Below are 119,182 nucleotides of genomic sequence, written 5' to 3'. Positions count from 1 at the left end.
GAGATGCGACCCGCTGGTGGGTGATGCGCGGGTCGGGCGAGGGGGTCCGCAGCCCAGTCCTCAGGGTCTTCAGGGTCGTCCTGCGCTCCACTCCCAGCCGCTGGCCGCGCCGTCGGGCAGGCTCCGGGCCTCGGCCTAGGGACCCCAGGGCAGCGGCGCCGTCCGGGGAAATCAGGAACCTGCGCTCCCGCGGGGCGTGTCCGAGCGCCCTCGCCCTGGCGGGGATCCTGAGTCTCGGTCCGGCCAGCGGAGTGACCCGGCAGCCCCGCCTTGGTGCGCGGAGTGTCGCCCCACAACCCGAAATGCCTCAGTCGGGTCTAGAGGTAGAGGGGCCCCGCGAGTGCCGACCATGCCCGGAGAGTGGGGCGCATTCCTCTGCCAGCAGCAGCCAGGCCCGGGGTCCCCGCCACCGCAGCTCCTCGCTGGCTTCTCGACGCCTTCCCCGCTGTCCCCTTGCGCCGCTGTTGGGGGCTTCTCCTTTCCGGACGCCGCTCAGTCGCTGCTCCCGGCGCGCCCACCCACCTGGCCCCCGCGTGCTCCCGGGCAGCGCCCAGGTGGAGCCACCCCAGCTGCTCCAGCGGCTGCGCGGTCACCGCCAGCTCTCGCTGTGCGCCCCGCGGACCCGGTGCCGATTCAGCCGTGCGCGGGAAACGCGCATCTGCCTCCAGCCAGGCCAAGGAGCTCTGGGGCCCTTCCGGAGGGTCTGGGAACCGCCTTTGCGCATCTAAATTGTCACGGCCCTCAGCGGCTTGCAAGGGAAGGCTCCTCAGGAGACTCCTCGACCGACTAGTTCCCTTTCGCACAGCCTGCTCTTCCCTAGGCGCTCTCTCACTGCATTTATTCATTTATGCTTAAGGCGCTGCGCTGGAAGCCTAGGAAGTGACACCTAGACCGAGCTGGGAAGACTAGAAGGAATTGGCCTGGGATGACTGGAAAGGTCAGTGGGAGGAGAGTGTTCCAGGCAGAGGAAATAGCTTGTGTCAAGGCCCTGAGATCTGAGGGAGTGTAACAATGGCAGGTAACAAATAGCACTTACCATGTGTCAGGCATGTTCTCTATCAGGTTTTTCAGGCACACGCGTTGTTATAGGGTAGACACCATTTAAATCCCCTGTTAACAGATGCGGAGACTGAGGCACAGAGAGGTTAAGGGACTTCCCTCAGGTCACACAACAGTGGAGCTGGGCTGGACACGTGCAGGTGAGCTGTTCAGTGGAGCCTGGAGAGCCTGGGGGAGGGGGGCAAATGGGGAGGGTGAGGATGAGGCTGGAGGGTCTGGCAAAGGATGGACCACAAAGGGCCTTACAGGGAGGGTAGATGACAGCTCTGGACACCAGACGGTTATGGTGCCCCTATGTAGGTTCAAACCTCAAAATAAATGTATGCTGTCCAATAAAATTCACACTTTCCCATGATCACTTCAAAAAAATTTTAAATATCAGGGGCCACCCTGGTGGCGCAGTGGTTAAGTTCACGCGCTCCGCTTTGGCGGCCTGGGGTTCTCCCCTTCGGATCCTGGGCGTGGACTCACCACTCATCAAGCCATGCTGAGGCGGGGTGCCATGTGGAACAGCTACAACTCTACAACTATGATACACAGCTATGTACTGGGGCTTTGGGGAGAAAAAAGAAAAGAGGAAGATTGGCAACAGATGTTAGCACAGGGCCAATCTTCATCAAAAAAAATTTTTTTTTAAATATCAAATAAATTCTTAAATAATCATTTGCTGGTGCTTTAACCACATGCCTAGTCTGTCTTACCCAACAGGTAAATTTCCACACCACTTGTAAGGCACAGTAAGGATGCTGAACTTTATCATGAGGATAATGCAGCTTGGCCTTGGAAGTGCCCAGGGCGAGACCAGATCCTGGATGCAGAAGGGACTATGGATTGGAGGGAGGGGAGACTGGAGTCAGGGCCACAATTGGACACAGTTGCAGTAATGCGAGGGCAGAGGGGGAGACAGTGGCCATGGGTGGAAGGCAAAGGAGAAAGCTGTTATGAGGCTGAATCCACAGGGCTTGGGGACTGCACAAAAAGGCAAGGGCCAGAGTCAAGGAAGTGTCCTTGACTATCAAGCTTGGTCAGGGTCTCTGAATCTCCTGCCCCCTTCACTGGCCTTCTCTGTGCCCCTGGGCATTCCTCTGCACTTCCTCTTTTTGCTGAGGAAGAGTCACCCTGAGCTAACATCTGTTGCCAATCTTCCTCTTTTTTGCTGAGGAAGAGTCACCCTGAGCTAACTATCTGTTGCCAATCTTTCTCTATTTCGTATGTGAGCCACCACCACAGTGTGGCCACTGACAGACGAGTGGTGTAGGTTCGTGCCCGGGAACTGAACCCGGGCTGCCCAAGTGGAGCACGCCAAACTTAACCACTAGGCCACCGGGGCTGACCCACATCTGTATATTTTTAATACAAAAAAGCAGGGTCACACTTGCTTTCTTGACTTCATAATATAATTGCAATATTTCACCATGCCATTAATTATTTCACATATTTTTTTTTACTGACTTCACGGTATTTTTTCATCATATGGCTATCATAATTTGTTTAACCAAGCCTATGCTATTGAAAAATATGTTTATTTTTTAACATTATGTGCAATGCTATTACGAACAATCTTGTCAAATAATCTGTGCCCATCTGTGGTGATTTCTTTAGCATAAATTTCTAGAGATGGAATATTTGGATCAAAGGGCATACATAGTTTTTAAGGTTTTTGCTTCATATTATCTGTTGCCCAAATAGTATAAGGGTGCCCATTTTCTCTCACCCTTGCCAACGCTCGGTATTATTGTTAAATACGTGAATAAATCTCTGACAATCTGACAGGTACAAACACCTCTCTGCTGTTGTAATTTGCCTGTGGGGGGATTACTAACTACTCTTCTTGAAACACTCCCCCACCCTGAGCTCTAAAGACTCCCACTCTCCTACTTCTCCTTCCTCCCCGACTCCTTCCTGCCCACTTCTTAAACACTGATGGTCTCCTGGGTTCTGTCCATAGTCCTGTTCTCCCTCTTAGACTTTTGACCTGGTGATGAGCTCGTCCACCTGAGACTTCAGTGCCACCATACAGTCGTGCCTGACTCTCAAATATATCCCCAGAGCAGACTCTCCTCCTGGATGTCAGAACCTTATATCCAATGACTGATTAGACATGACCAAAGCCAGAAACCTGGTTGGCGATGTAAGTCCCTCCCTCCCCATGGCAGTTCAGTCTATTGATTCTACCTCCTAGTGCTTCTTGAGTCCCCCGAGCCTTTCCACGCCTTCCTCCACCCTGGACAATTGGAACAGTATTCCAATGGGTCTCCTTGTTTCTCATCTCATTTCCCATCCTTCCCTCACTCATCTTTCCCCAGAATGAATTTCTAAATAAAAATCTGATATCTCCAAAGGGCTCAAAATCCTTCCATGGCCTTTCATTACTTACAGCATAATTTCCCAAACAGAGGTTTGTGAGGGGTTTACTACAAAAAGGAACTTGATAAACACTATATGCTGCATTCCCCTCCCCATCCCAGGAGAGCCCTAATGCAATTGGCATTAAGCTCTGGGAAGTCCTGCAGTAAAGAAACCTGCTTAGCTTTACTCAATGTCTTCCAAATGCATTTGACCATGGTTCTTTGGGGTTTTTGAGGACCACATCTTGGGGACCAGGATGTGACTGAGTGCCCAGTACTCAGTGGTCTGGCATCCGTCACCTGGTCTCTGCTGCTGACCCCTCTTCATAGTCTTGTCTAGCCACTAACAGTGTACACATTGCTCCAGTGACATGGGACTACCTGTGGTCCCCTCACCTGTTCTGCTGTTGACATTTCTGTTCATCTGCACGTGTGGGTTCCTTTACTAAGATTGTCCAGATCCCCTTTGCCTGTCTGGTCAGTATTACCTCTCTGTAAGATGCAGTTGAAGAAACCTCCCCTTTCCTGATGCCCTCTCCACGTTTGTGGGTAGGGAGATCTCTCTCCCTCCCAACTCACTCATTTTATCAAACTGAAGGGCATTTATTTGTTTACATGTTTGCTCCCTCCACACCCTCTCTCCACCAGAAACTTCTCGAGGCAGAGATTGTCATCCCAATTTACCTTCGGATCCCAGTGTCAGGCTCATGTTTAGGGTTTCAATAAATCTTTGCTGAATTTACTAGTCTCTGAGAAAGGAGCAGCCTCTGACCTTCGTGAAGCCTCCCGTTAAGAATCGTTCATTATTGCGTGGGAGGCAAGGAACAGAAGATGAAGCTGTGTGGGAGTGTGGGGATCAGTGGCCAGCAAGGCTCACTCTCCAGCTATGTGACTGGTTCTCTTGTGCACCAGACACCTCTGCAAAGCCACGAATTTTCATTACTGAAAGCAGAAGGTTAAATTCATGATCACCAAGACCTACTCTACACAGAAAATGAAAAAGCAACAGCAATTTAAAACAGCAGAGAGAAGAGTTTTCCATAAGAAAGATACTACAGGAATGGAGATTATCCCCTGTTATCACCGACACATTTAACCTTTCCATTCTGTGATCTGAGGACCTGTTTAATCCTATCACAGGATCCCGTCTAGAGGTCCTATGTCATGACCATATCAGTCCCAGAGGACGCCATGGGGCAGGTGCACTATGATGCCTCATTAAATGACTGCTGAGGGGCCTGAAGGGCGCTTTGCTCACTTTCCTGGCTGACTGCATCTAGGATGCTGGGAAAATCCAGCTCATCATGTTCCCAAGGTATGCTTACCTGGCGAGAAGAAACAAATAAACATAATGAGACAGTCCTGTCTTCATGGGGAATCTCCAGCCAATGACTCAGGTCACCTCCTATTAATGGACTAAATACCCCAATTAAAAGTCAGAGACTGTCAGACGAGTTAAGGGAGGAAAAAAAAAAAGCAAGAACAAATGACAAGCTGTCTGTAAGAGATACACTGTAAATATAAAAACACAGGTTGAAAGTAAATGGATGGAAAAAAGACAAATCATGCAAATAAAAGAGTAAGAAGGCTAGAGTGGCTATGTTAATATCAGGTAAATTAGTCTTCAAGATAAAGAATATTAGCAGAGAGAGTGATAAAAGTGTCATTCATCAGAATCCATCTGAAGCAGGAGGACTTTATGCAGCTCAACATGACAGGTTGAGGCTACACTAAATATTGATTCAAAAGTGGCTAAAAAGTGCTCACATTTATTTTTGGAGTCAGCAGAAATGGGCATCTTTGAAGGTTTCCACACGAAATTAAATCCATTTTGTGACCCAAATAAGAGATACCAATGGATGAATGGACTTGGGATAGGAGTGGGGGTGGGGGAAACCTCTCAAAGGGAAGTTTACACACTGCCAAATCTGAATCAAACCAATTTTGGTAAATTCTTTGTGACTGATGCAGAATTCTGGCAACAGTTTGTTTAAACACAGAGCAAGGAGCCACCTTTCTGACAAGCAGAGAAACAGACTCTTTCTTTCAGACTTCCTTCCTGCCCTAGAAGGTCAGCATGAGTACAAGGCACACACAGGTGGAGGATCCAAGGCTTTGCCCTCCATGCAGCCCAGATCTCGCCCCTCACCTTACGGGCATCCATTAGGTTCATGATGAGGTCGAGGTCCCCGTGCACCGGCTGGTCCTCGGCCAGCTGTGGCTCCACCTTGTACAGCCAGTCAAGCAAGGCCTGCAAAGCGTCCATGAACTGGCCTGAAAACAGCAGGGCCTCCTCCAACTTGTGCTGCCTGAGAAAAGCACACAAATCTCACCATTTTTAGGGATCCCTTTTTTATGAATGGCCCAACTGAAGGGGAATATTGCTTGAACTCTATATAGAGAGGGACCTCCATGTTGGAATGGTTAGAAATACAGTTTAAAGTTATCAAGATAACACCAAAAACACAAGCAACAAAAGAAAATATAGATCAATTGGAAATTTGTACTTCATCAAAATTTAAAACTTTGTGCATCAAAGGATACTATCAACAGATAAAAAGACAATCCACAGAATGGGAGAAAATATTTGCAAATCATATATTTGATAATATCCAGAATATGTAAAGATCTCCTATTACTCAACAGCAATAAAACAAACAACCAATTTAGAAATGCGCAAAGGATTTAATAGACATTTCTCCAAAGAAAATGCACAGAGGCCAATAAGCACGTGAAAAGATGCTCAACATTACTATCATTAGAGAAATGCAAATCAAAACCGTAATGAGACACAACTCTACGTCTATTAGGATGGCTATTCTCATAAAAACCAGTGTTGGTGAGAATGTGGAGAAATTAGAACCCTTGTGCATGGCCAGTGAGAATGGAAAATGGTGCAGCCTATGTGGAAAACAGTATGGTGGTTCCTCAAAAAGTTAAACATAAAATTACCATATGATCTAGCATATACATCCAAAAGAATTAAAGCGGGGAGTTGAATAGATATTTGTGCACCAGTGTTCATAGCAGCATTATTGACAATAGCCAAAAGGTGGAAACAATCCAAATGTCCATCAACAGATGAACGCATAAACAAAATGTGGGATATACATACAATGGAAAAAAGGAAGGGAATTCTGACACATACAACAATATGGATAAACCTCGAAGACATTATGCTAAGAAGCCAGACATAAAAGGACAAATATTGTATGATTCCACTTATATGAGATACCAGGAGTAGTAAAGTTCAGAGACAGAAGGGAGAAGGGTGGCTGCCAGGGGCTGAGGGGAGGGAGGAAGGGGGAGTTATGTTTTAATGGGGACAGAGTTTCAGTTGGGATGATGAAAAAGTTCTGGAGATGGATGGTGGTGATAGCTGCACAACAATGTGAATGTACTTAATGTCACTGAACTGTACACCTAAAAATGGTTAAAATGATAATTTTTGTGTTATATATATTTTACCGAAATAAAAAAATAAGTGACCAAGAGTAATATCTAGACATTCTTACTCAAACCACCCTCTAGAATGGATTAAGCAGAGTGCAGGGGACAGGTAGAGACTATCTCTGACATCTTAAAGTCCAATGACTATGCACACGGACACACCCTAATGACCGGAAGTCTGCACTGATTACTTTATACATTCCTGCTGGAGAGGGTGATGGTTGAGGGCAAGATAATCGTTAAGAGCAGAGGCTCTGGGGTCAGACAGACAGGAGTTCCTATCAAAGCTCCACACCAGCCATGTGACACTTAACCTCTTTCAACCTCTGACTTCTCATGTGTAAGATGGGATCATAATTGTACTCACAATTAGAGAGCTGTGCTAATGGCGTGACAGCTGCCCCTCATTCACTTCAGGGCCCAGGGCCTGGAGTCCCAGGATCCCCAGCTCCACCACTCACTGGCTGTGGGACTCTGAGCCTCACTTCCTTTTACGTAGAACAGGCAAAAATGACACCTGCCTTCCTTGGTTGCCAGGCAACTTGCTATTAATAATAAAATAGCAACAACAATAATATAGCCACCACTTATGGAGAACTTCCTCTGTGTTAAGTGCTTTGCGCAAATCCTCACAACAGTCCTATGAGGTAGGCGCCGCTCTCCCCATTTTACAAAGAACTTAGTGATGACTTAGTGGTGATGAACTTTGCTCAGGAAATGGCAGATGTATCCTTTCTGTGTGCAGAGCAGTGTGGGTTGCGTAGAGCCAGGGTGTCTGTGGAGTTCACAGCTGGGGTCAGAGCCCTGGCCACCCAGATTCCATGCCCGCCACGTCTCCCCCAGGTGCAGAGGGTCACCTGAGTCTAGGGCAGGGGTCAAAACTGCTCAGAGATTGGAGTCTTGGGCTCTGGTCTCACCTCTGCTCCTGAGCGGCTCTACCACCTCGGTCGGTCACTATCCCTTCTTAGCCTCAGTTTATCCTATTGTAAAGTGAAAAACAGGGGTCAGATCGCTTGATCACCAAGATCTCTCACCACAAAGAAAGGCTAAGGAGTTCAGGAAAACATAGAGCCAGTGTTTGAATTCCCAGCTTCTCTCTGCCCCCTGGTGGACACCAGCAGCCTGGCACCCAGGGGAAAAGCCTAAATACAGTGACTCCCACGGACTTGTTTTGTGACCTCTGCCAAGGGTTCCACTCCTCTGAGCCCCAGTCTTCATCTGTTAAATGTGGATAATAATATTACTTACCTCTTTGGGCTGTTGTGAGGATGCAAAAAGATAATACATGAGAAGTGCTTGGACAGAAGCAAATACAGCCTAGCCAGTCAACAGAAGCCAAATCCTACAATTGAGACGGCAAGTCCTGTCATCAGTGAAGAATGTACTGACTGCAAACTTATGAGACATGTTTGGTATTGGAAACCAAAGTTGTTCACTTAAGCTGTACATGGATTCATGGTCCCTGTGATAATTAACCCACCTTTGGATAAATAAACTCACCAGCCTTATATATTTTATTAATTTTTTTCAAAGTACCAAGTTTAAAATGTTTTTCCTTCTTTCTTTTGTTCTCTTTCCTTGGCTTCTGATTTTATCTTTATTGTTTCCTTCTTTCCTGTTTTTAGGGGTTTGTTTTATTGCTCTTTTTCACCATCTTAAATTGAATGCTTGCCTTGTTTATTTTTAACACTTTATTGAGGTATAATTTACACATCATAAAATTCACCTCTTTTAAGTGTACAATTAAATGATTTTTAGTATGGCTACAGAGTTGTGCAACCATCACTACAATATAAGTTTAGAATATTTTCATCATCCCCAATAGAAACAAATGACATGTTCATTTGCAGTTTATTCCCAATCCCATCCCCAGCCCTAGGCAACCACTAATCTACTTTCTTTCTTTACAGATTTGCCTTTTCTGGACATTTCACAAAAATGGAATCATACAATATATGGTGTTGTGTGTCTGGCTTCTTCCACTTAACACAATGTTTTTGAGGTTCATCTATGCTGTAGCACGTAGCAGTACTTCATTCCTTTTTATTGCCGAATAATATTCCATTGTATGGACATACCACGTTTTGTTTATCCATTCACCCAGTCGATAGACATTTGTATTCTTTCCATTTGGGGGCTATTTCAAACAGTTGTTATTATGAAAAATTGCTTACAAGTGTTTGTGTGGATGTATGTTTTCATTTCTCTTGGGGGCTTGTTTCTCTTAATACATGTATTGTTGCTTAATAAATGTATTTGAAGATATAAATTTGCCTGTAAGTGCTGCTTTAGCTGTGTCCCACAGACTTTGACAAGAAGTTTTGTCATTATTATTCAGAGCTAAGTATTTCTCAAATTTCTTTATGATTTCCTTTTCCACCAAAATTTATTTATCAATATGATAGTCTCCAAACATATAAGCCTATTATAATCTGTAATTTTACTGAATCTTGGTTGGGGAACATAGACTACAAGATATTAATTCTTTAGAATTTGTTGAGGTTTCCTTTATGAACTTAAAACGTATGCTGTATTTTTGTAAATGCTCCATTTGTGTTCCTTGGGAACTGCTTGAAATAAATGGTTTCTCTAAAAGATTCTAACCTAAACACAATGTGAAATCTTGTTCTTCTAGACACTCCCCACACGAGCCCTGCCAAGATCCTCTGAAAAGTTTCCACCTGCAAAGAAAGGTGCAGGACCATGGTCTATGACTCTGCCTTCCCTGGCTTCTTGTTCCTTATCTCCTTATCGCCGGTGACCTCCTTCTGGGCTTCACGGCACCCCTGATGTCCGTGACAACCCTCTGCAGCTTTTCAATGCCCCAGATCACTTTAGGCCCACAGACTCATGTCTTTCCAGCTTGCTTACGCCACCAATCTAGCTCCTCCTCTTCTTGGACCTCCTCAAGACCTCCAATCCATGGAACCCTCCAATTTCTCCCTATCCATCTACCCTTTTCTGCCTTCACTTTGCTCTTTAGCCAGCTTAAATTTCATGTTCCATCATTTCAATTACTTCCTTGCGAACATCCTGAATTCCATTGCCCTCCCTTACCCCACAGCACTTACCTATCAAAACTCCAAACTCTAGATAAACCCAACTATCCATCTCCTTTGTGCCTGCATCTAGGCCGGTAAGCATTGCTGAAGAACATTAACTACCGGGCATATAAGTGACACTGTAAATTCAGAGTCACTACCCTCAATGCTGCTAACACGTCTACTGTGTTTTGCTGTTTAGGTACACTGTTCTCAGACTTCTATCTTCCCTTCTACCCCTCTCACTCTCAGCAGATGACGCAATGTTCACTTGACAGAGAAAATAGAAGCTATCACACAGCTGCCTTGTCTTCCCTTCCTTCCCTCCTGTCCAAGGACACTCCTTCTGTTCTCAGAATTCATTCCCTCCTGGCTTCTCAGGAACTTTGCACTATTCATTGTAGGGAAGTGATACAGTGTGAAGGGAGAAGGATTAGGAGATAGCTGCAGAGGTGTTTGTTTTAAAATGCAAATCTGGGTATATTTGTTCCCAACAAGTAACCCTTCAATACCTTCCCATTGCTCTGAAGATTTAAAAAAAAAATGCCTGACATGCTCCTCGGCAATGTATAGTTCACAGAAAAAGAGATGCAAGCAACTTTTAAATATATTGAAGTATGCCAACTTCCCTCATAAGAAAAGTACACATTTAATACACTGAGCTAGGGCCAGCCCGGTGGCGTAGCGGTTAATTGTGCACGCTCCGCTGTGGGGTGGCCCGGGGTTCGGATCCCAGGCGCACACTGAAGCACCATTTGTCAAGCCATGCTGTGGCAGCGTCCCACATAAAGTGGAGGAAGATGGGCACAGATGTTAGCCCAGGGCCAGTCTTCCTCAGCAAAAAGAGGAGGATTGGCAGATGTTAGCTCAGGGCTGATCTTCCTCATAAAAAAAAAAAAATTAATTAATTTTAGCTTAATTGCCCCACAATGAGAGAAACATATTTTACATTATTTTAATTCTTTGAAATTTATTGAAACTAGCTTTACAATCCACATACAGTCATTTTTTGTAAATATTCCACGTGCACTTGAAAAGAAGGTGTATTATGCAGTTGTTGGGTATGATGGTCTTTAAGTTTCAATTAGGTCAAGTTTATTAGTTTATTATTATATTAACATCTTCTATATTCTTATATTTTGTCTACTTTATTCAATCCATCACATCATTTAACAAATATGTTAAAACTTCCCACTATAATTTTAAATAATTTATCTATTTCTTGTTCAAGTTTTGTCAATTTTTGCTATAAATATTTCGAGGTTATGTTGTCAGAAAATATAAATTTAGAATTATTTTATCTTTCTGGTGAATTAAACTTTTTATTGTAAAGTATCCCTCTTTACCACTACTAAATTAATTACCGCTACTGTTAATTAGCTATAACAGCTTTCTTTGGTTGGTGTTTGCATGATATATCTTTTCTCATCCTTTCTTTGTTGTTGTTGTTATTGTTGTTGTTGAGGAAGATTCACCCTGAGCTAACATCTGTGCCAGTCTTCTCTATTTTGTATGTAGGTCGCCACCACAGCCTGGCTGATGAGTGGTGTAGGTCCACGCCCAGGATCCGAACCCACGAACCTGGGCTGCCGAAGCGGAGCGTGCCAAACTCAACCACTACACCACAGGGCTGGCCCCCATTTTCTTTTTTATAAATCTTTCAGTCTGAAATAATTTCAAACTTGTAAGAAAGTTGTGAAAACAGTACAAAGATCACCCATATACACTTCACCCCAACTACCCATTTGCCTTATTCTCAATCTCTCTCTCTCTCTCTCTCCCCGGAAGATCAAGGATGTAGGAAGGACTGTATAATATATTTAAGATTTTGTCTTTGGTTTTCAGCTGTTTTACTCTGATGTGCACAGTGTGCTTTTCTTTTTATAGTGTTTGGAGTTTGTTATGGACTGAATTGTGTCACGTCCCCTCTCCCCCAATTCATATATTGAAGCTCTAAACCCCAGTGTATTTGAAGACGGGGCCTTTAAGGATAAGGGCCTAATTAAGGTTAAATGAAGTCACAAGGGTGGGACTCTAAACCAATATGATTGATATCCTTATAAGAAGAGAGAGAGACACCAGGGAGGCACACACAGTAAAAAGGCCATGTGAGGACACAGCAAGAAAGCAGATGTCTGCAAGCCAAGGAGAGAGGCCTCAGGAGAAATGAAGCCTACCTACACCTTGTTCTGGGACTTCCAGTCTCCAGAACTGTGAGAAAATAAATTTCTGTTGTTTTAGCAACCCGGTCTGTGGTGCTTTGTTATGGCAGCCCTAGCAAGCTAATCCAGAGTTCACAGGGCTTCTTGAATGTGGCTTGATGTTTGTGTCTTGATGATTTTTATCAGTTTTGGAAAATTCTTGGCCAGTCTCTCCAAAATATTGCTTCTGCACCATTCCTGCTCTTCTTTCTGGGAATACGAGCACGTGAGGGTTAAATCTCACAGAGTCTATATCTCTGTTGGGAAAGGCAGTCTGCCATGGGCCCTCAGCATCTCTGCATGTCCTTGCTGAGTGTGCCAAACTTCAAGGGTTATTGTCCCCTGTCACTGAGCAGTTACTGTAATTAGTCATATAGATCAGGGTACCCAGATTGTGACTGTCGTGTAACTCTCTGAGGGAGGGGGACTGGCTTATTTACTGCTTGCTACAAAAGGTGCTGGACTCTTGGCCCCGACTTCCTCAGCTATGGTACAACCCGTTGCGTGTATAGCCTCCAAATGGGCCCACTACATCACCTCAAGGGACTTGGAGGCATATGTTTGTAAATGGGGGCGAGTGGGCCATGGAATGTCTTTCCGTTAGGGATGGGGGTTGCTGTCTGGATTATCTATCATCTTCTGTAATTATTGACAATTACACTACCCCTCAGGTCACATTTCCCTTGTTGGGTCCCCAGGTAAAGACGGTAGTCCTACCTGGAGCATAGACTGACTCCTGGTTCCGTATAGCAGGATGAGTCATGTACTTTGCCAACAGAGACCATGCTCCAGAGACAATGATCAGAAACCTATCCTTCACTTTAGCTACTGCAGCCAAAGAGACAGCACAAGTCCCAGATCAACAGGTCAGTGTAAACTCTCTTCCATGGTTGTAATGGATAGGAGTCTGGCTTTATACTACAGCCTGGATAAACAGAAAGGAGCACGTATGGTTGTCAACACCTCCTGTTATATTTGGAATAATACCATAGTTCAAGTATAACAGTGCATCTACACCTAAGAAAGGAAGCTAAAAGGTTATCTGAAACAATACCTACTAGCGCCTCTGGAACTTACTCACTTGGCTGAGTCAGGGATCCTAGGGTGCACGAATGAGGTCAATATTGCAGCTTGGCCTCAACAGCTGATTGGGATTCTGTTCATAATAGCCCTAATCAAGTGATGTATGAGACAAATTGAACGGATACGTTCCCAGCTCCAGTTAGTGTGTCTAATCTGAGTCTCTCGTAGGATGGCATATTCATGTTAATATCTGAATTCATTTAAAAACGTGTAGGGTTGAGGGGTGGATTCTTGGGAAAGGCAGGCCACCACGGGCCCTGAGAACCCCTGTGTATCCTTGCTGAGCTAAACCAAACTACCTGACACTGAGCAGTCTCTGTAGCTTATCACAAAGGTGACTAGGCAGGTCAAGGAGACCACAGCCGACTGCGTGCGCCTGTTCACTCTCCAGAGGAGGGGACTGGTTTGCTGCTTGCTACAAAAGGTGCTGGGCCCTTGGCTCTGGGTTCCCCAGCTGTAGCTGTGGCACAACCCATTTCATGCATAGCCTCCATGTCCCTCCCTTAGGACTTGGAGGCAAAGGAGTGGGCACCACTGTGCTGATGCTCCCGCCATTGGCTGTGCTGTGAGTAATGACCTGCCTTGCTCTGAGCCATCAAGGCTTGTTGTCTGCTTTCAGCATCTGTGGAGTTATTACCTGCCATCCTATATGAGGTTAGAGTTCTTCCTGACAGTCTTTACTCTCTGTTTTGTATTTTCCATCTCTTTGTCTCTCTGCTTCATTCTGGGTATTTTTTCTTACCAATCTTCTAGTTCGCCAACTCTCCTCCACTGAGTTTTTACTTTTAGTTATTGTATCTTTCAACTCTATACTGTCTGTATTCATTTCTCAGAGTTGCAGGACAGAGTACCACAAACTGGGTGGCTTAAAACAATAGAAATTTATTCATTCACAGTTCTGGAGGCTAAAAGTCGAGATCAAGGTGTCAGCAGTGTTGGTTCCTTCTGGAGGCTCTGAGGGAGAATCTTTTCCTTGCCTCTCTCCTAGCTTCTGGCTGTTGCCAGCAATCTTTGGTGTTCCTTAGCTTATAGATGCATCACTCCAATCTTGGCCTCCATCATCACATGGCATTCTTTCCCTGGGTGTTTTCACGTCATCTTTTTATAAGGACACCAGTCATATTGGATGAGGCGCCCACTCTACGCCAATATGACCTCATCTAATCTTAACTAATTACATCTATAATGACTCTATTTCCAAATAAGTTCACATTCTGAGGTATTGGGGGTTAGGACCTCAATACCTCATAACATTTGGAGGACACAATTCATAACACTTTCCTTTTGGTTCTTTTTATAGTTTCCATTTCTCTGCTGAAATTCAAGCTTGCCTTTTCTATCTCGTAATATAGGAAGTTATGTAAAGGTCTGTGTATGCAACTCCAATATCTGAAGCATCTGAGGTCTGTTTCTCTAGTCTATTGGTTTTGTTTTCTACTGGCTTTGTTCATGTTAACTCTTCATGTGCTTAGTGTGTGTGTGTGTGTGTGTGTGTGCGCTCGTGCACACATACGTGTGCCAGACATTGTATTGGTAAAATTCCTCGTAGAAACAACTTCAGGCCGAGAGTACTGTTATCCTCCTCCAGAAAGTAAGTCTAGAGAGGACATACTTTTGCTTCTGTCCGGCACCTGGAGAGACTTGCAATCTGGGGTCACCATAATGCAATTTCAGGGATTGTGATGGTGTGGAGCTGAGGGGCATTCTTTGTGAGGATCTATCTATTTCCCATTCATCCTTACATACTCCTAGAGTTTAGCCTTTTAGGGTTCTAACTCAAAGTGAGGGGGGTTCACCAAGGGACCCTCCTTGATGGTCCTTTGCTCCAAATCCTCTCCCACCTGCCCTGCAAAGTTGTGGAAATACTACTCAGCCTATCGGGGGAAAAGCAGCCTCAAACATAAGGCTCACCACCCTGAGCCTCTATACCACCAAGAATCTTGGTCCAGGTGGTAATTCTTCATTAACTTGTTGCCACTCCACTGCCTTTATGTTAGTTATCTATTGCTGAATAACAAATTACTACTAAATTTAACAGCTTAAAATAATAAACATTGGGCCGGCCCCGTGGCTTAGTGGTTAAGTGCGCGCACTCTGCTGTTGGCGGCCCGGGTTCGGATCCCGGGCGAGCACCGACACACCGCTTCTCCGGCCATGCTGAGGCCGCGTCCCACATACAGCAACTAGAAGGATGTGCAACTACGACATACAACTATCTACTGGGGCTTTGGGGGAAAAATAAATAAATAAAATCTTTAAAAAATAATAATAATAATAAACATTTATCATCTTACACAGTTTCTGAGAGTCAGGACCCAGGAGTGGCTTAGCTGAAGGGTTCTGGCTCAGGGTTTCTCATGAGGTTGCAGTAAAGCTGTCAGCTGGGGCTGCAGTCATCTGAAAGCTTGACTGGGGCTGGAGGACCCAATTCCAAGATGGCACACTCACGCCTGGCAAGATAGTGCTGGTTGTTGACAAGAGGTCTCAGTTTCATCAACTTGTAGACCTCTCCATAGGGATGCTTGAGTGTCCCCATAACATAGCAGTTGGCTTCTCCCAGAGTGAGTAGTCCAGGAGAGAGAGCAAGGGGAAAACCACAATCTCTTTGATGATCCAACCGCTCACTGTCACTTCCATGTTATTTATTCATTAGAAACAAGTCATGAAGTCTAATCCACACTCAAGGGAGGGGGAATTGGGCTCTGCCTCTTGAAAGGAGGGGTATCAGTGAACAAATGGACACGTTTTAAACTCATCATAGCTGTTAAGTAGAATGATTTTTAAATGATTTTGTCCAGTGTTTCTAGTTGTTCTCAGGAATAAGGTTGATCAGAATTACCCAGTCCATCACAACCTTAAGTCTATAAATTTGTTTTTATTTCAGAAATATAAATTCTCTTATTTTGTACTGATTCTTGCATGCTAATAAATATTCTAGGCTCTTCAGATTTTGGCACAGTAATAAAAGATATTCCAGGCTGTGATTGATTATTATTATTATTTCTTCTTTCTTATTCCTCTCAGGAAAAGAAGATTCACAGTTAAGATATTTTGAAAAAAAAAACCAACATTAAGAAACATCCAAAACTTCAAGTCTCTTCATTTTGTGTTTGTTTTGAATGTTTTACTCTAAATCTTGAATTTACTCTAAATCAAAGTGCTGCATTCATCCTATTTGATTAGAATTGAAGTGAACCAATAAAAGCTCAGTGAAAACTAACATATTTACAAGCAGTAGCAACTAGGTAATTAGAGGATAATGATAAACTGGTGATTCTTCTAAAATACAGAATGCTCTGTGAAGAATGCTCAGTGTGGTCACACAGTCACACTGCTCATCCGGCAAAGGCTGAAGTCCCAGCTAATCCTAATGTTTCTAATAGTCCAGATGCCTGTATGGCAGGAGGCCCATTGAACAAGTCCTGACATCTTACAGCCATAGCTTGAAGTAAAGAGTTTACAACAAAATTCATATTATTAAGTTTATTGATTGTTACAGTTGCAATTGTACTGTTTACCAAGCACTATGAAAGTATTTCAATATTTTAACAATTGGTACAGCCATGTCTTTGATACTCTTGCCTAATCATCAGCCCTGTGTAGGTAAGATTATTCACTGCAGTATAGTTTGTGATAGCAAAAGTCTGGAAACAACCCAAGTGTCCACTAATAAGGAAGGAATTGGCCAAACAAACTATAGTACATCCCCACGATGGAATACTAGACAGCTGAGAAAAAAGAATAAGAAAGCTTTCTATGGACTGATTATGCTATAAAATACATTGTTAAGTGAAAAAGGTAAGATGCAGAGCATAATATGCCCTCCTTTGAGTAAAAAAGGGGTGTGAATGAATAAGAATACATATTCATATTTGGTTTTATTTATTCACATGAAAAGGATACATAAGAAACTAATAAAATTAATTACTTATAGGGAATGGATGAGGTAGATGCAGGAATGCAGATGGAGGTAGCAGGGAGACTTCTTAAAGTATCTCATTCTATATATGGTTTTTTGGATGTTGTAAATATATTACTTAGCCAAAACATTAAATAGAATAAAAGTGTATTGAAGTAATGAATGCTCCATATAACCCTAAGGAACTTATTTTCCTTAATCCCAACCTCAGTGTCCCCAAGTGGGCTGAAGGACTGCTGAGGGCCTTCCCTCATTGGCTCCCCTACTTCCTGTACAGGCCCTAGGACTCTGGTCCACTGCTCCCGCCCCAGCCCTTACACAGGGTTAGAAGGGGTCTGCCTCATTTCAGGTGCTTCTCTCCTCTTAAATCAGGATCAGGACTGTGTCAGCACTTCAGTCCCAGTGCTGCTCCCTGGGGCCACTGAGCCAGAGGGCCTGTTCTCCACCTGGTCTTGCAGTAGGATGGGGAGTGCAAGATCATATTGAGAGGCCAACCAAGCTCTGTACTCTACCCAGAGGCCACATCTGTGCTCAGTGCTCAGAGTGTGACCCTCCAGGGTTTGCGGCTGTCGTGGAGTCTCGGAGCTCTCATCACATCCCATTCCCACCCCTCCAAATGGCAGATGTGAATCCCTACTGCACTGATGACACAACCCTCCTTCCCAATTGTAGGCACCCAGCTTCTGTCCAGTGGCTACTGTGGGCCAAGTACCTCAGTATATTATCTCTTTACATCCTCACAACAGTCCAATCTGCAGATAAGGAAACTGAGACCTAGAGAAGGTTTTGGGCTGCAGCAGAGGTGGGGAAGGGGGAAGCAAAGATGATTGAAGTAAGCTTTCAATGAATTCACTGGGAGGCAGGGCCACTGAGCCTGAGTGAGGGATGCTGGGAGCTGGGAGTGGTCAGAATACAGGGAGCAGAAAGGTGCGGGGTGACCGAGACTGCAGAGGTGGGCAGGGCGCCTAAGGGCCGGGCTAAGGGGCTTGGACAGCTGTCCAAGATGGGGCATTTGCAGATCTGGCCTTGTAGCATGAGCAGACTGGGTCACTGAGAGGAGGTGCATGGGGGCTGGAGGGACGGGGAGGAGGTGGTGAATCTGTTGGAGGAATCCAAGAGAGAGATGGTGAGGCCTGCTCTAGGGGTGGAGGGGGTGCGAGAGAAGTGAGAATTAGCAAGGCTTAGTGACTGACTGGACGTGGAGACGGAGGAGAAGGAGGAGTGATGACAATGTTGATTGACATGTATTGGGCACATTCCATATGTACGGCTCAGGAGCAAGTGTTTCATACTCGCTATTACACTTAATCTTCACAACATCCTGATGATGTTGGTACTATTATTATCCCCATTTAACAGATGGGGACTGGGGCTCTGAGGGGTAGGATCCTTGGCAAAGATCACTTAGCTAGTCCTTGGTCCCTGGAAGTCACTGTATTCAGGCTACTTCCCCCTGGGTGCTAGGCTACTGGTGTCCACCAGGGGGCAGAAAGAAGCCGGGAATTCAGACACTGGCTCCATGTTTTTCCGCAACTTCCTCTTAGCCTTTCTTTGTGGTGAGAGATCTTGGTGATCAAAGGATCTGACCCTTATTTTGCACTTTACAATAGGATAAACTGAGGCTAGGAAGGGATAGTGACCGACTCAGGTGGTAGAGCCGCTCAGGAGCAGAAGTGAGACCAGAGCCCAGGACTCCAACTTCCCAGCAGTTTTGACCTCTGCCCTAGACTCAGGTGACCCTCTGCACCTGGGGGAGACATGGCGGGCATGGAATCTGGGTGGCCAGGGCTCTGACCCCAGCTGTGAACTCCATAGACACCCTGGCTCCACACAACCCACACTGCCCTGCACACAGAAAGGATACAGCTGCCATTTCCTGAGCAAGGTTCATCACCGCTAAGTCATCACTAAGTTCTTTGTAAAATAGGGAGAGCACCTGGCTCATAGGACTGTTGTGAGGATTTGCACAAAGCACTTAACACAGAGGAAGTTCTCAAGAAGTAGTGGCTATATTATTGTTATTATTGTTGTTGTTGCTATTTTTTATTATTAATAGCAAGCTGCCCGGCAACCAAGGGAGGCAGGTGTCTTTTTGCCTGTTCTACAGAAGAGGAAGTGAGGCTCAGAGTCCCACAGCCAGCGAGTGGTGGAGCTGGGGATCCTGGGACTCCAGGCCCTGGCACCCACATCCGCCTCAGGAGGGCCTCTTCCTTTGGACAATTAATTGTTTTATTGATTCATCTGACCAAGTATTTGTGCAGGACACACTCTGAGCCTGGCCCCGTGGTGGGCATGAGGTGCCGTGCCCTGGGCCCTGAGACCAATGATGGGGAGTGGAACAAGCAGAAACTGAGGTTGGCCAGGCCCAGAGCCTACAGGCTTCCTGGGTCTGAGCACTGAGTAGTAAGCCCAAGGGTCAGAAAGCCAGGCCTAAGGGAGCAGGCTCAGTGTCATCTCTGCCTAACCAGGGCTTGCTTATCTTCCACATAGAATCATACACTGGAAGTCAGAGCATCCCCTAGACAGCATTCTGCCCTCGGAGTAGCCTGGGGGCTATCCACAGGACTGGGAGCTCCCTCATCCAGGGGCTACTCCAGGGCCAGAGGGTTCTGCCTGGGAAGAAGGCTCCTGCTAATGGTGTTGGGAGCTGCTTCTTGGGCACCCCTCCTGAGTCCTTGACCTGCTGTCTAAAGCTGGTTCAGGCCAGTGGAGAGGGGCCACCCCTGGAATGACCTCCTTTTGTCCAGCCTGGGGAATATCCAGGTCAAGGGGCCAGGGTTCGCATGGGAATCAGAAGCCCAGGGTCATGGTTTGGGGATTGTCCGAACAGGTGTTGCCCCAGCATAAGACAGTGCAGGTTGGGTCTGCACAAGCTCACAGGGATGAGAAGCAAGTGGGGGTTGAAGTCCAGCTCCACACCCTGCTCCACTTAGCACTGCTGGGGGCCCTGGAGGAGGGCTGTGTCCACCTGGAGGAAATAGCTTCTTTTTCTGAATCATCAAAGGCACCACGTGGGATGGCGGTGGCCCTGATGGCAGCGGTCACTAAAGCACATGGTTGGGGAAGGCTTGATGCAGGCCTGGGCCTGGGAGTCGGGCCTGGGGATCCCAGGCCAGTCCCTATTTGAATGAAAGAGCTGCAGTGAGCTGGTCTCTTGTCCAGGTCCACGCCCCTGAGGTCTTGCTCACCAGACGGAGGAAAGGAAGGAGAAGGAGCTGGTCGTAGGCTGGCCACCCCATCAGGAGGCTGGACCTGCCCTCGGAGGAGTTTCTAGTGCTTTACTCAAGATAATGTCCAACAAGAACCACACTACCACCCTTGGGGTCCCAGAGTCTTCTCCACTTTTTACTCTCCCAGGCCTCTAGTCCAGATTTACTCTCCCAAATGCCTGCTGTTGATTAGGCCCAAATTCCTTTGCAGGGCCATTTGTTATTCACCACAGAAACACACCAGTCCAGTCTGCACCTTTGACAAGCCATGGCTATCAGACAGACCTCCTGGCTGGGGGGATTCCAGGCCCTAGAACTGTGAAGCCACCTGCCCTGGACACCATGGGGGAGAGTGGCAGGAACAGGATATCCAGGCAGCCCAGCAGAGCCTCTAGGTGGAAGTCAGCCTGGAACCCATGCAGCATGGGGTGAGATGAGGGCCTCCCTTGGGGACGCCCACCCAGGGCAGCCAGGAAGGTGTTCCAGGCTGGGCATCGAGGCCTCTCCACAGCCTCCTGAGGCCGTGTAAGGATCCGACCTGGCCCGGCCCGGAGGTCCGATTCCTCAGCTGAGCAGCTGCAGGCACTAGGAGAGGCGGCCAGTCATGGCGGGAGGACTCCTTTGTTCCAGGTATTTTCTCAACGGTGGGGCTGGGCTGCCGGCCAGGTGCCAGGGCGCGGCTCTGGCCTCCTGCCACACAAGCAGCTTTGCCGCCAAGCCCTGTACCTGGCTCAGCAGCTCCTTCCCGCGCTTCCTCTGCCAGGCCCGGCAAAGTGAGAGGCAGCCCCTGTGCGGCAGACAAAGGGGCCGGATCCCAGCCCACCCCGCCTCATTTCAGAACTAGGGACTCACTCAGGGCTCCTCAAGGGGTTTAGCGTTTAGAACTACATTGTTCCAGGAGAACGGGTTAAAAAATATAAAAATATAAACTTTTGCTCAACAAAATATGATGAAACTGCAATGTTGGGCATGGGCTCTGTCTAGATTTGAATCCCAGCTCTATCACTTACCAGCTGTCTGACTACGGCAAGTTACTTAACCTCTCTGTGCCTCAGTTTCTTCATCTGAAAACTAGGTACGATAGTTGTACCTACCTCATAGGAATGTTATGAGGACTGAATGAATATTACACATAAAGCTCTCATAACAAAGTCTGGGACACTGTAAGAACTGTGGAAGTGTTTGCTGCGATCATGACGGCAACATTAATGAGGATAATGTTAGTCAGCACTCGTGGTTGCACAGAACAGAAACCACTCAGGCAAGTTTAAGCAAAAGAGAGGAATTTAATACAAGTCTTCCGAGTGTCACATGGAACCCAAGGGTAGGGGGCAACCAGGCCTCAGCAGGAACGAGAACCAGGATCTCAAATGCCATTGAGCAGCCAGGAAGCTTCTCTTCCTCTCTGGGTCTCACCATCCTCCACTCTCCCAAACACATGGCCAAACACGGCTGTCAGTCCTCAGGTCAGGTGACCAGCAGAAATCGACTGGCATCTCTGAATCCCAACAGCAAAACCATGAGAGGGAGAACCCATTGCTCAATTTGGGTCATGCACCAAGAGCCCATCAACTATGGCCAGGGACCCAGTCCTGTGGGCAGTCTGGTGCCCAGAGGCAACAGCACGGGCTGGACAGACATTCCCAAGAGCATCCATCTACTCCAATGGTGCTCTGGAGTGGGGGTCAAGAAACTTGTGCACTAGTCCTGGTGTTGCCTCAGGAAATCCCTTACGTCTCTGGACCCTCTTCCTCTTCTGTTCACTCAGTGCTTTCTACAGTCCTTTATCACAACACTTAGATGGTATTATAATTATTTGTGTATCTGTCTTCCTCACTAGACTGTGATTTTCATTCATGCTTTCAATATAATAAATATCTACCAAGCACCAGCCATGTGTTGGGAATGCAGAGACGATTCCAACTCAATGCTTCCTGCCCTCCCAGAGGCTCAATCTGTCTTTGCATGAAGTCATGTGAAACAGGTCAGCCTCAATGTCCAGTTCTGCCCAAGTTCAGGTGTTAGGGACTTTCTTTCCCACACCATTGATACTCAGCATCAAGACCCCACCCCTTGTTTTATGAGGTTTGTAAGGTTCCTGAACTGTTATGAAAAGAGGGTGTCCTGTCCACAAGAACTGGCTCAGATGGGGCATGGCCTCGGTGGGCATCACTTCTGTTGGTTATTCAAGGGCAGCAGCAGGCAGCTGACAAGAGAAGGACATCACCAGGAAGTGAGGAGCAGAACAGTGACTGTGGCTCCTCAGCACACGTGATGGCCACGGACCCAGGGAGCCACAGTTACCAATGTTGGCTTGGCTGTCATGACGCAACCCAGTCCTGCTGCTGGGCAGTGTCTTGACGCTGACTCTGCTCCTTTCCACCTCTCTGCTTCCATCTCAGACCACTCTGATCTCCTTCAAGATCAACTCCTGTTCCCATTCTCCACCTGAGTGACCCCTACCAGCCTTCCCATGAGCAGGATGGGCCAGGCACTCTTCTACGTTTTTTTGTGTGTGTGTGGAAGATCAGCCCTGAGCTAACATCCGTGCTAATCCTCCTCTTTTTGCTGAGGAAGACCGGCTCGAGCTAACATCAATTGCCAATCCTCCTACTTTTTTTTCCCCAAAGCCCCAGTAGATAGTTGTATGTCATAGTTGCACATCCTTCTAGTCGCTGTATGTGGGACGCGGCCTCAGCATGGCCAGAGAAGTGGTGCGTCAGTGCGCGCCCGGGATCCGAACCCGGGCCGCCAGTAGCAGAGCGCGCACACTTAACCACTAAGCCACGGGGCCGGCCCCCTTCTATGCTCTTACCAGTCCACTACTAAGGCATAAACTTTACACCGTGCTTCATTTAGGACCACCCCTTTGGGTTCTCAAAATCCCTTCTCTCCATAAAGCCCACCACTTGGCTTTCAATACTATTCATGTGGGTGTCCACAATAAAGCCTAGTTTGGAAGTTGAAAAACTAAACATAGCTGGGTTTTTTTGCCCTTTCTCTTTGCATTGGTGCTATAAAAATACTAATTCTTGAAGGCAATGTGAGTGAGTGACTAGGGGGGAGGGTCACATACAAGGAAGTGTGGAAAAGAAAAGCACAAATACTAGTATTTCAAGATGTTTTCCTCCTACACACATCATCAAATTGTAAAGACAACAGGATAGGGTCTCTAGTTGGGGTTTGCAGCATTCTCCGAGGTCTGGCACGTGGTGGGAGGAGAAAGCAGAAAGGCCTGTGCAGAGGAGGTGACACTGAGCTGACCCTTGAGAGGATCAGTAAGAATTTCCAGGGAAACAGGGGTGTGGGACAGCATCAATGGGACCGAACAAACATGGGATAACAGAAGAAAAGCTAACTATGTGCCAAGCACTGTTTTAGGAAGCACTTTTTAAATATTAATCATCAAAACCACCTTAGAGGGCCAGATTTTTAAAAAGATGAAACTGAGGCACAGAGTGGTTAAGCTATTGGCTCTAGAATTCAGATATGGCAAGTGGTAGAACTGGGATTCCAGCCTGAGAAGATTGGCCTCAGAAGCCCTATACCCCACACTGTTCTGTCTCGAGGAATTGAAAGCAGCTTTGTAATGGGTGGTGGGAGATTCGGCTGAAGGAATGAGCAGAAAGACCACAGAAGACCTTGCACACCATCAGGAGCTCAGACTTTACCCTATCCCTAAAGGGGAGCCAACAAAAACTTTTAACCAAGAGAGAGGCATACAAGGTGCAATTAGAAGGATAATGGATTGGAAGGGGCAGGACCAGAGGCAGAGACCAATTAGGAGGTTGTCTTAACAGCCTAAATAAAAGAGAATGTGACCTGAAGAGCAGTGAGTTGGAACAGATGGGTTCCAGGACTGTTAAGTGGAAAGGCTGATGTGAAAGATATCCACATCCTAATGACTGAAACCTGAGGATGTCACTTTATATGGCAAAAGAGACTTTGCAGATGTGATTAAGTTAAGGATCTGGAGATTAGAGATTATTTTGGGTTATCTGGGTGGGCCCTATGTAAATCACAAGGGTCCTTATAAGATGAAGCCAGGAGACCAGAGTAGTAGGAGGAAGGCAATGTGAGAGGAAGACAGAGTTTGAAGTGATGCGGCTATAAGCCAAGGAATGTAGGCAGCTTCTAGAAGCTGAGACAAGGAGTGGCTTCTCCCCTACAGCCTCCAGAAGGAATTAGCCCTCCTGACACCTTGGTTTTAGCCCCATAAAACTCATGTCAGACTTCTGACCTCCACAACTGTCAGATAATAAACTTGACTTGTTTTGAGCCACTAAATTTGTAGTTATTTATTATATCAGCCATAGGAAACAAATACAGATGGGTAAGACCTGCTGACCAGGCAGTTATGAGAGAAAGAAAGGGAGGAGTCACAGAAAGCATCAAGGATGACAGCCAGGATTTTGGCTTGGGTGTTGGGGCTGGCGGTGAGATCATTGTAATCAGGATCGAGAGGAGTAAGGGGCAGTTTGGGGAACAGTGGGAGGGTGGTGTGTTCAGTCGTGCACATGTTAAGTTTGAAGTGCCAAGGAGAAATGTCCAGGAGGAAGGTCTGGAGCCTAGGACAGAGCGTGGGAGCCATCTGTGCACACAGGCTCTGGTCTGCAACTGCTGGGAGACCTTTGTGGCTAGAGACATGGGTTTCCTTTTCTAGGTCATACTCTGTGATGTGGGGTCAAAAGCCTCTCCTAAACACAGCTGTAGAGCACTTAAGCCCCAGTCCTAGCATCCTCCTCATATCCCTTTTTGGATTGAGTGGCAGACTTATTCCAGATGGCAGAAGCCAAATTCACTCTTCCAAGGAGGTGGCCAATGTATCACCTCTGATGGCACAGGCAGCCTCACACTGATGGCAGGGCAGCCCGCAGGGCAAATGCCCAAGATCAGCTCTGCTGAGGTGCTTCCCGGCGAGCTCTACTGGCTCCTGAAGGGCCACTCTGTCCCACGGGCCCATTTGAAGATGCAGTGTAGCGTATAAGCCAGTTTAACTCAAGGTATACCTGTGGACAACAAAGGTGTTTCTGACAGTGACAGAAATATCTCAGTGCAGTTTCCCATGGGTCACACTGAACAAACACTGAACACAAAGTGCATGGGGTAAAAGTCACATATCATTAAAACAAAACAAAGCCTGCTCAGCCTGCAGAACAGGTGGGAGCTAAGGCCTGACAGCAGATGAGATCATTCGGGGAGGGCTTGTGGCCTAAGAGAGGAGGGCCAGACAAACCAACTTCTCTAGGGCGGGCAAAAGAAGGGAAAGGGAACCCTGACATACCCATCTTAGACACCCAGTGCTGACATGCAGTGGGAATTCAAAGGATGCTTGGTGAGTGGATTAACTGGCATTTTATCTTCTGTAGAATACAAAAAAGGAAAGAAAGAGAATGTGGAAAAATATGTATACCAAAAAAAGAAAAAAAACACACGCACACAGACCAGATACATGTTTATTATTCAAATAACTGAATTAACTATGTAGGTGTGAAACTGGATTCTATTCAGAAAGGGCTTAAACTGTAAACAATATAAAGTTATCTCAGGAAAATGAAGGTCTCAACAGCGAATAAAATAAATGCAAATTCAACTACCTTAACATAACATGATAGGCCCATAAAAATAGAAAAACAAAAATAGGTGACAAAGCGCTAAGTTGGTGAGGCTGTGGGAAACAAGGGCACCACCAGCCACAGAGGAGAGCACTGGGGTCACAAAGGAGAGGAGCCAATAATGTGCACACCTGGGAACGGGGATCCTTGGGTTGCACATACCAGAAATCCACTTATGCAAAAAAGGAAACAGAGGTGTCCGGGAACCCAAGGAAGCACCTTAGACCTCAGGAGGGTCAGAAACCAGGAACCTCTTTCCCTCCCTCCTTGTCTGGGTTTCCCTGGCACATCTGCTTATTTTCTCCTTCTCTGCAGACTTTTTTGCCATGTACCCATTCATACAACAAAGATTTGTGTATATGCCCAAACATTACAGTTGAGTGTTCAAGTGTACCCAGGAAAGATTGTGTTGCAATTTGAAATTCGTGGGAGAAGGAGTCAGAGCGGCCCAGCCTCAGGTCTGGTCTAACCAGCTAGGACCCAGGGGGACACGATATTACTTACCTCTAAGGGGGCTGGAATCTCTGATCCTTTTTCCCACAAAAGGATCCTTCATCTCTAGGTAAATCAGTGAACGTGACTAGATAAGCTGGGGATAGCTAGCATTAACCATTAACCCACCCAAAACTTCTGAGCTCTAAGCCCTGCTTCCAGCCAGAACATCTGCTAACTTTTTCCTGCTTCCAAACTCCACATCCTTATTACGCCTTCCAGTCCATTCTCCACCTCACAGCCAGACTTATCTTTTAACGTGCAAATAAGATATTCTTCCCCTGCTACAAACAAACAGACAAAAAACAAAAAACCTTCTTCAACTCCTTCCAGTGGCAATTAGAATAAAATCCTAAATCCTTATCATAGCCTATCAGGCCCTACCTACCTGATCTAGCCCCCTTCAAATCTCCCCCTCATTCACTCTGCTGTAGCCACACTGGTCTTCTTGCTAGTCCTCAAATATGCCAAGATCATTCCTACCTCAGGGCCTTTGCACTTGCTGTTCCCTCTGCCTCATATTTTTGCACAGCTGATTCCACGTCATTCAGGACCCAGGTGATATCACCTCCTCAGGGGGTCTTCCCTGCTGTCCCATCTAAAGTAGTGACACCCATCTCAACACACACATAACTCTAGTTACTCTCTACCTTGTTTTTCAGTTTTTTCTTCATAGGACTTAATACTTGTTGAAACTCTCTTGTTTGTTTACTAGTATATTTTCTTTCTCCCTATATTAGAATGTAAGCTCCATATGAGCAGGCACCTAGTCTGTCCCACTCTTTGATATTTTCCCAGTAGCAGCACTGAGCCTGGCACTTAGGAAACACCAAAAAACACTTGAATGAAAGCCTCAATACTTTGGTTTCCATGTTATACCAGGAGGCAGGGCAGCACAGCACTTCCGGCCATGGCTTCGGAGCTGGATCACCTGGGTTCACCAGCTCCCTCACTTCCTACCTGTGTAAACTTGCACAAGTTAACTTACCTGTGTTTCAGTCTCCCCATATGTAAAATGGGGAGGATACTAGTACAAATCCCATGGCATGGTTTGAGGATTAAATGAGTTCACACATGTAAAGGGTTTACAAGGTGCCTGCCACAGATTAAGCACTCAAAGTGTTTTGATTTATTACTCATTATTAATCACTAGTCCATTTCTGAATTCTTAAAGTTCATCTTTCATTGTTCTCTCCATATTTCCTCTTTTATCTTATTTTCATATCTTTATCAGTTTCCTCTGTGTTCTGGGACAATCTGAAGTGTGTTTTCTTTACTAAATCAACCTACTGTGTTCAATCTGGCATTCATTGCTTCCATGCAGTTTTTAATTTAACAGCCACTTTTTTTTTTTTTTTTTTGCTGAAGAAGATTAGCCCTGAGTGACCATCTGTGCCAATCTTCCTCTATTTTGTATATAGGATGCCGCCACAGCCTGGCTTGATGGGCGGTGTGTAGGTCCACGTGGGATCCGAACCTGCGAACCCCGGGCCGCCAAAGTGGAGCACACGAGCTTAACCACTACACCACCAGGCCGGCCCCTAAAAGCCACATTTTTAAGCTCCTCCTCCACACTTCCTTTTCTCAGATTATTCCATTTGCAGAATTGCTGGTTCTAAATTAATTATGTCTCATCTTTTTGAAGCCCATTGAAACATCAAGCAAGAATTGCCTACATTTTCTTCTGTTCTTTGCAATAGGTATTTTTTCTGAGGTAGGCAGCTCCTCCAAATCTTCAGAAAAATGATAAAGCACCCTCTCTGCAACTGTAAAATATTTCTTACTTATTCTTATGAAGGGACATCTACACCAAGGGTAACCAATCATCGTGGTTTGCCTGGACTCAGGAGCTTCCCAGGACGTGAGAATTTCAGTGCTAACACCAAGAAAGTCCAGACAAAACAGGACTAGCTGGTCACTCTACCTCCAGCTGTAGACAGGGTCAAGGAGGAGCTCTGTCATACTGGCACAGACATTCCTCCATATCTTTCAAAAAGGAGGAAAGCATTTTCTAGTACTTAGAACTACCAGCCCCTTCCAAGTAGCATTTAAACATGTGAAAGTCTCTCAGAAATAAAGGAAAACAACTTGCTTCAACTCCAAGCCTCCCTCTGGCAACCATCCTCTCTCCTTCCTTTCACAATTTACAAAGCAGACCACACTCGCTATGGCCACTCTCTCTCCTCCCACTCACTCCTCAAACCACTGAGATATGGCTGCCATTTTCTAACCATCGACTCAAACTTCTCTTACCAAGGCTACCACTGATGTCCTCATCACTAAAATCCACTGAATGCGTCTCATTCCTTATCGGACACGGCCTCTCTACATTCTTCCCTGCTGACTACTCCCTTCTCAAAGCTCTCTCCTTTCAGCTTCTGTGATCGTGATCACAGCCTCCTGGTTTCTCCCCTCTCTCACTCCTCAGTTTCTGATGCAAGTTCCTCTTTCATAATTGTTGGTGTTCCTCAAGTTCTGTTTTAGACCTTTTCTCTTCTCACTACACCCCCTGCTTGAGTGACCTTATCTTCCACAGCTCCAAATATCATCCATGCTGATAACTTAGAAATCCCTATCTCCAGCCCAGAATTCTCTCTGGGCTCAACCTGAATATCCAGTTCCTTCCTGTACTTTCCATTAGGGTTCTCCACAGACACTTTAATCTCAACAAGTCCCAAAGTGAACTTATCCTCCGCTCTCAGCCCAATCCTGCTCTTCTTCCAGTGTTCTCCATCTTGTCTGAAGGAATCACCATCAACCAATTGCTCGAGTGAGAAGCCTGAGGCTTATTCTTGACCCCTTCTTCTCCCTGATCATCAATAAGTCCTGTAAGTCCATCAAGACCTGCTACATACTTGAACCATCCCCCTGCCTGGAGGCTGTCTCCAGCCAATTCATTCTCCACTTTGCACCAATGGGATCTCTCCAGTAAACACATCAGATGCTGTTTTCTCAGGGTTAATGGCTTACAGGGCCCTCTATGACCTGGTTCCTGCAGACCTCTCCAGCCTTTCTCCTAACACTCCGCTACCTGGCTCACTCCCGTTACTCTTTCTGGTGTTTTCTTAGATGCCATTTCCTCAGAAAGCCTTCCTAGACTCCTCTGAACTAGGTCAAGTACAATCCTGCATGTTACCCAAATATCTTTATTATAGCATTTATCACATCCATTGAAACAGCGTGAACGACTTGAACTCATTGAAGACAGGAAGTGTCTTGTTCACTGATATTATCTCTAGCGCCTAGAATGGTGAATAGTAAGCACTTAGTAAGTACGTTGAATAAATTAACAAACAGACGTTCCTGATTATAAAGCTATCTGTTCATTAGATTAGGCTCCCAAAGTCCTCTACTTGCCTTCATGTTAGTCCAGTTCAAGTTATCACGCACCTCAAGAAAAATACAACTACTTTGTTGGAGCGCCCATTCCAAACAGCTAGAAGCAGCACGACACGGCAGAAGGCACACGGTTCCTAAGCCAGCAGACCAGAGCTCCAGTCACGGGTCTGCTGCTTTTCATGCTATTGTGGGTGACGCACTGAACCTCTCTGGGCCTCAATTTCTCCATCTGCAAAATAAAATGGCTAATCTAGATCAGTGATTTTCAAAGTGGGTTCCATAGGAGAGGAGACTGAATCAGAGGGTTCAGAGGCCCCTGTGGCCCGCCCAGACCCCAAACCACTCTGCTTCGATCCATATTCTATATTGGAGTTCAGGTAAGGTTTTATGGGAGGAAGAAAACAAAAAGGATCCACAGCTAAAGCAAGTTTGAAAACAACTGAAGAAGATGATCACTGAATTCTCTGCACCCTTTACATGCTGACATTTAAAACAACTGGAAGCCATGAGTGTCACTATCAAGAAGGTAGGTTCTAAAAAGCATGGAAAGATTCCGACTGTGAAAGTCTGAAGAGGGTGGGCTGGCACTTCTGCCTCCCATCAAGAACCCACTGGTTTTCATGTAACTCTACCTCACTATGCAGATCTAGTAGGACACAGAGACGTTTTTGAATCCACAAATAACATTTCTAGAAAGATCTTTATCCCTCAATCCTCTTGAAGGAAGCTCAGGCCAAAAACATAGGCCTAAATGACTTTAAGTCTTGCTTTTGTGTGGCTCATCACCCCATATCAGGTGACTCAAAGGCTGACCTCAGCCTCACACCTGAGAATGCACTGTCCCAAGGGCCTTGCATAGACAGGGCCTTCCTTTTGCATGAGAAGTACTCAGTAGTTAGCGTGTACCGCTATGGGCTGTAGTCAGAAGCCCCAGGCTTCTCTCCTAACCTGCCACTTACTTGCTCTGTGTCACTGCTGTGGACACCTTTTGTTTCGTTTTTAGCATCAATACCATCCCCAGCCTCTTTCTGAAAACCGTTTCTTCCCCCAGCCCCATTCTAGTCACATGGTTCTATAGAGAGCTGCCATGTTCTTAGGTGACCAGCTCTCCTGCTTAAATCCACGGGAAACAACAGAATTCAGCTCTACTGGAAGTCCCTCATTGGGATTTTCAAACTTGGGACTCAGGTCCATTTCTTTGCAGTGGCGAAAAGCTATAAGATGAGAGGTGTGGAAGCTTCCAATGATCGTTTGAAGAAAACTGGTTTGCATGGAGGAAAAAAGTGAAGTCAGCATGCAGAGAAGACAAAGGGGAGGCAGAGACAGTGCTGGCAGTGCCTGAGTCCCTGGTGGCAGTCATTCCTGAGGCCCAGCTGCACCTGAACTGCCCTTCAGGAGGGGCTTGGTTGTTCAACTTGTCCTTGGATTCCATGAGCCAATAAATCTTTCTCTACCTACATTAATTCAAATTGGCTTTTAGTCCCTTACAACTGAACTGACACCAACCCTACATTAAGTCACTTAAATAGTATGAGTCTGTTCCCTCATTTGTAGAAACTACTTCAAAGATTTTTGACAAAGACTAATGAGATATATAACTTTGTTAAAATTGTACTGAGCTATAAATATGTAAGGAGTGACTATGACAGATGTCTGATGATGATGATAATGGCAAGTGCTACCCAGGTGGAGTTTAGACTTAGCATAAGATCACCCCTGCTGCTGGAAAAACAAGCGTCTTGCTGGCTAGAAGGCACTAATTCCACAGTGGATATCCACTGCTTGTCTGATCAGTTGCCCTCCCCTCCCACCAACCCACACACCCTACCTCTGGGAATGACTCCACCTCCATCTATTTGGTTTCCAGGGGAACTGTCCTATTCTTTCAAGACTCCATCCCTAGCCTGGTTGATGGGCCTCATGGTAAGCACCAGACCCAAGCTGGGGTAATGAATCCCTTTCCTGGGACTCTTTTTTTTTTAATTGTGGCAAAATATACACAAAATTTACAATCTTAACCATTTTTAAGTGTACAGTTCAGTAGTGTTAAGCATTTCACAATGTTGTGCAACCAATCTCCAGAACTTTTTCGTCTTGCAAAATTGAAACTCTATACCCATTAAACAACTCCCCATTTCCTCCTCTCTCCAGGCCCTGGCAACCTCCATTCTACTTTCTGTCTCTATGAATTTAACTACTCTAGATACCTCATGTAAGTTTCATCATACATACAGTATTTATTCTTTTTTGACTGGCTTACTTCATTTAGTATAATGTCCTCAAGGTCCATCCATGTTGCAGCATGTGTCAGAATTTCCTTCCTTCTTAAGGCTGAATAACATTCCATTGTATGTATACACGAAATTTTGTTTATCCATTCATCTATCAATGGACACACAGGGGTTATTTCCACCTTTCGGCTACTGTGAATAATGCTGCTATGAACGTGGGTGTACAAAAATCTCTTCAAGACCCTGCTTTCAGTTCTTTTGGACATAGAAGTTGAATTACTGGATCATATGGCAATTCTATTTTTAATTTTTTGAGGAACCGCCACACTGTTTTCCATAGCAGCTGTACCATTTTACATTCCCACCAATAGTGCATAAGCGGTCCAATTTCTCCACATCCTCATCAACATTTATTTCCTGGTTTTTTGATAGGAGCCACCCTACTGGGTGTGCGATGTCCTGGCGCTTTTTGTGTGTGCGTGTGTGTGTGTGTGTGTGTGTGTGTGTGTGAGAGGAAGATCAGCCCTGAGCTAACATCCGATGCCAATCCTCCTCTTTTTTTTTTGCTGAGGAAGATTGGCCCTTAGCTAACATCCGTGCCCATCTTCCTCTTCTCTATATGGGACACCGCCACAGCATGGCTTGACAAGCAGTGTGTCGGTGCGCGTCTGGGATCCCAACCTGCGATCCCGGGCCGCCGCAGCGGAGCGCGCGCACTTAACCGCTTGCACCACCAGGCCGGCCCCTGTCCTGGCACTTTTGAACTCAGAACCAGAGAGAGCATCAGCACAACCTCTTGCACATGTAAAAGCTGTAAGAGGTAAAGCTTAGGTGCTGCTGGCAGCCCTGTCTCCCACCAGGTAGAGAAAGCCTGTTGGCAGTGAGAGAAGGGAGCGGGGGTCTGCACAGCATCAGATTAGGTAGTACTAGTTGTGCCTGGGGCTTTGATGCTTTTCCATCCTTGAATGTGATGAGACACCTCAGTAACCCCACCATAAACTCACCTTTCTGCTTAAGTTAGTTTGCGTTTGGCTTGTTTCATCTGTAACCATGATTTTTAACTAACGTAAACATCTTAGAAGAGTTAGTTCTTCAGGAAATTTTTTTTTTTTTTTTTTTTTTGCTTTTTCTTGTCTTGATTCCTTCTTATAAGTAGAAGGATATAAATAATTTGTACATTTAAAAAGCCCTTTAGGAATGCCCTTGGAGAAACGTAGTGCAATGGTTATAGCATGGGTTTGGAGTCAGCCGAGATTGGCTTCAAATCCTAGCTCAACAAAGGTTTACTGACTGCCTTTCAAGCACTGGCCCTTTCTGGGTGCCAGGGACAAAGCAGTTAACAACAGACAAAAATCCCCACCCTCAGAGGGCTTTCTTTTTAGTACTTCGCAAATATTTGTGTGTGTACTCAGTGCCAGCCATCATTAAGATCTCTGAATATGTATGCCTGTTTACAAAATGGGGATAATAAATTACCTTGCCCATTTGTTTGAAGGAATCATTATAAGGTATGCACGTGCCTGACACATAGCACGCACTCAAGGAAGAGTAGCCATGTTTACAGAGCTGTGCCTGGCAGGAATTAGCCTCAGTATCTCCTGGGTGCCCACTGTGTGTCCCACATTGTCTTAAAATAGGACTCACATCTTGGCAGAATTTACTCTCCAATGGAAGCAAGAGATAGTCACAGGTGATATGTTCTTTAGCACAGTAATGAGGAAGTAAAAGAATACGGTGAAAAAGAACACAGATTTTGGAGCCACCTACCTAGTTTCAAATCCCAGCTTGCCCTTGGGAAAAGCACTTAACTCTTCTACTCGGCTTCCTCAATTGAAAAATAGAGCTAATAACAACAATGATGATACTACCTCATAGGGCTGTTGTGAGGACAAAAAGAGCTATTACACGTCAAGTACTTAGAACACGCCTGGCACGTAGTACTATATAAGTACTCGCTAACATTATTATAAACTGCTATGAGAACACACAGGAAAGAGAAACTAAGCCTCCCTAGAGGAGCCAAGGGAGCTTTATCTAAGGAGAGGACATCCGATCTAGACCTCAAAGGATGTGCAGGAGTTCGCCAGGTAGGGGAAAGGGCATTTCAGGCAAAGAAAACAGTTCAAGCAAATGAGCTAATCCATGAAGAAATCATACGCATTAAAAAATAACAATAACAACTAATAGCTGAAGCCTAGCTGGGTGGCAGAAAAAGCGTGAGGCACCGTTTCTGGCCATTAGCACTGTGGACCACTAAACTAGTCAGTTTTAGGTCAGAGTTTGCCCTGATAACTTTTGGGAACTCACACCATACCATAAACCAACACTTTAGTAGCATTAACAATTTTTATCCAATGAAGCAAATAAATCCAATTTATATCTACCATTTATGAGGCACTGCTGTGCCAAACACTATGCTGTTTCAAAAGGACCTCATTTAATCCTTATGATGTTCCCTGAAATGGAAGCAATGACCCCATTTTATATATGAGGAACCTCAGGCTGCTTGAGCAGTTTTCCCAAGGTCATATAGATAGCCTATATGATAGGAAAGTGTTTAGCTGCAAGTACAAATAGCAGGTTTGTTTTGTTTTTTCCACATAAAGTCTGGAGGCAGGTAGTTATAGCCCTTAGTTCAGTTATTTCACAATGCCACCAAAATACCTTCTATCTTTTCTCCCCGCCATCTTTGGAGTGTTAGCCATTGGCCCTTAGCCTCATTCAGTCTCATGTTCCCTATAATGCTTTTTTCATTCTCGTCTTAAAATCTCACCAGCCAAGGTTTTGTCAAGCTTTACTTTTTGAAATTTTTCAGAGGTCAGCCCATACAACTCACTGGTTTCACAGATGGGGAGACCGAAAGATTTGCCCCCAGCAAGTTACTAGAGCTAATTAGTTAAACCAGCCTGGAACTCAGTGCTCTTTCCATGATATTAATTTGGTGGAGACTGCAAACTGCCCACCAAAATCTGTTCTCCCATTCTTTCTTGGCATACGGCTTGACTACATTTCTCAGTCTCCTCTGCAGGTAGGTGTGGCCTTATGACTAAGTTCTTGCCAACGAAAGTGAGCAGAAGTATGCGTGCCACTGCAGGGTCTAGGCCTTAAGGCATTGGGCGTGACTCCTCCTTGCTCTCTTTCCCCTTCTCACTGGCTGGAACCCGTGATGACCCAGCTTCAACCGTGATGACCCAGCTTCAACCGTGCAGGTGATGACAATGCTGCCCAGAGGATGGAGGAGCAACGTGATATAAGGAAACTGTGTCCCTGAATGACCCCTCAGAGCACAGCTGCCCCACTGACCTGCACTGTTCACTTCAGAAATGTTAACTCCCCTCAGAGCTGCTATGTGAGAAAGAAACTTTTGTTCTTTAAGCCACTGTATTGTTCAGTCGCTTTGTTACAGCAGCTTAGCCCTTTACTCTAACTACTACAACCATGCAGCTTCCTTTGTATGTATTCAAAACAGCTTTACAAATGACCAGTTAGCCATCTTTTTAGAAAATAGCCCTAACCGCCCAAGTAAGTGATAATCAAATAGTGAAATTTCTTCCTGTGGCTACTATCCCAAGACTTCGTCATCCTGGTTCAAAACTATTTAACAATTGAAACAGATCATTTATGTAGAGACCCACTTAGTTTTTATGTTTTCCTGCAATTAATTCAACATATAATTGACTTTCTGGATGCTGGGGATATACAGACAGGTTACTGCATTTATTAAAGCTTGCTTTCTAGTAGTTTGTTGTTGTTTTTTTCAATGTTGTGTTGTATGTGTTTTGTGTGTGTGTGTGTGAGGAAGATTAGCCCTGAGCTAACATCCGATGCCAATCCTCCTCTTTTTCTCTGAGGAAGATTGGCCCTGGGCTAGCATCCATGCCCATCTTCCTCTACTTTATATGGGACGCTGCCACAGCATGGCTTGACAAGCAGTGAATCAGTGCCCGCCCAGGATCTGAATCTGTGAACCCGGGGTCACGCAGCGGACGCGCGCACTTAACCGCTCTGCCACCCGGCCAGCCCATGTGCTTTGTTTTTTTTTTTTGGCGAGGAAGATCAGCCCTAAGCTAACATCCATGCTAATCCTCCTCTTTTTTTGCTGAGGAAGACTGGCCCTGGGCTAACATCCGTGCCCATCTTCCTCCACCTTATATGGGATGCTGCCACAGCATGGCTTGACAAGAGGTACGTCAGTGAGCACCTGGGATCCGAACCGGGGCGCTGGCAGCAGAGCACGCACTTAACCACTACGCCATGAGGCTGGCCCCAGTGTGCTTTGTTTTAAGGAGAAAAATCCTCTGTGTAGAATGTGGAACTGAGGCTAAGAATACAGTTACTGAGAGTTACAAAGGATCAAACCATGTACCTAGACTATAAATGAACTGCTATCTTGCTTAGCCCTAAAAATCTAGCAAAATATTTTAAAGACTAAGATGCCAGCTCTCTTTTCAGAGTCAAAGTATTTCCCAAACACTGTTGTCAGAACTGCAAGAAGCGTCTAAAGCCTAGTCAAGATTTTTACTTTATACGTCAATTATATCTCAATAAGTCTAGGGGAAAAAGGTTTTTACTGACAGAGGTAGATGGACCTGATTGCTTGCTGAGTGTTGGAATTCATTACCAAAGCCATTTACATAGCACTGCTCTGGACTGGAGACTATGGGTACCTGGACTGAAGGGCTCTGCTTGTCTGGGGTTTAGCTGAGCCAGATGGTACAAAATGGCATTCCTCATCCTCACTCCAGGCTGAACAAATAGCCCAAAGCTGGTCTCTATGGTCCTTCCCTGCTCTCAAATGTGACAGGGTATGAGATTTAGTAGTTCAGTGAGAGAGGGAACCTGAGGTTCGTCCCGGCTTTGCCACCTCACTGTGACTGCGGAACATCCACGTTTTGAGCCTGTTTCCTCATCTGTACAAGAAGGTGCCAAGGATCCTTTCATCTCTACATTTTGATAGTCACTAGGAAGAACTACTTTCCTTCCCTACGCTCAACAGCAAAGTCATCCAAAGGGCAGCAGGCAGAGAAGGGGAAATCTACCTCAGGGTAGTGCCTCAGACCAGGGCACCAAGCAGATTTCCAGTGAGTGTTCTGCCTTCCCCATTCTCTGCTGCTGGTGAAGGAATTCCAACTTGCCGAATTTACAGTTTCCAAGAATAGGGGCGGGGGCACAATCACAGTGCCTTACACTTCCTAGGCGCTTCATAAATACTAGGCACTTTGATTTTTTCTTTCAAGAAATTCCTGAGTGGTTAAAGTTCCACATGCTCCACTTCAGCGGCCCAGGTTCATGGGTTCGGATCCTGGGTGCAGAACTACACCATTCATCAAGCCATGTTGTGGCAGTGACCCACATACAAAACAGAGGAAGACTGGCACAGATATTAGCTCAGGGCTAATCTTCCTCAGAAAAAATAAAAAATAAATTTAAAAAGTAAAAGAAATTCCTGGGTTTTTTTTGTTTGTTTTGCTGAGGAAGATTCACCCTGAGCTAACATCCTCTGCCAATCTTCCTCTTTTTTGGGGTGTGAGCCACCACCACAGCACGGCCACTAATAGATGACTTGTATAGGTCTGTGCCCAGGAACCGAACCCAGGCTGCTGACGTGGAGCATGCCAAACTTAATCACTAGGCCACTGGGGCTGGCCCTAGAAATTTCTAATTTCTAACCGCCAGAGATAGCAATGAGTCCAATAAGAAGTTGTTGCTCCAGGTATTTCAGATGGAAGGATTAAAGGCTTTTTGAGGTAGGATTATTAAAACTAATTTTTTCTGCTTGCCCACTGAGACTTTTTTAAAGCTAAAACATCTTTAGCAACTTGAGTGAAGAGCATTTCAGAGAGACTAAGATTCCTCCCTAAAAACTGCCAGCTTAGCACAGTACTCAACAGCCTGAGCTCTGAAGTCTGCTGGGTTCACCTCAGTTCCAGCTCTGCCACTTACTAGCTGTACTCCTTTGCTGAGCCCTCGTTTCCCCATTGTTAACAGGAATAGAAATCATGAGAAGATAATGTATGTAAAATGCTTGGTCCTGCTTGACTCATGCTAAGTATTCACCTCCACTTCCAGTAGGAAGATGTGGCTTCCTACCCAGTTAGCTCCCGAAGTAGTTAACAAAACTGATTGGGAAAATTATACTGTGTTTAATGTAAACAACAATATGGGGTGGATACAATGATAATTTCTTCTTTGACCAGAGAAAAATGTATTCTTGTGATTCAAATCAGTGAACGGTTCAATAAAACTCAAGGGGCCCAGGACATCCTATAGACTGGGTGGGGGAGGAGGGAGAAGAGAAGCCACTGAAGCCATGTTGAAAAACCCAGCTTTCCAGGTTACGTGGTACCATATCCGCAGTCCTGGCCCCAGACTCCTGCCCCAGCATCATGCTGTGTCACATGTGCGCCTCAGCACACGCCTCCTCCCCGCACATGCACACACTCCCACACACCAAGGTGAGGCAGGTCCTCGGATCACTTGCCCTTACAGAAAGTGTCCGTTCTCTACAGCCCTTATCACAGCTGTAATTCTGTAATTATTTGATGAATGTGGACTTTTTTGATCACCACTGTATCCCCAGAGTCTAGCACAGCCCCTGGCACACAGTAAGTTCTAAAATATCTGCTGGCTGAATGAATGGGCTGGCTACAGCTTAAGAATTCCTCAGAGGCTAGTTTTGGCCTAAACTCTGGCAACTGAATGAAATTCAGTAAACAAAGGTGAGTGAACCCTGCTTATGGCCTGGGGTCAACTGGGGGACCCCAGGTGGGTGGTTAAGGCCAAAAATAGGACAGAGGTGGCAGGAGAAATCCATGCACATCCAGGTACTGCCAACAGGCAAGGTGACAGAAACAGTATGTGCTATATGCTATCTTTTGAGTAAGGAGAAAAATTAAGAATATATATTTGTATTTGTTCATTTTTGCTTTAAAAAACCTCTTGAGAGATAAGAGACTAATAAGTGATTATCTATGGGGGGAGAAGGAGACGGAGGTGGGAGAGAGATTTCTCAATGAATGTCTTTTTATATCATTTTGATTTTTGAACTATGTAAGAAATCTAGTGAAAAAATAAAACTTTTAAAAAATGTTGTAAGGAAAAAAAGGGTGGGTGAGCTATGGAATTCAGCACTGTTTAAAAAGGTCAATCAAGTTCAATAGTTCTTCTACTTTACCCTCTCCTTGTGTGCACAGCTAACAATACCTTTATCCAGAACTGCTTTTTAAGGTCCCGCAGAAATGCTTCTTCCTCCATGACCCCTTCCCTTCCCCTCCAAAGTGAAACCCCGCACAGCTTTTTTGGCCTTATCTCTCACCTAGATTGGCTGTTTGTGTATATAGACACAGGATTTACCAGCTCCCTAAAAACAAGCACCACATTTCATTTTATCTCTATACTCCCTCTAGCCCAGTCTGGGGCCTCATATAGTAGATTCTGAACAAATAAAATATTACTTGAATGGGGAGTTAATGCTTAATGGGTACAGAGTTTCTGTTTGGGGTGATGAATAAGTTTTGGAAACAGCAGTGATGGTTACACAACATTGTGAATGTAATTAATGCTGCTGAACTGTAAACTTAAAAATGCTTAATTTTATGTTAAATAATACATACATATACTTAACATTGCTGGCAGCTCAGGTCACTCCAGAAAGAGAGCTTCAACTGGAAATAACAACTCTCCAGTAAAAGACCCTCTCCAGATGTCTGCCAAGAGTATAATAAGTGTTCAATAAACATCTGCTAAATAAATGAACAGAGAGCATGATCATATGAAGAATGTCAAATCTGAGAAAAAGCTAGCATGTTGATAACAGAGCATATTGTATATAAACCAGAGGTGGACACACATATATCTTTAAGGACTAAAGAGGCTCTTGCAAACTTTTTCTTTATTCAACTTTCAATAAAAATATAGATTCCTAACTCAATAGAAAGACAGCAGTGACAGCAATTATAACACAGGAGGAGATCAACAAATTTCAGTCTTTAGTTTTCAAGTCCCATGTCACAACCACCTTGGTCTGATTCTTTCCTTACAGAATTCCACGAACTGGTTTGGTTCAATTAATCAGCTCATTGTGGCCAGTCCTTTCTTGACATTTACTCAAATCCAGAACTCGATTTGTGGCTCACAATACTTCAGTTATCTATAAAAGTGTCTGGAAATTAGACATTTTTAGCCAGAGTCAGGAACATAAAATTTCTTTTTTAAGGGATGTAGTGAATTCTGGTATTCATCACCAAAAAGATCCTCAACTGTAAACAAGTACAATCTGTGCCTCTTTTAAAATAGAACCTTTAAGCTTAAAAAAGAAAAAAAATATCCCTGTCCAAACTCATTACCAGATACATCAGCCACACAAGGAGCTGACAAGACCTGCTGTTTCCATGAAAGAGAACATGAGACTTTAAAACCATACCATTGAATGAAAGAAAATGGTGGGAGCTTTCTGCATGGTGCTCCTCAGCCCAGATTGGGACACAAGACATAACTCCCCCTGCTGAACTGGATCCGCACTACCCTTGCAAAGGCCACTGGACATGTCTCTTAATCACCGGATTTCAGCTCTTCACCACTCTGCCCTGGGGATCCCTTCTCCTTAAGCTCTTTGTCACGGTCTGGGGAAATACCCTGACTTTCTATGGTTGTGACGGCATCTGAGTCCAATCTTCTTCTTTTCTTCAGTTGGTGCAAGTGGGATTTGGATTTTATATGTGCTAAGACAAAACCAAAACAGAAAACAAAACAAAATAAAACTCATTAGGATTTTCTAGAATTAATCCTAGAAGCATACAAAATTAACTATACAATCCTTTTCTTTAGCAATAACAGGATCAACACATGTATTGGTACAGCTGCTTAGCATTTTCAAGGGAAGACAAGTTACATGGCCAGCTAGCTAGCAAACTAGAGCGAGTTACCATGTATCAAGAGCACCCTGCTAGGTGCTTCACATCACTAATCTTCACAACAATCTTGCAGCACAGTATTATTCAGCTCATTTTATACAGGAGGAAACTGAAGTTCGCAGAGGTCTTACATTTTGTCCAAGGTCACCCAGCAGGTTAAGCTCTTCCTTCTCTTTACCTGTAGCTCAAAAAGAGACTCAATTTTCCAGTATAAGGGCTTCCTGATACAGGTAACATTTCAACTCCAACAGCTAAAAAGTTACAAATCCAGATCCTTGTCTGTATTGCAGGACAGATGCCCTGTCCTGCCTCAGCCCTACAGCATCCAGAGCTGCCCTTCCCACTTCCCTGCTTGCACAGGTTGCCCCTCCTGGTCTAACATCCTTATGCCTAGGTCAGATAAGCCATTTGAACGACTAACCCACAAGGCTGACATTCTCCAAGCACACAATGCTCCAGAGGGATAACAACAAGCATTCTTCTCTGATGACCCTTTTTAGAGTCCACAGAGGCAGTAAAGCTGAAAGCCACTGTTGCCTGATATCAATTTCTGATCTCTCACCCCAAAGATAGTTCCCACTCTCTGACTAATTTATATAAGCTCCTTTTTACTATCCTGTTCCTTTTCAAGGAAATCTTATTTCGGACCACCTAAAGGGAGACAACTGGATTAAATTCTCCTGTATACATATTAAAAACATCATTTTTAAGAGTTTAGAAGCAAAAATAAGTAAGGAAGTGGTTAGAAGTCAAAGAAAAGTTTACTTGGGGGAAAAAGTCAGCTTTGTTCTCCAGCTAGAGCCTAAGGCAAAAATGGGCTTCTGGAGCGGCTCTCCACGGCAGCAGGAGATGGGAGCAAGGCCTTGACAGATGGCACTATAGAAGGGCTTACACAAGCTAAGCTCACAAAGGCTCACAAATGTTGCTTCTCTAAGGCTCCCCCTGAAGGACATTCGACAAATCGAACCACTAAGTTTCCTTCAGAAAAAACAATCAGACACTCTTTCTCTTTCCCTTTCATCATTATAAATCAACGACAATTGAGCCTTCTTCTGCTGCTTGGGCAATCACAGCCATCCCCAGTCTCTGACAATGGAGTTCATTTTGCCAGAGTTACCAGTTAATAGAACTAATCATTCTATTGGTTGGTATGGGGAGAAAAATCTACTTCTATGAGAATCCCATGCAAACAAACCAGTACTCTGAACAGAAGGATTCCAGCCGCTGGGTAAACTACAGGCCCTACTGTGCCTAAAAGGAGTGAGCCTTAAACAAGTTTCTAAGTACACGTAAATTCAAGGCTTGGAGGCTAAAGCCATTTGGGCTTTGACTGGATGACTACAGAAACCCGACGGGAGTGCAGTGTGACTCTGTGGCAGAGGCAGATCCAGGCTCTAAAGCAGGGAGACAGACTGGCGACACAGGGCAGGGAGACTCCGGGTTGGCTGGGGAATATCTTGTGAAGAAGATATTACCCGAGACTACCTTCTTTTACATGTCTGACAGTCTTGCTTTCACACAGGTTTCCTTAACACTTCTCATCACAGTTTTAGCAACCATCACCATTTCAATGTACTACCCTAAAAATCACTGAAGAGATACCACTTTTGAAGAATATACTGAGGAGGAGTAACTGCACTTTCTGCTCCGTGTCAGCTGTTTCTGCTTCTTTGGTCTCTTGGGTGAGTTGCCTGGCTTCCCTTACAATCCTACCTCACCCCCACTGAGATCTAAACATGAAGGGCCAAGAACCTCTTATAAGGCAGGATCATGAAAGTCAAAGGAGCTCTGGAAAGTTAACTGCAGACCTCTCAGTATAAAATATCTATTCCAGCTGAAGCTAGAGGGCATATGATCTTCTTTTGAAATTCAGAATACAAAGATAACTCTCCTATTTGGAAAGGCCTCCATGAAATTTGACCAGCCTCGTGGAGGAATCTGGACATCTCTTTACAAATAAACAGACTCTAGCATCGAACCTACCAAAGACCTTAAATTGCACAAAGTCAATGTCACCCACCCTTACAGATTTCTCCATGCTTTTTCCCAGACTCTACCTGCCCATTCACGGTCCCCAATGATGATTCGATCACAGAGGTCACACATGTGATAACTTCTCTTGTTCTCAGTTTCATTGAAGGGCATCTTTACTGGAGTGGCTGCAGGCTTGTGGCCCTAAAAGAACAAGGAAGGGATGGCAGACAAGCATTTGATTCTAAGAGATTTGAGCATCATTCTCTGATATTAAAGGGAGTGGGATTTTCCCAAGATTCCTTTTTCTCATCAAAGAGAGCAGGTGGGCTGTGAAGAGATTTTACCAACAACCTTTCTGAATGTGAAAGTAGAAACGCAGCCTCGAAGAATCTAAAAGCAGCCAACCCTTCTACCCTATTCCAAGGAAAAGAGGGCTTGGTTCCCTGGCTAGTAACAAAGGCGTCAGCTAAGGAAAGCTCTCTGAAAACCAGAAAACAGACAGTACCATGATTAACAATCACCTGGATGAAACTTTGCACGATTTCAAGAGCAGGTTCAAGAACAGACTCCTCCCACTTCGAGACATCAGATACTTCTAAGCCATATACTGGGGGCACACTGGGACCAGGTCCTAATAATGACAAAGAAAAGTTGTGAGAGGTCAGCCCCCAAGACGTAATCTTTTGTGCTCCCTGGACTCCAAAATTCTCAAGGGAAACATATGGGGCCAAAGGAATAAACATTCTGACCATGCCATTCATTTCAACCAGAAACATGAACCAAATAGCTACATACAATCCAAGAAAGACCTAGAAGGTTGACTGGTCTGCTGCCAATAAGTCTAGCTGCATAATCCAGAGTCTCGGGTATAGGATCTTCCAGATCAGTCAGGAAAACAATACAGAGTAATAGCTCTAGTGACCACTGTGTGGGTTACAACATAAAGACAGCACATCATAGGAGGAAATAAACTAACAGCTTGAAATAAGTGCCTGTTCTAAGTGCCATATCATCTTACAGAGATATAACTCTGTGGCAAGAGTTCACAGCTTTCTTCAGGAGCAGACACTAGTCTCAAGTTTGTATATATTCCTTCAGCAGTCTGACACTCATGAATCTCACTGATACTGTACCAATAATAATGGGCTGTGAACAGCATAGTATTAGCCAATGAGTCACTGAATCTGAGAATTAGAAAGAAGCCTTGGAATTGAACTAGTTGAGTCTCTCCTTTTAGGAAACAGATCTAGAGTAGTATTCCAGAAACACCCTCTGGTAAATATTTCCAAATGGAGATGAGACTGGTGGTAGCCAAGAGTACAGCTACAGGGATTTCTTCCATCTGAGCCAACCATCTTTAGATTCTGCTGGTAGCTTCCCCAGTCTGTGGACACACTAAATTGCCTTCGACAGCTAGGTTAAGTCAGTTGCCTAAAGGCAAAGAGCATCAACCCATGGACAAAACATCAAAGTCCTTGAGATGCCAACGGCTGGCAGGTGCTGGCCTTTTGATTGTGTCAACCACAAATAAGATTCTTCATAAACTGGACTGAGCTGCACCTGCCACCACACAGAAAGGTGAGACTAGGAAGGTGCAGGCAACATCCACAGCACACCTGGCTTTGGCTAAGCTTTGCACCTGTCTCCAGGCCACTCTATATTTTCCTTTCCCCTCTAAGTCCTTTGTTGGGCTTCTGTGCCCCGTCTAAGCACCTTTCAACAAGTTCTCGGCTCCCAGCTGCTATTTCTGGCTTAGGTCCAAGGCCAAGCTGGGGTGGGGAAGTCCCTCTGGCTTCTTGCCAGAACCATATCCCAGCAGACCAGCCCTGGCCAATCACACATGGCTCCTGATTTACAGGGCAGCTGCGCCTTTCACTCTAGCACCAGCACTGTGCTGGCATACACATGAATAAGGAACGGACATATGATGCACTGTGCCATCAACCCTCCTGACTCAGATGGGGGAGTTACTGTGGCTTTACCACAGAAGGAAGTTCCAAACCATTACAAAAAATGTCTTTTGTTACAGACTAATTGTTAGCCCTGGGAGAAAAGAAGCTGCATTAGAAATTTGTAGTAGTAAACCTCAATTTCAGCTGACGCAAAGACTTCTTCTATCTAACAGGACATACAGAGAGAGTAGGATAAACAGAGGAAAGTGGAAAGAGCCTCTTGGCACCAGAACTACACTGGAGAGCTCTGGCAGAGAGTGAGAGCTGGGAGAGAAAACTTCAGCACCCCAGCAGTCAACAACAGGGATCAAGGTGTTTTTGTTCAGAGGTACTGAGGAGCAGGGGTGGAGGCCTCAGCTGCCCTTATCTGTAACTGAAAGCAGAAGTCTAATGGCAAAGGAAAACAGGGGATGATTCAGAAGCATATTTAAAAAGTGCCCACAAGGGCCGGCCCTGTGGCTTGGTGGTTAAGTGCGCGCGCTGCGATGCTGGTGGCTCGGGATCGGATCCCGGGTGCACATCGAGGCACTGCTTCTCCGTTCATCCTGAGGCCGAGTCCCACATACAGCAACTAGAAGGATGTGCAGCTACGACATACAACTATCCACTGGGGCTTTGGGGGGAAAAAATAAAATAAATAAATAAAAAAAAAAAAAAAAAAAAAGTGCCCACAAGATAAAATTGGGTTTCACTTATGCTTAATGCCTTTAAATTAATCTCCTTTTAACTCATAAGCACACAATTCTTACCCAAGGCCCAATACTAATGCTGTCTAGCTAAAGTTATAACTAAAGGAAACAAGAAGAGTGGTATAAAGCAGAGTGTGGACTTTGGAGTCAGGCCTGCGTTCAATACTCTACTGCTTATTACCTAGGGGATTTTTGGCAAGTTATTTAACTTCTCGAAGCCTCCATTTCCTTACCTGCAAAAAAAAAACAAAAAACAAAAACAAAAAACAAAAAGAATAACATCTACTTCAAAGGCTCAATAATATATGTATAGCACCAAATTTAGTGCCAGAGGACGTAGTACAGGGTCAAATGAACGAGAATTTCCTCCTCTTTTCCTTAAAAGTACCGTTCAACTAAAGTTAAAATTGAAGCGGTCTGAAGCACCACATGTCTGAACACGAAAGTGATACTGGGAGAACTGGTGAAGGTTTTATCTTTTTATACTGCTCATCTGGCCCAAGAACCATTTTAATTAGGAAAGCATCCCTACAGAAATCTGATTGTTCTTCAGATACAATTTGAAGCTAAAATCAACCCTGGGCACCAACTCTACTAAGACGATGCTGCTATTTTGCTCTTACCTGTTTGTAGCCAGCACCCATGCGTTCAAGGCATAAGGCAGACTCCTCATTAGAAAGATCTAATTTGTTTTCTGAGACATCACAAGAAAATATCCCTGGGACATTCATTTACACAATAGACCCTCCTCCAGGTCAGGTCCCAAATCTTAGAACAAGCCTAGAAACTAAAGTTCACTTTCTGGGTGAGCTGAGGACATCTAAATTCTATTGAAAAAAGACCCAGGGGATAAGGAAGAACATGAGACTTACTGCTCAAAAAACGGTTTTTAACCCATTGGTTTTGCTTCCGGGCGTATCTCTTAGTCACTTGTTTCAGAGCCTTAATACCTGAAAGATAAGGTAGATGTAAGAACCTCTCATGAAAGGTTCTCACCCTGCCAAGGGCAGGCCCACCCAGCCCAGGAGAAGAGGAAATTTGCCATGGCAGCACACTGGTGGACACTCGGTAGATGAAAACCTCAATTCTGAGCTGAAGGCCACTTGGGACTCTTGTAGCATCAGCTCTTTCGCAGACCATACCAGCAGGGTACTCTGTCACCCAAGGATGTCCAAGGCTAGGTTAGATGGAGGAATTCACACCTTTCTTTAGGAGCTGGTTACTAGCCTCTGGTGTGCATTTTCCCTCAGTGATCAGGTACTCGTGAAATTCCTTGAAGCCAATTGACTGGAAGATACCATGTTGATAGTCCTGGCTGGGAACAGGAGAGCATCAGCAGATGAGCCATTCCATCTGAGAGCTAGCAGGGGCCTTGGAGATGATCTAGCCGAGCCATTTCATCTCATAGATGAGGAAATTGAGATCCTTAGCAGTTACTGCCTCTCTGAAATCCTTCCTCTACCACCCCCCACTGGCTCCCAGGTTACTTCCCTTGAAAATTAACTTCTGGGCATGTCTGACAGATTAGAAAACTGCAACTGTAACAAGTATATCAAACCTCCTTCCAACAAGCTTTGCCAATGCCAAGGACAAAGGCTAACAAACAGGTAGATCCAAAGCCAGTATTATGTTTATGGTCTTTTGACCATAAGCCAGGGATGGAGAGTAGGTCAAAGTAATAGCCAAATCCTCACCTATTTTCCGCAACTTTCTTCTGATTATAGCGTCTGTGAAAATCTCTTAGTTCATCCAAGAGCCCAGCGGCAAGCATGTCATCCACTCTCTTATCCAAGCGCTCATCTAGAACTTGAATCAAATTAGCCCATCAACCAGCCAGCCTGCCGTAGGTGTGTACTACACACTTACAGAATGAATGGACAGGCTGCCACAAAGAAGAATTTGTTCAAATGGAGGAAAGGGTTGCGAGTCCAAAGATTATATAATATATAAATTCATATCATATTTAGTCACACTTAAGACTCTGCAACTCCAATAAAAACAGCCAGAATGAAGCATATGTTTTCTTATTATATAAAGAGAAAGGATACAATTACAGCTATTAGGAAGAACAAATATTTTATTCTCGTATGGAATGTACATCCACTGTTTATTTTAGAGGTAGCTGAGAGCCCCCTGGTTTATCCATCTTACTTTTTTCCATTATATTTGTTACTCTAACTTTGCGTTATTTCACATTTAAGAACTCTCAGATGATACCTTGGATAGGAACGAGGAACTTTAATCCAAAGCCATCCTAGGTATATCTTGAACTAATGAACCAGACAAAGGAGCATAGAGGGAGAGCTCATAATCATTCAGATGTAGTGGTCAAACACAGCTTTACTATGAATCGGATACCATTATTTTATGCTGAATTGTAGTACATGTTTTTATTTACAAAAATTTCATTAAAACATTATCTTTTTCTAGAAACTTATAACTGAGACTAATTTAACAATAAATTTTCAACATTTCAGTCACGCTCTTCTACATCTCTACCGTTGCTATTTCTCAGCCTGCAATGATAGTAACCCTTTTTTCTATCTTCCTAAAAAGTTTCCATTTACTGAGGACTCACCATGTGTCAGGCACATTCTGAACACTTTGTATATATTATTAATTCATCTAATCTTCAATGAAGCTATGAGATATGTACTATTATTATCTCCATTTTACAGAAGAGAAAATCAGGGCAGAGAAAGGTAAACTAACTTGCCTTAAAACTCACATAGCTAGAAGATGGTGGAGCAGGAATTTGAATCCAGTCTGGTTCAGAGACCGTGCTCTTAATCACTACGCTATACTGCCTGTTCTCATAATAATCTCCTCATCCCTCCAGACCTAGCTCATAGGTTACCTTTACAAATTGGTCCCTGACTCCCCCCTGAGAATGCTCATCATCCCTTGTCTGTGGCCCCACAGCACTTTCTAGCCCAGCATTTATCACAACGCAGTATGTACCTCATTATTTGTTGGCCCACTAGACTGGGAGCTCCTTAAGAGCAGGCACTGTCTCATAGTCATCTCTGAAATCCAAGTACCACGCAGAATACTTGACACTTCATTGAATGCTTACTGAATGTTCGTTAGATAAAGAAGTTACTACTATCACAGGGCGTTATAATTCAGCAAAAAAAACCACCATCAAGCTAGCTAGCTAACCATCATACTCACTTCTCAGGCCTACTGCTTCTAGAATAATCAGTGATCCAGCCACCAACCAACCCAGGGAGTCAGACCTCCTTCCACAGGGGCCTTCCCTCTCTTTCTCCTTTGGATCTTCCCTGGATGGCAGTCTCTTTCCTATTCCACCCACCCCATCTTATCCCACCCTTGATATCTTATCCTAGTGCCAGGGCTATACTTCCTCCCTCTCCAGACAGATACCTAGGGGAAAGGCACTGTGCCTAAGTCAACAAAAAATAGTAATGGTAATAAAATTAATAGTTAACTATTGCTGCTATTATAGTTTAGTGCTTACTCTGAGCCACTCATGGTTCTAAGCATTTTATATATAGTAATGTATTACTATAAGCTCTATCTCAGAAGGACTCGAGGGCATCAAAGGGCTTTTACCTGTCTGGTCAGCATGAAGCCAGAGGATGCAAGGGTTAGGAAACTTCAGAGGGCCTCCAAGAGGACTACCACCTTCTTCTGCATGTTGACGATGAAGAAACTCACTATGAGAGATTCCCGTTTCTTCAAACACTTGCAAGCTCCTAAGTCATTTGAAGGGCACCATTAGGAAATATTAATTCTCAAGTGAAACAAGGAAAAAGCTATTTATTATAGAACACCTCATTCTCATTTTTACTGCATAAGCCTCCGAAGACATGAAGATCTGGGGTTACTATAATCCTACAGCTACTCAGAAAAGAGTCTTAAAAAAAAACTTCAGAGACCACCCAGTGGCACAGTAGTTAAGTTCACGTGCTCGGCTTTGGCGGCCCGGGGTTCGCGGGTTTGGATCCCAGGCACAGACCTACACATCGTTCATCAAGCCATGCTGTGATGGCACCCCACATACAAAATAGAGGAAGACTGGCTCAGATGTTCGCTCAGGGACAATCCCCCTAGGCCAAAAAGAGGAGGATTGGCAACAGATATTAGCTCAGGGCCAATCTTCCTCACCAAAAAAAAAAAAACTTCAGGTAAAGTAAAAAATAATACCATTCTTTTAAACATATATAAATTTTTCTGAAATCAGTCAAAGAGGTTCAAAAACAACAGATTTCTTCCACACAAATAGAATGGGACTCACTCACATTCAGGAAAGCAGTAAAAGAGCTTGTTTGGGACACTGTTACAAGCCAACAAGTCTAGTCTCGCTGGAATGCCTTTCCCACAGTACAAAAGTATGTTGTATATCTAGCTCGTCAACTTTCTTTTTAAATATGTCTAAAATTAATGAAGACTGCTTCTGACTAATTCAGTACTCTACTAGCACAAAGATCACAGAAGAAAGAACTCACATCCTTATTCTTAAGCCACCACCCACTCTGTCTGTACCTATTATGTTATGCAGCACTAGGTAATTTAACTCTCAAATCTATACTCTACCACTCTGGGTGATTGCAACTTATCAGCTTGAAAGTGATCTTTACCTTCCTGACCCAATTCTACTTCCTGAAACCCTAACACAAGAGTAGAGACCCCTTCTCTTTCCGTATCACTGGTCACTCAAAGAGGACCTATGAAGAAAAAATGTAGTAATAGATCTCTCTCTCCTGGAGGTTAGCTAGAATACAGCCTCAAACTAAAAGAAAGATGAAAAAAGTCCTCCCACTCTCTCTAAAACAGAGACTCTAGAGCTCTTGCTTAGCATCTACTGACTCCTACTATGACACAATTTTCAACTCATTACTAGTTTAGAAGATGAAATGAGGAGAGGTGATAAGAACTGATTAATAAAAGGAGAGGACAATAAAGACCAAGCTCTAAAATCATAACATAAAACAATATAAAAATGAATGTTCATCATAATGTTCTTGACTTTTACAAAAGTTTTTTGAAAGATTTCTATTAAAATAAAATGTTTGGATACTTGAAAGTATAAACTTCATTTATCTATACTACACATTATCACCAGGGTGATACTGCCTTCGAGGGGGCAAAAAATTTTAGATAGTACAATGGTGTGTGGCCCTCCAAATGGCAACCATACCCCTCAAAATTTTATTCTTTAGTATTAAAATTTCATGGAGGACTAGGAGGGAGGGAGGCATAACTGGGAAAAAAATTCTAAAAAGGCTTGGGGGGGGCAATAATGAAAAAAAGGATTAAGAAACACTGATCTAGAACATTCATTTGAGTGGAATACTTCATAATCCCTATCAATACCAACTGTTACTATAATACTTAATCTGTATAACCATCCATATGTTAGGTCCTTCATTAGATCCTCTAGTCTGCCAGATACGGTATCACTCCCAACACTGCAGAAAAATAAACCTAACATATGAGGCTGCAATTTCAAAACAACCTAAGAAAACATGACGTTATGAGTTCATTCATCACCTCTCTCTTCCCTTCAAGAAAGTCTCCATGTGTAAAGGTGAGCTGATCTATGAGACAGTTTATAAAATCTACTCCCACTGGGAAAGCTGCTGGGGCAGAACTCAGCATTGCACAATCAATTACGAAACCCAAATCACAATGTAAACTGACTGCACGCCAGAAAAAATTTATATGAAAACTGTTACACAAGCAAAGATCAAATAGAAAACGAAGCAAGATTACATAGGCCCTAGGCAAAGACGATATTGTATTATGCATTTTTAAACGTAACAACGAAGTAGGGTGCAACTATTTATTGAGGGACTTGGACTGAGGCAATAACTTGGGGCCTCCCAACCTGCTGAGCCAGAACAGACCAATTTCCACTAACTGCTATTACCAAACCTCTCGTCACCCAGGTACAACTGAAGAACTGACTGCTCCCTAACTCTGAAGACACTTGGGGTCAGCGAGCCCAGGCTTTCTTACCTGGCCACTTTGCGCTTGTCGTGTGGGTGCAGCTTGGCAGCCATTTCTGGGTCCACCTGGCTTAGGCGTTTGTGGAGTGCATGGCCATCCTCCTTTTCAAGCTCTACCTTCCGGTCAATTAATTTCTCAGTGTCCATCTCCCGGGGCTATTAAATGAAGGTTTACAAGTAAATTTAATTCAACCAACATTGAGACAGTGTATGTGCCAGGCATTTTGCTAATTATTAGGAATACAGAATAGAGATAAATCAGAAGGTCTTGCCATATAGTGAAAGAGAGACCATAAACAGAAAATTCCAGTACACCATGGTATCACTGTGAGGCCAAAGCAAACAATGACGAAGGAGTACTGCGTAGGGAAGTACTCAGGTACCCTGCCTCCTTGTCAGCAGCACAAATAGGTACCAAGGCTAACACATCTGTATTAATACATCCAGGAGTCCAGTCTTCTCAGCAAGAGTGACCAAAGAGCGGACCAGAAGTGCCAGCACATTACAGTTTGCAAAGACCCACCCTATGCAATAGCATCTCCGTAAGAAAGATTAGTGTTGGACATCTCCCTGACATATAGACTGTTACAGCCAGGAAATGCTGAATCAACTAATGTTCTGTTAACTCACATGCAGATGCTAATTAATCCACAGAGGAGCATTTTTCCCCCACACAGCCCCTGCCCTTAGGCCACCCTGGAGGAGCACACTTCACATATGGAGGCAACATTTGCTTTAGATTATTAAGTAGGAAAATTACAGTTGCTGAGTGTAAGAAATAGGCAAGAGTCAACCTTCCTCCCACTAAAATTAGCTGGCAAGAAAGAGGAATCCATTTGCCCAGTAAGTTACAAGTGAATTAAACATACCTTAGCATTGACAAGAACTTTCCAGAGCAGAGATTCAATGTAGTAATTGGTTCCCCCCACGACAATAGGAATTTTGTCTCGGGCAAATATATCTTCAATGTGACTATTAAAGAAGACACCACAATATTTAATATCAAGAAGAGAATCCTGACTCACTTGGGAAGGAGGGTATTAGCAAGAAACCACATTCATTTGGTTGCTGGAGAGCAGAGGAGAAAGGGTAGAAACCAAGATGTTCTCAGAATCATTTCCTATCAGTTCTGAAGGCACTTGCATAAACCAGAGACAAATGCATGATGTTAATTCCTTTCAGTTCTAGAACCTTCTAGGCCTTGCTGCTAAAATTCAAAGCTTGCTTGGTATTCCAAGTCAGTTTAATGAGCACAAGCCCAAATACTCACAGAACCAAATGTCAGCTGCTCAGGAAGCCACCACCAAGGTGATGTCAATTGTGTGACTTTGCCTTCTAAGGCAAAATACAAGCTGGTTTCTTTAAGCCATGGTTCTTAGACTCAGTCAGCCTTCACTATTATGTAGGAATAGTGCATATTTCAGCCACTTCAGCCTCCATCAGATAAACTGAGAAGCACAGGTTCTGAAGACAAATAGATTTCAATTACCAGCTCCAACTCTCTGGCAAGTTATTCAACATGTCTGAGCTTCAGTTTTCTCATCTGTAAAATCCTCATAAGTTCTTATGAGCATTAAACATGACAATGCAAATAAATTCCCTGCCACAATGCCTGATATATTTTTTTTCAATTAAGTAAGCACTCAATTTACTTTAGCCACTGTTGTTTTCATACCCCTGCTACTTTGAATTATTCTCTCTATAATTATCCGCTTTAAGAAAGGCTTTGCTTCTGAGGATAACTGATAAAAAGAGACTTTCAACCCAGATAAAAAGACTCATTTACACATTCTTCCCCTTTCCAGCCAGTCTGTGGGCACAGAGATAAATGACCTCTTTTCTATCAGAAGCCCACTAACCCTTAAGAGGGTGGGATAGGGTGGAGAGAAAGATGTTACCAATCAAGGATCACAGAGAAGAAACATTGTTTGTCTACTTATTTTTTAAAAAGAGAAACAAATACTATATTCTCCCAAGTACAGGGAGCATACAATTACACAGTAATTATAACAAAACTTCAGATACATAATATGATTAACAAAGGGAAAGGGAGCAAGATAAAAAAAGGTGAAGAGAAAAATGGTGAGATACCAGAAGAGGATAGAGTAGAAAAGAGAGGAGGAAGATGGGATAGGAGATATTTGGTGGGAAAAGGTTTAACTTGTTTGCCCAAGCCATGAAACAAAGGTGATCCTGGGCACAACCCTTCTCCTCTCTGTGCCTCAGTATCTAGTACTTTCGCCTGTCAAAGCAAGAAGGTTGACTGGATACTTCTTAAGGTACTTTCAGTTCTGACATTCTGATTTTAGATTCTTACCTAAATTCCCAAACCTCCAAACCTACACGTGATCTGATTAAGTCATCTCCTGTTGTTGCTGCCCTTTGAAAATTCTAATTAGCTCTCCATTTTCTATCAGTTCTTTCTGAATAGCCAAACTGTCTTACAGCAACAACATACATTTGGTGATACATTTTAATTTGCAAAGGGCTTTCATATACATTATTTCATCAGATACAACTGCCTTGTAAAGCAGGTAGGGCAAGAATTATTATCTGCATTTTAATCTCTGCCCATTTGATAGGCAAAAAAATATTCTCATTATTTTGATTTGCATGGCCCTGATTAACAGCAAGGGTAAACCATTTTTCATATTTATCACCATTTATATTTCCTCCTTTGTGAATTGCTATTCATGCCCTTTAAGTATTTTTCATATTGATTCATAAGAGTTCTTCACATATTAAGTATATTAACTATCTGTCTTGCCTCTGTTGGAATTTTTTTTTTTTTTTTTTGGTGAGGAAGATGCGCTCTGAGCTAACATCTGCTGCCAATCTTCCTCTCCTATACGGGTTGCCCCCACAACACACTCAAGATCCAAACCTGTGAACCCGGGTCACCTATACAGAGTGCACCAGACTTAACCACTATGCCATGGGGCTGGCCCCACAAATATTCTTCCCCGAGTTTGTAGTCTGTTTTTTAATTGTGTTTATAGTAGGCTATTCTCTTTTTTTATTAATTATAAAATATTCAATACATGCAAAAGAACATATGTAACATATATAAATTATGAAGCCTAACAGTAAAACCAACATTCATGAACCCAATATAAGAAAGAGACTATTATCAATTCCTTTGAAGCTTCCTGTGTATTCATTTCCATCCCAATCCCCTACTTCCCCTCTCTGAGGGAACCACTAGCCTGAATTGTTTTGGGGTTTTTTGTATGTTTTTCATCATTCTCTTGCTTTTCTTTACATTATTACTGATATGCATGCACTTCTAAACAATATATTGGTTAGTTTTGCTTGCTGTTCAACCTTTATAATAAATGGTATGAACATGTATATATACTTCTATAATCTCTCACATTTTATGTTGTTTCTGAGATTCTTCCACATTGATGCATGTAGCTATAATTTATTCATTTTCACTGTGGAAAAAGTACTTAATTTATATGAACAAAGCAAATTTTATACATTCCTCTATAAGGAGAAATTTGGGTGTTTATATGTTTATGCTGTTAAGAGCAACGCTGTCACGAATGAGATCTACCACATATCTCCTGGGATACTTGTGGCGAGGTTTGTCTAGGGTACAAACCTAGGAATTCCGGTTGATATACATTCTTCCTAGTACAAAATTCTTAATTCTTACACATTCAAATCTAGCTATTTTCCTTAAAAAAAACACTGACTGATGGATGGTGGTGATGGCCGCAGAACAATGTGAATGTCTTTCATACCACTGAACTGCACGTTTAAAAATGGTTAAGATGAGGGCCGGCCCCGTGGCTCAGCGGTGAAGTGCGCGTGCTCCACTGCTGGCAGCCTGGGTTCGGATCCCGGGAGTGCACCGACGCACCGCTTCTCCGGCCATGCTGAGGCTGCATCCCACATACAGCAACTAGAAGGATGCGCAGCTATGACATACAACTATCTACTGGGGCTTTGGGGGGAAAAATAAATAAATAAAATCTTTAAAAAAAAAAATGGTTAAGATGATAAATTTTATATTATGTGTATTTTAACATACAAAAAAAGAAAAACTGAATTAAAAAAATCCTTAAAAAAATTTTTTAAAAGACTGTATCTACCAAGCCCTTCCCTAAAGTGCTACTCTAAACTCACCTAACTACTCAATTATATATTATTCCATTTGTTTTAAAGTTTCATTAAAAATACATACATTTAACTCTGAAATCCACCTGGAATTTGTCATATATGAGGACCTGATTTTATTTTTTTGTGAGGAAGACCAGCCCTGAGCTAACATCCGATGCCAATCCTCCTCTTTTTTGCTGAGGAAGACTGGCCCTGGGCTAACATCCGTGCCCATCTTCCTCTACTTTATATGGGACGCCGCCACAGCACGGCTTAACAAGCGGTGCGTCAGTGCTCTACCAGGATCCGAACTGGCGAACCCTGGGCCGCCGCACGGAGCGCGCACACTTAACCGCTTGCGCCACTGGGCCAGCCCTCCGATTTTATTTTTTTTCCAAAACAATTAACTGTCCCAGGAATAATTATTAACTACTGCATTATTTCTCTATCGTTTTGAAACACCACCTTGATCATAAGCCAAATATATACATTCACTAGAATTTGTATCTGAGTTTTCTATTCTGTGCCATAAATTTGTCTAGTATTATATAAATTCCATGCTATTATAATTATCATGCATTTTCAATATATTTCAACATCTCACTATAGATATTAAAGGCAATCTGATTAAAATATAAAGGTGGTCCCTCTTATATTGTTCTTTTTTCAAAAATTTCTTGGTGTTGGGGCTGGCCTGGTAGTGTAGTGATTAAGTTCACATGGTCCACTTCAGTGGCCCGGGGTTTGTGGGTTCAGATCCCGGGCACAGACCTACGCACCACTCATCAAGCCATGCTGTGGCAGCATCCTACATACAAAATAGAGCAAGATGGGCACAGATGTTAGCTCAGAGCCAATCTTCCTCACAAAAAAAAAAAAAAAAAAACAAAAAAAACTTGGTGTTAGCCAAAACCATTTTTTTCCAATCCTCCCCTACCCAACAATCCCTTTGAAATTCTAACTGTAACTCCATTATATTTATAAATTAACTTTTTATCCCCATTTAAAGAGTGGAAAACTGAAGCTCGGGGGGTAAACGCTTTACCTAATAAAATTCACATGGTCAAAAGAGGCAGTTCTAGGATTAGAACACAGATCTTCTCTCCACTAAAACAGTCCTTCTCAAATTTTAATGTGCATATGAATCACCTGCGACTCTTGTTAAATGCAGGTTCTGATGCAGTAGGTCTGGAGTGAGGCCCAAATTCAGCATTTCTAACGAGCTCCCAAGGGATGCTGGTGCTGCAGTCTGAAGACAAGACTCTGAGTAGCAAGGACACTATCTCTTTCAAACTATATAGTTCTGATGGGTATGCTACTTATTGGTAGTTAGGTCTTGGGTGTCCCTGCTTAGAAGAAATTGTCACTAGAAAGAAAACTTCTTTCTTGGCTTGGGCTGCCTTGCACCCACCAAGCCTAGCTGCTGTCTTTCTTAAGGATATCAGAGCAGTTGCCTTGTTCCTGAAGTCCACCACTGTGTAATTTGTCACAAGAGGATCCACAAAGCTGATCATGTGGTGCTGGCACATTCTCTGCTCTTGGGCAGAAACTTTGTTGGTGATAATGTCTAGGCCTTCATAAACCTAGGGGAAAGAAAATTAGCATGAGAAAGTCATCTGCCTCTGTAAAATGCAACACGATGTGTGGAAATGGTGATCTGTCCCTCTCTCCAGCCAAACACTTGACTGACCCCAAGCACCAGAGTAGATGTGTTCTAACCAGAGCACAGTCAGATCCACAAAACCCAAGACAAAGAAAGCAGAAGAAAATAGAACATGGGCTTTTTTATCAAATAGTGGCTATTAGCTGAGACTTAAAAAGTGCATGTAAATCAGTGTCCAAGTGAGAACTAATTCTGCAAGATTAACTGGTGGTTCTTTAGGCCTGAACTTCAAGCATTTATTTATTTATTTATTTATTCTAACAGTTTGATTTATTTATTTTTTTGTGAGGAAGATCAGCCCTGAGCTAACATCCATGCTAATCCTCCTCTTTTTGCTGAGGAAGACCGGCTCTGAGGTAACATCTATTGCCAATCCTCCTCCTTTTTTTTCTCCTTTTTCTCCCCAAAGCCCCAGTAGACAGTTGTATGTCATAGTCGCACATCCTTCTAGTTGCTGTATGTGGGACGCGGCCTCAGCATGGCCGGAGAAGCGGTGCGTCGGTGCGCACCCGGGATCCGAACCCAGGCCGCCCGTAGCGGAGCGCGCGCACTTAACCGCTAAGCCACGGGGCCGGCCCCTCAAGCATTTAAAAATGGGCATGTTGTTTTATTTCTTCTACTTATCACAAGTCTCCAGAAAGGTAACATTTTGCATTGCTCATAGTTCTACTTCAAATGCTTAGATATTTCTTGGATTTAAATGGCTCTGAAAGGGTTTTAGAATTTATATAAGATTGGCTCCATTTGTGGAGAAGCGGCCTATCTGCAAAGACATGTATATAAACACACGCATAAACACTTTGAAGTCAGAACCCCTAATACTGCTGTACTCTAGTGGAAACATTGTGATCTATCCAAATTACTGCTTCAGGGGGTCAGCACATACAGTCTAAATACTCAAAGGCAATATCCTGTCTGTAAGCTCTTGATATGCCAAATTCAACTAAAAAGTTCAAGTGTACTTTTTCTAAATGCAAGGTCTCAGATGGAGAACAGATCTGAAAATACTGGTTTGAAAATAGGGATGAATGCTTTGAGATTAAATGTGTCCTCTGTAATCACTGATTCTACAGGGAGCACTGAATGAACAAATAACAAGTTCCATAGAGCCCACAAAGACGTTAAAAGCATTTTTTATCTCACATTTCCCTTTACTTACATGGGTGTCAAATAAGTACAGTACAGTATAATGGTTAGGAGGAAGGACCCTGGCGCCAGGCTGCCTCAGATCAATTCCTAGCTCTGCCACTTACTAGTTATTTGTATTGGGAGTAGTCAGTTACTAACCTCTCTGTGCCTCAATCTCTCATCAGTAAAATGAGGATAATAATAATATCTATCTCATAGGGTTGTTTTGTGGATTAAATGAGTTAACACATATAAAGCACTTAATTTTTGCCTGGCACACTGTAAATGCTATCTATATAAGGGTCATTATATTACTACCCATATAATGATCACTACTACTACTACCACAATAACTCAAGGAGAACGGGAAATAATTTTAGTCACTCTTTATTTATCACTATTTATCACTCTGAAGCCTCTGTTAGCTACTGATGTTATTTACCCAACAAGGATATAAGCTATCTTCAAGTAAAAGAAAATTGTTAATTAGCAAAATAGTACACAGATAAAATATAAACAGAGCCATAGGGAAAGAACCAGCTCAGGCTTTAACTCATTTAATCTGCACCTGACAACAGATTAACCATCTTAAACCATAAGGTGTTCTTTTCTGTATATCTTGAACAAGACTTCTTCTGACGTTATAACCTGCCGCAGGGTATACTGTATACTTGGGTCTTCTGTGCAAATTAAGAAAACTGAAGTGGGAAAGGAGTTAATAATTGTGTGTTCCTCTCCCTCTTTTCCCACAGCCTTTGGTTGGCTCTGTTGTAGCTTAGAATTTCAAACGACCAAATGTTAAAGAACTTACATAGCAACAACGTGATTTTGCCAGTAGAAGGTTTCTGTACTCTATAAGTGGATTCTCATCTTAACACTGAGATTAATGCTAAGGAAATGCATAGTTGCAAATCTACCACTCCACACCTCCAAAAAAGCCAAAATGTAAACATCTCTACCAGCACATTCTATCAGATATATAGATAAATTTGTAGATAAATTTTCATCCTGGGTCCTGCCTTTAGGTATATCTTCGAGAGTTTAAACAAACACATAAACAAATCAAACAGAAGGTAACCCCAGAACTAGGCTCACCTTATTGACTAAAGGAAATGGCCGGCCGGCCCTGTGGCTTGGTGGTTAAGTGCGCGCGCTGCAATGCTGGTGGCCCGGGTTCGGATCCCGGGTGCGCATTGAGGCACCACTTCTCCGTCCATCCTGAGGCCGAGTCCCACATACAGCAACTAGAAGGATGTGCAGCTATGACATACAACTATCTACTGGGGCTTTGGGGGGAAAAAATAAATAAATAAAAATCTTTAAAAAAAAAAATAAAAAATAAATAAATAAAGGAAATGGCCTATTGTACTGTTTACGGTATATACAAATGCCAACAAATATCAGAAAGAAAAGAGTATTCATGGTTTAAAGAAAGTAGAGGGGGCCGGCCCGGTGGCGCAAGCGATTAAGTGCGCGAGCTCCGCTGCGGCGGCCTGGGGTTCGCTGGTTTGGATCCCGGGCGCGCACCGACGCACTGCTTGGCAAGCCATGCTGTGGCGGCGTCCCATATAAAGTGGAGGAAGATGGGCACAGATGTTAGCCCAGTGCCGTCTTCCTCAGTAAAAAAAGAGGAGGATTGGCGGATGTTAGCACAGGGCTGATCTCCTCACCAAAAAAAAAAAAAAAAAAGTAGAGTTCTTGCTCACAGTCAACAAACTAAAAACTGTAACCCATATAAAAGTACTACATCTTGGTTACCAAAGTAAATTGTCATCTTTGAGTGATTTGTTAACACTTTGTTTCCTATACCATCAGAATAAAAGAAACTAGGCATAAAGATATGGGTGATACTAACTAGATATCTGATGATAAAAGAATTATTGTTAATTTTTAGGTGTAATATGGTTTTATGGTTATGTTTTAAAAAAAAAGAGTCCTTAACTTTGAAGTATACAGTATACTAAAGTACATATGAATGAAAGTATGCCTTTTTTTTAAAAGAAATTGGAGCTGATTCAAGGTTATGTCTACAATGATGTTGCTTCACTCTTTCCCATTCTAATATGACTTCTTTTGATAGTTACTGATGTGCTGTTACAATTGTGCTTACAAATGACTGCAACTTGTGATCACAGCTACTGTGTATTTTTTAATTTTATCCATGAATAAATTTTTAACAAGCAAGAAGGCAAGGGTACATGAAGGGCATATGTAAAGTACATCTATATCTGCACTGCAGGAGAGCAAGAATGATGCTGAGAACATATGTATTAATAATGACAAAGAGTTATGATCACTGAATCAAAGGCAGAGCAACGATGCAAGTAAAATTTGCACTAACATTATTCATATTAAAAACATTAAAATTTTACGTTTATTTTCTGCTTTTAATAATAGAAAAAGAAAGAAAGTGTATGATGACTGGGGTCTGTGTCCCAATAATGGAGGAGGAGCAAAAGACTACTATAATTGAAACAAGAATGGTCAAGTGTTCGTAACTATTGAAGCTAGGTGATGGATATATGGGAGTTCAACTACTATTTGCTCTATTTCTTTATATGCTGAAAATTTTCCATAACAAAAAGTTTCCTTAAAAAAATTTAGATGCATTTCATACTTATTAGAATGGCTATTATAAAAAAAGAGAAAATAACAAATGTTGGTGAAGATGTAGAGAAACTGGAACCCCTCTGTACTGTTTGTGGCAACGTAAAATGATGCAGCTATGGAAAACAGTACGGCGGTTCCTCAAAAAATAAAAAACAGACTTACTATATGATCCAACAATTCCACTTCTGGGTATATACCCAAAAGAAGTGAAAGCAGGGAATCGAACATATATTTATACACCCATGTTTATAGCAGCATTATTCACAATAGCCAAAAGGTGGAAGAAACCCAAGTGTCCATCATGGATGAATGGATAAACAAAACGTAGTATGTACATACAATGGAGAATTATTCAGTCTTTAAAAGGAAGGAAATTCTGACATATGCTATAACATAGATGAACCCTGAAGATATTATGCTCAGTGAAATAAGTCAGCCTCAAAAGGACAAATACTATACAATTCCACTTATATGACATACCTAGAGTAGTCAAATTCAGGGACAGAGAGTAGAATGGTGGTTGCCAGGGGCTGGGGCAGAGAGGAATGGGGAGTTAGTGTATAATGGGTACAGAATTTCAGTTTGGGAAGATGAAAAAAAGTTCTAGAGATGGAGGGTGATAATGGGTGCAGAACAATGTGAATGTGCTTAACACCACTGAAATGGTAAAACGGTAAATATTTGTTTTGTTACCATTGTTATGTATATTTTACCAAAATAATTTTAAAAAGACTTGGATGATAGATTTTAGGTACAATAAGAAACTAATGAATATTAGCAATTAAATAAAATTTTCAAAAATCTGTTGAATTTTTCCAATTCTTTTGAATATATACTCAGAAGTAGAATTGCTAGATCATATGATAATTTTCAAAATTACTGAGAGGGTAATGTTCTTTTTTTTTTTAAAGATTTTATTTATTTATTTATTTTTCCCCCAAAGCCCCAGTAGATAGTTGTCTGTCATAGTTGCACATCCTACATCAAACTAAAAAGCTTCTGCACAGCAAAGGAAACCATCAACAAAACGAAAAGACAACCTAACAATTGGGAGAAGATATTCGCAAACCATACATCTGATAAGGGCTTAATCTCCAAAATATATAAAGAACTCATGCATCTCAACAACAAAAAAACTACCAACCCAATTAAAAAATGGGCAAAAGACCTGAACAGACATTTCTCCAAAGAAGATATACAGATGGCCAACAGACACATGAAAAGATGTTCAAAATCACTAACTATCAGGGAAATGCAAATCAAAACTACAATGAGATATCACCTCACGCCCGTCAGAACGGCTATAATTAACAAGACAGGAAACAACATGTGTTGGAGAGGATGTGGAGAGAAGGGAACTCTCATACACTGCTGGTGGGAGTGCAAACTGGTGCAGCCACTATGGAAAACAGTATGGAGATTCCTCAAAAAATCAACGATAGAACTACCATATGATCCAGCTATTCCACTGTTGGGTATTTATCCAAAGAACTTGAAAACACCAATTTGCAAAGGTACATGCACCCCTGTGTTCATTGCAGCCTTATTCACGATAGCTAAGACTTGGAAGCAACCTAAGTGCCCATCAAGGGACGAATGGATAAAGAAGCTGTGGTATATATACACAATGGAATACTACTCAGCCATAAGAAACGACGAAATCCAGCCATTTGTGACAACATGGATGGACATTGAGGGTATAATGCAAAGTGAAATAAGTCGGAGGGAGAAGGCCAAATACCGTATGATTTCCTTCATTAAGTAGTAGTTAATAACAACAATAAACAAACACATAGGGACAGAGATTGGATTGGTGGTTACCAGAGGGGAAGGGGGGAGGGAGGAGGGTGAAAGGGATAATTCGGTACATGTGTGTGGTGATGGGTTGTAATTAGTATTTTGGTGGTGAACATGATGTAGTCCATGCGGAAATAGAAGTACAATGATGTACACCTGAAAAAAAAATAAATACATAGTTGCACATCCTTCTAGTTGCTGTATGTGGGACGCAGCCTCAGCATGGCCGGAGAAGCGGTGCGTCGGTACGTGCCCGGGACCCGAACCCGGGCCGCCAGCAGCGGAGCACACGCACTTAACCCCTAAGCCACGGGGCCGGCCCTGAGAGGGTAATGTTCTATTTCTTGAACTGAGTTGTGGTTACACTGGCATTTTCACTTTTTTATAATCTATTGAACTATACAGTTATGAATTATGCACTTCATGGTGTACATTATTTATCAATTAAAATCATACTGCACGGCCAAAAAGCAAAAACACAGCAACATTTGACACATTTGCACTAAAGATAAATATCTAAACAAACTAAAAACCAATCAATTTTATAAATGTCACATTTGGTCCATAAAGATATTCATATTTTAAGTGCCACAGTCGGGCTTATAATTTTATTACACGCCTAGAAAACAGTTCCACCAGACGAGGTTAGGTTTGTAGCTGATTGCCTCACATTTCACCTATTTTCCAGCTTCAATTATAGTTTCAGTGTGACTCTATCTATAGAACAGGCAGCCCTGGGTGCTAGAAAGAGCCAAAAGGATCTGTGTTATCTTTTAAAGGCAGCATGTCACTCTGTTCCATTTCCTAGTCTCCCAGAGGACACCTGTGATCTGTGTACATAGAAATGACTGGATAAGACGCTTCTCTCTGCACAAATCAGATTTTGACAATACTAAGGAAACTCTGGCCTCTTTGTGAGGCCTGATAACTGAAATACTCTGAAAAATGGCAGGTTTAATCTACTTAGCCAATTATCAACATAACTGCCTTATCTAAGCAAACATTTACTATTATGTGCCAGGTACTCTGCAAGATGTTAGGCATGCAAAGAAGATTGAGAAAGGGTCCCTGTCCTCAAGGAGTCCAGGCTAGCAAGAGACATAGATACAAATAACTGTACCATAAGGAAATAAGTGATACTAAAAGTTTATAAGAAAGATGTTCAAGTTTGACTTTACAATCTTCTTTAAATACCATAACCACTAAACATTTAATGTTCTATGTGTTTAACTGGGTACTATAGGGAAAAATGTCTCTTTATCTTACCTCTATTGAGAGTTTATTTCCAGACTGGAAAAATTTGGGGAAGAGGCCACAAGGCCGAAATAACCTGACCTCTCCAAATCAGCAGAGCTGAAGTGCCCAGAGGAGCTAACAAAGGTGAGGGAAATTTACAACAGAAACCTAGAGGAAAACCAGCAGAATCTAGAGCTATGGTTGTCAACCTGAAGTGAATTGTCACCAAGGGACATTTGGCCACGTTGGGAAATATTTTTGGCTGTCACAGTTGGAGGGGTGGGGGTGCTACTGGCATCTAGTGGTAGAGGCCAGGGATGCTGCTAAACATCCCACCATGCACAGGACAACTCCTCGCACCCACAACAAAGAATTATCCGGCCCAAAAATGTCAACATTCCCAAAAAGCAACAATCTGATACCACTGACCTTTCTCCATAAATCATTCTCCTTTGGGGCTTCAATGACACCAATCTCTCCACCTTTTCTTCCTATCTCACTGGCCCTACCTCAGTTTCCTTTACTGAGGCCAGCCACTGATCTATTAGCAATGTGTCATGGAAACAATACTGAGAAATGGCAGTCTTTACGGCATCTACCTGCCATTTCTATACTATAAACTTGCTCTGGGTGACATACATGGCTTCTACAACCATTTTTGCGCTGATAACTCCCAAAATCCACATCTGCAATCTAGTTCTGTCTCATGATGCCAGACTTGTTTATTTAAGTACCTAGCAGACATTCCCATTGTCCAATGACAGATGTATAATACAGCAAAGTGATTAACAGTAAGGACTCTGGAGCCAGGTTGCATGGATTTAAGTCCTGGCTCCACCACTTACTAGCTATGTAACTTTGGCAAGTTATTTAACCTCTCCATGCCTCAGACTTCTTATTTATAAAGTGAGGATAATCTTAAATCTAACTTCGAAGGGTTACTGTGAGAATTAAATAATTAATGCATATGAAGCATATGGAATAGGGCCTGCCCTATAGAAAGCAGTCAATGAATGTTAGCTATCTATCATCATCATCATCATCATCACCATCCCAAATAGGCACCTGAAACTTCATACGTCCAAAACTGAACTCCTTACTTCCCAGCCATACTTGAGTGAACCACTTAGATAATCAAACCAAAAACCTTGACGTGATCTCTGTCCCTCTCTCTCCCCACATTCCCAATCTGTCTCAACTTCAATCCATACTAGTTCCTAAAATTATCTTGAAGCTCACCACCAACACATTTCCCTCTGCCATTACACAACTGAAGGCTTCAAGATTTCTCAACCAGACTATTCCATCAACTTCCCCATTGATCTTCCTAACTTTAGGGTATAACTCCTCCAATTTATATCCACACTGCAGTCAGTGATCTTTCTAAAATGAAAATCTGATCTCATCCAGCCCCAATCTCTTTAGCATCACCTCCTAATGAAAGCCTGCCTTGAGATCACTCCCCAATCCTCCCCATCTCTCTTGTCCTCTGTGCTCCCACAATACCCTGCATTTACCTCCATCACAGAACTTATTGTACATGACTTTAAATTATTTCTACTTCCCCCACTCATCTACAGGTTCTGCAGGAAGAAGTTGTGTATTTTATCTCTAGCCCCAGTACCTAGCACAGTGCCTAATACATGGAATATACTCAGTGAACACTCTATTCCTGACATGCAGAGTGCTAGATCCTATGCTAAGAATTTCACACCCTATCAAGTTATCTTGTCCTCTTTTTACCAATGAGGAAATAGAAACTTAGACACATTAGGTAACTTGCCCAAAGTCACAAAGCTAGTTAGTGACAGAGACAAACTTTGAATCCATGTCTTCTGACTTCTCAGAGTTCTTTTCCCACTATGTTGCTAATCTCTGTTCTGTACAAATCAGCTTTGTGACTTTGGGAAGTCAGCTTTCTCTCCTGGAACCTCCAATTCCTCACATCTAACATCCCTTCTAATTCTAATAGTCCAAGGTTCAGAAAAAAAGAGTTTTGGCATAGGAGGGTAAAAGGAAAAATTATTATTTTCTAAAGGACGTTAGCACTCACAGGAAAGTCGATTTCCCTTTTTGATTAAAGGAATTTGAATTTGATTATTCAACTGAAAAGATGTTGAAGAGTAGGGAAAAACAGTCAGTCTCTTGCCCAACTTTTCTTTCTTAATAAAAGGATGATTTTTGATTTTTTTTTTTTTTTTTTTTTTTAGAAATTTACACTTCACTAGGTTAGAAAGAATGAATTAGCCACAGGAACATCATGGCAGACAGGTATTCCTTTTAGCTTTGCTTGGCAGAAATTCAACTGTAGACATGCTGAATAAATCAGACAGATTAAGATGCTCAGAAAGCAGGAGAACCTCTACCCGACCTGTTCAGTTAGTCTGGTGAGAGGAGTGGTTTGGAATTTATAGTGCAGATCATGGCTTTTCTTCTTCCTATGGCTATCTCTCTTTAAAGGAAAAGGGACTAGAGTCATAATATAAAGGCCATGTTTCTCAAACTGAGAAGTACATATGTAATATGTATATGACGCATTCTTCTGGAGCATCAATCTTACTAAGTTGTAAAAAGAATCTGAAACATTTTTACATTTAAATAAACACAGACAGATTAGGGCAGAGAATGCAAAACTAGCACATACTTCTAAGTCAAAACATGAGAAACTTTGCAGTGCAGAGCCTTTGCAGTGGCTGCTTAGAAGTCCGTCTGCAAACCCTAACAGGATATCAGGAAATCCAGAAATCATCCATCCAGTCCAATCACCTGAAATTTTTATACTTGAGAATACTGAGGCTCAAACAGCCTCATATACTTGGCTAGCAGTGGATAGGACTAAAGCCTGGATGCTCTGCTTATAACCCAAGCTGTTGCTGCTGCCTCTTAGCAGCAGAATTTTTAGCCCCATTTGACTCTGGTCTGTTTGCTTGCTTGAAGTAATAAATTCCTATAAAGGTGAAATTAAATTCCAGAAACTGAGGAGAAGACAGCTACCATACACTGAATCCATTCAAAGTTCTCAAGAGTAGGTGTGATAGAAAGCTAGAAATAGACACACAGACAATGTCATGTGGCCATAACGCTGAGAGAGAAACAAAAGGGCTCATCTGAGTAAATAAAACTAATAATAAAGTTCCATTCTGTGGCCATCCTTACAGCCTCAAGATTGGCCCACTTCTGAGAATTTCAATGATATTTTATCTTAGCATACCTATGATAGAGTAGAATAGCTGAGGTGCTTCATTATTTGGAGGTGTATGTCTAAGTTAGGGAGAGGCAGTAGAGTATAATGAAGCCAGAATGCCTACGTTCAAATTCCGGCCCTACTACTCAGCGGTAGCCTTCATTTGGCAGGTTATTTAAGTATCTAATTTTTCTTTGCCTCAAGTTTCCTCATCTGTAAAATGGGGATAATAATAGCACATATACTCCTCATCGGGGTTTTCTGAGTTAGAGTCAATATATGTAAAATGTTTAGAATAGTGCCAGGCAGATGGTAAGTACTCACATAAGTGCTTGATATTATCTATATTTAATTGGTGGTAGCTAAACAAGATTTTCCTTGGCTCTTCGAGGTGCGTTCCCTGGCTAGGGTCTGACAGAAGAGAACCACAAAATACCAGAGCTGAAAGGAGCTCTAGACACTGTGACAGACACTGAATGCCCCAGAAAGCCTAAAATATTTACTATCTGGACCTTAACAAAAGTCTGCCAATCCCTGATCTAATTCAGTTTCCCCTCCCTAATACCGTATCCAAAGAAGAAACTGAAGCCCAGAGAGGGACACTAACTTGTCCAAGGTTATATATACAGTGCGTTAGTGGCAAATCTGGTTCTAAAACCCAGTTTTCCCAGTAAATAAAACTGCCTACCAGGCTAAACGGGCTAAATGAAGACCTTAGAGTAAAGACTGACTATAAATTAGGAGATAATACTGGCATCTGAAGAGTTCGGCAAATTGTCTAATTCTAATCAATAGATATTTGCTGAATACTATAAGCCTAAGGATTAGCGCTCCGGCATTTTTTAATGCTCTCCAGGTGATTCCAATGTGCAGCTGGGGCGAGAACCACTGTTAGAAGTATTGTGCTAGGCAGCAAGATATAAACAAAAAAAAAAGGGGGGTGGGGAGAGCAAGGAAACTGACTGGGTAGCTAACCAGAGGTATCCAGACTAAGTAAGCCTGGACAATGCAAGATCCCAAATTTCATCTGCAATTACCTACACATACGTGTAGGGGACTCCAAGGGAAGAGCAACAGGCACAGTGAAGGCAAGGAGGCCCAGGGTATATCTTCATCTATACTCAAGAATCAATGACATTTTTTATTCACATATGTAAGTTCCAACAGTTCAATGAATTATAAACTTCAGACATGAACTCTTTTTAAAACAATACTAATGGGGGCCAGCCTGGTGACATAGTGGTTAAGTTCACGTGCTCCACTTTGGTGGCCCAAGTTCGTGGGTTCAGATCCTGGGCACAGACATGCACACCACTCATCAAGCCATGCTGTGGAGGCATCCCACATAACAAAATAGAGGAAGACTGGCACAGCTGTTAGCTCAGGGACAATCTTCCTCAAGCAAAAAGGGAAAGATTGGCAGCAAATGTTAGCTCAGGTAAAATCTTCCTCACCAAAAAAAAGAATGTTAAAACTAACTTGTACTCCTAAAAAATGTACAAGAATATACAAATTTAAAAACCTTTATATGGCAAAAAAAAAAAAAAATCATAAAAGTCTAAAGACAAATGATCGATGGAAAAAATATTTCCAACACATGAGACTGTACAAGGGGTTAAACCTCACAATACACAAAAAGCTCTTACAAATCAATAAACACAAAAATGAAAACCATTATATAGAAGTGGGCACAACAGGTATGAACAGGAAATTCAATAAAGAAAAACACCAATGGCCGATGCACCCTTGAAAAGACAATTAACCTCAGAAATGAAATTAAAATGAAATCTATTTCTTGTTTACTAGACTGACAACAAGGAAAAAAAATGGGTAATAACACAGAACTGCAAGAGTGAGGTAAAGAGACATACCACTGGTACAAACTTTCTTGAAAGCAGTCTGGCAATATGCATCAAAATGTAATGTGTATAACTCAACCACAGAAACACAATCAGCCCAATTTAAAAATGAGCAAAGGACCTGAATAGATATTTCTCCAAAGAAGATATACAAATGGCCAACAAACACATGAAAAGATGCCCAACATCATTAGTCATTAGGGAAATGGAAAGCAAAACCATAATGATATACCACTTTCACACCCACTAGGATGGCTATAATAAAAAATGGAAAATAAGTGCTGGAGAAGATGTGGAGAAATTGGTACCCTCATACATTGCTGGTGGGAATATAAAATGGTATAGCTACTGTATAAAACACATTGGTGATTCCATAAAAGTTAAACATAGAATTACCATATAACCCAGAATTCCACTCCTAGGTATATACTCAGAATAATTGAAAACAGGTACTCAAATACATGTACACACATGTTCACAGCAGCACTATTCACAACAGCCTAAAGGTGCTAATGTCCATCAACAGATGGACAAATAGTGATCTATACTTATAATGGAATACTGAACCATAAAAATACATGCTACAACTAATGTAAGTGAAAGAAGCCAGACATAAAAGGTCACATATTGTATGATCCTGTTTATATGAAATATCCAGAATAGGTAAAATCTATAGAGACAGAAGGCAGACTGGTGGTTGCCAGGGGTGGGGGGGAAAGGGAAATAGAGAATAACTGATTAGGGAAATGAAGAGTAACTGCTTAGTGGGTACAGGGTTTTCTTTTGGGGTGACAGAAATGTTTTGGAACTAGATATAGATAGTGGTAATTCAACACTGTGAATGTACTAAATGCCACTGAACTGTTCACTTTAAAATGGTTAACGTTATATGAATTTCACCTCAATAAGAAAAATAAGTATATCCTTTAATAAAGCTCTTAGAAAATTGGAAAAAAAGAAAAAAGTAATATGTGCATCCTCTCATCTAGCACTCCCATTCTAGGGATTTACCCTGAAGAAAGAATCACACAAGTGCAAAAAGAAGTATGTGCAAAGATGTTCACCTCACCATCATTTATTATAGCAAAAAACTGAACCCTCTAAACATCCTTCAGTAGAAACCTGGGTCAGTAAATTATGATACACCTATAAAATGGAATACTAAACAGGGATTAAAAACAATAATGTAGAAAGTTGGAGAGCTTACACTATACAATTCCAAGACTTATTATAAAGCTATAGTAATCAAGACAATGCGATATTGGCAAAAGAATAGATACATAAATCAATGAACAGAATGGAGACTCCAGAAACAGACCCACACAAATAGAGTCAACTGGTTTTTGACAAAGGTGCAAAGGCCATTCAATGGGGAAAGACAGTCTTTCAAAAACAGTGCCAGTGCAACTGGACAGCCATACATATCTCACACCCTTATACAAAAATTCACTCAAAACAGATCACAGACCTAGATGTAAAATGCAAAGCTATAAAACATTTTTTTTAATAAAACTTCTTTAAAAAAAAAATAGGAGAGGGCCGGTCCCGTGGCTTAGCAGTTAAGTGCACGCACTCCGCTGCTGGCAGCTCGGGTTCGGATCCCGGGCGTGCACCGACGCACCACTTCTACGGCCATGCTGAGGCTGCATCCCACATACAGCAACTAGAAGGATGTGCAGCTATGGCATACAACTATCTACTGGGGCTTTGGGGGAAAAAATAAATAAATAAAATTATTAAAAAAAAAAAAAATAGGAGAAAATCTGCATGACTCTGGGTTTGGCAATGAGTTTTTAAGATATGACACCAAAGACACAACCCATAAAAGAAAAAAATAGATAAATTGGACTTTATGAAAATTTAAAACTTTTGTTCAAGAATGACACTGTGAAGAGAATGAAAAAATAAGCCACAGACTAGGATAAAATATTTGCAAATAACATATCTGATAAAGATGTATACCCAGAATATATAAAGAACTCTTAAAATTCAACAATAAGACAAACACCTCCCCTCAAAAGATCTGACAGACACTTCACCAAAGATACACGGATGGCAAATAAGCATATGAAAAGTTGCTCAACATCACTGGCCTTGGGGCCGGCCCAGTGGTGTAGTGGTTAAGTTCACGTGCTCTGCTTCAGTGGCCCACGGTTTGCAGGTTCGGATCCCGGGCACAGACCTACGCACCGCTTATCAAGCCATGCTGTGGTAGGCGTCCCACATATAAAGTAGAGGAAGATGGGCATGGATGTTAGCCCAAGGCTAATCTTCCTCAGCAAAAAAGAGGAGGATTAGCAACGGATGTTAGCTCAGGGCTAATCTTCCTCACAAAAAAAAAAAATCATTGGGCTTTAGGGAAATGTAAATTAACCACCATGAGATACCAGTACACCCCTATTAGAACTGCTAAAATTAAAAAATATATATATATATACACACACACACACACACACACACACACACACATACAGTACATGCTGGAGAGAATACAGAGGAACAGAAATTTTCATTCATTGCTGGTAGGAATGCAAAAATGGTACAGCCATTTTAGAAAATAGTTGAGTAGTTTCCTATAAAGTTAAACTAGTTCTGTAAAGATAAACCATACTGTACATGAATGTTTATAAATAGCTTTCTTTATAATTGCTAAAAACTGGAAACCCAGATGTCCTTTCGTAGGTGAATGGACATAATATGGTACATCCCACACAATGGAATAAAGAGTGATGGATTCATGCATGCCACAACACAGAAGAATTTTAAATGTATTTTGTTAAGTGAAAAAAGTCCAACTCCAAAGGCTGCATACTGTTTGGCTCCATGTATATGACACTGTGGAAAAGGCAAAACTATAGGGATGGAAAATAGATCAATGGTTGCCAAAAGTGGGGCAGGTGAAGGAGTTGACTACAAAGAGGCCACACAAGGCAATTTTTAGAGTGATGGAACTGTTCAGTATGGTATTGTGATGGTAGATTCCTGACTCTCTGCATTTGTCAAAACTCATAGAACTACACACAATCAAGAAAGCACTTTACTGTACAAAAATTAAAAAAAAAAATAACCAGACTGTCTGGGGAACCCAGGATAGAATGCAGACTCTATCTGAATGAATCTAACTGTATTACAAATGTATGACATAACCTTACTGAAGGGGGCAGGGGAAAAAAGGAACCAGCCTAAGTAACTTTGTAAAACAGTACACAAACATTATACTATTCATTTCTGTGAGAAATGAATTTACCACTGTAAATTTACCATTGTAAATTCATTTCTCTCAGAAGTAACTACTGAAACTACTTTACAGGTTGCACAGGTAAGTAAATATATTGTAGTCAATGAGAGCCAGATTTCTTACTCTCAGAGAAAGAAGTCAAAAATAAGCAAGGGGAAAAGACTAAAATGAACCCTGTGGTGCCAAAGTAGAGTTAGAGATATTGGTGTAAACTCATGTTTATTTTAATATATATACAGATAGATAAAGAAATAAATATAGACATTGTGTATACATGCATTAGTGCACATACATATGCTTCTAGCTCTTTCCACTGAAGGGACTAGAAGCAATGATATCCAAGTAGCAACAAGCACACCTACACGCCCAGATCTTGGTTTCTAAATACATTCACCAATAAAAGGAACCGGGCTCCTTGGAAAATTGGCTGATTCTAGAGCTGAGGAAGGACAACATAAGCCGGGAGCATCTTCTAGCACCAGAAAGTAAGGAAGTGCTAAACAAACAAACAAACAAACATGAGGGCGTGCCATGGGACACAAGAGTCAACATGAAAGAGCACCCAACAACCAAGTTGGAATAATTTGAGCAACAAAATAAATAACTTAGTACCAGATTATAACCTAAAGAATAAAATAAATATCCATACTGATGTAAGTAAATGATGTAAATAAATAGGGGAGAAAGGACAATTCTTTGCAGAAGAATTTCAATTAAAAAAGTAAAAGGAATGAAGGAAATCATCACAGGAATTGTAGCAGGAAAGATCCACTGATAAATGCTAAAATTAGTGGGTGAAACTTTAAGGAGAAACAGGACATCTGCATCACCTCACAGTTTCTCCCCTAAAATATTTATTATTTACTGCGGTGCTTTTAACATATGTCAACAAATTCTTTGATATTCTTCCCTCCAGGAGGTGGAGCTTAAATCCCCTCCCCTTCAATGTGGGCTGGACTTAGCAACTCATTTCTAACAAATAGAGTATAGAAAGGAAAAAATTTTGACTTTACAGTGGAGGAATCTGGCAGACCTAACCTAAACCAAATGATTAAGTTTAACATCACCCAGAAATAAGTCATGCTGATACCATACTCTAATATGATGCAAGGAGAAGGGTACTTCACCTCTATAGTATGCTTTTCTCAAATCCCTAATGCCAGTTTAAGCATGAGAAACCATCAGAAAGGGGCCGGCCTGGTGGCGTAGTGGTTAAGTTCACGCACTCCACTTCAGTGGCCCAAGTTCGCAGGTTCGGATCCCAGGCGCAGACGTATGCACCACTCATCAAGCCATGCTGAGGCAGGTGTCCCACGTATAAAATAGAGGAAGATCAGCACAGATGTTAGCTCAGGGCCAATCTTCCTCAGCAAAAAGGAGAAAATTGGCAACAGATGTTAGCTCAGGGCTAATCTTTCTCACCAAAAAAAAAAGAAAGAAAGAAACCATCAGACAAACCCAAATTAAGAGACATTCTACAAAATAGCTGACCAGTACCCTTCAAAAGTATTCAAGTCATGAAAAACAAAGACTCAGAAATTGTCACAGATTGGAGGAGACTAAGGAGACACAATGACTAAATGTTATATAGTATCCTAGACTGGATCCTGAAACAGAAAAAGGACATTAGTAGAAAAACTGGTGTGGGCCGGCCCCATGGGCCGGTCCCGTGGCTTAGCAGTTAAGTGCACGCGCTCCGCTGCTGGCGTCCCGGGTTCGGATCCCAGGGGCGCACCAACGCACCACTTCTCCGGCCATGCTGAGGCCGCGTCCCACATACAGCAATTAAAAGGCTGTGCAGCTATGACATACAACTATCTACTGGGGCTTTGGGGGAAAAAATAAAAATAAAAATAAAAATTATAAAAAAAAAAGAAAAACTGGTGAAATTCAAATAAAGTCTACAGTTTAGTTAACAGTATTTTATACCTATGTCAATTTCTTAGTTTTGATAAATGTACCATGATGATGTAAGATGTTAATTTTAGTAGAAGCTGGGTGAAAGGTATACAAGAACTCTTTTTTTTTTTTTTTTTTATGGGACGCCGCCACAGCATGGCTTGACAAGTGGTGCGTGGGTGCACACCCGGGATCCGAACCTGCAAACCCTCAGGCCACCAGAGCAGAGCGTCCGCACTTAACTGCTGCGCCACTGGGCTGGCCCCTACAAGAACTCTCTGGATGTAGTATCTTTGAAACTTTTGCATAAACCTACAATTACTTCAAAATTCAAAAAACAACAACAATAATGTAGAACAGAATTTCTTGACCTCAGTACAATATATTGATATTTTGAACTAGATAACTGTTTGTTGTGAGGGGCTGTTTTATGCATAGTAGGATGTTCAGCAGCATTCCTGGCCTCTACCCACCAGATACCAGGAACCCACCTCCCCAGCTGTTACAACCAGAAATGTCTCCAGAGATTGCCAAATGTCCCCTGGGGGTAAAAATTACCCCAGATTGAGACCACTGATGTAGAGTTACATACATTAACATAAAGATATCCACAACACATCGTTTGTTTGGTTTTTTTTTTATAGTTTTATTTATTTTTTTCCCCCAAAGCCCCAGTAGATAGTTGTATGTCATAGCTGCACATCCTTCTAGTTGCTGTACGTGGGACGCGGCCTCAGCATGGCTGGAGAAGCAGTGCGTCGGTGCGCGCCCATGATCCGAACCCCGGCCGCCAGCAGCAGAGCACGCGCACTTAACCGCTAAGCCATGGGGCCGGCCCCATAACACACTGTTAATAGAAAAAAAAAGCAGGATACAGAATAGCATGAAACGTATGAGTCAATTTATGTAAAAATATATACAGTCATGTGTCACTTAACAATGGGGATTATGTTCTGAGAAATGCATCGTTAGGCGATTTTGTCATAGTACGAACATCAAGGAGTGTACTTACACAAACCTAGATTGTATAGCCTACTACACACCTAGGCTATATGGTACTAATCTTATGGGACCACCATCCTATATGCTGTCCATCGTTGACCAAAATGTCGTTAAGCAGCACATGACTGTAAACATGGATGAACCTTGAGGACGTTATGTTGAGTGAAATAAGCCAGTCAGAAAAAAGACAAATACTGTATGATTCCATTTATATGAGGTACTTAAGAGTGGTCAAAATCATGGGGCCAGCCAGGTGGCGCAAGCAGTTAAGTGCGCACGCTCCGCTGCGGCGGCCCACGGTTCGCCGGTTTGGATCCTGGGCGCTCACCGACACACCGCTTGGCAAGCCATGCTGTGGCGGCATCCCACATAAAGTGGAGGAAGATGGGCATGGATGTTAGCCCAGGGCCAGTCTTCCTCAGCAAAAAGAGGAGGATTGGCAGATGTTAGCACAGGGCTGATCTTCCTCACAAAAAAAAAAAAAGAGTGGTCAAAATCATAGACATGGGAAGTGGAATGGTGGTTGCCAAGGGCTGGGAGGAAGGAGGAATGGGGAGTTATTGTTTAATGAGTACAGAGCTTCAGTTTTACAAGACGAAAAGAGTTACGGAGATGGATGGTGATGATGGTTACACAATATTATGAATGTATTTAATACCACTGAACTACACACTTAAAAATAGTTAAGATGGTAAATTTTATGTTATGTGTATTTTTACAATTTAAAAAAAAATTGGAAAAAAACACATATACACACGTGCATAAATACATAGACAAATGTCTGGAAGGATGTGTACCAAAATGCTAAAATGTTCTCTGGTTGCTAAATCTATGGTGATATTTCCTTTGTACTTTTCCATGTTATTTGGATTTTTTTCAAAAGCATGTCTCCCTTTTCCCAAACACAAAAGGCTTTGTTCTCCATTTTTTCTCACAATGCTTCCAATTCAATAACCAAAATCCTACTAGTTCTGTCTCCAAAATGTCAAAATGGTTACCTCTTCTCCCAGCCATAGCCCAACTCCAGCCCCTCACCCAGGCTAATGTAACAGAATCTTCAATTGTTTATCCCTGTCTAACCCACTCTCCACCCAGCCATGAGAACTACCTTACGAAACAGATTTACTATCACTTCCCTGTTTAAAACCCCAAACTTCATGGCATGCATTTCACGGGCTTCTGCAATTTGTTGCCAGGGTCTATATTTTTAGTTTCACCTCTTACTACTGCCCCCAAGTATCCTCTATGCCAGATAGTTGCTGGTCGTTCCTTGAAAACACACATGCACTATTACTCTTCCTTTACTTCACTCGTGCTCTTCTTTTTTTTTTTTTTTGTGAGGAAGATCGGCCCTGAGCTAACATCTACCAATCCTCCTCTTTTTGCTGAGGAAGATTGGCCCTGGGCTAACATCCACGCCCATCTTCCTCCACTCCACATGGGACGCCACCACAGAAATGGCTTGCCAAGCAGTGTGTCAGTGCGTGCCCAGGAGCTGAACTGGCGAACCCCCGGCCCCCGCAGTGGAGCGTGCGCACTTAACTGCTTGTGGCACCAGGCCGGCCCCGCTCATGCTCTTCTTTTCTCAGGAATATTCTTCTTACTTCTCTGCCTGATAAAATGCGTACAATGGTACAAAGGAAAAGACTGGGATGCAGATGAAGGGATAAATAAATAGGAGGAGGTGGAGGAAAAAACATCGAATAGCATGGAGATGAGGGTTCAAGAAAGTAATTTTTGGTAGGGGTGAGATAATAGTTCCTACCTCATAAGGTTGTGGTGAGGATATTAAATGAGATAATATAAGTCAAACTTTTAGAACAGTGCCTGGCATATATATTATTATTATTATTATTTTCAGTTTTATTATTTATTATTATTATTCATGGTACAGTGGTAAGAGCTTGAACTCTGGCTGCCACAAACAATAAGGAAGGAGCAGTGATGAGGCTCCAGCTCAGAAGAAAGGCCCCGAAGGTAAGCAAAGAGGCAAACAGGATCCTGGTCTGATTCAAGTTAATCTAAAGAATTCAACAAACTACACAAGAAACCAAAATCAATTTGGTTAAGCCATACTAGAGTACATACAGAGCACACACGTGAATTCCTATACACCCCAAATAACTTTTACCCCTTAAATATATATTCCTTTTTTTTTTTTTAATTTTATTTATTTTTTCCCCCAAAGCCCCAGTAGATAGTTGTATGTCATAGCTGCACTTCCTTCTAGTTGCTGTATGTGGGACGCGGCCTCAGCATGGCCGGAGAAGCGGTGCGTCGGTGCGCACCCGGGATCTGAACCTGGGTCGCCAGCAGCGGAGCGCGCGCACTTAACCGCCAAGCCACGGGGCCGGCCCTATATTCCTTTTTGAAGTGGAGCTGTTTCAACATCCTGCTCCAGGCAAGAAGCATCAGGGCAACACCTCCTCCTCACAAATCTGAATCTGCAAGACCCATTTGTGCTCTCCTACGGTTTCCCATTCGGTCAGTAGTCACTTCTCTTTCCTTCTATACATCCTTACGTTCTCTGTAACACAGGAGGTTTGACTCTGAAGTTCTTCCCACAGTTACAAAAAAAAGTAAATATATACGTACAACCCATTCAAGCTTAATATTGTAGCCAAAACTAAATTCACTCACAACAGAGGTGAACCAAAGGACCTAGAAATTCATAAATATTTCTTAGATGAGTCCAAAATTTTGCAATGTCCTTCTTAGCCTCTTGTCAGGCTCAGTCCTTTTAAAAGATTGCCTCTGCCAGTTGTGGCAAATAGCCTCTGCATAGCCCCATCTCCCCTGGTTAACAGGTTTTCGTGACTTTTATTTCATGTCCTAGGAAGCCACTGTGATCCACTATCCCATCTCTTCTTTCATATCCCTCCCCAACACATCCCAGATCTCCCTTGGGCACTATCAGACCACAGTCCTTTGGTTAAAAAAAAAACCTGGCTCCTAAATTACGGCCCAAAGCAGACAAAAGGAATGCAGAACTCCACATCTATTAAATGACACATAGCCTGCTTACTAATCAGACTGCCAAAAATCATTTGCTTCTCCTCTTGTAGCTTTAGACAAATACAAAGGGAACTGTGCTCCTATGTACGACTACTGCTTCTCCACAGGCCTTGAAGACTAAGGCATTTAGATACTTCCTCTCTATAAACCCAAATAGAACACTTTGTTTATTTTCTCTTGGCATATAGTTGGTAGTCTGTATTTCCAGGCAGTCACTGTACATCTTTTGGCAAGTACCTTCAAGTTTCTCAATACAATGTTTCATCCAGTCACTGAAGGCGATGCATTGTACCTTGAATTTACATGCCAAGAAAAAGACAGACTGAAAAGAAGACCTTCAGTATCATCTTCCTGCAATATATCAGACACTACACATGAGTTAGAAGACCCAGATCCAATTCCCAGGTGTGCAAATGTCTCGCAGTGTGATCTCTACTCTGCTCTTTAATCTTTCTGTACCTCAGTTTTCCCATCCTGGAAAACAGGGATTGTATTACCTGTCCCTCCTTGAATTCAGACTCTTACTGCTGACTGAGAATATTTGTTTCTATAATTTGTGAAACTGGGGTTTGGAAAACTCAGAAAATTAAGTACAAATGTTGTTTCTCACTTCTGTCAGAGCTGCCATGCAGAAATCCACAGTAAAGCCCAGCAGGAGTCCCTAAGCAAGTAATCCCTCAGCGAGTAGTTCTGACTTCCCACTCAACAAATCACATAAGAATGGGAAGCAAGAGGCCAGGCAGGACCTTCAGCTGCTACACGACTACCAACTACCGGACTACCGACTATCAAGCAAGTCATTATCTATCAGGCTCCATGACAATATTATCACCCCAGATATACTATTTTACCTCAAAGAAGCTACCTCAATACATAAAGCACTTATTTATTCAATGTTTACAAAAACAAGCACTTTTCCTGGATGGGAACTGCCTCACTAGGGGTTGCCTTGGGATGATCCTACAGTTAAGGTAGGACAAAGGAATAACAAAAGTATGAGGTGTAAGACAATTTAAGACTCAAGGCAGTGTTTTACAATCCTTTTTGAGTTACTAGTACACTTCTGAAATACAACATTCTGGACAGCATTCCAAAAGGGATTATTAAAATACAAATATTGGTTTTTAAAAAGATCAACTCAGAAACCTGAAAAAAACTTTCTAATTATCATACTTTCCATTTGGTCACCCTTTGGTCTGTGGCTGTTACAACAAGGAATTTTACTGCTCTGCCTAGGCTCTCCACAAGGCCAGGTTTCCCCTTTGTTCCAGTAAACATTCTCTGTCTTCGGTATAATTAAATTATTGACATTAAATTATATCTCTTAGCTGCAGCAAGTTTTATGCCCCCAGCAATGCATCATGTGGCCACCACTCAGCTCAACACTACACTAGACAGACATCATTATGAATTCACACTAAGATTCACAATATGAATCCTAAAATACACCTTATATCCTGATCAAAACAGCACGCTCCTGGGGCGGGCCCGGTGGCGCAGCAGTTAAGTGCGTGTGCTCCACTTTGGTGGCCCAGGGTTCGCAGGGTCGGATCCTAGGCATGAACTGACGCACCGCTTATCAAGCCATGCTGTGGCGGCGTCCCATATAAAGTAGAGGAAGATGGGCATGGATGTTAGCTCAGGGCCAGTCTTCCTCAGCAAAAAAAGAGGAGGATTGGCATCAGATGTTAGCTCAAGTCTGATCTTCCTCACCAAAAAAAAAAAAAAAAGCACACTCCTGTGAAGGATGAGCAGCATACAAGTTAAGAAATACTCTCTAATGATTGAATTCCACAGCTCCTGCCCCATCTGAAAGGGATGATGGCTTTGTGTAGTAGATAAGGCACTAGGCACGGAAAGTAGAGACCTGTACCCAACTCCAGGTCTGCTACTTACTGTAAGACGTTGGGCCTGTTTCCTTAACTGTAAAATGATAATAATATCTTCCTTACAAGGCTATTGTGAGAATAAAAAATTATATGTATGCATTTTATAAATAATACTATACAAATTTAAGTTATTATTCTGTCTGTGAATTTATTCGAGATTGAAAATGTTCTTTCAAGGAGCTGGTGATCCAACATTAAGAATGTCATTTTGGGGGCCAGCCCCGTGGCGTAGCAGTTAAGTGTGCACGCTCCCCTGCCGGTGGCCCGGATTCGGATTCCGGGCGCGCACTGACGCACCGCTTGTCAGGCCATGCTGTGGCGGCGTCCCATATAAAGTGGAGGAAGATGAGCACAGATGTTAGCCCAGGGCCAGTCTTCCTCAGCAAAAAAAGAGGAGGATTGGCATGGATGTTAGCTCAGGGCTGATCTTCCTCACACACACACACACACACACAAAATATATATATATATTAAAGAATGTCATTTTTTTCACACACCAAAAATTTTCTGAGTCAACCTCAAGTCACTGAAAAGCATCATCTCCTTCCACGGGCTAAAAAACAAGCAGAGTAGCACTCCCCTAACAGGTGCACGGTGAGCAAAGGTAGAAAAGAAAAATTGTATATACCCATGGTGAATGGGGCAGAGATACTTTATTCCATTATTTAGACTGAAAAGTAAAACCAAAGGTCAAAGTTTTTGAATGGGGACCGAGAGGAAATATTACAAACACCCAAAGTATAACCAAAATTAAACACAACCTATAGCCAGTTCAGAAAGTTCAATAATCTTCAAAGTGTTTTTCACACATTAACTAATCCTCATGGCATCCCCGGGATGAAAGAAATTTAATTCTCATATTCTAGTTACTTACAACCACAGAAAGAATCTAAATGGATCAAGATGTGCCATTTTAATAAGACAGGTCAACAAATATTTCATCAAATATTAAGGATCTACCATATCATCAGTACTATACGACATACAAAGTGTCCCACTGACGTGGCCTATTTTACAGCCAGCAAGACCTCTAGCAACTTCAACCTTATGGTACACAACTATGAGTAAAGAAACATTTCTGAGAAACGGATAATGGCAATTACAGAGCTATATCCAATCCTCATTGCCAGAACCCACTAACTTACTTAAAAATAGATGTAAAATTAAGATGATTTATTGAGAACACCTTCCTGACAAGAGCCATGTGTGGTATATGGGGAAGTGGGGGAAACAGGGAGCAATGGTGTGTTATTTTAAATAGGATGGCCAGAGAAGGCCTCACAAAGGTGACATGTGAGCAAAGACCTGAACAAAGAGAGGAAGTGAGCCACATGGGTATGTAGAGGAAGAGGTTCCACCAGGCAGAGGGAGCAAGTGCAAAAGTCCTAAAGTGGGATCATACCTGCTGCATTCTCCACACACCCACTAGACTTTCCCCTTGTGTGTCCTGTTGCCACTCCCACTGTGCCCTGCCAGATCTTCCTGACTTCCAGACTCACCATACTCTCCCAGACACACAAACCTGAATCCTGAATCACATTGTGTGCATTATTCTCTTCTTTCTCCAATCAGTGACCAACTTATACTGTAACATGATACTACCTTCAAAATGCTACACCTTTCTCTTCCCCTCCATTCCCACTAACACATCAGCCCAGAATTATAGAAATTATAAAACATTAAGACTGGAATGGACCGTAGATATCATCAGTGTAACTCCATCTTACTGAAGCCCAAATTACTCAAGCCTCTGAAGTATCAGACCAAAGATCCATTATGACATCACACTTGGATTTTTTTTGCATGCCCCTCCCACCCCCAAATCCAATTCATCATGTATATTGCTCACAAATGAATGCTTCTTACACACTGCCTTCAACATGTTACTCATCCCCCATTCCACAATATCTACAATACCTACTGAATAGTCTCCTTTCACTGTCCTACATGCACACTATGCCCATTTCACCTTCTAAATCTTTGTCCACATTCCTTCCTTTGATATAATGCCTTTTCTTCTTTATCCTCTATCCAAACCTCACCTATCTTGCAAGTCCCTTTCCACAGAGCTGTCCACGACTATACCAGCCTTCACTGATTTCTCCCTTCTCAGAAATCCTATGGTTTATCATAAAATCTAACACTTGTATGAGGCCGGCCCGGTGGTGCGCTCTGCTTCGGCGGCCCGGGGTTCACTGGTTCAGATCCTGGGCACGGACTTACATACCGCTCGTCAAGCCATGCTGGGGCAGCGTTCCACATAGAGCAACTAGAAAGATGTACACCTATGACAAACAACTATCCACTGGGGCTTTGGGAAGAAAAAGGGAGGAAGATTGGCAATAGATGTTAGCTCAAGGCCAATCTTCCTCACACACACAAAAAAATCTAACACTTGTAGTCTCTCTCCTCCCCACTGCATCCACCTTGCAAAGCATCATTAATATCGCAGTTCCAACACTTATTAACTCTGCTTTGTTTCATGTTTAGCAGGACTAAAACTCCTTGAGGACAGGGATTATGCTTTTGTCTCTCCAAAAGGGCCTTGCAGAAAAGAGCACCTACCATATTTTCAGTACTTACTATGTGCCATATATCATATTAAGTGCTTTACATACTTTATCTCATTTAATCATCACAGTAATGTTGTGTTATTGATATTGTTCTTTCTATTTTCCAGAAGAAAAAACAAACGCACAAAGAGGTTAGGCTGAAGTCATATATCTTAGAAAAGACAGGGCCAGGATTTGAGCTAAAGTCTGCCTCTCGAAGCTGGCACAAAGTAGGTTGCGAACAAATATTTGTTGAATTATGCTACTCATTTCATGTGTGTTGACGATCCTATCACCCTAATTGAACTAATGAGGGTAAAAACCATGCCTGGAGGTTTATGCGGGTGCGGTGGGGATAAAGACTGCCCTTCCTTGCTGAGTACTCATCAGGTGCTAAGTTCAGCACCAGGCATTTCATGTCAAGCATCTCATCTACTCTGTGAAAACTCAGAACTGTAAATTCTCTTCAACAAATAGCACTTGTAATTCCTCTATCAGAGATTTACCCCAAACGTCACCCACTCTCAATCCAAGCACAAATGCTCCCAGGTGCTACCCTCCTGGGCCTCCCTCCTGCTCAAGGAAGAGGACAAAGCCTCCTTGACTCCCATCAGCCAGTAAGGTAAAAATCTCAGCTTCAAGAAGCATTTACCAAGTGCCTTCTTCAGGACAGATCACCCTGCTCTTCATTCTAACACTCATTATTTCAATCATTAAGCACCACAGCCCTGTGAGATAGGTGGCATTTTCTCCACTTTACAGATATATAAAGCACAGTCCAAAAAACGACATTGTTAGGGTCACGTGGCCGATGGCATATTCAGGACTAGAATTCAAGTCTCCTGACTATCCACCCTGATCCATTCCCTCAGCAGACACTCATAGACGGTAAATGATTTATCCTGGTGTCGCTGGGTCATTCTAAATAGCAAAAGCTCTAGAATAGTTTTCATTTAAAAGAATTTTTTGGACGCCTATATGTCAACCTTGTAGGTTCTAATACCATCTCTTCCACTTATTCGCTATGTGACACGGAGAAAGGTCGTTTCACCTCCCCAGGTGAATTCCCTTATCCGTAAGTGGAGATAATAATAGTACCTACCTAACAGCAACGCGGGGAGAAGTAAATGAGATGATAAAGTGAAACATCTGGCACTGTGTCTGGCATATGGTGGGCGCCTAGTAATTATGGGTTCCTTTCACCTACCCTCTCCGCCCCACAAGCCTCGGGGTTCAGCCACTACCACCCTGCGACAGAGTATCCACTCGGCCAAAGGCCCGCACGCGGCCTCCGGACTTCACAACCCAGGGACCAGCCGCACGGTCATACCTGCATGGAGTCAGCGCTGACGATCTCGCCACCGAGCCGCTGGCCCAGCTGCAAAGCCAGCGTGGATTTACCGGTGCCCGTGGCCCCGAGAATCACTACAAGAGGCAGTGTCTGTTGCAGGCCTCGGAGCCCACGGCCCACAGACAACACTCGTGCGGCCGCCACCGCCGCCATGTTGAAGACATCTGCGCTTGCGCGGGAGCAACTGTCTCCATGGCAACCGTCAGTACGCCTGCGCGGAGCTCGGGCTCCTTAGGAAAGTTGAGAAGGGAGGAGCGAGCGGCGGGGCCAAAGCCCCCAAACTTGAAAGGCGCACGGCTAGACTGCCGTCAACTTGCTGATGTCAGAACCTCAACTACCTCCTCTCTTAAGTGGAGGATGGCAGTCCTATCTAAAATAGATCTATCCCTATTATTCTTTCTTTCATGGTACCCAATTCTTTTTCTTCATAGCACTAATTATAATATAACATTATATATTGACCTATTGTCTATTGTCTGACTTTCAGTCCAGGCTGTTAGTCCCATAAAGGCAAGGGACAAATTCTGCTTAGGTCATTGATGTATCTCTAGTGCCTAGCACAGTACCTGGTACCGAATAGACACTCAATAATTGTTAAGTGGAGAGGAGAATGGCTTGCCTAACCAGTCCTGGAGCCAGTGAGCTCAGAGGTGTGGCTTTCTCCTGGATCACATTTGCCCAGTTCTCAGGCAAGGGTGGCTGCTCTAATGTTTTCATTCCACAATTCAAACTCAGCCACAGTCAGAAGGCAGGACAAATTTCCCGTCTCCGTGGCAAAAGGTTGCAAGGGATGGGATGAGAACAGAGAAAAACAAGCAAGTCAACACCCCACAAAATAGGAAGAGGAAAAATAACGAAGGCAGAAAAGATAAAGTAGTAGCAACCCTCAAATTAAAGTGGGGTCAGGGAAAATTAGGACCAGAGAGGATCAAAATTCAAAGAGACTCGCAACCTTTAAGAACAGGCTTTGGAATCAGATGGACCTGGGTTCAAATCCCAGCCCTGCCACTTGTCAGCTGCATGACCTCACACAATTAGCCTTAGTTTTCTTATCATTAAATATCTCTCAGTATTGCCATAAGGAGAAAATGAAGGAATGTCTGAAAAGTCCTGCTACAATGCCCTGGCACATAACAACCACCATTTGTTGAACATTTTGTATTATTATAATAGTAACACCCCATCTGCCTCTCTAAAGAGGTAAGAGCAGCAGCCTAAGGGCAGAGAAATTTTCAGTAATGTGTAAAAGAGCCTACTACCTATTCTACTAACCCCTTGTTAGCCAATTTAAGAGTTCTGATTACTTTCTCCCTGACATTACTTGGCTCTGCCTAGCTCTCAGGTCATATCGCTAGGACCCCTTGGGCCAGAGGAATCACCGCTGGAAGTTTAAGGCATATGATAGGCCTGCTTGGAATAACTGCCAATACATTTCTCAGTCACTTAGATCATCGTTGGCATAACGGCCACTCTTGCAGATCCAGCTTAAACCTTGTAGCCATATGTATTGTTTGGAGAATACCAGATCCCAGGGTCCCCTTTACCTCCTTTTCTCAATCCAGCCTGCTTTGATCAAAAGCCTTGTTCTCTCCCATTTGTGGTACCCGCCTGGGGCTGGTTTTAAAATCGAGATGTGTGGCCACATATTGGCAGACACTCTCACATGATGGTTGTTAACTGTAGAGCCTTTGCCTGGAGAATTTCAGAGGGTACGGTTACCATGACAACCACCAGAAAGATGGCAGGCCAGAGAAATGATGCAAATAAAGCAAAAGGAAGGCTAATTTCATGATGACAATTTGACCATGACAAAGTATGCTCACTCGCAGATGGGAAAGCACTGTCCAAGTCATGACCAGGTGACTGTTACTAGAGAGAGAAAAAAAGAGGGGGGTGGAATTTACCACTGAGAGACCAGAAGAGGAAGAGGTTGGTTACCAAGGCAACTGGGGAGAAAGGAATGAAAAACTGGGACTTCACCACAGCAGCAGAAAATTGCTTCTAGCCAAGCAACACGGGTCTGTTGCTATAGAAACAAAGAGAACAGGGATCCTGTAGACCATGGGGAGAATTACCACTGAAATGCTGAGCAAGAAAGACTCCTAAATCAGAATGGAGCCCATGGTCCAAAACAAATGAGAAGTGAGAAAAACATGGTACCATTCCCATTCATTGTAATTCTACCAGTCCCTCCAAAAGAGAATGGGAACATATATTTTTTAAATACCTTCAGACTATTTTATTTGTACCTCTGTTTCTCTCCTTAAGGATCTTCTGAACTCTAAATCATACTAAGAATAGTTCCTGAAAGATAATCTGTAACTTGAAATCCTAATTGGAGAGATTAAGTTCAAGGGAAAATTGGGGAACTGAAGTCTATGATCAGGAGTTAATAAGTATTTCTAAAAAACAACATAAAGCCCTCTAATGGGAAGCTTTGCTGGGTAATAAGGAGACAAAGGGCGCAAAAGGGAGTCAGGAAAGCTGTTTGTAGTCATGCCCAGGTATTAGCCCTGACCCCCTCGCCCCGGTCTGTGAGGACAAATAGGAAGTAGTTCCATCTATTCTGAAAGATAGCTCAGGAGGAAAGGGAGCATCTCACTTAAAGCGTATGTGTATGTCTTGAGGTGAAGGATACAGAATCCTATCTCCAACCTACTCTACTGCTTACAGATTATTTTGGGTAAAGAAAATTCTAGTTTAAAAGGCAAAGATGGGCCGGCCCCGTGGCTTAGCGGTTAAGTGCGTGCGCTCCGATGCAGGCTGCCTGGGTTCGGATCCTGGGCGTGCACAGACGCACTGCTTCTCCGGCCATGCTGAGGCCACATCCCACATACAGCAACTCGAAGAATGTGCAACTATGACATACAACTATCGCCTGGGGCTTTAGGGGAAAAATAAATAAAAAATTAAAAAAAAAAAAATAAAAGGCAAAGATGCCAGGATACGTTCAGTCTGGAAGAGCATACCTAAAATGTAGGAAAGAGGTACTAGGGATACTCAAATTACTTGCAGGGTAATAACTCTTGCCTGCCCTTCTGAAAGTCCACAGTCAGCCACCTAATTGTTACCCCCAGTGTGTGTGTGTTGTACCCTAGGGGCAGATGTATAGTCAGGCTGGCCAACCTCTGCACCTACCTCACCTTCTTTAGGAAATTGAGAGGAGTACCTGAGGTGGGTTGGGCATGGGAACATGGCAGAAAAGGAGAAAGGGAGAAGCACAGAAAGGTAGAGGGGAAATCTGGGTGATGACCCATTAGTGTTTATTATATTATTTCCTGTCATTTGTATACTTTAAATAATTTATAAAATTTTTTTTTAGAAAAAGAAACGTAGGAAGAAGGCTACAGGTGAAGCCATTCGAGTGGAAGGGTCATTCAAAGTGGAGCATCCAGAAAGTTTGAATGTTCAAGATGGAATTCTAGAGGATGCTGTGACATTCAGGACAGAAGGAGGAACATGCCATGGGAGACCTGAAGCATGTTTCCTAGGTAAGAGAAGAAAGTTGAGTCGAAGACAAACACTAGCTTTTTGGTACAACCCAAGGCACCTTTGCAGCCTGACCCTCATCCTAATTAGGTACCCAAATAAAAAATATTTCCTGCGGGAGTATTTCATGATGAACTTGGTTCCTATATTAGCTTCCTAGGGCTGCCATAACAAATTACCACAAACTGGATGGCTTAAAACAACAGAAATTTATTCTCTCACAATTCTGGAGGGTAGAAGCTCCAAATCAAGGTGTTGGCAAGGCCATGCTCCCACATTTCCTTCTAGAGAAGAATTCTTCCTCGCCTCTTCTGGCTTCTGGTGGTTGCTGGCAATCCTTGGCATTCTTTGGTTTGTGGCAGCATAATTCCAATCCTGCCTCTGTCTTCACATGGCCATCTTCTGTGTGTGTGTGTCTCTGTCCAAATTTCACTCTCCTTAGGACACTAGTCATTGGATTAGGGCCCACCCCAATCCAGTATAACCTCATCTTGATTTGATTACATCTGCAAAGACCCTATTTCCAAATAAGGTCACATTCGATTCTGGATGGACATGAACTTGGTGAGGGACAATATACAACCCAGTACCTGTGAGTAATCACAATACCTTCCATGTTGGTTTGGTGAACTGTTGTTTCCATTACTGTTTCTATTGGTGATTGGCCAATTCAAATTTGGGAGCATCAGAATTGCTCAAAACAAGTGAGGGGAAGAAGAAAGTAGAACTCACCATGTCATAGGGTTTATGTACACTTAGAGTTGAACTGTAGGCTTTGCTCCAGAGTACACCAGAACATTCTCAAGGGAGCTCACTTCCATCCTTCTCAGCCTTCTAAGAGAGCCTACACGACCATAGGGGATCCTTGAAGGCTGCAAAATCAAAGTGGGGGAGGTGCAAAAGGGGAAAAGATGCAGAGCCATCACGGGTCCTTTCCAGTTCTAATCTCATGGCTCTTTCAAGCCCTCTCCTCTACTTCCCTTGCGCCTTCTCTTTCTCATGGCATTGGGGGCCTTCATCATCTTTATATCCTGATGAGTCTCAAACCTGTATTTTCATTTCAAACTCCTTTCTAAAGCTTCAGTGTCACATTTCCAACTTCCTGTTGGGTGCTCTATTTTAGATGACCCCATCACCTCAGTCTCATTGTGTCCCAAACCACAATCAGTTTCCAACCCTGACTTCCCTATTTCAAAGAATCACAGAGGATGTTTGCTATTGAAAGGATCCTCTTAGAAATCTTGTGCAACTCCTCTTGTTTTGTAAAAATGAGACCACCCAGCCAGCAAATCAGACCAGATTCCTCCCCCTTCCCCAGATTCCACACAACCATCCCAATCCCCACCTCCCCAAAGCTATTCCCTTAGCCTAGAACACCTTCCTCCTCTTCACTTAGCCAAATACTACTGGTATTTCCAGTTCCAGTTAAAGTCACAATATCTCCAAAAAGAACTTTCTTGATGACTCCAAAGTGTTCTCTTCCCCTTCTGAGGTTTGTAGCCCTTGTCTGAGACACATATCTCCTTATTCTGTAATCCTGTTTGCACGCTATGGAACCATAGCTTCATATATCATTGTTCTTACTATGTGGCAGGTACTTTATTTCATTACTATCTAAGCAGTTTACATATAATAACTTATTTAATCTCCACAACAGCCCTATGAGGTAGGTATTAATATTATATCCATTTTCAAGAAGGAAACTTCTAGACTGAGGGAGGTTGAGTGATTTGCCCAACATCACACAGAGAATAATCCCAAGTCCCTGTTCTTAACCACTATACTATGCCATCTATACCACCTGCTGTGAATATTTTTGTATCTCTGCAGGACCTGGCTCCAACCCTTTTTTCTAATGTTTTTCTAGTGTGACCTCAAGATTCACCTCCCTGCTTGCTTGTCAGCAGTGTAGGTTCCTGGCCCTGACCTACTGCATCAGGGGCTTCGGGGTGGGTAGATTTGAAGACATACTCAGGTTTGAGAATCACTGCCTGAACAAAACAGGCATTAGAGTGTTTAATGACTGAATGGAGTCAGTTGACTCCAGCTGTTTGAAGACACTGCAGTGCCCAGTGAGGACAAATGGAGGGCCCATATGTGCAACAGCGTCACAGACTCCTGCCTGCCATGGGTCATGGGATGCTGTGGACCAGTCGGAGGCTCAGGTCTTTGCCCTCCTTTCCTCCTCTGCCTATCTCGATCTTCCAAAACCCTGGCTACTCCTTGCCTGATGATTGACTGCCTCTTGAGGCATTAATTTGTGCACTCCGGATTACTTTAAGCATTCAGTCCGGGAAGATGTCTATTTTTACCAATCCCTTCTATCACGTTTCTAATATGACTAATCTGTATTCTAGGTGTGGCTTGTTAAATGGTTTCAATAACACTAATCATTTACTGAGCACCTACTATTGCTCACAACAACCCAATGAAGCAGGTGCTTATTTCGGATGAGGAAACTGGGGCTGGGAGAGGTTAATAATTTGCCCAAGGTCACGCAGCTGGAAAAAGCAGAGCCAGATTTGAAACTGAGATCTGTTTATCTGTTTGGTGTGGGAGACCACTTAACCATACTGCTTCTCTCAAGTTTAAAGGTGATCCAACACTTCTTGGGTTCCTACTGGACCCCTGGCGCCGAGTCTAACTGTTTGATTACTCACCTGATTAGAGACTTTAAGAACATATTTACATTTCCTTGCAAAGGAATAGTAACGTTAAAACAGTTGATCCCTTTGGCAGCAGTTCTAAATAAAGACATTAACAAGAGCTGCCCACTAGGCTTAAAGTAGAAACGCCCACACCCCAACGGAACTTTAGCTGACACATTTCGACACCTCCCCTTTACTCCTCTCCAGACACCCAGTCATCAATCATCTCCCAACTGGCTATCTTATCTTTAGAAAGGAACCTCTCCCTCATTCCCTCCTATCACCTTCCAGATCAACAAAGGCATCCCCATCCCCTCCTTCTCCTTCTAAAGTGAATATTCTGGAATATCCTGACCCCGGGGGCACTTAAGACAAATTCAGCACATCTAAAATAGTTCAACCTGTCTCTCGGTCCCCCAAAATAGGTGCCAGCAGGGGCAGGAGTTAAGCACATGCTTTAGTAATTTATTGTCTAACAGAGAAGATGACCTTTCTTTTCTACACCAAATGTGGCTTCTCAGCTGCCCCTTATTGTCTACAACCCTGTCCCCGAGTTGTGTGCATAGTCCCTTAGGTGTACTATTCAGAGCAAACCTAATTTGTAGAAATGGTTCTCCGAAATCCAGGAATAAACTCTTGGCTATTTTCAGATAAAGATAGAGGTAGGAGTCGGTAGAAATGAGCTAGGAAGGAGCTTAAAATACTTCACATTCCAGAAACACCCTCCCTTCCCCCCAGGAGATGGCTTTTTTTCCCACTCCTTTCTCAGAGCAGTGTCAGACTCAAAGGAGCTGAAGCTTGTAGTCAAGCAGCTGGCACTAGCTGTGTGGGTTTAGACAAATGACTGAAATGTCTGTGAGGGTCAGTTTGCTCATCTGTGGAATGGGGCTGACATTACCCTCTTCTCCAGGTTATTGTGAGAATTAAGATATGTAACACAACTAGCGTGAGTGCCTGTACCTAGGAGTCCCTACTATTTTATTGAGGGCCTGTGAATTCTTTCAAGGTCTAGTAAAGGAAGAGAAGTCCTACAAATTAGTCTCTTGACAAATGGCCTCAAAAAAGATGAATACTATATACCGGGAACAGAGTGACTGTAACTAAAAGATGGAAATGGAGTTTTAAGAATCTCAGTAATCCAAGTCTGTTTTATCAAACAGGTACTTAGGTTTGGTGACCTAGGGGCAGTGGGCGTAGAGTAGCAAGTTTACCTGACAGGAGACTGGGTTTGGGTTCTGATTTTGTTATGTGACCTTGAGCAAGAAACTTCTCTGGGCTCCAGGACCATGTGGCAGATTTTTTTTTTTTTCTCATTTTTTTTTCCTCTTTTTTTTTTTTTTGTGAGGAAGACCAGCCCTGAGCTAACATCCGATGCCAATCCTCCTCTTTTTTTTTTGCTGAGGAAGACTGGCCCTGGGCTAACATCCGTGCCCAGCTTCCTCTACTTTATATGGGACCTGCCACGGCACGGGTTAACAAGCGGTGCGTCGGTTCGCGCCTGGGATGCGAACTGACGAAGCCCCGGGGCCGCCGGCACTTAACCATTCGCACCACCAGGCCGGCCCAGCATGTGGCAGATTTTGCTTACTTACCAGGTTGTGATGAGGGTCACTTTGTAAATATGAGGAATTTATAGTAGCTTTTGGACTCAACTCAAGCTCCACAGGAGTGCAGGCATGCAATACCGACCCAGGTCTCAGCTGTAACGCAGGATTACCTGAGGCAAAGTGGCCTTCTCCCACCATGATGCTCCTGGCCTTTCTGAACAGCAACTGTTTTCCTTTCACAGTTCCAGAAGGGGCCTCTTTGGGGCAAGACTAACCCACCCAGCCCACAAATGCGGCAGAGTGGCTGGTCATGGAACATTTGCTCCTCTTCATCCCAGTAAGTGGTAGGCACAGTGGCTCCAAAGAGAGACGGCTCCAGCAGGCAGTTAAGTGATGGAATTCCATGTTTACCTCCTTTACATACCCCATGCTAACAAAACAAGCTGATCATTGTTATGCAGTGGTTAAGACCTCTGGCTCTGGAGATAGGCAGAGCTGGTTTCAAATCCCAACTCAGGAACTTACTAGCTGTGTGACTGGGCAGTTTTGTTTCACTCTTAGAACCTCAGTTTCCTCTTCTGTAGCCCCAGCACGGGATTGGTATGGCATAATATGTAGCAGCGAGCAGAGTGCTTAGACATAGGCAGTGCTCTATCAGGAACAGCTATGATTAAATTCTCCCCTTTTGCATTTATGGCAAGTTTATGAGAACTATGGGAGGGAAGGATAGCCTTCATTTTCTTCCATTAATTGAGGGAGAAGGAAAAAAATCACATTACTTCACAAATTCTCTGAGAATTTTTAAAGACATCCTGAAAGAGTCATCGTACCTCTAAGGTAAGAACAGTACCACCCTAAAGAATATATGGCTTTTGGGCCGGCCCCGTGGCTTAGCGGTTAAGTGCGCGTGCTCTGCTACTGGCGGCCGGGGTTCGGATCCCAGGCGCGCATCAACGCACTGCTTCTCTGGCCATGCTGAGGCCGCGTCCCACATACAGCAACTAGAAGGATGTGCAGCTATGACATACAACTATCTACTGGGGCTTTGGGGCAAAAAAAAAAAAAAGATCAAGAATATACGGCTTTATAGTTGAGAAAGCAGTTTAAAGTCTACTACTTCATTTAATACCTGCCAAACCCCTGGGAAGTAGCATTTATCCCCATTTTAGAGATAAGGAAACTAGGGCTCAGAAAGGTAAATCTAAAAGGCACAGAACAAGTAATGGTGGAACCGGGATTTCCAGCCTTCTAAAGTACAAATTCAGCACTCTTTGCAATTCACAAGAGACTTTCGTTCACCAAGTACTGAGCCTGCATTGTTTAGACATGTCTGAAATGGCATTTCAGGAACCCAAAGTGGAACGACCAGGTTAGCAACATGGTTAGAGAAATGCAACCCTCTGGATCACTTGTGGCTACTCTGAAATAGTTTTCCTTGGTTCAAGGGGGCTCAGTTGGCACAAGCTGCCCCACTCTGACATATTTGAGAAATCTTTTATTAGATGTCCCAGAAGGCAACATTTTAAAATCAGGCAATCAATAATCACAAGGAAATACAAAATTTCAGGTAAACTTGCCTTTCAAAATAAATCAGACTCTTGCAACAGGAGAATTGCCCAAGAGTTTTTTCTTGTACAAAAACAACGCCACTTCGCAAAAGGCATACAAAAATACAGTATAAAAAAGAAAAAAAAAAAAAAAAAGACCGCTCTCAGCATAATACCCAACAGCAGCTTATAAAACACAAGCTCTTCAGGTGAGACATCAGTAACCTACATCCCACCTGTTTTCCAAAGACAGTTCCAGAAGTCAGTTGGCTCCTGAAAACCATGCTCCAGAAGGTAGAGGGGCTTTTTCCAAACTTCCACTGGGGTTCTCTGAGGCCAGGAAGCAACCTCAGAACAGACCATCGTGCATAATAGGTTTGGAAGTAGCAGCTGTCTTTCCAGAGCCACATACAGTGCTCTACCATCCCCCCCAACCCCAACTTTCAAACTCACAGCCAGCAGGCACCTGCTGCCTTGGACAGAGTTCTGGAGGGGCTGGTCCTTCTTCCAGGCCAGGCTTAGGTTGCCCTGAGGTTGCGCACATGACACCTGTCGGGTTGGGTGCCTCTCTAAGACTGGAGGCTGCACCTGGAATCCACTTGGAGGTGCCGAGTCTAGCTGGGTCAAAATCCATCACAGGCCACTAAGCAGAACTACTGGAACCTCCTTTAAAACTCACCCGGGGGGGCCGGCCCAGTGGCACAAGCGGTTAAGAGCGCGCGCTCCGCTGCGGCAGCCCGGGGTTCGCCAGTTCAGATCCCCGGTGCGCATCAACGCACTGCTTGGCAAGCCATGCTGTGGTGGCGTCCCATATAAAGTGGAGGAAGATGGGCATGGATATTAGCCCAGGCCAGTCTTCCTCAGCAAAAAAAAAGGAGGGTTGGCAGATGTCAGCACAGGGCTGATCTCCTCACCAAAAAAAAAAAACAACAAACCCACCCGGAAGCTAGTCCACCTTCTGGAACACTGGATGAGTCCCGGCAGCTCTCCCAGTAAGAACTTCAGTGAGGCCCAGATTCTGAGAAAGGGATCTGACTCATGTTAGGCTGGCAGGGGGCCCAAAGGTGGCTGCTGAGCCAGCAAGCTCCTTGGAGTTGCATGAGGACAGATTTGCATGGTTCTAGTAGAACTTCAAACTTGTCAGGGATTGAGATGAGGAGGTGGGAAAGAGGAAGTGGTACAGTTCTCCCTCCTGAGGTGCCTGACATCTGCCTTGAGAAAAGATTCCAGGATGGAAAACACCTGGGCAGGGAACGGTTCACGGCCAGGACTCCAAGGCTTCCTCAGGCCGCAGGCTAGGACCCATTTCCCTGTGTCTTGGGGAAATATTTCTGACCTGTGGGAAAGAGGTGCTGTAGGGCCCACTGCATAACAAAGGCAGAAAGAAACAAAAAAGTCCCTTAGGAGGACAGAATGGTCTCTCCCTTAGAGGAAAGGGCCCAGAGGGCTTTGAGACAAAATCTAGAGCCCAAGCTCTTCAAATGTTCTCAAGGTCGCAGCATTGAGTGGGAGGAGGGGGTGTCATCTAACATCGTAAGATATATATTAAAGATTTCCAACTTCTCAGCTACTGTAAAGTGTCTGACAGTGAGGTAACGGTCCATGTTGATCAAATCTGTGAGCTTGTCTTCACCCAAGACAGCTCGTGTGTCTCCTGGAAAAAGGAGCCTCAGGGAGAGCATCCAGGTCCAGCTGTCCTAGCATCACCCCAGAGACACCAGTGGGAGCATCCTTTCCCAGCCTAAAGCTCATTCGGAGTGTGAGATTTCATGCAGGCTGGAGACCCCCGACAACGTCCACCACCTGTTGCATAGCATCTGTCAGGCTTTTCTTCGGAGCTAGTGAGCTACGCAGACCCCAAGGCTCCTCAGTCAGCTGACTGCCTGAGAAGCCAGAGGCGCCAGAGAAGACACAGTGCTCCCATGAGTCAGGGAAGAGGGAGAGCTGGGTTTCAAGGTTTCCAAGAATGCAAGCCCTTATTGTGTGTGCACCGGCTGTAATGCATCCTGGAATCTGCTGTCCAGACTGTCCCACCATAACCAAAATGTGCAAATTACTAAAGGGGAGAGGGAAGATTAAAAAATAAACTCAAGTCTTTATAAGACAGAGAGCAGTCAGGCTTTTTGGTCAGTTAGTAGCCACTGAGGTATGCAATTCTTTTCTGCAGTTGCTGCTGCCGGCATCGGAGCTGCCTTTTCTCTGTAGCCATCCTCTTCTCGGCCCCCACCAGAGCTTGCAAGTATTCCAAGGCCTTACTCAAGATCACCACTTTGGGGGCCTTGGAGCAGCTGGCCAGAGTGGGTACCTGGTCCCTCAGGGCCAAGAACCTCGAACGGAGGTCATTCCGCCTCTTCCGCTCCAGGAAGTTGTGGTTCTTCCTCTTGGTCACATCCTCAGTGTCAGAACTGACAGGTTTGGGGTGGCCGGACTGGGGAGCCTCACTTTCTACAGGTGGGGGGCTCACAATCTCTTCGTCTGCCTCATCTTCCTTTTCCTCCGGAGCGTCTCTCTCCAGAGCCTCTTCTTGGGGACTGCTCTCTGAAGCCCCTCCTTGGGAGCAGCTTTCTGGAGGAAAACGGGCAGCATAGTTGTGCTGTTGCTGGTGGATGGAGATGTGGAAGTGTTTCATGCAGGGGTCCAAAGGGTCTGCTCGCACTGTGATGGTGACCGGCTTCCGTACACCCAGGGACTGTCTCTTCTCCACTGTCACAACATCAATTTCTTCACCCTCTGTCCAAGAGAGATGAAGAGAAGAAACACACTCCGTGAGAAACATATACACAGACCCTATGCTGGGTCTTGGGAAAGGAGGTGACATTTTCCCAATTCAGATATAAACAAATTGACATGAGGAGAAAGACAGCTGATTCATTTGTAATGGGGTAAGGGCAGTGTGAAGGAAAGGAGGGGAAATAAGCAAGAAGGAAAATATTCTCCAATTTCCTTTTGCACAGCAAGGCTTAGATAACAACAAAAGGCAGACCCAAGCCAACAGCCCCCAGTCTGCACAGACTCTCCCCTCCCCCACAGAGTGGATGGAGAGAAAGAGCTACAGGCTTGGGAGAAAGTTTAGCTATAAAGATCTTCCCCAGTCGGGCTCTTTCATGCCCCATCAGAATTGTAAATGAGAGGTCTGTGGGCAGAGCTGCCCTTTGTTCCTGCCCAGCACAGCCTGCACTTGGGGAATTGTTACTTTTCACAAGTTATAAATCCTATTATTCCCCCACCTCTCTATTCTGCAATCCCTTTCAGCTGAAGATTCAGGGAAGGGAGGGCTACAACCCATCCCTCCTCACTCACAGAGAGGGAAAAGGTTTCCCTTAGGAGCATTTTGCTCCTGGGTTCAATGGGTTTCTCAAGTCATCCATCATTTATAGGTCGCCTGTCCCACCCCCTTCGCTGGACCAGAAAAGGGTTGGATTTGTAATCGCAGGTTGGCAAAAGCTGCAGAACTTCGCAAAGGTACAAGCGACCCTTTCCAAGCTACCTATACAGGGGCAGGAATTGAGCAGGAAAACGTCCCGATACAAGGGCCGAAACACCAGGGACCTGGAAACACCTGGACATGCCCCCATCATTAGCTGGCTCCAAGGTCTCTTAGGTTACCCCAACCAGGAGAGGAGCAATTAGGGGGAAATCTTCCTGCGCCACACATTTTGCAGCCCCCACACAGAAGGGCACCTTAATGCTTTTCAGCCTGACAACAGAAGAGCTCAGTTCTCGGCCTCTTTTGCATATCAGGAAGCTTGAGCCCCTTTGTCAGGAAGGCTTCCATTGTGTGGACAATCGCATTATTTCTCCATTAATAAAACCTGACCATTCAGCCCTCCTGGCCCCAAGGCCTGTGATTGGCTGGCTAAGCTTTGTTTGGAACGCTGTTTTACCCAGCCCCTAGCCCCTATTGGCTGAGCTTTGCCATCAGTCACTCTCCCCACCCCCCTCATTGTTTGCAATCTGTTGCATTTTGTTCTGGGCCATGTGGCCTGTGAGTGAACCAGGAGCTTGCAAACAGGGTCAGGTTAAAGGGCAGGTCAGAAAATGATTCAGGAGGCTTCCCTACATCCCAAACCTTTAATATTTCACTTAAACCTCATGACTGGGGATGGCTCTGCCTAAGGAAGAAATAAGGTAAGACACCATTCTCCTTTTCAGAGAGTAGTGTCTAACTCTACCCAGACAAGGAAATGTCCTCAGCTGGACAATCAAGTCCAGCCCCCTCATGTGCTAAGTGAGAAACTGAGACCCGGTTCAGCCAAGTCCACACATCACCTTTGTAACGTTCTGGATCTCAAACTAGGGGCTCCAGACTCCCCAAAAAATGCTCTTTCCACTCTACCACTCCATCGGCCTTTGTAAAGATACATCTTTATTGGTTTCTTGATCTCAAAAATTCCCATTCCAGCCATTAAACAAACACAAGCTCTTGGTGTAGAAAGTAAGCAGGTAAAAAATGACCTTAACACAGTGGACCAAAAAATTTGACTTTTAATTTTTCTTGTTATCTTTATTTTTCCCCTCAAGTGTATGACAACTTCCATACCCCATTCCCCAATTCCCTCTAAATGGTCATGTAAAAGTTATTCCTAAAAGCTACAGCGAGTTTCCTCTGTCGTGCTATACCTGACGCTAGCCTCAATCTGCACCCTATAAAAGCACCCTCTCCAGTGTTTCTCATGGATATGGAGGTCTAAGAAGAGGTTAGGCTAAGAACAATGTAGTCTGGTGGCACAGGATGCTGAAGTCTGCCCTCAGTGAGGTTTACACTTGCATTCAAGGATCCGGGAGGGGAGCCTGGAGTTCCATATTCGTGACCTAAAGTAGGGGCCAGTGGACATTTGTCGAATACGAGGAAGCAGCTGAAGCCCTCAGATGAATTGGGAGGGAGCTAGAAGGACACCTTTCCACCTCAGGCCAAAGCAACAGGGCAAGGTGTAGCCCTTCTCAGGTAAGCTACCATGAAGACCCTCTAAACATCAATGAAGAAGTGCCTAGTTGGGATGGCGGATTGGGCAAAAGAGGCTGGCTAGATGATAGGAAGCTGGGGTTCACTTCTAGTGATTTCCTATTACTAAGCCTCAGTTTTTCCATCTATTACTGGGGAGTTTTTCCATCTGTTAACAGGGAGCGTTCATTCCTCCACTGCCTGTCTCATGGGGGATGGTGTGGCTGCAGAAATGGTAAGGTGTGGGAGGTGCAAGGGGAGAGCATTATTGGCATTTTAAAATAAAGCAGTCAAGAGACCAGGTTTTTAAAAGGATGGAGGCTTTGGCGCTGCACAAAGGCTTCTCAGCTTCTTCTCTCCCTGGGGAAGTGTGAGTTTCCCAGGGAAAAAAGCAGCAACAAAAAACTTAAAGCCTGGAGTGACCCTTTGGGGACCTCTTCCAGCCTCCGGAGGACAGAAATCCCCTACAGTCCAATCCCAGTATTGTCCTCCCTAAGCGCCAAGCCTCACCCTGTCTCCCTTGTCCCCTGGGGCTCCAATCATCATCAAACGGACGCTGGCTCCCACGCCACTTCTTCAAACTGTTTACTAACACACCCACGTGCCAGACAGACACCGCTGGGGGCTATACCGGCAGCTTCAGCCAGAGAAAGGCGGAGGTGGCAAAGGGCTTGCGGAGACCCAGTGCCTGACCTCAGACAGCGGCAGAGCTTTGGCCACCCATGGCGTGCCCCCCTCTTGGATGGCCCGGGGCGGTCCTTACCCGAGTCACTTGGGCTCTCGGACCCCGAACAGGTCTGGGTCTTGGGCTCGCCCAGCGGACAGGGGACAGCGGGCGCCGGGTTCCCGGCTTCGAGGCTGGGAGCGCAGTCCGGGGCGGCGGCCGTCTTGGGCGGGTTCCCCCGGGGCGCGCCAGCGGCGAGCCGGTCGCTCACCGCTCTCTCCAGCCGTTCCCGGGCGGAGAAGCCGCTCCACATGCAGTCACGGCGGATGATGGAGGCGTAGTTCCTGCCCCAAGCTTTCGAGTGACCCCGGGATTCTACCTCGTCTCCGGCGCCCCCTCCGGGCCACAGCTCCGGGGAACCAATTCCAGGGACCAGGTCCCCGGCGCCAGGACCCAAGCCCCAGGGCGGCGATGTGGGGGGTGATGGCACCAGCTCGAATTTCTTCCAGATGTCCTCGCTGGGCGCCGTGGAGCGGTAGAAATCCTCCCCGCAGTCATAGTCGTAGAAATAGTGCTGGTACGAGTCGAAGTCCATGTCCGCTCCCTGCGGGAGCGAAGGGGGACGTGCTGATTGGGGTGCGAGTCCAGGGAGGGGGGCGCCCCCGGGTCCCCCAGCACAGCCAGCTGCCAGGCTCTTGTCCCTCCCCAACCTCTCGGCTTGGAGCCTGCGCCCTTCCCTCGCGTCCCGGGAAGCCGGGCCCTGGCTCAGCGTGCCCAGGGAAGCCGCTCACAGCGCGTGGACTAGGCTGCGGGGAGAGACTTCAAAGCAAACTTTGCCAGCGCCGCCCGGAGCACAGCTCCCAGGGCCCGGCCGGGCCGGGCGGGGGCGCGCTGGGCCCAGAAGGCAGCCTGCAGCCCGCCCCCCGGGACCCGCGCCCGTCCCCTGGCCGCCCACAGCCTCACCTCGCTCCGGCCGCCCACCACCTGGAGCGGACCGGCTCCCCGCCGGCTCGGGGCAGCCCGGCAGCCCGCAAACATGCACATGCGCGCCACCGAGCGCGCAGCCCGCACGCAAGAGCGCGCCCCACTGCACGCGCGCTCCCTCCCTCGCTCGCGCACGGCGGCCCGGACGTTCCCGGGATAGGCGCGGGAGCGCGAGATGCAGGCGCATTGTTTCCCGACTGCCTTATATCTCGTCGCGCGCCCCGGGCTCTGGGACCCGGGGCGGGCCCTATGGGACAAGCCCCGCCCCCGCCCCCGCCCAGCCGCCGACAGGTGGGGGCGGTGGTCTCTGCACCACCCCTCCTGGCTTGCTGTCTCCCGCTCTATTTTATTCCCTGTGCGCCGCAAAATGAATTGCACACTGGGGACCGCAGGGCAGGCGGCAAGCTGATGCAGCCCAGCGGTCGCTTGGTAGGGGCGTGATTCTAGAGAGTCCCGGGCCATCCCCAGCAGGCCGAACTAAAACCGCGCTCTTTGCCCACTCTGAGCTGGAGAATAGGGCTACTCCCCGCCTCGCCGGGCTCGCCCGGCTCAGTTCAGGTGCGTCTGGCCTGTGGGGGGTGAGGTGGAGGGCACACGCGCCTCCACAGCGCCACCTGGTGGCCCGCAGCCCTAAACTGGGCTGGTCCCCGGCATGCGCTTCATCACTCGTTGGCCCATTTCTTTAGCTCGGTGTTCCAAACCTGAACCGCAGCGAAGCGAGGTGGTGAAGATTCCGGACTTTGGAGAATGAAACTTAACCTTTCTGAGCCTCAGTTTCATCTATAAAACTAAGGGATGGTAATATCTCACAGGATTGTTGTGAGGGGTTAAGAAGATAGTGTGTCTAGGGAAGGGGACTAAGCCAGGAGGAGAGGCAAGCAGAACAGACAGCCTCTGGTGTGGGTGGTAAGGAGGGAAATTTCTTTCCCCAGGGCCAGGCTAGGGCTGGCCTCCCTGGCACCACACACAAGACATTCTGTAGGAGCTGTACCAGTAGAGGAAAGAGAATGGGGATTTGGAGTCTGGAAACTTCGTTCAAGCCCTTGCTTTGCTACTTGCTAGCTGTGAGGTCGGGTCATTTAAGGCCTCTGTTTGCTTATCTGTAAAATGGGAACATTGAGTGCAGCTGCATCTCTGGCCAAGATGAAGGGACATATGCAGACTACCTTCGGTGAAAGGGGAAAAGCTAAACTATACGGTCATTCTATTTAGGCCAGGGACAGTAACTTGGGATAGCAGCCAATACATCTAGAATGCTCTATCTGGCACTCAAGTTCTGGTCCCTGTCTACAATCAGCAGCCTGATTGCCTGCTGTCTCTTTCTCTCTCACCCCTGTGGTCTAAGAACATGAAGATACTTACTGTTGGCATCCCAAGCAGAGGGAGGAGAGAAGTGCCAGCAGTTCAGTGTCCTTGGAGAGTGGGACATAAGGTGTGAGTTGATACCTGGGTTGGGAGAAAAGGCAGGGAAGATGACACCCTCAGTTTTGGATATGTTGGGTCTAAGGTGCGTGTGGGACATCTCTGAGGGCAGCAACTAGCTCTTACTAACTTTGTAACCTTAGTACGTAGAACAGCTTCTGGCAGATATTTGTGAACTTACTGACTCAGCCAACCAGATTTTATTGAGAAAGTCTGTGTGCCCTGCTTTGTGCTGAATGGAAGGCACAGATCAGAAAGGTTTCAGGTTGCAACTGCCTTTTGGTGACCTGTTCTCTGGTCCACAGATGTCTGGGATGGTTGCTGTACCAGTCAGTGTTCTTGGTTACAAATGACAGAGACTAACCCTAAATCAAATTCAAGCAGAAAATCACTTTATTGGAAGGATTTGGGATATAGAATCCATGGGAGGCTGGGAATCTATGCTTGGAAAGTGGATCTTCTTTATCTAGAGGAGAGCCCTTACCCCACAGCCCCTCCCCAGGGTTCATTGTAGTAGGTGATATCTGGGAGCAACCAGGTGGTGACCCCACCTCAAGAACTAGGATAGAGGAAATTAAGTTGTCTTCTGAGAGGCTGCTCCTTCACTTTGCACACTTTGTTTAATGTCTATCTTCCTCACCAAGCTGTAAACCTAATGAGGGAAGGTACAGATGTCAGTCTTGTTGACCGCTGTAACCCCAGGCCTTAGAACAGAGCCTAACATGACACATCATGGGTGCTTTGTAAATGTGTTGCTTGACACAAGCCTCTAATGCTTTAAAGTGGAGATGTGCCAACCTACCTGATGGAGACAGAATAACTGGCAGGCCCAGTCTAGACTATAACCCGAATAAAGTATTAATGCAGTTGAGTTGTCAAGGCAATCACCAGAGTGTGCATCCTAGCACTGTCTGAGGACAAAGATGCTGGTACAGCTACAAGGGAGATGGAGGCATCATTTTTTGAAACCATCTAATTCACCCCCTCGCCCCCCTCACTTGTGCTCTGGATCACCAAGCAACCCGTTGAAAACCACTCTGTTCCGTATGTAGATCTGCCCACAGGGAGAGAATGCACTCATCAGCCAACAAGAAGATTCAGTCTGCTTCAAAGCCCTGCTTCCCTTTATAATTTAATGAATTGGCGTCTGATTTGAAACATCAGTCTCATGAGCCTGGTTAATGTGTGTCTGTTCCATAGAGATGCTGCCGCTTTTAGGGCTAACAGCTCTGGTTTCTGAGATGATGTCTGGACCTAGGATGGTGATGAATTTACCAAGGTAACAGATGCTACCCTAGGGACATTCACTTTTTCTGCAATTTCTTATTTCCTTTGTTTCTCTTAAAACATACTTTTAATCAAAATAATACATGTACACAGTTTTTAAAAATCAACTAATTGGGGGCCTGCCTGGTGGCACAAGTGGTTAAGTGCGCGCACTCTGCCGTGGTGGCCCGGGGTTCGCCGGTTTGGAACCCGGGCGCGCACCAACGCACTGCTCGTCAAGCCATGCTGTGGCGGCGTCCCATATAAAGTGGAGGAAGATGGGCACGGATGTTAGCCCAGGGCCAGTCTTCCTCAGCAAAACTAGGAGGATTGGCAGATGTTAGCTCAGGGCTGATCTTCCTCACACACAAAAAAATCAACTAATTGTATGACAAAAAAAAAAGGCAGTCTTCTGCCCTGCCCTCACCACTCCTGATTCCCACTCCCCAAAGGCAACTACTCTTTTAGCTATTTTTTGTCTCTAATATTTATTTCCATATTTTGACCCATATAATCTATTTTTTCCTAATTTTTAAATTCTGACATTCTACAATAAAAGGAGAAATGTAGCTCTTATATTTCCCTTCCCACCCCCACATAGTTGGTCTTCCCTATTCTTCCAATAGAATTATAGTTCAATTTTTAAATAAATATTCAATATTGATAGTATTTTGACTATATAACTATGGAGTAATCTGACTACCTTTCCTTTCTTGTACAATTTTTTCAGAGTCAAATTATCTCATTTTTTTTCTTTTGGCTTAGATTTCTATGTATGTATTATGACTTTAACCCAATACATTCTTACCAGAGCTACAAAGATCATTTCATATGGTCAAACATGTCAGGTAATCAATCTATCAGTTCCAGTTTTTCTTGGAAACATCCCTTCTTGGAGCCCTTTGTCTTTCTTTTTCAATTTGAACATATTGATCTCTAGACCTGCTTTATAATTTTCAGTCTACAACTTCCCTTCACCATCATCCTGGAACTTCCCTTTACTTCTCTCCTGTGTTGACTTCCCTGTTTTATGGAGCTAATTGCTTCTTTCTTGATTCACTTCCTCACATTGGTGGAGCACATCCTCCAGCAGCTGCCTGAGAAAGGGTACTTGGGAAGTAAAATTTTTGAGACCTTGCATTTCGGAAATTGTCTTTATTATACCCTCACCTTTGGATGATAGTTCAGCTGGGTATAGAATACTAGATGAGAAATAATTTTCCCTCAGAAATTTAAAGGTATTGCTCTCCTGTTTCTTAGCAACCAGGGTTGCTATTGAGAAGATTGATATCATTTGATCTACAAACCATTTTATGTGACCTGTTTTTCTTTCTGGAAGCTTTTAGGATGTGCTCTTTGTCTCTGGCTTTCTGAATTTTTTCAATGCTGTGCCTTGGTGTGAGTCTGTTGTATAATCAAGAATTTGAGTGGCCCTTGTCTCTGGTCCCTGGGAGGTAGCCTATAATCTTCGGAATTTCCTGAGTGATAGGACTGTCTTTGTTATTCATGGTGGGCCCTGATAGTTTACGCTAATAAGGTCACACGTGGTGGGCCTCCTTGGTAGTTTAAGATGACTCTGGATAGGGGTTGGCCAAGCAAGAAAGGCTAACCTTGTGATTAGAAGGTTAGGGCTTTGAACCATGTGGTATCAGCCTGACCTCTAGGAAGAGGGAGGGGGCTGAAGATTGAGTTCAACCACATGGACAATGATTCAATCAGTCATGCCTATGTAATGAAAACTGCACAGTGAAGTTCAGGTGAGCCTTCCTGGTTAACAATACTCTGTATGTGTTATTACACATCCATGTGCTGGGAGGGTGATGCATTCTGACTCCATGGGAAGGGGACAATGGAAGCTTCACATGTGGGACCCTCCAAGGCCTTGCCCTAAGTGTCTCTTCTTTTGGCTGGTCCTGATTTGTATCCTTTTTGCTATAATAAATCTGTAACCGTTAAGTATAGCATTTTCCTGAGGTCTATGAGTTGTTCTAGTGAAATATTGAACCTGAGGGGCTCGTGGGAACTCCCTGAATTTGTAGCCAGTTAGTCAGAAGTGTGGGTGACCTGGGAACCCTTGAGCTTGCAGCTGATGTCCGAAGGGAGGGCAGTCTTGTAGAGGACTGTGCCCTTAACCTGTGAAGTTTGGCCCACTCTGGATAGTTAGTGTCAGAATTGCATTACAGGATCTTTTTGCATTCTTTGCCTTAAGACTTTTAATCTAGAAACCCATTCACTCTGTAATTATTTTTTTGAAAAATTTCTGCCCTCCATTTTTTTTCTTCTCTCTTTCTGAAACTCTTGCTAGCCTTTTCTTATCTTTTCTTTCATTTCTACCTGTGTGTTTTCTTTGACTTTCTGGGAGATTTCCTCAACTTCCAATCTTTCTATTGATTTAATTTTTTTTTTGACTATTATATTTTTTAATTTTTAAGAGCTCTTTTTTTTTTTTATTCCCTAAATGTTCACTTTTTGTAGCTTCCTGTTCTTTTCCTAGGGACACAATTTTTTCCCTCATTTTCTTCTCAGGCTATTAACAATGGTTTTTATTTTAATTATACATTTTTAAGGTTTCTTCTGCTCCCTGTTTTTCCTATTTCCCCTCTTGTTTGCTTTACTTTGTTTTTTTTTTGTAGAGGTTTTCATCAAATGTCTGTGATCCTGGCTGTCACTTTTTACTGATATTAAAGAGTGAGGTATTAAAAGCTGATTGAGAACCAGCCCTGTTGGTCTACTGGTTGAAGTTTGGCACTCTGACTGCTTCGGTGGCCTGGGTTCATTTCCCGCTCGTGGAACCACACCACCCGTCTGTCAGTTGCCATGCTGTGGTGGCGGCTCACATAGAAGAACTAGAAGGACTTATGACTAGGATATACAACCATGCACTGGGGCTTTGGGGAGGAAAAAAAAGCTGATTGAAAGCTCTATGTGTGTGTGGTGGGGAGGGGTCTGTCAATTACTGAGCTTCACTGAAGAGTTATTAGGCAGGTACCCGGCAGTTTTGCCTGGGACTCCTCAACTGTCAGTACCTGTGGGTCTTCTAATTTTTACATAGAGAAGTCCTCTAATCTTCTATCAGGGTTATGAGCCTGCTTGCCAGTGTTATGAGAACCAAGAGAGGAAAGGGGATGAGAGGGTCTTACAGTTCAGCAAATCCTCCCCGATTACAGTACAATCTGTGCCTCCTCTTCTCAGCTGTGCCTGGTGTTCCCAAATCCAGAGCCTCTCAATTCAAGCCAGAAGAGGGCAGTCACCTGGCTGCAGAGGTTGAGGGAGGAGATTTAGGAGTCGAACTCCTTATACTTTCTTCATCCAAGCCTCCTCTTTTCAACCCCATCCTACAACCTGCCTTCAGAGGTATCCAGTGCCTCCAATTCCTGAGCTGTTCTTGGGTTCTGATGCACTAACAGACTTGCATCTTGTTGACACCTCTCTCTCCTTCTCCTCACTTTCAGCATCAGTATTTACATTTCAGGTTTCTCTGGCCCTTTGTTAAGTCAGCTAGCCCTTATCCATCTGCTTTCCAGCCTCATAAGGTTTTAGACATCTCTCAGTTGCTGTCGTCTCCCCTCCTCTTTCTTTCTTTCTTTAAATTGAGGTAAAATTCACACAACACAAAATTCATCATTTTAACCACTTAAAGTGTACAATTCAGTTTTTTCTGATATATTTACAAGGTTGTGCAACCATCACCACTATCTAATTCCAGAACATTTTCATCACCCCCAAAAGAAACCCCATATCTGTTAAGCAGTCACTTCCTTCTGTCCTACACCCTGGCAACTACTAATCTGCTTTCTGTCTCTATGGATTTGCCTATTTTGGACATTTCATATAAATGAAATTATACAATATGTGGCTTTTTGCATCTGGCTGCTTTCACTAAGTATATTGTTTTCAAGGTTCAGCCATGTTGCAGCATATATCAGTACTTCATTCCTTTTTATGGCTGAATAATATTTCATTGTGCTATAGATACAACATTTTTAAAAATTATTTTATTGAGGTCATATTGGCTTATAACATTGTGTAAATTTCAGTTGTATATTATTGTATATCAGTTTCTGTATAGGCTGCATCGTGTTCACTACCAATAGATATACCACATTTTGGGGCCGGCCTGGTGGCTCCAAAACGTGGTTAAGTTCACGCGTTTCGCTTCCGCGGCCTGGGGTTCGCAGGTTCAGATCCTGGGCGCGGATGTACTCACCGCTCCTCAAGCCATGCTGAGGTGGCGTCCCATAGAGAAGAGCTATAACTCTATAACTATGATACATAACTATTACTGGGGCTTTGGGGAGAAAAAAAGAAAAGAGAGGAAGATTGGCAACAGATGTTAGCGCAGGGCCGATCTTCCTCAAACAATTTAAAAAGAAAAGATATACCACATTTTGTTCATTCATCAGTTGATGGACATTTGGGTTGTTTCCACTTTTTGGCTATTATGAATAATGCTGCTATCAACATTCATGTACAAGTTTTTGTTTGAATATATGTCTTCAATTCTCTTGGGTATATACCTAGTAGTGGAATTGCTGGGTCATATGGCAACTCTGTTTAACTTTTTGAGGAACTGCCAAACTGTTTTCCACAGTGGTTGCACCATTTTACATTCCCGCCAGTAATGTATAAGGGTTCTGATTTTCTCACATCTTTGTCAACACTTGTTATTTTCAGTTTATTATTATTATTATTATTGCAATCCTAGTGATTAAGTGGTATCTCATTGTAGTTTTGATTTGCATTTCTCTAACAACTAATGGTATTGAGCATCTTTTCTTGTGTTTATTAGCCATTAGTATATCTTCTTTGGAGAATGTCTATTCAAATCCTTTGCCCATTTTTTAATTGGATTGTTTGTCTTTTTGTTGTTGAGTTGTAAAAAGCCTTTATATAGTCTGGATACTAGACCCTTATCAGACACCTGCTTTGCAGATATTTTCCCCCATTCTGTGGCTTGTCTTTTCACTTTCTTTGTAGTGTCCTTTTTTTTTTACTTTTTTTTTGGGGGGGGGGAAGATCAGCCCTGAGCTAACATCCGTGCTAATCCTCCTCTTTTTGCTGAGGAAGACCAGCTCTGAGCTAACATCTATTGCCAATCCTCCTCCTTTTTTTTCCCCCAAAGCCCCAGTAGATAGTTGTATGTCGTAGTTGCACATCTTTCTAGTTGCTGTATGTGGGACTCGGCCTCAGCATGGCTGGAGAAGTGGTGCGTTGGTGCGCGCCTGGGATCCGAACCCGGGCCACCAATAGTGGAGCGCGCACACTTAGCCGCTAAGCCACGGGGCCGGCCCTCTTCATAGTGTCCTTTAATACACAAAAGATTTTAATTCTGATGAAATCCAATTAATCTATTTTCTCCTTTGTTGCTTGTGCTTTTTGGCATCATATCTTAGAATCCATTGCCAAATCCAAATTCATGTAGATGTACCCCTCTGTTTTCTTCCAAGAGTTTTATAGTTTTAGCTCTTACATTTAGGTCTTTGATCCATTTGAGTTCATTTTTGTATATGGTGTGAGGTAGGGGTTCAACTGCTTCCATTTCTTTCTTGTGTGTGTGTGTGTGTGTGTGTGTGTGTGTGTGTGTGTGTGTGTAACCATCACCACTAGTTCCAGAAAATTTTCATGACCCCCAGAAGAAACCCCACATCCATTAAGCAGTCATTCCCTTCCCTTGTGAGTTTATACTTTTTTTCCTAATCCATTTACTGTCATTTTAATGGAATTTCAGGAGTGAGCTGAGATAAACACATGTGATCAATCCTCATGTTTAGCCAAAAATCTGCCCTTCCTGTCAAACTACAACAAATGTCACTTTCATTAGGCAGATTCCTGAGCCAGGTGGTCTGAGAGGGCTTTCTGGAGGAGGAAAATTTGATCTGAGCCTTAAAGAGGTCTGGGATTCCAGTGGAAGTTAAAGAGATGAAGGTGGGAGAGGATGAGAAGGGAGACTTATGGAGAAGGAAGGGGAAAGAAGGGAGAGGAAGGACTCTGGCACCAGCACCAGAAGAATTTAATCAGATTAAATCTGATTTCTTATCCCTTGTCTGTGGCTCTGTTACCTCTGCTTGAGTTTCACTGAAAAACAGTCCTTTCCTTAGCACCCTAAGGAATGTGGCCTTGCCTTGAGTGCAGTGAGGAAGGGATTCTGGAGACTTTGCATCTCACTCTGCAGCCAGCCTGGGGAAGGGGCCAGGCCTAGAGAGACAGAGGCAGCTTTCAAGAACAAAGAGAAACAGGCAGAACAAAAACTTCTCTGTTTGCAAGTGGTGTTGCACTGAGCCAGCTTGTACCAACTCTCAGTTTTCTAGTCTGTAAAGTGGTTATTCCTATCTAGCAGTATTATTGGAGAATTAAATAAGATACTGTTTGCAAAGTGTTTATCACAGTGCCTGGCCCAGAAGAGAATTCATAAAATGTCAGTTTTATTCTCTTTCTTTCTTTGGAGATTTAAGGTAAACAATATGAGTGGGGGCCTTGATTAAGGCCTTGAATGCCTTGGCTAAGGAGCTTGGACTGAAGCTGAAAGCATTGGAGAATTATAGGAGGTTTGTGAGAGGAGGAGTGACACAGATATATCTTGCTTTGGAAAGATCACTTCTGGAAGAAGAGAGTCCAAGCATATAATGCAGAAAGGGGAGTCCTAAGCCCCAGCTCTGCATCTAATTGACTCATTTTCTCATATGTGCCCAATACACATGAGTGGTCCTCATCAGTGTTTCCCCAGGGGGCTATGAGTTATGTGAAAACTTAATCCCTAACATGAACAAGGTCTCTCAGTTTGCCTGCTTAGAGATAGAGCTGATGGGAAGGGTCCCCCATATTTGAAGGGCTGATATAGCCAGCCTGAGCTGCCACATGGAGGATGAAATGGGACTTTTGAGCAGCTCTAGAGATTGTGATAATGGCTGAAGTCCAGGCGGCCCTCCAGGCACTACTCCTCAGAGAAGCAGAATACCAAGTGCCTAGTCCCTGAGGACGGTTGTGAAACCATACGCACCCTCCCTAAGAAATTTTTCCCATGAAGGATGACGAACTTCATCCACACCTTGCTCTGGAGGCTGAGCTCTGGGCACGGGTGGAATAAGAGAATCACCTGGAATGACTCTTCTGTCCACTAGAGGGAAACCCAGGCTAGAGAGTTGATGAATCCTGTGTCTAGGAGCCCTGAGGCTGGAGGAAGCAGAAGTAGCCACCAGCCCCAGGACCTGAGTGACCTAAGCTTAGTGCTGTGCTGGAGTTGCTTGTACCAACTCAGTGAGAGCCAGTTGTTGCATTTTCAGGAACCATGGGAACCAGTTGTTAAACAACCATTAAAAATTAAATTATATAAATTTATACTTAAATATTAAAAACAAAGATAGTAAAGACTCTAAACCCATTATTCCCTACTTATTTTTACTATATTTTACTATTATCTATTGTATCTGTTATGCAGAAAGAACTCTATAATGGTGTGCTACTGTCCAACTCCAACTTTGGTAGCTTGACATTGGCCATGGTGGAATATTTGATCCATGGAAACCTGCAAATACTACAAATCAGGGTTTCTCCTATCCCATGCCATTTGTTAAATATTTACCAGGACATCACTACCTATGCCTTTCCCATGTTAGGTCTTGTGGGGAGGAGATGGGCTTTTCCAGAGGTCTTGCCAACACAGACATACTCAAAGATGTCCCCATGGATGGAGCACCCGATTTCAGCAGGCAGAGGCTGTTGGGGGGCACTGTTGTGTTGTTGCAGGAGCTTGGCCCAGAGGTCCTCCCCCAGTCTCAGGCTTTGCGCAAGCTGCTCCTTCTACCTGAAATCTCTTTGTGCTTCAGTACTCAGGCATGCCTTGCTGTCTGCCTAGCAATGAAGCAAGTTCTTAGTTCATCCAGCGCTAGAAAGTGTTTCCCCATCAGAAGGGGTGCTTCCTGATGGCTAGGGAAGCACCCACCCGGGTCTATATCCTCAGGCTTGGCTCAAGTCCCTGGGCTGAAATGTTGGAGCGGCTACACAGAACACTGTGTAGGAACAAGCAAGACACTGGAGTCAGATCTGAGCTCCGCCACCCACTAGCTGCTTGACTTCAGAGAGGCACTTAACCAGTCTGGTCTTCAGTCCCTAACTTGTCAAATAGGGATAAGAATAGTCTTCATGCATGGATGTTGTGAAGATTAAATGAGATTATCCACGAGAAGCTCTCAGCTGGGTGTTCTCACCCCCTAGGTGTTCCATGATGTAGAAGCTATTGTTGTTATGGTACTTATGGAGGGGTGGGGTAGCTGCTGAATTTAAATTGGCTCTGAGTGCCTGACCACCCTGACGCTCTGTGTCAAGGAGGTGGTGAGGAGGGGATGGACATGGGAAGGACTAGGAGGCAACAAATCCGTGGTGGCACCGCTGGCAGACGTGGCCCAGGCACACAGCCAAGAAGTGGACTCAGGACTGGAACCAGCCCTCCAGGCCAGGACTCAGCCAAACACTGGGTGCCTGCCGGGCAAGGGGCGCCTCCGCCGCACCCCGCTCCCGGACTCCAGGACTGGGGCTTCGGGGGCCAGAGGGCGGGCAGCCGGACGTGGCAGGCCCGGGGCTGTGCGCAGGAAGCGGCGGCCGGGGCTGTCCGGGAGCCTCAAAGCTGCGGAAGGGAGGGAGCAGCCAGCACCTGCATTGTGCGAGCCCCGCTCCCCGCTGAGTCGCCAAGAACCCCTGGCGCGCATTCTTGGCCTCCGCTGCTGGGGCGGGGCCGGCAGCTTTCAGGCAGGTAGTAACTGGGCAGAGAAGACTAGATCTGCGCTTTGATTCATTTATTCATGTATTCACTCGTTCATGCACCCATCAGTTATTGAGCTGTGGCAGGAGCTGGTGAGCAAAAACAGTCTCTGAGCCCAAAGACCTTCACAGTTTGTGGCTCTGTGGTCAGACGGCTGGGTTGGAGTCCTGGCTCCTCCATTCACTAGCTGTGTAACTTGGGCAAATTACTTAACCTCTCTGGGCCTCAGCAGGTGGCGTGTTAGATTAAATGAGTGGAGGTAGCTTCACTACTTCGTGGAATATTGAATTAACTGAATTCCATGTGAAGCACTTAGAATCATGTCTGCAACCAGTAAGCATTTATTAAATGTAGGATTTTATTTTTATTTTTATTTTATTATTTTTTTTTGTGAGGAAGACTAGGCCTGAGCTAACATCTGATGCCAATCCTCCTCTTTTTTGCTGAGGAAGAGTGGCCCTGGGCTAACACCCGTGCCCATCTTCCTCTACTTTATATGGGACGCTGCCACAGCATGGCTTAACAAGCGGTGCGTCAGTGCGCGCCCGGGATCCGAACCTGCGAACCCCGGGCCGCCTAAGCGGAGCATGCACACTTACCTGCTGCGCCACCCGGCCGGGCCCCTAAATGTATGATTTTTAAAAAATAATTTTTATGATTGCAAACGACCACTTCAAGAGTGGTGTGGAGGATGCACTAGAGGGGCCCAAAATTGCATACTGGAGACCTGAACAATGGTTTTAAAGATTTTTTTAAACTGATTGCCAACATTTTAAAATTGTGAAATTTCATCTAAAACTCAGATTTTGGCTTCTTTTAAAAAGATTGAAGGTCTAGAAAGCTTGTGTTTCATAAGCTGCTATTGGGTATTATGCTAGAGGCAGTCTATTTTTTTTATGGTGTGTTTTTGTATGCTTTTTGTACAGTGGTATTAATTGTTGTACCAGAAAAAAAACTCTTCGGCAATTCCCCTGTTGCCAGGGTCTGCAAGGCAAGTTTATTTTGAAAGGCAGATATTGTATTTAAGTTGTGATTATTGATTTGCCTAATTTAAAAATGTTGCCTTCTGGGACATCTTCTTCTAATAAAAGATTTCTCAAACATGTCAGAATGGCGGAGTTTATGCCATTCTAGTCCCCTGAACCAAAGAAAAGATCTGTAGGATTTTGAGTTTTCACAGCTGGGCTAGAGGCTAGAAGTTAGTGATTGGCTGGAAGATGTGCGGACCTTACCAGGAAGTGGAGTGGAGATGGAGAGAGCAGACAGGTGACAGGTATTTAGAAAGTAGAATTGACGGGATGTGGGGTAGTGGGGAGAGAGAGGAGACAAGACTGATTCTTAGGTTTCTGGCCTGGGAGAATGAGTGGAAGGTAGACCCATTCACTGACCTGAGGGCTCAGAGGAGAACAAGTTTGCTTTTAGCTGTGTGGAGTCTGAGAGTCTGGGGCAGTCGTGAGGAGAGCAGTGGAATGTCACGGGTCTGGCGCTCGGGAGAGAGAGCTGAGCTTAAGATGAGCCATTGTTGAATACTACTCAGCCGTAAAAAAAGACAAAATCGCACCATTTGCAATAGCATGGATGGACCTTGAGGGTATTACGGTAGGCAAAATAAGCCGGACACAGAAAGACAAACACCGTATGATTTCACTCGTATGTGGAAGATAAACACATGGAGAAGGAGAATAGATGAGTGGTTACCAGAAGGGAAGGGGGTGGAGGGGAAGGCGAAAGGCGTAAAGGGGCACATATGTATGGTGACAGATAAAAACTAGACTATTGGGGGTGAGCAAGATGCAGTCTATACAGAAAGTGATATATAATAATGTACGCCTGAAATTACACAATGTTATAAACCCATATGACCTCAATAAAATAATTTTTTTTTAAAAAAAGATGTGCCATTGCTGAGACAGGAGGACTGGGGAACGGGTAAAATCACACCAGGGGTGTGTGGGATGAGCAGGAGGCCCAGGATGGACCCTGAGAACCCATTCACATTAAGGGATTAAGGCAATTTAAGGGATTGGAAGGATGTTAAAGGAGGAGGAGACAAGCCTGCAAGATTCTGTGGGGTCCAACTGCCTCCCCAGGTGGCCTTAGCCTCCATTCTGCAGGACTGGACCCCTCCCCAATACCTCACTGCAGAGGTGGACTGAGGAATGGGGGAAGGAGGGATTCTAACTGGAGCCTGCTGGAGCCTGGTGAAGGGTGAGGTGGGGCAAAACCCCTGTCAAGTTCAGGACACCTACAGGCCATTCAGAAGCTCCTTCCTGTCCCCAGGTTCACCTGGCAGGCCTTTGGGACACTGTCGGGAAGGGGAGTTCAGATGAAGGGCCCAGCTGGGCCCCAATGGCTGGAGAGTGAGCAAACAGGGCACCCAGAACATTCTTCTCAGCTGTTGGGAAGTTGGAAGGTCAAAGGTGTTTGGTAGGATACCTACAGGTCAGGCTAGGGAGCCCCACGCCTTGTGACCAGCAGGTATTGCAATTGTCATCAATAGAGGCCAGTGATCTTGTTTGGGAGCCAGAGATCTAGGCTGGGGCAGGGCTGAGCCTTGAAACAGGCATTGTCTCTCACCATGTGCCAGACACCATCATACATGTTTTGTCTAATCTTCATGAAAATTCTATAAAGGAAATAAAATTTTTCCCATTCTACAGAAGTGGAAACTGAGGCTTAGAGAGCATAGATAACATGCCAGGACATGCAGCTGGTGAGAGGCAGGGTTGGGAGGACAAGGCTGGAACTCAGGCTCTGTCCCCATGGTTTCTCCTGGGGTGGCCCCACTTCTGCAGTGGCCTCTCAGCCTCCCTGACACGTGGGCTCTATCCTGGGTGTCCTCTTAGCCTTCACCCTCTCCCTCACACTCAATCAAAAAATGATCACCAACTCCTGTCAATCCTACCCCCTCTCCAGATCTCGCATCTGTCCCCCTCCCCCAGTCCTGGGGTCACTGCCCCAGTTTGGGCCTCATGATCTCCTGCCCTGGCCATTACATCAGCCTCCTTCTGGGTCTCCCTGCCTTCCAGTTCTCCCACCCCCACCCCTAGTCTCTCCTTCGCATCAGCAGCCAGAGTGCTCTTCTAAAACACAAGTCTGAACCACATCGTCCTTCTTTTTTTTTTTTTTTTAATTTTTATTTATTTTATTTTTTTCCCCCAAAGCCCCAGTAGATAGTTGTATGTCATAGTTGCACAGCCTTCTAGTTGCTGTATGTGGGACGCGGCCTCATCGTGGCCGGAGGAGCGGTGCGTCGGTGCGCGCCCGGGATCCGAACCCAGGCCACCAGCAGCAGAGTGCGCGCACTTAACCGCTGAGCCACGGGGCCGACCCCATCATTGTCCTTCTTAACACCTGCCAACGAAGTCTGTGCCGTTGCCCTCTGGATAAAGTCCAAACTCCCGAGCAGGTCCTGTGGGCTCTGGTCACCAGCCACGGCAGCCTGATGCTCACTGCTCCTCTGGCCTGCTCCAGCCAAATAGGATGCTAGCTCCCCCTCCTCTGAAGAGGTCTTGGGCTGGGCTTTCTCACCTCTGGGCCTTTGCTTCCGCCGCCAACTCAGCCTACCACAATCTCCCTCATCCATCTCTGCTGATTGAAGTTCTGGCCGCTCCTGAAAGCCCAGCTTCACGGAGGGCCCTTTTGCCAGAGCTGAGTGTGCCTTGGATTAAAGTTCGTTGTGTTCCTGTCTCTCTCCCCTACTGAGCAGTGTGAGCTCCTGTGTGTCCCTCCCTCTGTGCCCAGCGTAGTGCCTGACATACTGGGGAGATTCTGTAAGCATGGTTTGGGAGCACCTCAGCCTCCATCTTCCATCCTCTGCATCCTGGCTCTGGCTCCAGGTTCAGCCCCTTGCCCTGGCCTGGATTCCCTCCAAAGCCAGCAGCAGCTCTAGTCCAGCTCCTGGCTCAGCTCCAGCTCTAAGATTCCAGCTCTGACCTGCTTCAAGCTGTAGCTCCAGCCCCTGGCCTACCACTAGCTTTGGCTCAATATCCTGGACTAATATAGGCTTCATCTATGGCATTGGGTCCAAACTCACAACCCATCCAACTGTTTCTCACCCTCCCAATCCCCAGCTCCACTTTCCAGGGCTGAAGTTTCTTGCCTCAGTACTCCTCATTTAGAACGAGGGAGAGAGAATGAGAGAAGACTAGAACAGAGACCCTTGCAGCCTGTCCACTTCTGAGATTACCCCTGCCCTGGAATCACCTTGCTGCAGCCTCCCAGCCCAATCTCAGGGCCCTGGCCAGTGCTATGGGGACAGATAGTCCCAGACTCAAAACAAGACCCTATCATTTACTATGAGGCTTTGAGCACCTCCTTGGACCCCAATTCTCTTATCTATAAAATGGGATAACAGTTGATGTGAGAATGACAGGAGACAACACTGTGGAAGTCTGGGCACGGTACCTCGTACAGAGTAGATGTCAACAACAGCGAGGGCCTTCCCTCTTCACCCTTTCCCTAGATCCACTGTGGGTGCCCTGCACATTCTATGGCGCCCATTGCATAAGGGCTCTCCTGTCGCTATGACATTAGTGGGCTGGGCACAGCCTTGTTTCCAGGCTTCTGGCTGGGACTGTTATCCTTAGGGCATCTTGGGCAGTGGGGACAGAGCCAAGGCATCATACCGGATCCCTTGCCCAGAACTCCATGTCCTTGACGTCAGGGGCAAACATGGGTCCATAGGTTATTGGGGGAAAGGCCGGTCTTCCTTCACAGCTGTAGGCTGAGTATATGGATTTAGGTTGGGGGGGTAGGGGTGCTTCCTCTCCCCTCCGACTGCCTTACTGAGTCTCTGTCCCGTCAAAGCTCAGAAGGCAAGGGTTCCTACGGATAAGTGAACTTGGGGACCCTGCCTTCCAAACACAGGAACCAACATCAATGGGGGTCTGGGTGTGATGTGCATGTGTAGGTATGGATGTGTGTGTGGCATGGTGTATGATAAGTATAGGCATGTTAGAATATCATGTGTAGTGTGTATATGTCTGTATGTAATGTATGTGTGTCTATAAATGATGTGGGTAGTTGGAGGGCTGTGCCTATATGTAGCATGTGTGTGGTGTGTGCATGTGATTTTTGTGTGTGAATAACTATATTCATGGAGATAGATGTGGACCTGGGTATGCAGTGTAAGCAATGTGTATTGGTGTGTCTGTATGTGATGTGTGTGTCTCGTGTGAGGTGGAACAGGGGGAGAGTATGAGCTGGAGATCTCTGTTAGGCAGTGGGGAGGTGTTGGTGTAGTTGAGATTCCCTACTGAACTCTCTGAGGTGGTCCGGGACCAAGGTCATTGACCACGTACTGCAAAAGCAGAGAAGGGGTAGGGGCAGAGTCAAGGGGGTTGGGTCTATTCTCCAGAGACCAAATGCTCCAAACCCAGCTGACTTCCCTGCTCTGATGTCTGCAAATACCCCAGGGAAATAAACACAACCTTTGGAAGCCCTGATGATGTGTCTGGGGAGGATGCTAGAGCTGGTAGTTCACGTGGACCCTGCCCTGCCTTTGACCAGCAGCTGAGGCTGGTGAGGCCAACGGCCTTGCTGCCAGTAACTGGCCCTAGATGATTACCTCAGGACTGCAGCCCCACTCCAGAGCTTCCACAGCCTCTCTACTGAGGGGAGTTAGCCCAATTGCAAATTGGCGTCTCTTGGAACTCCCCGGCCCAAGAAGGCAAGTTGCGGGACTTCTGAGGCCAAGCTACACTCCAGCTGCTGATCTCTGGAGAGCCTAGTTTTAACCCTGCTCCAGCTCCAGGTGTGCCTCTTTCCTCAGAATGGGCCATGACTCCCGCCTCAGAATGACTCCTCAGATTATGTGATACTGTCTGTGTCTTCCTTCACTTCCCAATATGCACTCCATGCTGGAGACAGCCTGAACCACTGGCATTTCCATGAATGCACTCTGCAGCCCGCTGCCTGAAACACGCTACTCTGCCTGGCTAACTCGGATTCATCCCCAAGTTCAGGTTAATCATCAGCTTATCAGGATGCTTTCTGAGGCTGAAACTACTAGTTGTCCCCTCATATCCATCATCCTGCTTGTCCTTTGTCATGGAACCCTGATTTTCAGCTGGGCAAATGGTTGGCCAAGAGTAAAAACCATGTTTCCCAGATTCCTGGCAGCTGGGTGTGGCTCTGTGACTAAGTGCTGGTCAATAGCCTTGTGGGCAGAAGTGCTTTGTGCAACTTTCAGGAACTGTTTTTAAAGGGAAAGTGTGCTGTTTTTCATACCTTCCTCATTTGGACTGACTGGAATGCAAATGTGATGACTAGAGCTTGAGCAGCCATACTGGACAATGAGACAGAAGCATTGTGTTAAGGATGGCAGAGGAGGGTAGAGCAATAAATCAGAAAGCACCAGGGCTCTGATGATCATGGATCCACCATACTAGCTCCAGACTAGTTATTTCCAGACTTCTAACTGGTTGTAATGACTGGGATATGGGGTTTTCTGTCAAACCAAACCCAAGTCTAATTGACACATTTTCCTCGGATCAACTGTCTCTTCTCCTGTCCTCTCAGCAGTCTCTGCCAACACACTCCACTCTAACCTAGTTCTATCTGCTCACCAGACTGTGAGCTCACAAGGGCAGAGTCCACGTCATGTACCAAGCACAATGTCTAACAAACCAAAAAATGTTAGTTGTATTAACAACCCTTGAAATACAGATTTCAGGTGTGGGTGGAGCTATAGATTGAGGAGTTATTAGTATAAATGTGGTCACTGAAGGGGTGGGGGAGGATGGGGTAAAGAGAAAACAGGTTAAAGGAAGAAGTCCTTAGAGCTCTAACATGTAAGGTCACGTTGAGGAGGAAAAGCCCTAGAACAAGGGTGGGAAAAGCTGGTGAGCTGGCAAGGACTGGGCAGAGGGCCGTGGAGCAGGTGAACTCAGAGGCCACACATGACCACATGGTTTCCCCAGTAGCTCTCAATGGCCTGGGAGAGGAGCAGAGACAGGCATCAGTTGGATCTGACCCAGGATGAGGGCAGAGGAAAGTGCTGACAAGAGAAATGCCAGCCCCGTGGGAGGAAAGTCGAAGTAGAACTAGGCAGGGCTGCTAGGTTGGGAGAGAATGGAGGGGTTGGGGGATGGGAGGTCCTGATGGGGTTGAAAAACAAGTGACATGGACATGCAGACATGAGACAGCTGAAGAGAATGTGACTTTTTTTTCAAGGTGTAAGCAGGCCACACCATGCCTAGGATAAAAACAAAGTCACCAAATAGTGTTTTTCTGGTTCTGCAGGACCCCAGTCTCCCTCAAAATCCTCCTGGAGAGCTCTGGGAATCCCAGGGGGCTTCCCACATATGCCCAGAGAAGTTGCTCATAGGATCCTTCCCCATTTTCCACTTCTCCTGTTCAAGGGAAGCCAACTCTTGTCAATTCCAATGCCCAAAGAAGACACCACAGATGGTGAAGCTCAAAGCGGGGACTGACATGACTGCTGGTGCCTACCTGGGTCTGCACTGAGGCCACCCCTGCCCTAAGTTAAGTTGAGGGTGTTGAGGGAAACAGTGGTCAAGGGCTCAGGGTTCTGGAGTCCAGGACATCTGAGTTTCCATCCTGGCTCTGCCATTCATCAGCTCTGTGACCTTAAGCAAGATGAGTACCTTCTCTGAACCTTGGTTTCCTTGTTTGCAGAGGGGAGGATAATGAAGAATGTACTTCATGGGGTTGTTGTGAAGTTAAAAGGAAAATTCACATAAACCACTTAGCAAAGTGCCTGGCATAGAGGGAGTGGTTGGTTAACAAATGTTGGCGATTCTGATTTTTGTTATTATGATCCTTCTTGCATTCTTTAACTCATTTAACAAGCTCTAGGCATTTCCCCACATGTGCCCAGTGCTTCAGCCAAAATGTTTTGCCTGATATTTCCCAACACTTAGCATGTTCCCTCAC

At 44.3% G+C, this 119,182-nt stretch overlaps 2 protein-coding genes across 3 annotated transcripts; both read right to left on the bottom strand.

The window, feature by feature from the left end:
- Positions 1-39,861: 39,861 nt before the first annotated feature.
- Positions 39,862-84,198, bottom strand: TRIT1 (tRNA isopentenyltransferase 1). Of its 2 annotated transcripts, XM_004426004.3 has the most exons (11): positions 83,999-84,198; positions 57,039-57,179; positions 52,359-52,457; positions 51,500-51,645; positions 49,091-49,233; positions 47,209-47,320; positions 46,717-46,829; positions 46,387-46,464; positions 43,395-43,504; positions 42,957-43,074; positions 39,862-40,707 (listed from the first exon to the last, which is right to left on the bottom strand). In XM_004426004.3, exons 1-11 carry the CDS (start codon positions 84,170-84,172, stop codon positions 40,538-40,540), a joined length of 1,404 nt encoding a protein of 467 aa, XP_004426061.1. In that variant the 5' UTR covers positions 84,173-84,198; the 3' UTR covers positions 39,862-40,537. The 2 variants fall into 2 exon arrangements, with proteins under 2 accessions (XP_004426061.1, XP_087302334.1); XM_087446208.1 differs by lacking the exons at positions 52,359-52,457; positions 57,039-57,179.
- An 8,607-nt stretch (positions 84,199-92,805) lies between these two features.
- Positions 92,806-100,030, bottom strand: MYCL (MYCL proto-oncogene, bHLH transcription factor). The gene is made up of 3 exons (XM_014784193.2): positions 99,820-100,030; positions 98,956-99,460; positions 92,806-95,980 (listed from the first exon to the last, which is right to left on the bottom strand). The coding sequence occupies exons 1-3, from the start codon at positions 99,898-99,900 to the stop codon at positions 95,382-95,384; spliced, it is 1,185 nt and encodes a 394-aa protein (XP_014639679.1). The 5' UTR covers positions 99,901-100,030; the 3' UTR covers positions 92,806-95,381.
- Positions 100,031-119,182: the final 19,152 nt, after the last annotated feature.

This window comes from Ceratotherium simum, chromosome 22 (assembly GCF_057802395.1).
Source record: "Ceratotherium simum simum isolate JZ-2026a chromosome 22, ASM5780239v1, whole genome shotgun sequence".
Lineage (NCBI taxonomy): Eukaryota > Metazoa > Chordata > Mammalia > Perissodactyla > Rhinocerotidae > Ceratotherium > Ceratotherium simum.
The sequence above is the reverse complement of the archived record's forward strand: the minus strand, read 5'-3'. Positions and strand labels throughout refer to the sequence as shown.

Coding starts and splice junctions, on each gene's coding strand:
- TRIT1 (XM_004426004.3), bottom strand. CDS start 84,172: ATGGCGGCGGTGGCGGCCGCACGAGTGTTGTCTGTGGGCCGTGGGCTC. Junction 49,234..51,499: donor GACAAGCGCAAAGTGGCCAG/GTAAGAAAGCCT, acceptor CAAATGACTTAG/GAGCTTGCAAGTGTTTGAAG. Junction 43,505..46,386: donor TAAAAACCGTTTTTTGAGCA/GTAAGTCTCATG, acceptor TGTCATTATTAG/GACCTGGTCCCAGTGTGCCC.
- MYCL (XM_014784193.2), bottom strand. CDS start 99,900: ATGTGCATGTTTGCGGGCTGCCGGGCTGCCCCGAGCCGGCGGGGAGCC. Junction 99,461..99,819: donor TGGTGGGCGGCCGGAGCGAG/GTGAGGCTGTGG, acceptor TCGCTCCCGCAG/GGAGCGGACATGGACTTCGA. Junction 95,981..98,955: donor CGAGAGCCCAAGTGACTCGG/GTAAGGACCGCC, acceptor TCTCTTGGACAG/AGGGTGAAGAAATTGATGTT.